The sequence below is a fragment of the Aptenodytes patagonicus genome, chromosome 11, assembly GCF_965638725.1.
Source record: "Aptenodytes patagonicus chromosome 11, bAptPat1.pri.cur, whole genome shotgun sequence".
Lineage (NCBI taxonomy): Eukaryota > Metazoa > Chordata > Aves > Sphenisciformes > Spheniscidae > Aptenodytes > Aptenodytes patagonicus.
In genome coordinates this window covers 7533704-7677882 of record NC_134959.1, presented here as the reverse complement: position 1 = coordinate 7677882, position 144179 = coordinate 7533704, and the positions used below count along the sequence as shown (strand labels likewise).

The 144179-nt window shown below is 38.8% G+C and overlaps 1 protein-coding gene across 3 annotated transcripts; it reads right to left on the bottom strand.

The window, feature by feature from the left end:
- Positions 1-25151: 25151 nt before the first annotated feature.
- ADAMTS18 (ADAM metallopeptidase with thrombospondin type 1 motif 18) lies at positions 25152-104400 on the bottom strand. Of its 3 annotated transcripts, XM_076349085.1 has the most exons (24): positions 104265-104400; positions 104036-104114; positions 101850-102166; positions 74709-74991; positions 71369-71515; positions 70804-71003; positions 69973-70056; positions 68945-69104; positions 68209-68314; positions 64719-64856; positions 63105-63258; positions 61969-62064; positions 60848-60996; positions 55236-55408; positions 53140-53270; positions 52881-53004; positions 51491-51735; positions 40722-40863; positions 39124-39250; positions 34388-34592; positions 31969-32160; positions 31378-31590; positions 29808-29955; positions 25152-26062 (listed from the first exon to the last, which is right to left on the bottom strand). In XM_076349085.1, exons 1-24 carry the CDS (start codon positions 104364-104366, stop codon positions 25947-25949), a joined length of 3831 nt encoding a protein of 1276 aa, XP_076205200.1. In that variant the 5' UTR covers positions 104367-104400; the 3' UTR covers positions 25152-25946. The 3 variants fall into 3 exon arrangements, with proteins under 3 accessions (XP_076205200.1, XP_076205201.1, XP_076205199.1); XM_076349086.1 differs by lacking the exon at positions 71369-71515; XM_076349084.1 differs by lacking the exon at positions 71369-71515 and having other exon boundaries at positions 104261-104292.
- Between the last annotated feature and the right edge of the window lie 39779 nt (positions 104401-144179).

Here is a 144179-nt window from a genome sequence, read left to right as displayed (position 1 = left end):
TAAAACCTTAGGAATCAAAATCTGTCTTTGACCTTACCCTTGCCTGGATTGGGCATATACATGTACGGAACTAGAGCCTTGTTAATCAGCAACTGAATGTGTTTACAAGTTTAATGATATGGTGTCCAACCTATTCAATTACAATACTAAAGCTTAATCACACTAGTAACAAGTTCTTAGAGATCTGGAAGTGGTATTCTGCTCATACTTACTACTTTTCTTTTTACCTGTTACAGTGCACTTGGGCATCTGCTAGTTTTGGCAAATTCAAGTTGACGTTGTCTTAGAGAGGCAAGAGAAGATCACAGCTGCATGCCCTAATTGTAATTCCCAGAGAACCTGAACTGGGCCAGCTCTGGAAAATTAAGTAATTCTCTTGGTCCAGTATAAAAAGGATCTGATAAGTGCTGTTCTGGTTGACTGTTTTTATGATAGAGGGGAGGTCCTTAGGGGAAACCCTTTAGGCAAAAACATTATTAGAAAAAGTTTTTCAGAGATTTTCAAGCTGTGTGTTGTGATTCTTTTTTACATTTCTTTAGTGGTCAGGCTGAAGAGAATTGTCCCTTTGTTCTTAAGCTCTGAGTTTAGAATATAGGAAATTACTTGTCTTTCTAACAGGCTTTGAAACTGTAGTTGACTTGATACGTTCTTGGCTTGCTGACTTTGCTTTATCCTCTTAACAGAATAAATGATCTCATGTAATAACAAACCTGACAGATCTTCATAATTGATCGCTATTCCTCACAGATGAAGGGCACAGGATGCAAATAGAATTAAGTATTGTGCAATGTAAGTATTGATTCTTTTAATAGCAGTACTGCTTTTCTCTGTAAGTGCTCACCTCAGCAATAAGAAATTATGGGGAAAAATAGAAGTGGGAAGTAAAATTAGACTTAAATGAAAAAAATATGTAACTGGTAACTCAGTGAAAGCCTGCCAAGTAGTCTCTCATTGCCTAAGAGTTCAGCTTTACATAAAGCCCTTAACTGTATCAATAGATTCCTTTTGGACTACTGAAGGCTAAAACAAGTATAAGTGGGGGAGAAGTAATAAATCAACCCTGCTTGTACTAGACACAAGTTAGTAGTATTCAAAAACCCTTTATACAATTAGAATGATTTACGGATGAGTGATTGGCATAGGCTAAGAGGTGCTGTGGGTAATGGGTAGAGTGGTGTGGAGAGCGTTGCTCACGCCTCTTACAGCAAAATTATAATCTAGAAAATTGTGCTTTCAAAGCCTGATGTCCTTGATAAACAAGGAATGGCAAGACTTATTAAAGTGCAGTCTAATCATTGTTATACCCTGGTACTGGAAGAGATAGATGTCAGGTTCTGTTACTGCGGAAGTTTTCACAGCATCTAAATGATCTCTTTTGAGGTGTGTGAGAAGGCACATTGGCACATAATATGTGCACACCTATTCCCAAACCTGCAAAACCACTGCAAGAACCCTTTAACCTGTTCTTTCATCTTTTCTTATACATCACCATTGTCTCACAATCTGCTCCCACTGAGCATGCTGCAGTTGTCTAACGAATTTCACATTCAGATGGTTGACTCACGTTACACTCCACAGGGTCATATAAATGTTCTGAAACTGACAGTTGTGATTACAAGTTAGTTGGGTAAGAAGAGGACCCCTGGGCACAAATCTCTGATGTACCTGAAAATTTTTTTGGCAGCAGTGACTAAATCTATCCCAAGCCTACAAGGTCAATTTGCAGCTCAGTTGCCATCCATATTTATCTGCCTCACACATTGAAATTTTACTATGACAGTGATTGGATCTCTAGGAAATACCTCAAGTAGGTTGTTTCCACGGATAGCCTGTAATCCTCATTCTCTTGAAATGATCTTCCAGGATATGTCATTCTCCTGATGATGCCATCTTATGTTAAGTTCAAAAAAGAAGAAAACCCAAACCAAAATATGTTCTTATAGTAATAGAATTCACCTTGATTTCAAATCTCAATGGCTTGTAACTTGGTAAACCTTGGTCACAGCACTGTCACCAAGTGTAGGCACTGTCCTGATAAACAATAAAGGGAAAGGGTTGACTGCTAGAAGGGACAAAGAATACAGTGTAAGATATTAAGTAACTTAAATTTCTTATGTTAGTTGTGACATCTCATATTATGGAGGCACTTAGGAATAGAAAAAATATGGAAGGAAAATCCTGTTTACCCATACAGCCTCTTTTCTCCTAAGCACTTTCAATTTCTGATGATTTGTCAGTAGGAGTTCCTGCTGAGAACTAGTATATTTAATCACAGTAATAGTATGACAAAACACCAGATAACTACAGTTACAAAAGGAATCATTCCTACATGTATTGTGCGGATTTTAGAAACAATAGCAATTTTAGAAGCAAGTGGGGGGGGAGGAAATCAGTCTGTTGAAACTGGTTTTAAAGTATTTAGCATTTAGCCAGTTTTAAAGTATTTAGCATGAGGTGATATTTGAGAAGTTTTCAGCTGAGTCTCTTGAGAGAACCGCTTCTCTTGGTCCATGATCAAGGCAGTGCATGGCCTTGTGTGATATAGGGATGTGCCTGAAAAGGAAGAAGGTTTTAACTCAGATTTTGCAATTCACTAAAAGAAATGGCTGATTCTTTTCAACTCTGAACACAATCCACTTCTGAACTGCTAAATATTGAAAAAAATAAGACAGTCATTGCTCTGAAGTAGCTGTTTGATATTGAGACAATGCAGCTGATATTTTTGTCTGATTTTTTTTTTCCAAGAACAAAAGCATGTAAAAGCAAGGGAGGTTGCTCAACGGCTTGGATAAACTGGTATTTTTTTGTGGTAGACTGTAAAATGAGCACTGAAAGAGAGGGAAAATAACTTTCTCTAACTCTGTCTTATATGTGTTCCTAAAGTTGTGAAATATCCATGTAGCATAAGGGTTCAAGAACTTCAGCATTCAAACACTGTCATTGCAACTAACTTTACCAAGGGCCTAATATAATGCATGCTGAAGTCAACAGCAGTCTTTCCATCAGCTGGAATGGATGTTGGATCAGGTTCAACACAACACAGAAATGCAAACTCTGCAGCTCTTGCTCTCAGAGGAGCTCTCCACTATGTCAGCTGAAGTAAACTCCATTAGCTGAGCTGGTATTGTCATCTGCGATACTGAACACATAAGCAATTCTGCAAAATAAGCCATGTGCTAGAAAGCAGTGATAGGCACTAGATGCAGGTAAGTACATATCTTCAAAAGCACCATCTCTGTGCTGTATATGTGCTATGATGTGCATTATGCAAAGTTTCTGCTCAGCAGAATTAGTCTTTTTATTCTGTACTTAATTTTGATATTTAATCAAAAGACTGTATTTTATAGTTACTCAACAAAGAGTGTTCTCTAAGATAGGGAACTAACATGCAGGGAGATGGACATGCAGAGGTTTTTTTGGAACCTATACACTGATCTCCCTTGTGACCCAAGGCAAAGTTGCTATAGCTTTCTCCATCATTATTCAATTGCTAAAATAGCAATTACACGTAACTAGGGGCCATAAATGCTGCCAGTGTTCTATTGTGAATGTGCCCTCTTGCCATTGACAACCTGGAATCTTAGTCCTGCAAAATTTTGCTTTTTATTTACAGCCCTCTAAGTACGTTTCTAGAGCTAGATAATAGAGTCTTTGTCAGAGGTACAAGCAATAAAATATTACTATATAGCTGGCATCTCTGAAGCTAGAATACAATCCAATCAAACTGACACAACTGATAAAATTCGGTGCTGCAACTTTTGCAAAGTGTTTACAGAACTCTGAAATGCTTGACTACAGAATGGTCCTGAAATCAGTGTGGTTTTGCCATAAAAACACGCTACATCAGTGCCAGGGAATAGCGTGCTTCGTTGCACCAATTTAGTGCTCCATGCCAACACCATTCTCATCAGGAATTGGTCACCAGGGACAACTCAAAGTGTTTTGCTACTTTTAAATAAGAAATCTAAATTAGTGGAAGCTTCAAGTGGAGGTGTATGTTTTCTTTTGCTACCAGATATCCCTCTGTCCTTTGCATCAATAAAACCGATTGATTCTAAATTTGCTAATCCTGTTGAAAATGCTTTTATTGTGCTCTGAATCTAGTAAATGGGGATGGAAAGTGATAGTTACAGTAGAAGCAGTATGATGTAGATGGTGAGTCAGAACTCCTAAAGTCCAGCATGTTGGGATTGTTTTGTCTTGTTTGAAGAAGTAATCTAGGGCTACGTTATAAATGTAACTTCAACCCTAAGTATGCTTTGTTTATCACTTATTTCTTGAAGAAGTAACTTTATATTAGGTAGCAAAGTATTTCCTCCTATGTAGAGGAAGAGAAAGTTTTGGTCTCATACTATCACTGCACATTTGATGACAGGAGAAAATATTAACCATATGTATCTTTGAGGTATTTGTGGTGATATGGTACATAGCATCACAGGCGTTGATCCTTCTGTATAAAACTTGTTAAAGAATTTCACTGACTCTTCACTGCTTGGAAACTTGTTCAGTAACTACCCAGCTTTTAACCACCTGGGGTTTTTGTCCTCCCTTCTGCCCCACAGGAGCAACGTAAATTTAAATGAAAGATGATTTACAATGTTTTGAAATAACATGGTATATGTTAACTTGTAATTGTCAAATATCATTAGACCTGATGGGAAGGATGAAAAAGACTGTATTCTGTGCCGTGCAAAAATGCACTGTTTGTAACACAAGCTTGCAGCAAAGCTCCCACCCCAGCACATTTGCTACTGCTTTTCCATATTGCTGCAGGTGATACTAGAGAGCTAGACAAAAAGAAACAGATTTTACTTTTTCAAAGCCGCATCTTTTCTTCTTTCATCTCTTCTCTGCTTATCTCTTGCTGTTGTTCAGACCCCCCTCTAGGAGGAAGATTAAAGAACAATATGGAAAAACAAGGGAAATAACAAGAATGTTTTATTTTAAAGAAACCTTTCTCAAGAGTCTCTGCTCTCAAATGCTTACCTTCAGATTTTGATTTTGTTGTTTGTTTTTTGTGTTTAAACACATTCCACTCTGTCATAAACACTCCCTGTGCCATTTCCAGTGTCAGGAAGGGAAATCTGGGGCTTGAATTGATTGTGTAAAGGTACAGTTACAAGGAGAAGCAGACAGAGGATAGAATGTTGGGTGAGATTTTCTGTCTGTCTAGCCACCTGTTCATTTATTGTTCATTTCCATCTGTCTTTGCCTGGCTTCCAAGTACGCATTGTGTATTTCTCTAAGTGCTGTTAAGTGCCAGAGATTTGACTGAGTGCCGCACTCGTGCTACATTAGCTTACTTCAAGAAGAAATAGTATTCAGTTATACTGAATTGGGTTTATGTTCAATGTATTTTGTAGGATTTTTTTTTTAAATATAGTTGTTCATGGGTCTGCAGAAGGCTTTTATGACAGGTTTATTGTGTAGCCCATCTTAACTGAAGATGTTACCTACGATGTAGGACACGTGCTTCAGGGTTTTTTTTTCTTTAGTGCTCATATCTTTATTTGTCTTGCAAGTTTTTAATCCTTATTCTCACTTTTCAGCTGGATTGCCTCTTGATACTTTTTTATTATTTTCTTTAATATTTATTCAGCAAAATACTTTAGGTTTTGTTAGCATGGGAAAGGAAAGGATTCAGTAAGGTAGGTGGGATTGTGTACAGGTTTTAAGGTGACTTTCCTGAATTCTAAGCAGGTCTGATCGTAATGGTAGGTGTTGCTTTAGAAGGGACATAAACTTCTTGCCTCTGTCTCCCCAGCTGGAGCACAGAGATGCTAACGCTACTCTCTCAACTGCAAATGGCTGGTTGAAAAGGCTAGTTAAACAGTATTAACTGTTGACTGTTTTATACGCCATGCTGATAGTTGTAAAGTGCTGCAACCTCAGAAAGACTCACAAAACCTGGCGTTTTTAAGCTCACTTGACATTTTGTTCAGATAAACACCAGTATTTTACACGTAACCTGAGAATCTGTGTATGTGTGTATATTGGAATGCAAAGTCTGTTGTTCGGATTACCAGCAGCTTTAGGTTAGAGGACTAAAATGACCCAAAACAAAACCACTAAAATGTCACAGAATCCTGCTTAGAATAATGATGGAAATGTCCAGTGAACTGAATGACGCGATGCTAACAATTCCTGGATATGGAAAACGAGATATGGCTACTGTAAAGTTAGACAGCCAGAGCTAATGGCCAGGTGCTGATGTCGGGAGCTTTTAAGGAGAGGCTATGTGAAATGACCCAGGTCAGATCTGCAGCTGAGAGGGGATGTATGTTTTAAAGAAAGACCAGGAGCTGGAGGTAAGGGTACTTATCTTCAGGTCATCAGAGCAAGGTGGTAATTTTAAAGACTTAAAAATACAAATTCTGACATCTTTCAACACCTAGATGTGGTTAGTGCTTTGTTCTCAGTGTGGTTCTTTTTTAACTGTTTGCTCATTCATTCATCCTTTCTCTGATTTCTTGTCCTTAAATAACAATTGTGTGAATTAGCTGAAAAACTCCACAAAGTTACATAAGGTTTTAACAGATTCTCAGCCATAAGGGGGGGGGGGGGGGGGGGGGGAATCCTTCTTCCTCTCTATTTCCAGGATCTTTGTCCTCTCTCCTCTTAAGGATAGGTGCACTGATTTCCTCTGTTAGCTCTATTTGTGAAATAGTTAAATGCTGCTAGGCATTGAAAGTCAATGCAGAATCAGCTCAGCTGTGATATGCCACACAACCCTATCAGCAATTGCTATGCTGTTGTGAAAAAAAAAAATCATATGCAAGTTATTTCTCAAGTTTGCCTCAAGACAAACATCTCATTTACTGTCTCAAGACAAACATCTATTTCTTTGTGAAGCTTAAATAAGTTACTAATTTTTTCATTATTATTATTATTTTTTACTCACTTGAGAGTACTTCTTTATGCAGTAGACTTCAGTGAAAGCCATTTGGGTAAGAATTATAGGATTAAGAAATGTAGGATTAGAAACTTTCTTCATAGAAAAAATTGTTGCTTTCTCTCTAAGCACTTATTTTATTGGAGTACAACTGGAAGTTCCCCAAAACTTCATGCCTGAATTTCTGAAAAGAGTAATTCCATCATGATCATTCCCATATGTTTTGTAAAAAGAAATAGCTGTCTGTACTCAATTTGCTTGAACAATATACATTAAAATATCTGTTATGTATTTATAGTGGACACAGATACAACATGTATCTTCATGTCTTGTAAATAAATGCTTTTTCTATTTGCTGGCCAATTTCATGCTATAAGCCTTTCTGAGATACCATCCTGTTGAAATCTTAGCTGACATATTTTGTTTCCTGCCTTTTTATAACATTCCAGTGGTTTGGGACCTGAATTATAATACATTCCTCAATCTGATTTATTTTTAAAGTTGCATGGTCACTGCAGTGCTGCTAAGATGTTCAGAGTGAAAAGGAAAAGAACCTAGAAGGTTTTTTCAACACATTTTGCAAACTTGGCAACACCATGTTGCAAATTGGTGTTGGCATGTGCTGTTCTCCACATATTCTCAAGGGAATTTCCTGGTATGAGGAGTCTCCAGTCTGTGTAAAAATACCACAACCAGCTCCTTTGCCATATTCCCTTAGAGAATCTGAGGACATAGGAAAATTGTGTCTAATGTCTGCTGAACTCTGACCGTCTAGATATGGGAGATGTCATGTTGGAAGCCACCCCTTATGGATTAGACTAGTTGCTCTGGCTTCCCTGACTGTTAAGACACTGTAATTGGGTTACTGATTTCCCCAACATAGTCAATCCCATCTGCAGAAAATGTTTTCATATAGTACTCCCATCAAGCTATGCAATAGCCAACTTCATCACCATTTTCCTTGGCATCTCTACATGCAGATGCAGAGATAACTGCACTATCTAGGATGTTCTTATGCGATCCCTTAGGGTAGGACTAATTCTTCAAGGACTATCACAAGTTATTCCAATAGCTCATTGCCACATAGTGAGACACTGCTCACATTTTCTGTTGCTTTTTTCAGAGAAGAGACTGTTTCTGTTCTGAGAAATGCACTAGATTTTCCTTAAAGTGTTTATGAAAGAGAAGATAGCCGTTACACTGTCATGTAGGCTGCTTTTCCAACCCCACAGTTATCTGGCAATAAATACTTGGATAGGAGTAAGATGAAGTTGTGAAATTGAATCATGATATCTCAACAGATGGTCATAAGCAGCCTAAATATGAGGTGAGTGCATCATATATTTCACTTGAGTCTGAGAAGAAGATTTATACAGTTATGTTCTACCTTAAAAGGAAATACCTAAATACCTTTGTTAATCTAGATCTGTACTACATTAACTTTCAAAGATATACAATACCTCCATTACATTCTAAGGTAGATTATTGGTTCTTCTGCGCCAGGAGGCATGTAAAAAATGACAAAAGGGAATAGGCTCCTATTGAATTTACCAGAACAAGTTGATGAATGGTATGTGAAAAGGGAAGTTGGAAGTATAAATATGTTCTACATCCTTTCCATGACAGGCTATGGAATATTTATTATAAATGGAGACATAAAGCAGGAATAATCTTCCCCATGACCTCACTGTGACAAACCGGCTTTCTAATTCTTGCTGAGTGCTGATTATTACTTGGCTAACACTCTGAGCTGAAGATGAAGCATGTGCTAAGTTGCAGGAATTCATACAAATAGGCTGAGCTGTTTTCAGAAGGGCAGTTTTAAGGACACATACATGTTTTTACTTGCAGGAGTATTTTTTCTTAAAGCATATGAGTAGATCCACATATGTGCAAAATCTTCAGGCAAACAATATGAATGCAATTGCTCATTTGTGCACTGTGTTTAGTGCCTGGTTCAGTGAAGTGGGCTTGTGAAGTGGGAGTTAGAGAGCTTGGTTACATGCTATGAAAGGCACTCTCATTAAACATCTTTTTGGAGGTGTATGTTAAAGGACAGGTGTAACATTAATAACCTTGCTTCAATTTTTATCAACTCAGAGAGGATGCTACTGGCAAAGGTAGCTCAGAAATAGATAGGTATAACATGAAAGAGTAGAGTTAAGAGGTTCCTTGTTGAGTTTTGTCACTTGCTGGAAACATTTGAACTATATTTATGTACAGATTTTCCTCATGGAAGGAAGCAAGGATCCTGCTTCTTGTAGCAGTGCAGCTGTTTTGCCATGTGCTTCTATACAGTGCTTTCAGAAGGCTAGAGAAAAGAGCTACGGTGAAATCACAGAAAGAAAGAAGGTCGTGACTAAATTAAGAATTGTGCCATTCTTCATGCAAGGTTTCCCCTATGTACCATTTTGATGATTTTACCATGGTCTGAATTAAGCCAAAGCTAATTCTGGTCTGTACTTTGAAGGTGGCAGTACCCTTAAGTGAAGACTCACCAGATCTGTCTGAGCATAAGTAGGCCATCTCCTCTCCAGACCTGTAACTGTAGCTGTAAGGAGCCAACCCTTCTAGTGTGCTCTGAGCAGCATAACATAGACTTTATACTGTTCAGGTTTAACCTGGACACATTTTAATCTAGCAAGCCCGTCAAGCCAGTCAGACCTGCCTGAACAGTTGTCTTGTTCCATACCTTTCCCATGTTGCATGATGTGCTCTTCCAAATCTTGCACCGACCTTTGATCAATTCCTTTTACACTTACACAGCAACAAGCCATAGTCGGGGGACCTCTGCAAGCTCTTTCTTCCCATGTTTCAGAGCCTGTTAGTGGTAGCCTCTTTGCAGTTTTGTTCCACAGCCCTCTTGATGTGTAGATATAGGAACAAGGGGAAAAAAGGTAAAAAGTTTTCAGGTCTTACTGATACTGAACAGCAAGAATAGCACACTTCTGGGGATGGTTGTTATACTATTTCTTCTAATAATGTCCAAAAAGTGTATAAAGGAAGCATTTATCATTCATTTTGTAATAATCTAAACACCTGTAACTTGCTTTCAAAGTTTTCCCATATGACATAAGAATTTCTCTACGACTTACTCTACCATCTCACCACGCAGTCTGCTTCTGTGATACAACACTTCTGTTCTGAAATTAAGACCACTAGGGGAGATCAGTGGAGGGAATTGTCTCACATGAAGAGTGTAAAACATCAAATAGAATGAGCAAACACCTCTTTTAAGTTCTAGATGAGCTGTGGGAAGTTTTTGCTTCTATGAAGTTTCACAGACTGCCTGAATTTAAATCTCCTAAATCTGTGAAAACAGAGAGGGTTTTTTTTTTTTATTTTCTTTCAGATCCAAAATATGAGACTTTCTCCAAAACTAGATAGGCTCAGCGTTGAGCAACACTGACAAGAGAGAAAAGCTATTTTCAAGCTCAGTAGCGTGTTTCTATTGGCTCTGTCATCTGAGCCCTGTGGTATTATCAACGCAAGCATACTGTTAATCTATGTAATGTTATTAAACCAGTAGGTATATCTTAGTTTCTCAGATGGGTCAACGTTTCTCCTGTTTTACAAAAAGTGTGGCAACTTTGTGTCTCTGAGGTTGTTTTCACTAAAATGGAACAAATCAGTTTTTGCAAGCAAGTCATCCAGCAAATGTAGGTTTTTTTCTCATATTCTTGATATGACTTTGAAACTTTGCTACCTGCAAAGAATCTCAGGCAAGTCATGTCTGCAGAGCATCTTTTGCAAGCACACACTGCATTAGTTTGGTTGATTGCAACTCAGTTGAATTTGTCAAAAAACTCAAGCAAATTTTAATAGTTAAATTTGTGTACTTTTGTATCTCATGTTCACAGCATAACACCTGTGAACATGAGATACAAAACCACAAACTTTTATATAAAATACACTGGAGATCTAAACATATGCTTTGCTAGTACTGTGGGTTACTCTGCCATATTCTGTGTCAGCATGTCAGATTTGAAAAAATAAAGGCATAGTAAAATAATTTCCAGTACACGTTTAATTTCATATGCTTGAGAGTGTTATGTTGAGAGTGTTATGTTGATGTACAATGTTACTCCTGTAAAATGGCTTTACTCTGACATCAGAGGTGAATTTTTAGTAGTTCCATACTTCAAGTTCTCACCAGCTTCAGCTGTAATTTCATGTTCTTGCCTGCCTTCAAAACTTAAAAAGAAAAACTCCAGTTAGTAAATCAGGGATAGAAACAATAAAATAATCCAAACTCTGTTTTATGAATGTTCTACAAAGTTTTAAATGGAATGTTTCTGTAGTTAAATATCTGGGAAGCAATAAAAATCCACCAGACAGGCCTCTGCAAGAGAATTCATGGTTCTAATTTTGCCAGTCTACTTAGAGTATTTTCCAGAGGCTTTGGGGGATACCAAATTTCTATTTACAGGGGTAGCTCACCAGAGAGAATGGTAGCATTTCTTTCTAAATTAGAAGACCCTGGAGAGATATTTTTGCCCTGAATCCTTAAAGGTTAAATCCATGATCACAAAAATATTCGGTCAAGTCCTGCCCTTATTTTCAAACCACAGAAAGATGGATGCTGCTTAACGGTCATTCATATGAGAAGTCAGATATTTTTCCAGGGGCCACAGAAAGTTGGTCTGCTTTCAATTCTTTGGATCCTTTCAGTTCCTGCCTAGACTTTTCACTTAATACGGCAGAGCAACGGTATTGAACAAATTGTCAAATGAATGAACAGAAGTCCTAGAACAAAATCGCAGGCTATGCCTGAACCTATCTGTAGGTTCAGAAATTGTTCATGTTACTGTTTCTACAAGCTTAAATTCTGCAATGTCTTACAGCTATTAATCAGTACGTCATGGGGTGATTCTGGTTACAAGGTTGTGTCAGAACAAAAGGTCATGGGGGAAAAAAAAAATCTGAATCAGGCTTCACAAGAGAGATGTTTCTCCATAGCAGATGTCTGTAAACATGCAATACTCATCCACTTGGCAGGAACAGAGGTCAAATACTCTCAGAAAGGAACCTCTAGACATATGATGGGAACACACAGTCAAACTACATCAGGGAACTCAGGTATTCTGAAGGACTGTTTTTAGGGATCGTCACTGAAAAGATTTTAACCACATAATGTAGAAATTAGTGCCATACAGGTATTACCTAAAAGAAAACCATATACTATAACTTTTACATGTCTAACATAAAGGAAATATGTTTTGTATATTCTCAAGTGTTAAGAAGCAATACCTGCTGCATAGTCTGATAGGGATTAATTTTATTCGCACTTCAGGTGAGCTGCATAAAAGCAAGAATGATACATGTAGGTAGGAAGTTCAATATAGGCATGGCTTCACAGCTAAAGAAACTGCTTCAGGTTAGAGTACTTTTGTAACTGTAATTGCTAGTATAATACTACCTTAATACAACAACACTAAGCAGCTTTCTCTCTTTGGCCAAATTAAATATGACTTTTAATCTAATTTTGTTGCTTCAACCTCTAATAATTAAAGAAAAAGGCTTCTAAATGTTGCTAATAAGATCTGTGCAGATATCTGTACTAAACTGGAGAAGCACACAAAGGAATCATGGAGACTGTGGAGACTGTCCCTTTAAAGAGGCTTGTGTGTGTAACTAAACGATAACTGGAAGCAGATTTCTTGATAAAATGCCTGCACAAGTTGCAGTACTAGAAGTAAGATTAAAAAAAAAAAAACAAACAAAAAAACCAGCATGGAGGAATAGAACTCCTAAGGGCAGAGCTGGAAACCTCAGCGGCTGCGGAAGTGGCTGGCAGAAGTTCAGACCAAAATGTCACGTGCAGCACCTGGGAGTGCTGAATTCCAGCAGCAGGGGAGTGCTGGGAATGAGTGGCCATTTGGGGAACACTTGTAGGTGACCCCAAGTGGAGGAGAAGTATGGCACTGCAGTGGAGATGTTTCAGAAGGTCTATGTTCTGTGTTGTAAGTATTTCCAACAGCTGGAATTTAATCTTGTAAGTTATACTTCACCAGACTCCCTGATTTGGCATTTAAAACCAACCAACCAACCAACCAAACATTCAAAAGTCATTGCAAGATCTAGAATGAACCCTTGAGATGACAGATAAAACATTGTAGTAAACAAAAGTCATTCAGGGCCAGGATGAGGCTTTTGACACTTAATATTGGATATGTTTGAACCCATAGTACACACAAAAAAATCAAACCGAAAGCCTATGCTTAAAAATACTCAGGACCAGGAAAGGAGAAATCACACGAGAACGAACTGCAGGACTTTGTTAGCTATGACAACCAGTTATACTGAAGTGGATCAAATAATTCTAGTATTTGTAAATCTACATAGAGCAAACTGGATATTCATATCATTCCAATTCTCATGGAGTATAAGTTTTAATACTTACTGTTAATAAGTATGGCTGGGAAAGGGGGAGGTGGAAGACTGTACTTTAGAGATGCCCCAATTCTTTAATGACAATGCCTTAAATATCTGAGTTGGAACTGGGACACTGAAAAGTGCTTATCTCACAAGTCTCGGCACGGTCACAGAACACCACAGCATCATGGCACACGTTCCTCCCTGGGTACAAAAGAGAGGAAAACTGAGGTTTGTGGAAGGACATGGCAGAAGTGTGAATTTGTCAGGATCTCTTCTGGTGGTGGTGGTACCCACACTGGTGAGCTGCCATCAGGATTTAAGCCCTCTTGCCCTGTAAGGAAGGCAGTGAGATCTGAGTTTGTATTCCAGTTGCTGGGCTGATAGCAGATCTGCTAGTGTCTGTGGGAGGATAAAGGGGCTGTAACTCTTATCTGGAATAAATAAATACTGTTTCTCCTGCTCCACAGATTTTGTGTGGAACCTGTGCGCATATGTTCAGCTTCTACACAGAAACATGCCATATGTGCAGGCTAGCTCTTCCTGAGGTATAAAAAAAATAAGAAATCAGCAAATGGCACCAGCCCCACATGTCTGCGGAGTTTCAGAACTGGGGCTCTGTGGGCTGGATGACAGTAAATTCTTAAGGAACAGGGAGAAATTGGGACAGAACAGCAGCAACCAGTGTGAAAGGGAAAGGAGAGGCCTGGAACACAGCGTGCAATCTCAGTGTGACTGAGTGTTTTGTAGTGAGCTGAGCCATGTGAGGCTAGGAAGATTTTGAGTGAGACCTAATTAAAATCATCTGGCCCTCATGAGGGAGATTTCTTTTTCCTTGCAATTATTTTTTGTGTGTCAAGGATATTTAATTAGGCATGTAGAGCTGATGTTTCTGAGAGAAATTCAAAGCACACTCATAGCTAGTTTTAGTATATTATTATATTGTTGGACTTGGGGATTACGAACACTGCAAGTCTATAAGAACAAAGAAATTATATGTCCAAGGCTGCAGCAATGGTTCAGGATTGACATGATCTGCAGCTACGGCAGTTCTCTGTATCTGATTTTTGGGAGGCAGTAAATGTCTAAGTAGAAATTCTACAGCATCTCAAACAGAGTATCATCAGTAGGGTTTAATTGTTTCTTCTTTGGCCTACTCCCCCCCCTCGCAGCTATTCTGTGGCATATTAATATTAGATGAACTTTGGAGAACCATGGTTTTGATAAGGTTTTCCACTAGTGTATTAAGTTTTTATTTCAGCTGATCTTTTTTTTTCATTTTCTTTTCAATGATCACAGTTATAAAAAGAGACCATCTGGGAGCTTTCTTCTCGCAAGTGGTCTTCATAGCAAAAGGTAATTTAGCAAGCAGTGGTTAATAGGTAACTGCTGGACTGATGAGGTGCAAACTCTGGCTGCTTCATTATAATTCCACACATTCTGCGTTTTTCTAACATGAGGATAAAATTTCATGTTGTGGCTCTGTGACCATCCAGAGTACTAGCACAGATATGAGACCATAAGTGTGTAACTTTGTTGGAGGTCTCCCTGGAATAACTGCAAAGGCAAACTCAGAAATCATACCTGAATGTTTTTCTGCGGACCCTTATGGTTGAGGGCTTTTTTTTTTTCTTTTCTTTCATAGAGCTAGAATTTAGCACACACAACTAGTAAATGCAAGTGATATTCCTGCTATGAACTGAGTTCATAGGTTCTCTTGTCTTACTCAAAAGACTTCAAATTATTTTCACAACCACATTCAAATTTAGGTTAGCAGAAATGGTAGAATACAGACACGCTGGTGAAGCGGGCTCTCTGTGTGAATTCCCAGGGGCAGTTCTAAGGATCTCTCCCTCTGGACTTTGCCCCTTTTTATATGTTGCATGGTATAAGGGTTTTCAGTGAACAGTAATGTTTTGATTGAGAAATGGGTAGGTAAGAAAAAGGTGAGGTGAATATATATATAAAAAACCATACACATATACTTGTTCCTAAACAAAGTTTTGAAATTCAGTTAACCCGCAGGCATTTTTTTTAATACTTGAACTCCCACCTGAAGATTCATTTCTAGAGTCATAAAGTGATGAGGAATCTTTTCTCACGGCTGTTAAGTAATTCAAGAGCCCTTCTGCTCTGCTACTGGATTTACTATGAAGCGAAAAACCTATGAAATGCATTGCTAATTTAAGCACTGTTTTAGCACTGTATTTGTAGTGTAACTCCAGTCTCTGTAAGAGTTCACTGAAATTTCTCCCAGCTCTTGATTCCTCACTAAACTCACTAGGTGGCTGTCTAAGAACACTCATATTCTCTTATTTGCTGAACCACAGCTCTGTCGCTGCTGTGCCATTCTCTGATCTCACGCTGGAGAGCACCCTCTCATCAGCCACAGCAGGTACCTGGTACCAGCTGCAAGGTCTGGGCTGAGGGAACCCAGCCTCACACGTACTGGACACCAGATCCCTTTGATTAAACCACTTCTATTCTCCAAGACAGAATTAAGTATTTTTATCATCTAAGTCCAAGCCTCTCTTGATTGACTTCCTCGCAACACCAGTTTTTCGAATTCTGTGCGGTATTCATAGGAGTTAGGTAAAAACGGAATAAAGTAGACTGTGCATAAGTAAGGCTAGTTTGTTCTTCCAGTAAGCTAGAGGAGTGAGGCAAAGCAGGTTCCAGAATCTGGAAATTGTGGTTTGTATGTGAGGGGACAGACTGAGAAAAAAATATGTGCTGTTCACTTAACATCCTTCTTGTTCTTAAAGTACTTATTACCAGATGTGGCTTGAGTTTGGCTTGTATGCACCGATTTTTTATGGTTATGAATCCTTTAACTTAAGGGAAATTATTTCTGATTGAGACGAAAATTGGACCCCAAGGCTCAGGCTGAGCTGAACTTTCGGCATGTATCTCAGTTTTCCAATGCTTTTCATTGGAAACCCTGACTTATGAAGGAAAGTATGCATGGATCTATCTCCAGTCCATGTGTCATCCTATTGTCTTCAGTACTGCAGAATATAAAGCAGGGAATAAGACCACACAGGGATGCATCTCTCTAGAGCACCTCTGAATCTTACTTACATGGTTTGTGTTACTCTCTACTACCCAGAAAGATGAGGTAGGGAATAGGCAGTATCTTGTCTCTTTGCCTTAATGTGATTGCAGCAAAGCTGAATCAGCACATGGCTGGGAATGATCTTAATTGTTTATGCATGGAGAAACAAGGGGGAGGATGGGAGACTAGTAGGGAATATAAATGTTATCTGTACTTAATCAGTTTTTTCCCATCGCTGTGTTTTCAACAGGATACTTACATTCCATAAAACAATAATTTTTCTTTTAGTTTAGCCTTGTTGAAATACCTAGATTTACCTGACACTTTTAACAATTTTCTGTTGGAAACACTGAAATGAGATACTTAGTCTGAGGGCTGGGTCAACTCCATATCTTCCAGAAAATCTCAGACTGTGAAATAGTTTGTTTCCTGTCATCAGGATACAAAATGCTGATGTACAACTCTCCAGCGCCTTCTGGGAGTTGTAATTTGCTTGTTCTCTGCCCAGCTCTGGTATTTTTTGGCACCTTGCAACTACATGATACCTTTTCCATGTGAAGATAAATGCGTAGTTTTAAGCCTTCATTTGCCATAAATCTTAATTTGCATATTGCAAGTTTAGCTGAAATAATAACAAATTGCCAAAATGTTTTTGCCTGGCCGTCAGGCGAGTATGAAAGCTAGCATTCTTGGCTCAGAATCTGCGGGATTAATATGAAACGCTAAAACATGATACTGGAGCTGATCAAACCGTGCAACCTACACCTGAGGGGAATTTTTCTCATGGAATTCATAAAAATGTCCTTATTTTCTCTTGATTAGATGTGACTGTTAAGGTTTAAATAGAAAGCAGCAACTTGTACGTGGACAGCAGTGGGAGCTTTACTGTTCCAAAGCCATAACTTTTAATCAGCATAGTTCCCTGTCAAAGTGGATTACCCCAAGACACTTCACAACCCACTCTGCTCCCCACCCCCCGACGGCTTCGGGGGGGAGCTTTGGAACAGGAGGAGAGAAGCAGTGAAAAAGGGGATGCAGTTGTCCGAGAGAGACAGAGCTATGTGCCAAAATGTCTGAAGGTTTCAGGACTGTATGATTCTCACATTATTGGTACTTTACTTTTTAATCGACCACTGTTTTCAAAAAGGCAAATCCACTGTTTGCCTTCCTCTTCTATATAGTTAATATGCCACAGTAACACAATTTGGAAAGTGAGGTGTAAACTCTCCTTTCAAAGAGTCCTTTGGTAGTTGAAGGATGCTGGCTGGGATCCATCCAGTAGGCATGAGGTTCAGAAGGTTAATGAGAAGTTCAGAGAAGAGCCTTTACAAAAGCCAGCACCAAGAATAACCCAGTTCTTGAAGTACTCTGTCCCTGGGCAAAGTGTGATTGTGTAATCTAGGAAGCTGGGGAACTACTTTATTCTGGCTGTTTCCTGAATAGAGAGACATAGCATATATAAAATAGTTTGGGTTTTTTTCCACCTTAATTAAGTTCTTTATATAAAAAAAGAGCTAGATTAACAGCCTGGAAGAACTATACAGTATATATTGTATATATGTGGATAAGAAGAATTTGGGTGGCAGATTCTAAAATTGGCCTTGTTAGAGAAACCTCTACTCTGACCTAAAAGAAGACGATGACCTTTAATCTCCCTTTAAGTCATGATCTCTCAGCAGATCGGTGCTGTTATCAGTACCAGTCAACTCGAGGGCCCCATTGCACTTGCCTTCATGCAGACATGAGGTGTGAGTTGTGCCTGCCCTAAATAGGATTAACCATTTAACCAAACTAATCAAAGAGGGGATAGTGGGTATAGTGAGCTAGAGAGGTGGTTAAAGGGCTGAAAATGATCACTTGTTTTACCAAATGCAGTCTCTGACCACAACAGACTGCTACGTCATAGGTGTGGAGTCCAGACTGAACCAAGAGTATCTGTTCTTCTGTTCCCCTTCTCCTTTTCCTTCCCCAGTGCAAGTACAAGAAGTTGCAAAAACACTATCTACCACCTTACAGCAGACTTGATACAAAAGGTCAAAGACTAAAAACCTGGTAATTCACAGGAAGATTGTAGGAGAGGTTAAAATATGTGCAATAATACTAGGAATGTATTTGAAAATGTCCAGATGATCTTAACTAGGTGAGAAAAAATCCTCCTTCTTGACCGTAGATTTAGCATTGGGTGTAAAAAAAGAGTGAGCAAATCATTCAACCAAGAACAAGAGAGTATCAGCAAATCCTGTACAGTATCTCGTCTTTGCTTTTTGTCAGTCACAAGAAAGATTCTCTTCTATTTGGTGTTTCCAAGTTACACTTCAAGATGAAAAACCCATTCTTGGTCCCTGTGAAGACCAGCTGAAACACTGAAGAGTGGGTCAGATTCAATGCAATGCAAATACTGTGCAGCAAACACAAGTCAGTCTGGCCTCCCTTCAGCCTCGCAGTTGTTGATCGCAACAGGTCAAAGCTCAGAAGCCCTGTAATCCCAAACTTTAATTTATAGCTCTGGCATCAACCCTCCCCTGTTCTATAAGCAGTTCTGTGAACTTCTGGCTTCTCAGCTTCTTAGCCCGGATGAAGTTTTTTCACCACTGCTCACAACCAACCTGCAACATTGCACTGCGGCAGGGAGGCATGGAGGCTTTAGCTCTACCTTACAAACAGCAATATGACTGGTGAAACTGAGCAGGATTCTCAAAAATGTGTAAGCTCTAGGGTAGAATCACTGTGCTAAGGAATAAATAAAATGGCTGATGAGTGTGCCAGATGTTAAATGTGTCTTAGTGAGTTAAGTGTTTTATATCAGCTACCTGAGAGTTGCACTGGTATGCTCTTGAATCAATGTGCCTAGTCTAGCTAGAGATTAGTAGACTGTTTCTGACACTTGAGCAAGCTGTGTGCTTATCTGAACAATAAGCTTATAACAAGTTCATGATTTTCATAACAAGTTCCACTGCAATTGAGAAACAAAAAAAAAGTCAGCATTAGATGTTAACTGGCCACAAGACGCAACGCCAATTCAAGTTCAGAACATGTAATATGGTAGATGTATATCACTGTAGCCTATATACCATCTGACAGTCTCACTCAGTAGCTGAATGCTTTTCAAATTATATGTTCCAGTTTGTTTATATACAATTTTGGTTTTGCAACTAGTATTTTGGAAGGGGACACCAAAACCCTCAAAATTAAATTGTGGTAAATGAAACAGTTTGAAGAAGTATATACTATATTTAATTGGAGAGCGCTGTGTTTACAGCCTGTTATTGTCTGTGCTGGTTGACTATTCCCCACACACCAGCAAAGACAAGAATGAGTAAGTCATGGTAGTTCTGGGCAACTTGGCATTTGCAGTGTATTTTTACAAAGACTGAGCTGATGAGCTTTCTGCTGACAGGCAGTATCTCTGGCTAGAAATGAAATGTTCTGATCCAGTTAAGATATTATCTATCAATGGAGGGTGCTGTACTGTTAAAGTAAATTCTTTGAAAGTTAAATTCCTTTAATGGACTTGGAAGTAGAGTATCTTTTTGTGGAGGGTGAAATAATGATCTGTATATTGAAACTTCTTATTCAGCTCCTGTGGATAAATAGTGACATATCATATACAATGAATAATCTATGAGCACTTTCTGCAGGGTTTATCTATTTATATAATTTGGGGAAAAAATCAGTGAGGTGTTCTGTTTAGATATTAAAAATATACATAGAAAGCTTATTGTGTCTTTTTCAATCAAGAGTTGTATTTCAGCTATCAAAAGCCCTCAAAAATGAAATCCACAAAACACTTTGTTTAGTAGCTTATAAAGATCATTTTTTGGTGTGCATTTTGAGGAAGTAGAGACCTCAATTACTTTTGACTTACTCAACAGTTACAGTGAGAATATATTGTGGAAACGAGTTCTAGTGCTCTGGGGAACACATTGCACCAGAATGGCTTTTCCTGTGAGACGAGTCATAACTGCATCCAGGGGAAACATTAATGGCGTTTTGTCTCATCTTTCCTTACGGAAGGAGAACGTAGCCACTTCTGTGTTCAGGTGCCCCCCTCTGCTTGAGCCCTGCAGGAATCCTGGGTATCATTGCAGTGTCCTGCAGCGCCTGAGGTGAGGAATCAGGATGGCTGCAATACATTACCGTGCTAAAAGCACTATGGCAGTTGGTCAGAAAGGGCATGATAGATAGAATTAAGTATTTTGTTCAAGAACAACTCTTGAATTCTCTTCAACTGTCATCTACGTAGAGCTAGTAGAGGGCCATTGTTTCCATGGAAACACAGGAGTGTTGGCAGGGGATTTCTGCTTTGTGGAGAATGCCTTCAGTTTCTCCTATTAGACAGACTTAATTCAGATATTATGGTGATACGAGAAGGTGAAGGTCCCAAAAAGGGAGTTCTTGCATGTGCTTTTCTCTGAAACCTGTTTGCTTCCCATAGGCAAGAACTTAATGAGTAAACATTTCCATTATAAACCCTTTCATATTCTTTTTGAATGAGCTTTTGTGTCAGCTCTCCTATGTTATTATGAAAGGATTAGTGAACATTATCACAACAGAACATAATAAATTAATGCTTGACAGCCCAAGTCACCTAAGGGATACTAAAGGTCTATCTTAAGTTGCAGTAGGTACACAATAGTGTTAAGGCTGAAATGTATGGTGACAATAGGTTGATTTAATGCTTAGAAAGTAAGCCTGGAAGTTAGGGCTTTGCTGAAGGTTCCTGCCTCCATTGGCAGAATCCAGAAATTAAAACTGATTCTGTTTGTGATTGAATACTTCTTATTATTGAACAGAAAGTACACAGAAAGTACATAAAATATTTAGTAGTTTGAAATATAGGTCCCATGATAGATGCTTTTCTTCAGGGAGCATGAGGAAAACTGGTTTTGACATTACTGCATTGCACTGTGAATTGAGAAATTCAGGTTTTGTCTCTAGTTCAGCCCAGCTGGGATATTCAGGCCATTTCTGCCCCGGTATCTCTCATGGAAAATGAGTATGCTACTTCCCTTAGCCCTACCTGGTGTGTGTTGGCTGTTAGAAGGCAAGATCTTCGGGGCAGAGAGTGCTTCTGATTACCTCTACCCAGGGCAGAGGCAATGACTTCCCATGGGCAATGCAATACAAATGCTGTAAATAGCAACCCGCATCTGTACCATTTGCAGTGCAAGTCTGAGAATCACTGCGGCCCCGCTACCGGTCTGTCACTGCCTGCTCCTGTGGGAAGCAAGTGTTATTTGTAAGCTGCAAGGTGAAGAACTTTGGAATGTGCTATACATCGAAGGACACGTTCCAGTCCATCCCGGACCCGGATTTGTTCTGAAGAGCAGGGGATGAAGAATATCTCTGATAGTGGTGCACAGCGTGTAGGAAGTAGACAGGAAGGTCAGCTTGATTTGGCTGATGTTCATACAATATTGGCTGGGGAGGAATTTAAGGTATATTCTAGCAGCTGCATCTCCTTATTTCAGAACCTTTTTTGATGGAAAGACGACTTACTGCCTTGCCAAAAACTCACATCTCTGTAGTCCGTCATAACTGCCAGGCTAACAGTTTGAATGATTCATACATATTGCTTTCCTCTCGTGATAGTCACTGTCTTGGTTATGACTCAGCGTTGAACACACCTCATTTTTGATTCATTCCACTGTATCCCAGCTTCCCTACTGCCTTTCCCTTCTACTATCCTCTCAGACCTCAGCAATGCTCAGCCGTTGCTTTTGAAACAGTTGAGATAAAGTTCCTCAATATTGCTCTTTCAGATCTTATCTGCATGGAGCTGCTTTGAAGTGTTCTGCAGTGTCCAGACAGACAGTGAGCCACGAGCAACACTTTTTCTCCTGATCACAATGAGCTCACTGTTAACATGTTCTTTTCCTATTGTTTGTTGCTGTACACTCGGGACTGTAAGCCTTTCATGACATGTGTATACAGTGTTGTACACAATGGGATCCCAGTGACTCAGTAGGGTTGGACTTCTATTACAATAGTAATAATAATGTTAATTTATTTTATTGATGCTTTTGAATAGGATTTGCTGAAAAATAAAGGAAGTATGGGATGTGGATCATGTTACCATAAAACCACATGCAGCGAAACGTTCATCTGTCTCCAACATTTCATGTCTTCTGGGCATCCGAGATAGCTGAGTTTGATTTACACAATCAAGTCATTCATTAAATATCTGTTTGAGTTTTAGGCAGATGCATCCTTTACCTGAGTGATGAAATCTGACTACAGGAAACGGAGCTATTCCTTTGTGAAAAGACCCCATTCTGCTCTATAAAGTGAGCCTTGCAGCAATATACATCTAGAAAACTGCCAAGCTTTGTATACCAAATATCGTTGCAAGGGCTCAGCAATAAAACAGTTGTGGACTTGGGGTTGATCCAACCACACAATAGCACATCTTTATGCAATATTTCCTCTTTCAACATCCGTCTCCAACACTGTAATTCACTGACAACCGTCGGTTCATTTTAATTCCAAAATTTTAGCCCAGAACACAAAGCAGTTTAGAGTCTGAATTCCTGTGTGGGCATATTAATTATTCGAATCACTAGTCCAAATCATGTTCAAAAGAGTGCTTGCTGGGAATCCTTCAGGAGCAGACTGATCCATTGCTTATTATCGCCTACTAGATTATACAGTAAGTCAGAAGCATGCTCAGTATTTCCTATCAACAATACTGTATATAGCTTGCTGTTGTCAGAGAACTGAATGATGGTGAATGAAGGGAAAAGCGGTGAATATATGTTAGAGAACATATATATAAAATGATCCAGTGAATTGATGTAGTCACTACTGGGGATTGGCTTGGAAACTTCTTAGCCGAGTCGTTTTTAGAAAAATAAAGTATCCCCAGGCAGATGGGAGAGGCTGTAAAACCTAATGCTATGTTGAATGAGGCTTCTTATCTTGCAAACCACCTTGCAGATAAATACATGCAGGGAAGAATCATGCCGGTTCTGTGATACAGAAGGTTCCACTGTCTTTGGTGAGAGAAGCGATAGATCAGTTTTATCTTGCACATGGGGGGGGGGCAACTGTACTTTTGTGTATTTTAGCCTTTGTGTTGTTACAAAAATAAAACCATGAAGTTTTGTCCATTTTGCCTTTTTGTGCCTGAAGTGGGCACAATCCAAGCCAGCTGCTTCAATGGTAGGGTAGTCATTCAAATGAGAAACATCTTCTGCTCTTAAAAGACAACTACAATATATTCACTCTGTTGAATAACCAGTCGTGCATTCCTCACTTGCCAGTATAATGGGACCTTCAAAAGTAGAGAAGTTTCACATGACCTTAGCACATATGCCTGACTTTCAGTGCCTGAAAGGAATGACCTCCATCCCATTCATCATAATGGCTTGTTAACACTCAAATCCACTGTTTTGAGGGTTCCCCGCCAATATTAACCCATACGAGACCTGAATGGAAAGGGGCACGCTTAGGCAGAGGTCACACTTAGCTGTGGTGGCTAAATTTCCACTGCCCCAAAGAACAGGCTTTTCTTGTGGGCAGCTTTTGTCGCTACCCCTCCACAGAACTGGCGCAGGCTCAGAGTCACAGGCATTAGCCAATTACGTAGCAGACGAAAACAGGATAATGTTTTACTTAAAGATACCATGGGGCAATCAACACAAATGCAAATGAATGCATACACCACTTATATTACTTGATATTTACTTATAACCTCCATATTTTATTCATGAATTTTACAATTCCAAATATAATGAAACAGTTAGAGTACTTTATTACAAAGCTTATAAAATAATTAAATATTACACTTATATTTTTTGCTTTTTTTACACCATAATTCATACTTTGTGACACTACCATTTTCTTTCCTCAGTTGTCACTTAGGGAAGTGAGCAAAGAAATATAAAGGAAAAGCTATGCATTAATAAATTAATTATTTTACATCAAATAATAAAAAGGACACAATTATAAAAACAAAACAAAAAAACCCTTGTAGTTTTCCTAGAAAAAAGGTTATAATTACACAATGTCCAATATCAAGACAGAGCGGTGTAGGTTGAGATATGTTTCCAATCATCATTTCTTAAAGTATCATAGAATACATGTTTTTAATTTAAATTGTTGCAAAAGGAACTGCTAATTTTAAGTGACCACTGTCTGGCATTAGTGCTGAGCTGGCTAATCTTGCACCGAAACGATACTTTACAAAAACAGTAAAACTGAACTACATTCATCAAACAAAGTTGTGGGATTGGGTGGAATTAGATAAATATGTCCCTCATAGGCACTCCCCAGAAAATTACAGTAGAACACAGCTCTGTCTCAGAATGGGTTTGGCAAATAGGTTGGGTATTTTTTCAATGCAGAAACTTTTTAAATTGTACCATTTGATATATAGTGTCACCGAACATCTTGATACTGAATGAGTACAAATATCATTACGTTTACATTTCTTTTGTTTGCTGGTGGATTCTGAACTAAATAAAAGTATTAGGAGAATGTATAAAAATAGAATTGACTTTTATTTGGTTAGAGTAAATCATCCACTTTTCTTTTTCATATTTTTTTCATATAACCTGTGTGAATAAATAACTATTTAGCGAAGTTTAGCATGAATTAATGGACTGTAATATTCTTGTTATTTCCTTTGGGTAATGGATGAATCAAAATTTGCAGAGAGATTTGAGATTAAAAGGAAGACATTCTTCAGTATCTTGGCATTCAAACAACCTAGCTTCTGAAAATAACTACTTTAAAATATCAAGTTTAAATTTTAAAATTACATATCTAATGAGCTTAGAAAGTTGAAAACATAACCGTTGAGCTCAATAAATCTGAGTTCCTTGAGTTAGTTGAAATATGAAATTCTATTTTACTTGTAACACAGCAATATTAAAAGTCCAAATATTCTAGCGCTGAATATTTCTAGGAATACATTTCAAGTTACTAGTTAACCACCTCTGAGTTTCTACACAAAGCAGAAAATTAATTCTTCAAAACAATAAAAACATTAGCATGATGCAAAACTTGCTTTTCCAGCAGCAAGTGTAATAGAGAAGCACCATATATCTTTGTAGTGCACTATTTACTTCTTGTGGTCACACGTGTGACACTGCGTTCTCCAAACAACAGCCATTTGAATGTCTCTCTGTGAAAGTGGCAGTAAACAGCTTCCTTACCCTGGGAAGATAGCATCATAAAAAAAAAAGAAAGGAAACGCTTTTGATAGTGGGATCTGTCATGCTGCCTGCCATGCTGTAACCTTCCTCCTTGAGCTCCCAATCTCTTTTGCTTTGCATTCTGGTAAATTAGCCAGAAAAGGCTTCCTTGCCTTAATTTCTTCCTCATAACATATGACAGTGCAAAATGACACGTTTAAAGAAAGAAGAACTGCCCCTCGAGTCTCAGTGTTCAAGTGATCCATAGTACCCTGTACTTTAGTGAGGTCAGCAAATAAAGAAAAAAAAAGAAACATTCCTTTTTCAACATATATCCAACAATTACTGTACCTCAGACATTCCCTTAGAAACAATGTCTCTTCCATCAGTGGTTTATGTGGCACCATGTCTTGCCTCAAAGCAAAGTTAATTCCAACATAAATTGAAGAGAATCCTGTCACTGAAGGGTTCAGATAACACGCTGCTATCAGTTCTTCTTCGTGCATGATTTACAACATTGCTTGCCATAAAATTTGTGGTTACAGACACCGTGCTGGGGTACCAGATGACACCAGGTGAAGAAATCCACACAAGAAGGATCATCTGAAGGAGACATATGCAAGCAATACGGTAAGACTGTGTTTTAGCAAGTCTACAAGTCAGGCAATAGTTCTGCACGCTTGTATGCATTTGGTAATACTAAAAACACGATGGGTGACTCAATTCAAAGAAGAGGAACCATGAACTAGCTTTCATCTCAAAAATACTAGTTTCTTTTTTAATTTGTTAAGAGATTTTTAATTTATTAAGAGATCAAATTTGTTAATTTGATAGAGAGCTAATGTAATAGGAGGGTCAGAGGCTAAAGGAATTTAAAAATTTAGAGCACACTTTGAAGTTCAGGAAAACAGGAGGAAGTTCTACTGTAGAGGATAAAAATAGTCATTTGTGTTTTCATCTCTGATTACACATATTGTTCTAAAGCCAGGTACTTGTACAAATGAGCCTGCTCCATGCTTGATGCTGATTGCTTGTTGCCATCAACATCACATGGAGTGTACCTGCACCTCAAAGTAGTGTCAGCTTTGAGTGTATGTGCATGTACACACAAAATGCATGGAAATCTGAATGCATGGACCCTACGTGGTGCACATGTGTGCCCAAAGTGCTCTGCTATGTGTTTGTGTTCCAAGACTTTCTAGAGGGACTTATTTCTCTCCGTTTGACTATGCAGGAAGCCTAAGAAATCTCTCTTCTTAGACACTTTAGTTAGGTGGCATGAATCAGGCTTTTAGGACTTTGACTCAGCCATGTTGGTGAAACCTTAATTAACTGCAATGGGAAAAGAGACAGGCTGACCATGTTTAGTTCTGAAAAGCCCAGCTTTTAATCACAAATACAAATAAACCATATTTTTCAATTAAGGTTTTATTTCACTTAAATTTATGTACAGATCATTTATACACACAGCCCAGTCGCTTTAAAAACATTTCATAGCTGCTCCTTTCTACAGTTTTGTAGTGGATGCTTTATGTTTCTTTAAAAAAGCAGAGTGATGATTCATATGGATGATTTATAAACAAATTCACCACGTCTGAGAGAGCAGTAAGACATTTAAATGAGGTTTAGCAAAATTTATAGCTAAACTGAAATCTCCTGTGAGCATGGGAACAGATTCCATTCGACTCTCGGAACTACTGTTTACATGGTCAATAAAAGGAATTTACAAGGAGACAGTGAAGAAAAATCTAGCCACCGTTGCCTGTGTTCTCAGATCAGCTAAGTTGAGTCACAGAAGATAAATGCTCCCTCACATAGCACAGACAACTTCTTCCTATTCTGTGGGCCAGGAGTCATCTCCGTCTCTCTATAGGAACTTCTTTTGATTAGTCACCGCTTTGCTTTTTTTGATTCCCTTTTATATCATGGCAAAGGTGATTTTGTATACCTTTATCGCCCTCAAATTTATTTGAATGAATAAGAAAAGAATTTAATGATAATAATTTTTTAAAAGATGCCATTTTATTCCTCAGTTTTTGAAAACGTAAGCCTGTCTGTAAATGCTAATGTTATGTAAAGAAAATACTGTCCTTGAACAAACAGTTGTCCAGGAACTAGGAAGCTCAGTACTGAACTGCAGCCTTTCCACTCACAGCGTTGCCTTTCTATTCTTAACTGAGTGTCAGCAGGGATGCAACTGGGAGTTCAGCACCAGCTTTGACATTACTTCACTTACTGTCCACCAGACAGAATTTGCCACTGGGAGGACCCAAAGCAGATAACAGATGAAAAACATGCACAGCAGAAAGTGAGGAAAGTTGTTCTGATTAAGTCAGGAAGAAGCTCTCCTGCCATGGAAGGGTAAACTTTCAAAAATTACGAATTACTGTTTAAAAAAAATGTATAAGCGCTGAGGAGGCAATGTTAATAAATCTTTATGCCCCTTTTGAAGATTGGAGTGCAATGCTAACATTACAAAGGTATGGCTGAAAACTTTACTCTTGGGACCTAATCCAAAGACCATTGGAATGAACACAAAGAGTCCCACAAACTTCAACAGATGTGGATCAGGCTGTCAGTTCCTTATTTCTATTTACTCAAGTATTTATATGTTGTTTAAATTTTCATTCATTTTAAGCGGTTGGATTTACTAGGAGTTACGGTGACCGTAACTGCATCTAACAGAGGGATGGAAATGACCCAGTTTGTCTGGGAAAGTGTGTAAACTCTCCCTGAAACATTAATTTCTTGACTGTGATCACTGAGCTGGAGCTGCACAGCTGATAATAGGGACTGATTTGCTTCAATGTGATTCCAGCACAGCTGGTTCCCTCTCTTTTTGCTGGTTTAGACAGAAAGTTAGAGAGCAGTGAAGAGATAATTGATCTCTAGAGCCTGACGACCCAGTTATAATAAAGGGGAAAGGGCTCCTGCAGATGTGAGGAGAGAGAAAAACAGGCCAAGGCCAAAATTAATAACAGACATTGCTCCAGACATGAAATATAGCAGAGGAAGGCAGGGGTGAAAGAAAAGTGCTTGCTATATCGTGACAGAAAAGGATGTAATACAGAAACTCCAAAGTACAGCAGAACTTTTTAGGAAGGTTAATTTGAAGTGTTAAGAACATTTATTTACAAAAACAGCAGAACTATGCATTTATCCCTTTTAGGACCATTTCATCTATATATCCTTGTTTGGATTCAGGTCCCCTGATATATCAGGTTGATACTCTGCATGTCTTGAGCTGATGCGGTAGAATGGTCTGTTAAGCTATCACTGGGTTTCACAGGGTTTCTGTGCACAGTGAATGCAGGAATTGGTACAGATGGGGGGTGGTTGGCTAATGTCAATTTACAAGCTGCAGGGCCAGAGCTTGACCTTTGCTCCCAACTCTATTACCACCTTGCTCTTGCGATCTGGCCTAGGTTTTATAGGGGTTACTTTCAGCTCCCAGTTTTAAAATAGTAACAAGACAGTTAATGTACAGTATTTTGAAAGTTAATGTTTAAAGTGCTTTAGCATACCTAGATCACTAGCATTATATGGGACAAACCTGGACCTCCATGAGCTTTTTTCCCGCAGTTAAGAAGGAGTCACAAACTGAGTTTACAGGAAGGAGTTACACAGATTGTAAGCAAATATATGGGATGGGGTTAATGCACCGCTCTCTTTCTGTGGTGGTTCTGAGAGAATTCCCCTTCCATCATTCAGAGTGACACAAAACCTCTTGCTCCTCTTGCTCCTCTAGAATTGCAAAACACACTGAAGAGGTGGAGAGGGATACAGTAGACATACAAGTGGGGACAGAGCTTAACTTCATGTTCCCTGACTGCATGTCATACACTGATCAGAAGCGGTGAGAAGTACATTCTAGACAAAGAATTTTTGGACTCCCAGGATATGCGTGCAATCTGAAGCTTGGGCAGACTTCAAAAGACTAAAAATAAATGGTAAATTCTTACTGCTTAGTTCAAAAGTTGCTATTTTTAATCATAAAACAGTACCAGCATAGGATGCCTCTACGTTATTCAACAAGATAGTCTAAAGATGCAGCTCAGAACCAAATGGCATAACTTTTTGACATACTTTTCTTTTTAACATACTCCTGTTTTTAAAATACCCTGTGCCAGTTGTACTCTCCAGTCTGCTTTAAGAGGGTTCACTTTGAGAAGAGACATGCTGTAGTATCAGAGAGTAACTGTAAAGCTGGAAAGTCTGGGAAAAAATCTTTTATGAAGGAACATGCCAAATACTAATCTTCAGTGGGTGTAACTGGAAAAGGTGATTTTTGCTGGATATAGAGTTCTAAGCAACCAACGCTGCTGCAGCATGTAGAGCTGAGTTTTACCTCTTTTCACAGGGACTGGGCAGAAGTTAGTATTGCAAGCTCTCAGGACTGCTGGTTTCTGATGGGGCAAGCACCCAGAAGCTGGTCTTCCTTGGCGCAGGCAGTGTACGCTCCGGGTTTGCACTCCCCCTCCACATGTTACTGTACACTGTAGAGAGGAAAAAAGTAAAAGCCGACTTCCATCATAGAGACTCTCTGGGAGCCCATGAAAGCCATGGGCTTTGGATGAGACTTTCAAAGAGAGAGAGGTCAGGATCGGATGTGTTGCTGTTCAGCAACCCCCATCAGGACCAACTTTTCAAAGATGTGTGCATCTGTTCTCCCTTCCGAAAGTTTGGTTATTTAAGGACTCAGCTGAAAATTTGGTTCCTTACTTAGGCATCGAGACAGAAACTGAACATTTCAGAAAACCTGTTCCTGATTGTCTGCACTGATTTCTTTTGAACTCTGAGCCTCTGGGCCCAATCCTGCTCTCTGAACAGAGATAAAACTCCCATTGGAACCATAATTATGGCAGTATCTGGGGAAAAACACTATGCGTTTGCAGGAAGATCTATGAAGTATTTTAAAATGAATAAGCCTTTTACTTGTATGTGTTTCATGAAAAGTTGTCTTTAAGATAAATGTGATCATTTTCATCTGATTACAATTGTCAGGCATACATTGTTTCATGTAAATGTTATTAAATGAGTGTGTGTCCCATTGATATGTGACTCATAAAGTAGATAAGTTCCAGAAATTCAGAAGCTTGTTTGCAAGAATGTAGAAACAAATACAGACTGATCCCATAATTAATCATAGTATTTAGGGAATTCCAGGCAATCTGTGCAGATGCTCAAATACATTGTGCATATAGATATGTAATAGTTCAACCACAGTGCAGTTCGAGGAAGACTGAGAAGAAAGCATTGGAAAATGAGCATGGAATGTAGTGCCTCTCGAGCATGAGTATCATTTTTAGGTGACATCCTTCAGTTTCAGGACAAAGAAATGAGCTGCACCAAAGTACATGATGGATGTGGACCAGCTGCATCATGTTTCAGTGGCTGTGTGGTGTGATCTTCTTTAGGGAATGGCTACGTGCAGGAGACACCTGTGGACTGTTAGTACTGGAGATATCTCCTCCATACAGTTGGACATTTGACTACAGCACAATGTAAGACTGGAGCTAGCTTTAATCTAGGTAGCTTGGACTCACATTGCCCTAACGTCACAGTGCTGTGGTCTTCAGTATTTTACGCCCACCAGGTGTTTGTGCCACTCCCGCTAGCGTCCATTCTGTGGCATATGATACCACAGCTTTTCTAGGTTTGGTGCCCTCTAAGCCCAGCACTGCAACCTCACCTTCTAATTATGGTGGATACACTGTCCAAGAGTCAGCAGTCACATTGCAGTTGTTTTGTTCTTTAATGCTGTGTAGTGAAAAGCACTAGGGGATGCTACTTGAGCTATTGTGTAGAGAAACTTACTCCTTTTGTAAACTCCGTAAAAGCCAAGACATGAAATAGTGCTGGAGGAAGAGTGCTAGCCAGGACAGGGAGAGAGAGGTGAGAAAGCTTCCCATTCCTACCTGCTGCCAGGGTGAGGAATACCAGCCAGACACCATGTTATACAACGTTTGTGATGGACAGGCTCCATTGTTACAAGCTTCTTCCAGGTCGGTGTTTGGTTTCTTGATGTTTCTACATCTTCTCTGAGGAAAGGTGATCAATTTCCCATGGATGCTTTTCTCACTGCATTTTAGTTCTCGCTTTTGTACACCTGGGCCACAGGAGGCTGAGCACTGCAAAGGCAAAGTACACCTTTTAAATCTACAGAAACACATTCAGATAAAGGAGAATGTACTCGTGCAACAGACCCCAAATTATGCAAAACTACAAAAGCATTATACAACTAAAACCACAAAGACCGTGTTCCGTAATGGGTAAACTGAAACATGAATCCAAGTCAGTGAAAGTCCTGAAAAACAAAGACATCAGGGTACATCTAACTACATCGGGGTGTAAAGAGCTGTGTCTTTTTATAATGGCTTGCCTACAACACCTGATTTTCAAATGACAGCTCAGCACTCTCTCCCCCACATGGTTTGTGTGTGTCCCTGAGTCATTGTTTCCAAGAGCAGCAAAGGAAGGCAGTGAGCCATGTAACCGCACCACTTTACCTCACTCCAGGAAGAAATCACCCACTGGAGTCGGTCATTTTTGGGGCAGCGTCCTAGCACACAGGTCTGCTGGGATTCAGGTTTATGGTCTCTGCTGCACATACTTTCAGGCAAGATTTTAACCTTGGGAGAACCAGTACTTTTGCAGTAGACATCCCGTTTCTTAACACCTCTCCCACAAGTCTTGGAGCACTGTGGTGGAAAGAAATACTCATTTGAACTAGAGGAAATGAAAATTGGCATTATTTGTATTTTACAGCAGAGCATAGAAACCATGGCTAATGTACTGTGTAGCTGCCATTATAATATAAGTAAACTTGAAATTCTATTGGTAAATAAGTAACAGTAACATCTGTATGTCACTTCTAAAACATTGTTCTCAGTGCTTTCTTAATGTAAACTATGAACTCTTACAGCCCCCACGTAGGACAGATAAGTAATATCTCACTTCCGTAGATGAGGAAAGTTGGACTTGTGAGCAAAATGCTTTTTTCCCTGGACAGCATAGTTGAAAGCTCGTCCTAACCTCCCATCTCAAAATCTCCCACGGCAAGATGTTCTCAGCTATTTGTTATTTTGTCCTCACCTTGGCCTAGAGGGATGAGAGAGAGGCAGAGAAAACTACCCAGGGAATCTATACATAACTCCTTCACCAAATGAATCTCACTACAAGACAGAATCTGATACAGACAATGGTTAAGAAGTTTGACCAAAGGTATTTTAATTGCCAAGATTACAACTGAAGCTTAGGACAAGTCACCAGTGAATGAACATGCATTGCTGAACTGTGGTTCAGTTGAAAAGACGTTCTATAGTTTTCATTGCCTTACCATACAACAAAATGCACGAATGAGCCAATTCTGATGAAATGAAGAAAGAAACAGCCCTGAAGTAATGCTGCCAGCTTTCTGCCTTGTTGCATCCTCTTCTAATTGTTCTTCTTTTTACTAGTAATTAAGGGGCACATTCCAAGGAAGAACCCTGCACTATCACTATCCGTATTAAATCACAAACGTTTTTAAAAGATTTCATGAAAACAGAGTTGTACTGAGGATGCAACAGAAATACCTGCATTTTGCATTTTTTTCCTTTTAACTCCTTTGACCCTGTGATATAACAGCTTTCAGCTGAATCTTAAAATCTTCACTGACTTGTTCCATAGGCCTGTGCACTACATTTCTGCAGGACTTGTGGACTTAATTTTCATAGGCTTATTTGAAAATCCCAACTGGAATTGAACACCTCCTAAAGAGGAGGAGAATGGATTTTTTTTTTTTTTTTAATTTTAGAGGAAGGCAAGTTTGAAAGTATGAACGTGTTTGTTCGTTCTTTTTAAGTATCTAATCATCATACCTGGTTTTTATAATATCTCCTGCCTTACTAAGGTTTCCTTCACATACAGTGGAAGAAAAAGTTTCTTTTTGAGTGTTAAAACTCTGTTATGTTGACTGTTGAGTAGTTACTTGTTTGTCATAGTACATTACAGGGCACTCCCCTGGAGAGGCAGTCTGTGCTTCTCAGCTGGGAATGCTTAGGTCAAGGTGTTCTTGAACACCTAAAGAGTAACAGTATCAAGAAGTGTACACAGAAGTAATAGATTTTTCAGTAAATTTAAATCCACCCTGAATCTCACTAAATGAAGATGGAAAAATAAAAATAATGTAGCTCCTTTTGATATGTGTACTGTCAGCTCTCTCTTAAATCCCAGATTTCCCAGTACTTCATTTATCCTTACATTAACAGTTCATACCAGCAGCAATAGTAGTGAAAGAAAGAGCAGAGATGAGTTTTGTGTAAGTGTGTGTGTGTGTTTTTTAACTCAGGCTGGTTTAATGTCAGGCAGTTCACACGTTTGTGAAGCAGGGTGTGTACGCACAGGAATCTGCCCAGGGGCCTTATGCCCCTCATGGCAATTAACTGCAGCAGTACTCTACTTGCAGTCGAAGAGTTACTCTAACAAAGACAAAAGTACAGAAGTGATTAGTGAATGTGTAAATCACAAATTTATCAACCCACAATTCACATATGTGTGTTCATTAATATGCAACTCTAACCCCAAATATTTCTTCATTCCTTGACTGCCTGTCATCTCTGAGAAAAGTTAATATTGTGGTGGGAAGTAATCTCAGAGGGGGGTTAATGGCTTTGAAGAATTCATAGAGCTTTAAGTTATGAAACCAGAAAAAATTACCCATCTGTTTGTATGTACCAAAAAGGACACCACGTGTCCACTTCTGGCAAGCCCTCCTGTCCGAGCACTTAGGAAGGCTAGTTAAAATATACACGTATTATCTTCATGAATAGAGCCACTTGCAAAATACTGACCTTCACAAAGTCTGCACTATTCTTTCTGAGCAGAGTTTTTGGCAATATTTTCATTATGCCAGCAGACAAAAATGTAAGTTTTTCCACAAATTACCTGAGACCATAGGCCAGGGCTCCATTCAGGTGGGCAGTCCTGGCTATTGCACATCTGCACCTGTGTAGGGGTGCTGACAGGACACAGGGAATGGGCCACTACCTCCTCTCTTTGGAAAGCCCTTTTCTGGACACACTGAATGAGACGACTTTGTTGCCCTCCTCCACAAGATTTGCTGCATGCGCTCCATTCGCCTGTTGACCAGCTTAAAGGAGAAAATGTATGTTAGAAACACAGGAGTCCAGTTAGCTTTGTAAAATCAATACATATGAGCCACCTATCAAATGTGAATTATTCAGGGATTCTGCTTAGCGTACTCTCCTGATGTATCTGTTCAAGCAATCAAAAAGCCTTAGTTACATAATCTATCTTCAAAGCATGGAACATTTTGCTAGGGATGAAATATAAGTCACACAACTAGAAAAACGAGTATTACTTATTTACAGTTCTCATCTACCAGAACCAACTTGCCTATGAATCCGATCTGGAATCTGGAATTCCATGGGGTCTGAGAGAGATGCTGCCATTGAGGCTGGTGGAATATCTAGAAGATCTAAGGATCTGGCTAACAAATCACCATTGCTTTTTAACCGCATCTATGCTTTCAATTGAAAAAAACCCTCTCTAAAACAGGGAAACAAAAATCTTTTCTAAAGAAATGGTACAATGATCACTTTTGTCACTTTAGCTGCTGAAGAGACCTCCAAATAAACTAACAGACCCGAGGCCAAAGGAAGAAGTCAGATAGATGGAGAGAGTTCTGTAAATCAATAAGATTCAATTATTGGAAAGTTCTGCCCTTTGTTGTTATGTTTTTTCCTTTTTACATCTCTCGGAAGACAGGGCGGAGGAGGAAGATTCACCTAAGGTGATATAAGGGAAAAGCTGGCATGGCAGGGAAAGAATGGGGCCAATTTAGCTGAGCATGTACCTCCCAATGCATTTGTGCGTAGATACACTCACACAGGGCGACAAATGTTGGCATGGTGCTGTCCAGTGGTATTTATGTCAAACCTTACTGGCCTCTATTCACAAAAAAGAACTTGCTTGCTAAAATCAGCAGTCCTGTCATTAGTGTCTGGAGGATTTAAATGTCCTCAGACTAATAAATTTGGCATACAGATGATGTAGAATCTAAATAAAACAGAGGAAATTTAACCAGCAAAAGCTGTTGGGCAAATCTGTACTCCAGTCACAGGCACACCTCAGTTATGCATCACGTCACTGAAGTTACACAAAGTCTGAAGAATTACTGCCAATTGCTTAGGATAAGTTCAGTTTTGAAATGTTAGTAGCAGCCCAGTATTTCTATTAATGAAGCACTAAGTGGGTCCCCAGCCTTTGTGGAGCACTTTGCAAACATACAACCAAGTGTCTTCGTCCTCGAAGGCTTACAATTTAAGACCATAAATAACAACTAGATAGGAAAACAGAAGTGAAGAAACAAAGGAAATTATGAATGACTAAATGATTACTCAAGTTGAGAACTCTTATTCAAAGACCCAGCACTGAAATTAAACTAAAGATACTAAAACAACAGTTTTACAGATTTTTAATAATTTATGCCACAGAAAAGGTTCTCGTCTCAAATCCGACTGCTTGGCCTATCCTACTTCCACAGTTTCTCAGCATCAGTCCTGTCACCACTGGAATAGCTGCTTACATACAGTTTTAATGACAAGAAAGCTTTTTCTTCTTTTTTCTTTTCTCACTGTGTGAAAGATGAACAGCATCCCATTTGCCTGTCTGTTCACATCTGCCTGAAAACAAAGCTAATTTTAATTTGTAAAAAATGTATAAAAAGCCTATTTTGGAAAAAACCCTTTGGGAATAGAAGAAATCCCGACTCTCAGTCTAGTAACTTCAGGAACTGCCAAAAGTAGTGGGAAAGATAAAAAGCACTAATTTAAGGACAAAGAAATTTTAATGTGAAAAGTCAGTAGTTATGTAATTCCAGAACATGTCAGAAGTTTCCTTTTTGTCTGATTTATAAATATTTGTACTATTGAAATACAAACTTCTGGAAAAAAGTTATAGTTTTAATCCATTTTACCACTTTTAATCAGTTTGCCTTGATGCTTCTGGCAACGGTGATTGGTAGAGCAACCAAAAGTGTTCATTTTAAGCGTTTATTCACCATAACTACCCAGAAAGTTCCCCTCTTCACAGAGGAGAGGGCAATAAACCTACTTTAATGTCTTCTAGTAAACTGCCACTTTCCAAGATTATCTGGGCTGTGATCCAAGAGTATCTTTCATTAGCTCAAATAATAACTAAATAATTATGACCAGATTTGGCAGCTGTGAAATCCAACAACAACAGTGTGCAGTACTGATGCCTTTCTGTGTTCTTACTGTTGGGACAGTAGTTTGTTCCTACGCAGACTACTAAGTCTCTGTTCTTATGCAGTAATTATTCCTCACTGATCTTTATGTCTGGAGCATCTTTTATGTCAGAAAACTGACATGCTTGTACCTCATCTATTATTCTCCTCCTTCCCTTGCCTATTATGCCTACCATATTTGGTTTTGCTTAATGTGCTGGGTATTAAGCATTCTTTGTGTCCTCTGTGGTATTTATTAATACTACATTTTTTGATGTTGGCAGTCTTGGGTTTATGGGAAATATTACATGCCGTGACTTTCTGGGCAGATTGCTCAGCAGAGATGTTCTGGCTCAGTTTCACTCAGCTGAATGGCAATCTGTTAATTTAAGACATGGTCCTACATGTAGATCCTCCATACATTAATATATCCTAAGGATTTTAAAAATAATTAATTAGTGAGTTGAATTGTTTTTCCCTAGAGGTGGCTTGGGGCTTTTACGGTTTTTCTTTTTGTACTCTTTTTAGGGTTCAAGTCATTAATTGTGTTTTAAAGTAGTAAATCTAAGAATATCAGAGCAGTTTCAGCATGAAAACATTGCACTGTGTGTCAAAATGGATATTCAGCATTTTCAGTGATAGGTAAATCAGTGGATTGTCAAAATACATCGGGTTCTCTGGTTAATAGAAATGGAAATTCTGTGTGTGGTCAGTAGAAATGAATATGATTTTGGTGAATCTTTATAGCATAACAATGCCACATCAAAACGAAGGTAAGCATAAACAGCTTAAAAAGACTCCTGGGAACATCATAGACAATACATTTCTGTGTACATGATACTGCGTTCATTGGATAAAAATAGCTCTGGCAGAAGATAAGTCACATATGAAAAGATTGTGTTTGGCTACAAAGATTACTTAAAATTGGTATTGAGAAAATCTAAACGCAATCTAAAGAAACTGCTGAAGCTGGAACATGGGGCTCTCATGTCACATGTTACCATTATTTCAACCTTATCATCTCTATCGTTTTGTGGTCATAGCATATAATTTGCCATTTGGAATTTGTGTACTCTGCTGTAATCTTTAAATTTTGCAGGAAATTCCATACTATTACTGGACTATTTTTTAGTATGTTCAACATATTGCAATGTGGATTTTTAAGCCGCTGCAGAACATATACATCTTTTTGCTTTGCCCCATCATCCTCTTCTGGATCAGGGGAGATGAGGAATGCTTCCTATTAAACTTCATTAAATGTGTTATTTTATGAAGAATGGGAGCAGGCTTAGCCAATTGCTTTTACCGCCCTTTGCTTTTATCACTGCAGAGTAAAACCAGCAGATGACACCAGGTCTAGAGCTTTCCTCCACTTCCTCTGCCTTCTGCTGCCTGTGTGCTTCAATGCATCTTCAACTGTCTTTATTTCACACTGACACTCTTAATTTTTTCAACATACTGCTTTAGAAAATCTCCTGTTCTGGAAGTCAAAATGTCTTGTCCAACATAGTACAGCTTTTCTAATCTTTAGTATAAAATTAAAATAATGGTAAGGTTGCAAAGTCAGGAATCCAAAAGTGAAAACAACAGCAGAAGAAAGATGGCCAATGTGTCCTTAAATCTACCCATTTATATTCTAAGCCACATAATACTGTGTTTAATTATATGAGCACACAACTTTTTTTTTTTCCAAAGGACCCCTACTACAGCTACTATAAATCAGTGTAACTCCCTTGTTTTTAAAGGAGCTCTATTGATTTAGACCAGCTGGATTCTAAATGCTTATCTGTATGTCAATGTCTTCTTTTGCATCTCACCTTTCTTAAGTCTTTTAGAAAATAAGATCGTTCACATAGGCAATGTCTTCATACTTATTTTTGTGGGCACCAGGAGCATTGCTGACGATTTATTTGGTTTAGATAGTCCTCTTCTTGGTATCATAATGCTCTGTGGGACATTTTGTCCAAAAGTCACTAATTGCACTTCACAAGACTCTTTTAACCTAATCTAATATGTGGAATCTGAGTCATGGGGCCAAGCTTCCACACGGGGAGTAGCACTTTACTCAGGAAATGGTCTTATTGATTCAAGGTGAGTAAAAGTGGCAGAAAGGGCCTTTAAGTAACTTAAATTTACTCAGTGTCACATAGCTAACCCCAGCATGGTGACAGAGCTGCAAGCAATCCTCAGGAGGTCTTGCATTAGCAACATTAGAAATACCACCTCTATTATTATCATTGGGCAGAAGCCTACACAACTAACATTTTTAAACAATTACTGTTTTATGTTACAGAATAAAAGCAGGTTCATCTAGCAGGCTATATAATTCTGTGTGCCTATCGGAGAGGACTTCTTTCGTGGCAAACTCAGTCATAAGGCACAGCGAAAAGGTACAAAAATAAAGAGAACTTACTATGCTGGGCAGGGATTAGTATTGCATAATTTTGTTTCAGTTAAAGGCTTCGTCCTTGGGCCACAAAAGGAGGAATTAACTCGTGTACGATGATCTTCTAAACAAATTGCTTTTGCTGTAATATGTCCTATGGAAGTATTAGAAAAAAATACAGTAAAATAAACGTTTACTCAAAATATAAGAGAAAAAGTAGTAGGGAAGAATTTTAACTAAACAAGTCCAAGCTCATCCTTGGTACAATTCCACTGACTTGAACTAAATAAAATACGATTTAATTTGGCAACATGTTTTTAACATTAATTTCCTTCTCTGTAACAGAGGTACTATTGAAGTCAGATGAAACATTTTAGTTCTAAACAGCATATTTGCAGAATCTTCCCCCAGCAAAAATCAGTAATTCTTCAAATCCTAATTCCCTGCAGAAACTAGCAGTGCTTGCTTAGTGCTCTCCTCATGTACTTGCAAACTGCTACAAAACATTTTGCAACTTTTTACAGTATATCTTTACAGACTTCAGAATTCTGCAGGTTCCTGTACCTAAACTCTATTTTATAGATTTAGCTTTTCATTGAGATGTATCATTCACCTCACACATGGTTCATTGGGCACAGCAAGTCAAATTTGGAAACACGGTTGTTTCCATCATCTTTATATCCATGCTGCAACCTTCATTTGTTTTAAAGGGAAGCAAGAAAAATACAGTTGTCATATTTTATGTCTGCAGTGCTCCTGGTGGGTCTTTCTTCCATAAACAGTCTACTGAGATGCTGTGAAGTCTGACAACTAGCAAGATATTCTTGAATTTCCCCTTGACTTTTTTGCCAATACAGGAGCATAACATGGCATTTCCTTGGTCACCCAATCCTATTCTTTGGTATTGAAGACAACTGCATCATATAGTCTTATTTATATGACCCAGTTCCAATTTAAAGGCCACTAAAATTTTAATTCTCAATTCTTTTTGCAGGACTTCCCACATGCAAGTTTTCTGCTGTCATTACATCCCAGAAGTACTTTCACTGACAGAACATCCAGGATTTAGGAAAACAAATAGACGGTTTGCACAAAGCAAATACCTAGAGGAATATGGTAATAAGAAATCCTTAGCTTATATAGAATTTCAGATTCTGACCTGGCAGAACTCAAATATTTGTAATTAAACAGTGAGAAGATCAGGGTGCAACTGTCAGTAAAGGTCTTGATAATATTTTAGTCTTCAATTACTCTCTACAGATAAGATAAATTTTACTGATTATTTGGTATCTTTCTATGTTCCCAAATTACAACAACATCAAAGCACATATTTAATTCCCACATTACTTCAACAGCAAGATATCATATGCCTATGGATTGACCTAAAGAAAAAATTCATGTAAGTGACATGAACTGAGACTGGCATGAATTTCTTTTTACTATAAAGGAAGTATGAAGGTACTTCATTTATGTTATAAGTTGTCAGATAAAAAAATAAGGACCAGGTGTTCAGTGTAACCCCCTGTATGTATTGATACACGTTTGCAAAATTAAAGGTAGCTGAAATGTTTGAGATGCTTAAAAAAATTAATAAGAAGAGGATTGGCAATTGGAAAGTTACCTACCACCACCACAAGTAGCTGAGCACTCTGACTGCACTGTCACCCAGGAGTAGCTATGTTTTTTGACAGACGTCTTGTTTTCATTGTTGGTTTTGGAAAATGTATATTCCCAAGCAATCCCAGGATTTTTGCCTTGTAACAGGATCTATAGAGGAGTATTTGGGGTTTGTTTAAAAAAAGGTAAGGGATTGAAGAAAAAGAAAAGGATTCTGTCATTCTGAAGGGAGATGAACTAAACATGATACACACATAATATATTTATAGACACCATATTTGTGAAAGAATTTTCAGGAGACCTAATTTTTCAATAAACTAAAAACCATCAAAGTAATTACTAAACAGCAAAGCGTTTGCTTGAACTAACACCTGCAGGGCATATACAGAGGAGTGCAGAAATACATGGTTCAGCATAACACTCCTTTAAATCAGAAGGCATTTGACTGGTTTGGTGAAGCAGAAATACCTTCAGTAGATGTGAAATATCATCCAAAGACTTTTGGCAATGCAGTATTAGTTGCTGCCCCTGCCCCAGCTCTCAGTGCTCTGCTCCTGCAACTGGCCCTTAACAAGTGGATCCCTGCATTCACTGGGGGCTCGCTGGCAGGTGCTGGAGTTTGCCTGTGGCAGTGCAGTGGATGGATTAAGGATTTGGGGGTGGGAGAAATTTCCTCTCTCTTAGTAAGCAAAGTCCAGGCTAGCTGATTCTTCCACAATGCCTTCTATGAATGAAGAAGCAGGAAGTAAGCAGGACTCAATTGCTTTACTGAAAGAAGCCTGAGCAAAGCAGTAGTATAGCAGTGTGGGGACTGGGAACAGAGGTGGCTAGAGATGGCTTCCTCAGTTCTTGAGGCTAAGGGTATAAAATAGTATTTTCTTCTTCTTGTAAAAAACGTTTTTCAATGCGGACTGGTGATACATTTTGTTTGGAAGACCCTCAGCTGATATTTTTCTCATGATGATTGAAGCTGATAAAGCTTCAGTCCAGGAGAGCACCCATCCCTGGGTGTCTACAAGGGAAAAGGGATTGGAAAAATCTTTTATTCATGATTTTAGCATAATGTGTTAGAAAATTTATAGAAAGTGTGATTACTGACTATAATAACAATCTTTGTCATTTAACTCAGGGAGCCTAGCTCTCGAGGGTGTACTATTTTAGTGGTGAATTATATTGTAGTTTTCAGGTAGGCAACTTTCTAAAATTCACTGCATTTGTTTCAAGTCTGAATTATAATCAGTGCAAGATGCATGAACATCTGACACATACCTAAATTTGGGGAGAAATTTCTGTTTAACAACATTTATTTTAGAAACAAACTTTTTGGCAGCAAAGTGCATTTATATTCATACTTAATAGAAAAAGTGCAAGAGTTTACAGTTACAGAGCTCTACTAAGTTTTAATTCTTCTCCAGTATGAATCTGGTCATAGTAATATAAAGAGCAGGTGCAGTTAACCTCAGTTCCTAAATATGCTTTTTGATAAGCACTAGCATTTCAAGTACAATTTCAGTCTATGTTAGTGATTACCATTCAAAATATTAATAAAATATCAGGTAAGTTCACATGATGTCTAACCTGAGTGCTTAAGCAATCCATGCAGGTGGAACTGATCTCTGTATAGACTGGTTTCATAAAATAGCAACAAACTTGCATTCATGTCATTTAAGACCAAGAAATATAATAACATTTTGAAATGTAGCCAAGGGTTTTAAAGTATTCTGAAAATGTACCTATTGGAAAACAGAAATTACCCATGACAGTGAAAATTCAGACCAAATTTACATGACCTCCAGCTCAACAATGTTGAACACATGAAGGATCTGGACTGCACACTGTTTACTTTTCTAGAAGAAAGAAAAACGGATGCTATATTTTCCATTCCTAGTAGCCAAAGATTTTATTTCAGTCAGGGAACCCTAATAATGGGCCAAACTGAGAATATAGCAATTAGGACTGTAAAAGGCAAAATACTTCCGAAAGAAGTACATGCCTTCCCATTGGAAGATTCAGGTTACGAGATCCTCCTAGCACAAGTAAATTAAAGTATTTCATGTGAAAGTTTTCATCTCACCCATCCAAGATTAATTCATGAGCACCTTAGAATACCTGTGAGATTACGGAAGAAATAGATCTGAGAATGATTACTGACCTCTCCATTTTTACTGAATATTCTTGATAGAAATAATCTTACTATATCTGCTTTAGGGGTGAGTCATGTATGAATGTATGTATCACAACTATTTTACAAGAACAGGATTAAAATCAAACACTCTGAAATTAGGAAACATTAGAATTGAGACTGCTGTGCAACTTCACGCTGCCCTACACAGATGCACTCTGAATCTCTGGATCTCATACTGTCTTTCCAGAAAGCCTCTACCGCGTTCAATGCTTACAGCACATGGTGCTCACTAACGAGCATATTACAAAGTTTCCATATTTTACTTTACGCTCATTCATCAATGTGTGGGTCTGTGCCCTATTTGTTATGCTCTATTCATATCGTTACCAGTGTAACTTTTTTCAGGACCTTTCTTTTTTCCTTGGCTATTCATCACTATCTGATATAAATTTTTTATAAGATTTAACAGCCCCTTCAGATGAAGGAAAGTATCTCTTCTATAGAAATTTTTATTTTTAGAAAGCTGTCCAACTGCTGATAGCAAAAAGTCCAACTCTGTTAAAACAGCTGTTCCACAGTCACTTTGAATCTTGAACCTCAAGTCCATGGGCATTAGAGTTTCTAGAAAAAACAGGTTGCAATAATATGTGTTCACTTTACTGTCCTTCTTTTAAGGACAAATTGAGACAAATATCTGATGTGTAAAGTTTCAGAACATGTGCTTCAGGTAAAATAGGGAAAACTATATTCAGGAAAACTATTCTTAAAACAATTCCTTTCCTGGTTCTTCTTACAGACCAGACCTCAAAATGCTTTAATTTGCTTTTACTCATTGGAAGGTCCTACAAGTCGAAGGTATTAGCACAGATCTCAGCATCTTAGGCAGCCAGAAACAATTTCAGAGAGTAGCTTTATTTTCTTCTTGTGTTAGAAAAGATCTGGCTAATGTATGAACAGTCAAAGTCAGATTTCCTCTTTCATGGTCCTATGAGGATGCACTTTCTCCCATTTCAGTAGGTGCTCTGTGTTCCTTCAAGTGCAGAGGCTGAAATTCTATCTGGCCTTTTAGTAAGTCGTGTCAAAAGAGGAGGAGGTTTTGTCCATACCTCAAGACCTTGTGCAAGGGTTAGCCCTCGTCTTATTTGATTCTGACAACTGTCATAAAACTGTGCTATGTCAGTGGCTAAAAAACAAGTAAAGCTTAAAACTTTTCTAATAAAAATATCTTGAAGTATTAGACTGAACACTTGTCTTCTGAAAGTGCTCTTTACTTTGTGATAGTAGAGGCAAGAAACAGAACGAATGCATCCTGAACCACAGAATTCAGAACACGAAAGAAAGAGGATGAGAAGATAAAAGTGGCAACCAGTTTTACTCTTGTTAGAGCAATATTCTCCTGGTGCTTCAACAGAGTGAAGGGAATGAAGAGGAAATGATCTCGGACGAGTTAGAACAAGACATGTTAGCATCTATCACTTCAGAGAACAACCACAAAACGATGTAAGAAACTCACAACCTCCAGCTAAGTGAGTGCCTGTGGGGTAAATCCTGCACACCAGGCAAGCTGGGCCATACACATTTTAAGACCTTGGGCTACACCCCCTTCTTGCACATTGGAAAGTAGTCACAATTATAACAGGCAGATGCAGTGAACTTCTCTCCGTTTCCTGGCCGGCAGCTAAAGCTAGAGCCCCTTCCCACCCAGCAGACTACAAGAGGGAATGTTTACAAAGCAAGAACTGCATCACAGTCAGGTCTCTTTCCTCCCGTATCGGCCCAGCTACGTGGAAAAAGGGCAAAATCAAACTCTGGAAAAGTATCGGAGACAAAATATTGCAGGGCACAAAACCATACACTTTAAAGTCCCTGGCACTCAGCTGAAAAATAGTATACAATGTATAATGTTCAACCAGGTTTTCATCAGGAATGCAATACTATCGCAAAGTTGCAATTTTGCCAAAGTAATGAGCATATAAAAAGTTTTCTATCGTATTTTCAAACATTCATTATAAAGCCCTTCCTTAACAACACAATAACTGAAGTCTGCATATACAGCCAAGTTATCAGACCTACAAATTTGGAAAGACCTCCAGTGCTAGTCTACTTAACTGGATGCATTCCAGCATCTTTTCAGCCAACTGGCATTTGCTCCCAAATTTACAGCTGGCAAACAACCTCCTTAAACATTTCCAGTTCCTCAATAGAACTGTTTAATGTCTACCTTTAACACACCAACCACCTGACTTCAGACACAACACTCAGCAGCTCTGACCGCAGGGCGCAGAGTTATAAAATTTACAGCTTCTTGAGTTTGAAAACCACAGACTCTACGGCTGGAATCTGCCAGATCTATTCTGAAGAAAAAGAACTGTGGCTTTCGCTTAGGGCACAGAATGTTAAAACAATGGATAAATTGAATTCTCCTGAGTAAGGAACCTTTTCCTTTTGCTGCTAATTTTGATTTCAAAGCTAAACCAATAAATTTTCTGAACTAGCTGTACATCTGCTCCTTTGTTTGAGATTATTTTTTTTTTCCCATGGCTATCCTAAGTTTCCAATACAATACTCCATTTTGCAGGTCAAATTTTTAACGAGCCTATCAACATTGCTCTGTTATGATTGACTCTGTGTTTTTCAGGTGTTTTTTATTGTAAGATGTGTATGTGAAGTTACTTGCAACACTGAATTAAAAGAGGTTAACTTACACAAGATAAACTCCTCTTTCTTCCACAATATTCTGGCATATTCAAAGCATTCTAATGCCTGGCATGTAACAAGCTGAAAAAAAGACTCATTATCTCTATGAAGGACTAATAGACATTTACAAATCACTTAAAGAGTGAAGCTGAGCATAGAGAAAAACCCAGGTAAAGGAATAGCTACTGTTTACTCATATGTGCTTCATGTATTTTGATCTTTACTCATTCTGCATGTGCATAATTTACACAGTGGGCATGAGCCCAAACTTTGAATCCCAGCATACATGGTAGCTTTGATCTGAGTCTTCAAATTACATCTACATTTGCTAGGTCACTCCCATGCTTTGTAAGTCTTTGATAATTTCCTTAGGTGGATGTAACAGAGTTAAGCTATCTGCAGTGAGCCATCAGTTACACCAATAAGGGCAGATGGAGAAGTTCGTCAGTGTGGAAGACTAGTGCCTGGCTGTGTTACGCTTGCGAGACCTGCAGTTTTCATCCACTGTGAATCTACATGCTGTTTAATAAATATTGTAACAGCCAACATCCTAAGCCAGATTCTGATTTCTCTGTTCAATCAAGATTAATTCCATTGACTTTTATGAATTTACTCTGTTTTCAGTAGGCTAAATCTAAGCATGCAGCATATGATGCTGGTGGAAAACTGTTTAAAACAAGTTTTAAAACAGGACTGTTGTCTTGAACGGGCAGTTATTGGATGGGATCCTTGACAGTGGCTAACACCAGGAGCTTCAAAGGGAAGTGAGGGAACACCTGTTGGGAAAGCGCCAGTAAAGGAAGAATTACCCATTGGTTACTTAAGCCAAACCTTAAAACAAAAGGGGTTTTATCTCTTCAATATTTCTAAAGTCACTTTAAACACTACCTTAACTAAAAGCTTATGACAAACTATTGTTTTTCAAGAAAGTCCACTAAGGTCATTAAAAGGAAAAAAAAAAAATAGTCTCCTTGAAAGGTCCTGTATGATCTCATTTCTACTTCAGCTGTTTCAAATTTATCTTCTGTTGTTATTGTGTCTCCATTTTTTTACTGTTCACATGCTAAATGTACAACCTGCAGGGATACTGTCCAGCTAATCTCTCCTCACTAAGGGAGAACCCTTTTATCCGTTGTATTGAATCAACATCTGTATCTTATAAGCACATCTTAGCTCTCTTTAGCTTACTTTCTCTTTAGGGGAAATCAGTACAAATTTATCATCTAGTAGCTAATAATAAATGTAATGCTTTATAACTGCAACTTGGCTTTCTCCCAGTGGCAGCTAGATCATCAGTAAAGTCATTCCACCTGGCCTCCTTTCTCTTTTTTCCCCCTATTGATAAAGAGGAAGTGATTTACTGGTTTTAATTAGACATATGCCTGCCTTGAAGCTCCATTCACCTTCTCTTCCCGTGAATGTCTGCCTCTTTGCAAAGCATCCTTTCCATCTGTTACTTATTGCTGTCAAAATAAACTATCTTTTTTCATAAAGATTTCACAATTTCTTCATTCAATATTTCACCAAGTTTGAGGTAAACTGCAGTGAGGATACTGATCCTATCTCATCCCGAAAAACTTTACAGTGCTTTCTCAAATCATATTTGACTTCTCAAATCAGTCAAGTCTTCATCCATTTATTGATAGAATGGAAAACCAAATTATTAAACTCTCGTGTTTTTAAGTTAGTTTATCAATCCCTGGTCATGCAATACTTTTCATGTCCACATAACAGTTCAGTTTCTTTTACCCTTTCAGAATCTTTCCCATAATTTGAGTCAGTCATGGAGGGTGACTGAATATTTCAACAAATGGATGTCACCAGTGAACCTCGTATGAGTTCTGTATTGATAGAGCCCTGTGATGGCAATGTCCCTTGTGCTCTGCTAGCCTCTTCTGGAAAGTATTTTCAGCAGTTAGTGGTGCCCACTGGCAGCCCTTATTTGCAAAGCTGGATAAATGAATGATGAATTTACTCTTTGTTTCTCCTCAAGTTAGATATTTGTCAGTTAACAGAAAAACACTGACCAGGTCTTTAAATTGAAAGTGCTGACCTTAGATTACCTGTGACCAAATGACAGATAAATGAGCTGAATATATTCAACTACATTAAAAAAAAAAATTCCAGCATGTTTCCATTTAAGATGAGACAATTATGCTGCAGAAACCATATTTTAAAAACCTGGTATTAATTTCTGATCCTAGATTATCATTTAACTATCATATTTCTACCCCTTTGACCGTTGTCTGTTATTTCATCTAACATGAATCTGACCATTTCGGGAACTGCCTTCTGAACCCATGAATAGTTTTCATTTCAGCTTTTATTGGTTTCTACAAACCCACAATGACTAAAGTATCAATAATACTAACTTCAGAAGGATACAGACACACAAATTCTGAAGGGCACTGGTTCACTGGTTTTTGCCTTCCCTCCATCTGTGAAAATAATTCTTGAACAATCCAGAATGGGTTCTGATGAATTCTAAAGTCTCGTCATGCATTTACACTTCCAGTAGTTGTGTTCAGGAAATACTAGTCCTACACATTTAATTCCACGTTCATCTCACAATGTTCTCCTCCTCCTCTGAAAATATTTGGCCACCATAGTTTGTATTTTTTCTCCCACAACCTAGTTAAATTACAGATTCACTGCCCTTTGTCTTCTTTGGTATGACTCGTTCCCATAATTACATACATATAATATATGTAAATCTATATATGTGGATTTATTTTTTGGTGAAATTCCAGGCTAAATAAGAAAAGCGCTTTATCAGCCTTTTTCTTGTCCCATATCCATTTTTGAATAGTGTTTAGGACTGCAAAGTCTGATTAAATGATACATGCCCAGCTGAACTATTGAAAAACCTGATAGAAAAATAGATGCATAGGAACATACTGTACAATAAGATATAAATACAAAACATTTCGTAGAACTGCAAGGCTGAACTTGTGATATGCAAGACAATAGGGAATTTTAAGATTTCTTTCTTATTTGGGTTTCCTCCTTCTCTCTTAATACATGCTTCAGATGTCTCTTTCAAGAAAATATTTTGGAGAATGACTGCATTTCAAAGGAAGTGATTGCCTTGAGCACCGACTTGCCAGACCTGTCTGGACCCATACCTGGAGAGCACTGGTCCCATCCTCTCCTGTGAATGTTGCTCCGAGGACGTGCGTAACCTGAACTTTCTGGATACATGCAGGCTGATTTGTATTCAGAAACACAGTCAAAAACCTGGCCCGTTTGAGTCACCACACAAATGTCTAGCAAAACTATGACTACAAAATTAAACAGGCACAAGCTGTGTTAATCTGTCTGTCAGCTCATACTGGAATGGCAATAAATGCACCTACAAAACCTTATAATTTCTGCCCACCTGAATAATAAAATTTCCTGTATTTATGCACGCAGTTTATTCAATTTCTCAATACCTGAAGTGTGCATTTTTACAAGGGCTTGCACTGAAGTCTTCTGGAAAAAAAAATCTAGAAAATAAGTATTAAATTTATTTTGAATACAACCTAATTAAAAAATGAAGAAAAAATATCTAAACATTACAGGGAGAAGTTGAGATCCAAATCCTGGAAAGCCTTATCTTACTGAAAATCAACTTAATTGGATAAAAAATTGCTGGCAGGACTTTTTTTGTATGCTTCTTTGAAAATTACAGATGAGATGAGATAAAAATAAGAACAAAGCTACAATGTAGTATGCTTAAACGTTCCTTTTTTCAGCCTTCTATCGGTTTCTGGTATTTATAGTTAAGTAGGATTTGTTTCATTATTACTGCTGCAAACAGATCTTCAGTGATATGTGTGTTTTCTCATAAAAGCATATTTGTTTAGTTTTCACTGGCATTTTTGCTGCTTAGAGTTATTGGTAAATCATAAATAATGCAGATCCCTGAACACACAGTTTTGCATTTTTTCAGAATTCAGCTTGTTGAATGTTGCTTAAATTATTGAAAGGAAAAAAATCTTAACTACAGCTCATAGATATATATAATTGGGGAATACGTAACTGTAACATTTTCAGTCGTTAGAATCCCCAGTTACTAATGCCAGTGGTGTAGGTATTTCAATAAAAATACAAGGGAAGTTTAAATAAGCTCTCATAGGAGCAATAGCCTCCAGTTAAATGTTAAATCTTAATAAAACTGTTTAGAATAATTTGATAGGATGAAAATAGAAGTGTTATTTGGCATTAAAATTTTTTCTTTAATCTTTATTCTGCAAAGTATGTGCACGATATGCAGCCAAGTAAGTCATCTTGCAGGCAATTTATTATTCATACTTTAGCTCTGTAATAATAGATTTCAATCTACTTTGTATTATAACAAATAAGATTCTTGAGAGTTCAGCTTAACATTTCATAGTATTTATAAGTGTGCTTGTTTCTTTGGTGTAAGGCTATTTGGGAGGTGATTTGCAGACAGGGAAGCATGTCTGTAACTTGCAGGCCAAACTCTTCCTTGGACTAAAGCATCCCTATTAACACACATACCCAAAATGAAAATTCTTCAACTGAGAAAAAATGTTTTAAAAAGGCATTGCAAATTGTGATAGTAATTTGTGAAAATACACACCCTTAGCCCATGTCAAACTGTCTGTTCTAAAACATGTGTTCATCCTAAAGTACTTTAACGTGTTCGTGATCCATGAACGTCAGTGGTTCTTAAAGATACATTTAAGAACATTGCTCAATCAGTATGAATAGCAGTACAGCTCTTCAGTATTCCAAATAAAAACTTTACTGAATAGTTGTGAAAGTTTAAATCATCCTTGAAGAATATATTTCATGTCACAGTCTATACTTACTGTGTTTCTTAGTTTAACGGAACAAAGCTGCATAAGGGAGACGGGATGCAGAGTTCTCAGCTCACCACTCCTGCTAAACTTCTGCAGAGAGCAGTTTTCAGTTACGGTGTTATATGATGGGGCGAAAAACCGCAGATTGCTGCTTCAGAGAATGGGTACAGCACTCGCTCTCAGGCTCCCCAAGTGCACGCCAGAGAAAGCTATGCATTTGATAGTGAGCAGACCAGAGTATTGCTGGAAGGTGTGGGAAGGAATTGAATCCCTTCTGGGGAGGGCTCCTTCCTTCTCACAGGGAAAGATTCATCAAAACAGACATAGGATTTGCTAGAGCTTTCTAACAAAGCAGGCAAACTAATGTAGCTAACAGGGAGTAAAGACTTTGGCGATTCAGCCAGAAATTGACCCTCAGATGTTCTGATGCATTTTAAAAGAAAATCTAGTAAAGTAACCTAGTGAAGAAAGAGATTTTTCTTAGAACAGAACTGTTAGTGGCCAATTTCAAAATTGTAACACTGGAACAAACCATATAAGTACCAAATTTACTTTCTACTAATAATTTCAACACAAGACACCTGGCAGACAGAATAGGTGATACAAATTTGACTGGGAGATAAACATGTATAAACTTCATTATTTTAGATTCTATCACCAATAAAACTGAATCAACAGAAATTACACAGGAGCCTGTGTGTGGTGCTTTGATCATCTGTGTCCCAAGGTAGGTGTAAAAATGGCTACATGCGCCTGCAGTTTCAGAAGCATTATTTGAAATTGTTACCATTAAGCCTTGCCATAATGTTAGATTTAATTTTTACATCACTGAATTTTATTGTGTACCGTTGATGGGATGCACTTATAATCTCTATTACCATTATGCAGCGACTGAGAAATAATGCTATATGGTGTGTTTTATGCACCTTCCTTTTCACTGAATTTGTGACAGTTTACTAAATTTCAGACCTTGATAAACTAGTGAAAGGCCTTTCAATCTAGCATGACTACACAATTAAATCTGAATACTATCGTGACTCAACGCTATTCTTTAATCTCACTGAGAGCTACAGTGCAGAGCTAAAGCTGTCGTTACTAATTCTGTAATAGACATCAAGGGAAGAATAAACTGAAGAAAGCTTACTTCAAAGACCAGCGTCTCATTAGTCGGTCCTGCTGCATACAGACTCTCTGGATGGTTAAAAGAGCGTTGATAATCAAAAACTGTTCCAGCAAAAGAGAACTTTCCTGGCCAGTCAATTGTCCAGTCTCCTGTTAGATAATACTTTTTATTGAGGTTGCGCACTGCAAGGTAGCTGGTGGAGATTTGCATTTCGTGGAGCTGTATACTGCGTGCTCCTGCTGGAATAGTGACCACAGCATAGTAGTCTGAAATGAAAGAAGTAAGCGACATTTTTGCAGTTGTCATACAGATAGAGATAGCTGAGAATTTTTGAGCCAATTTGAAATTTTTGCAGTTTAAAAGATATTGAAGACAGCTGTTCTGATCCACCAAAGTTACTCCATTTTCACAAGGAGAAACCAGTTCTGTTTTTAACCCCCCTATGCAGCCTGTAATCAGAGTAACTCAGCGGTATTTCAATTCCTGGAATTTTTCTTTGTGATTAAAGACAAGAAAAAGCAAGTTCACCTTACAAAAATGCAGAACAGACTAATGGTGGTTTCTCTGTAATTGTTTTACCATCTTTTCCCTGTAGTTCTCTACAGTTGTTGGAAGGTACTACTTCCATCATGGGCAAGGTTTTTGAGGTGAGATGAACTGGGATGCAGAGAGCTTTCACAAATCCCTGTATACCACTGGATCTCCCTGCTGTAACCAATTGCACTCTGAGCATGTAGAAATCTTACTCATTCTATAGTAATACTCTGTATTACTATATCCTAAACAATTTCATGGCCTATATTACTGTAGTATTGACATATCTTATGATCAACAGTAAACGGGTCCTCAAAATACCCTTGTGGGTAAAGGAATATTATCTGCATTTTATGCCTGAGAAACTGAGGCATAGTGAGATTATTTCACAAGAAGCCTGTGACAGTCCACTAAAGAAAAGTCCACCTCCCAGTGACTGGATCATCCAATGAATCAGCTGGACAGCTTCCAGTCAACTTAATTTGAAAATGGACATGGAAATACTGTCATGTTTGGCATTACACTGTGTATCGCTTTTTATATCTTCTACGGTCCCATTCCAGTCAGAGCTGTTGACAGCTATTTTTTCACTTGCCTGAATCCTAAAATCTCTTTTAGGAGGAAATTCACACGTAAAGGGAAAATGTGGCTTAAGAAACAAGAGGAATGCTTGCAAATTAACTAACCAAGACTTATGCTCATAGCTTTCTTGTTACCAAGAAACAGGAGAAATGTGAACTCTCCTCTCACTCTCCCTGTGATTTTCAGTTCACATCTGGACTCTTAGCCACTGCCCTAATGAGCAAGGAGTCATATATATTACATGGGGATACAGCAGAGCAATGAGTTGATGATCATGTGGAACAGCTTTCCTTACCATTAGCTTTGTGCTGGATCAAGTATTGGCCTTTAAAGAACTTGCACGTTGAATTATCTCCTTTACAAACTCCACAAGCATCCAATACGGCTTTGGAACCAAGTCCGCGATCACACCCTACTTGCTGCAACCAAAAGGCACAAGTGAAGGACTCAGACACAAGGGAATTTGAAGAAACAGCTGCATTTTCCATAAAGGAGTCAATTGCCCACTTAAAAAAATAGACATTAGGATTGTAAGAAACTTAATTTTATCTTACTTCACATATTCCATCAATGCAAACATCATATTTATTTGGAGAACACAGAGTTCCATCCTTCACTTTGCTGGACATTGCAAAGAAGAAGTCAAAGTCTTCAGCTGTGCAGTACAATTTACATCTATCTTCCTCTGGGGAAAAAAAAAACCAAAAAGCAAAAAACAAGACAAGAATGTATTAGCAGACCTGCAGCACAGTTTAAAAAAAAAAAAACAAAAGCACCCTGCTATTGTTTCTTCCTGCATCCTAGATGACAAGCTACAAGGATTAATTGTGTGTGGTGACATATTAGGACCCCAAGATGGGCAGAAATATAGCCAAATACAGTAGCTTATATTATGCTATTTTAAAAGAACATGTGGGTTTGTCCACACATAGAATTAGGAATTCAAAACCAGTGTGAAAACATGCACATTGCATTAGCTCTGCTGATGTGGCCCTGATTTCCGTTCCACTGGTTCACAGTTTCAAATTTCTTTTTTCATTAAGAGAAATGGGAGACTGTAATAATTTTATTTAGTTTTTAGTTAAAATTTAAAAAATATATAAGATGGCACAAATGATCAGTTCAGCTGAAAGCTAGGACTGGGGCCAGATTTTCCCCTAATAAAAGCGCTTTTCCTTTAAAAAATCCCAACCATTGTCAATCAAATTTCTTCTTCTACATGGATGGTATGTTATGCTTTAAAGGGCTGATTAATTCTACATAGACAAAACCAGTCTTGCAATTGTAAATACTGTCACAATAGCTGAAATACACAATTTTAATACAAATAGTAAGTGCAACAAATAAAACACCATAACAAAATTTTGAAGAACATGAAATTGGATTCACAATAGTATCCTTTTATTCTTAAATAAGCAGCTGGATTTTCAATAGTACTTTCTACAGAGGCAAGGCATCTGTAGCAATTTTGAAAACCAGACTGTGTTTTCAGGGCTATAAACGTAGATCTTGGGGGAGATTTTGAAAAGCAGCTAAGAGAGTAAGGACAAGCATTTTCAAGTTCAGAGTCACTTGGGGATGCCTTGCTTTTGAAAATTATGCCCTTTGTCCCTAATTTTAAGCTCCTATTTCTTTCACTAAATGCAGCTCCTACCTTTAAAACCAATGTAGGCTACCCTAATTTCTGCATTATTCTCCCTATCATACAATATCCATTGTTACATGCTGTGAAACCATATTTCATCTTTCCTCTGTTCACAATGGCTGTTAGGACATAGGTTTCTAAATACCCACGAAAATGTCTGCAAAGTCTTTTGAAGAAAATATAATCAGGCTATGCATGAAAGTTACATGTATGTGTATGTGTATATATATATAATTATACACTTCTTACCATCAAAAACAAATTTGTACAGGTGCTAAATGAAGCAGCTACAATGTGACATAATCCAGCCACTTTTATTCAAGTAGTAGCAATTGCAGCTACAAACTGTGCTTTCAAACTGCAGAAACTATTTGTTGTGTCTGATAAAAAAGAATACTGATTCAAAATATTTGCAAAATTAAGATGCATAAAGTAAAAATAAACTTTGCTTGTACAAAAGACAAGAAATAGTTATTGAGACCTGAACTTTATAAAGATCTCTTAGTAAAAGATGACTTTAAAAAATTTATGCCAGTACATTGTTTGTTTTTCCAATTCTCATGGGACTATACCAGCAGAAAAGTCAAAAGGTTGATTTACTGTTACGTTTCGAAATCTGAGAACATTCCAAAGGAAGGAAGATTCTGGTAGTGTTATTGTGGGAGCTCACATTTCCCATGCTGAAAAATCCATGGAAATTGTTTTGCTTTTACACTAACAGATATGTAATATAAAATGAAAGAGAGGGGTAGCAACAGCCAGGGAGTCATGCTAAAGACAAAGATTTAAGTTCACAACCAAAATCAATTCTGCATGTTCGTACAGGCAGTATCGCATAGAAGGCTGGATTCATCTATGCTAGAAAGCAAACACATCTCCAATAAGCCAACTGAATTTCTATTTGCCTACATCAGGGTGATATTTGCCCAAAGAATATGCATGAATTACAGCTTACAGCTGGCTTCCTGCAATTGCCTTTGTCCGTCAGAGCTGTGGCATAATTACCTTCCACTTTAGTATATGGCTTCCATTTGTAGTACCATCCCCGGAAAGGTTTGCTGTTGTATTCTGCACACTGCTGGGCACGGAAGTCCAAACTATTTGCTGGACATGGCTGATTATTACAAAGTTGATAAATACGACTGGAACCTTGGCAGAATTTGCCGCCATACTGTGGCCTAAAAAAAAGAAAAAAAAAATTCTTTTGCAAAACCTACTTGCTGTGTGATTGGCATGTTACATGTGTATTAACAGAGAAAATGAGAGGGTGTATTGTCTTAGAAGATGAGTATTTCTTATATGGGCCATTAATTTTCGAGGTTCCTAAAACCAAGCAAAGCAGTTGCCATGAATTATCTAACTGGATCACTGCAAACTCAGCAAAGATGCAACCATCTAGAGGTGAATCATGTTTTCACTAATTTAAATTTATAGGGCTATTTTGTATTGGCTGGTTTCAATCTTGGTATACAGCTATTTTTACTCTGCTGTAACCCAGGAATGAACATGTGCAAAGAATTACCTATCACAATAAGAGTTAATAAAGGATAACATAACACTGATCAAACATAAACAGAATGAATAATTACATTTGGTTGTTCATTTGTTTTGTAAATCATTTTGAAAAAAACGTGCTTTTAAACAGTCAAAGGAAACAAGGACTGTGCACAGTTGTCCTGCTTTAGGAAAATGTTGGAATTCATGGAGAACTTTAAACATGTCACATCCACTTCAGCAAACCTTACCTGGGCATTTCTCTTAATTTTGGCCAGAATGAAAAGAGCATATTGTATTACTTTGCTAGTATCTTATGTTATCAGAATAATAGTTTTTAACTATTTGATCTATGCACACAACTGTAAAACAATGTAAAATGTAAGACTTGCTCTTTCTAAAGTGACTGAGAGGTCTCACAAGCTGCTGAGAAATGTATTCACTCACTTTTGTATTCCTTATGGATCTACGTAGGAATTCACTGATGTTATTTTTGCAGTTTCACAATGCTCAGATATACATCTGCAAGTACTGCGCCAAATCTTCAAAACACCAAATTCTAAGAACTGTTTTTCTTATTATACAATTTCTTGCATCAAGTGAAAAGAAATGTTGCGCTTGCATACATTTATACAATGATTTTTAAAAATTAGGGAACATACATACTTGGAAGACAAGCTATGATCTTTCAGTAGACAGCTTGCCCATGTTACACACACATTAAGGAAAAAAATCAGAATAATATAAAAGACACAGAATAATAATAATATATTAACTAACAATAATAATAGTATAAAAGATACAGTTGCAACAAGTATAATTTGTTTGTTTAAATCCCTAAACACTATGTTATAACTATTCCCCATAAAAAGTATCCCATGCAACTTCTCTTGACATGCATCTGACTGCAGTAATATGGAGACAGCCTGGTGCAACATGGATGAGAAAAGCCAGGTGCTTTTTCTGTTTGCTTTATCATAAATTTTAACCCTCGTATGTCTAACCCTCTAACCAAGCTCGGGCTTGGTTTTTATATTTTGAATCAGCTTTGAATGTACATGATATCTGGCTTTTCCAGAATTCTGGGCTACAAAACAGTCTTTCAAAGGAAGAGGTGGAAACCCACCTGCTATTCTATTTAAAACTGGGACAAAGCACCAGCAAAATGTGTTGTGGAAAAAAAAAAACAACTTCCAGTGACTTTTCTTGAGGTCACCTACTAGCCACCCTGACACTGGGTATAATGGCGACGGTCTTAAAACGAAGTCAAATTTTCTATCCTAGTTGGTGGCAATTCAGTCTGTGAAGGGCAGGGAGGATATGTAACATCAGTGAAGTCAGGGAGTATTTATATTGACTTTGTGCAATTGGTGAGAGCTTTGAGTTAAGGCAGCCAAACCCTTGGGTCCTTACTCAATTCTCTACAGACTTTCTTTACAGCTTCAGTACATGTATGATTGTTGACTGCCTTCAGCCCTGGAGAACAAATCTGCTCTAGTGTAAGGGAAAGAAGCAACCTCCTTCCAAGTAAATGGCACCAAAACACGCAATAGAATAGAATTATTTATGGCTAGATTGTGATTTCTAGCCACAGTCTTGCATTTGATGATGGTCACTGAAAGAGGCATTCTGTTTCCCAGCTCTGTTACAGCATTTTAATATTACAGTACACTCCCATTACTGAAACTGTTGGCCAGAGAATTATGGAAACTTCCCCACCTTCGTTTTTTACCAACAAGATGTCAGTAAGAGTTAAGTAATTCACAGGCAACTAGATGTAGATGTACAAAACCAAATTTCTGAGAGAAGACTATCATCTACACTGACAAAATCACGCTTTTATTGGTGACGTTTATACCACCCGTAGATTTTGGTTTGCCTGCAGAAGCTCTGTTAGTAACTGTGCTTACAATGGAACACTTTGCACAGAAGGTATTCCAGTATTTCTATAGTGATACAGTGCTCCTAATACAGATGTAGCCTAAACTTTTCATCCGTGTACCTCCCCAGCGTTGGCATGTATAGGTAAAGATACCTGCATGAATAGGTGCTGTTAGGCTGAGGCCTTGCTGAGGATAATTGGAAAAGGGAGCAATTTGGTGAGAAAGGCCAGCAAAAAACCAGTCTCCAAAGAATGAACAATGAAAGTAAAATGGATATTCACTGCAATGCAACACAGAGAGTGAGAAATCCTGGAATTAACCTGATCAAGGGAAGTATTTTATGCATTACAAAGGGAACTAGACTCTGGAATTCTGGACTCCTATTTTTTCATGTTTTGCAATCATTTAAATTCAAGTGCAAACATTTTTGCTCATATTATGACCGATATATTATGTGATACTATCATGATATGATAGTATCACAAAGCTAGACTATTTTATTCTGCATGAATTTGAAAGGTCTACAAGGTCTTTCACGGTCTTCATTTTTAATTAGTATTTTAAATGGCATCATTACTTTGCATCAGTTTACATCTGCATTGTCTGTAATCACTGTTACAGATATTGTACACAAAAGAATAAAAGATGTGTTCAGGCAATTCTGATTTAGTCCTTTGATTGCATACATGCCTAAAACTCCATTCTACTCTTACTGAACAATGCACTGTTGTGGAGTGGGTAGGATGCAGTCCCACTGATATGATTTAGGTATTAATTTAAATCTCTCGAGCACTCTTCAGGTTCTTTCCCAGCTAAACTATTAAATTATATAATCTATTTCTATCTTGGAAAAGTACCTCAATTGTAAAATGCTGTGATGTATGAAAACCAGACCCATGAAATTACACTGTGACAATTTACAGAAACATAATGATTTTAGCAAATCTGCATAGTTCTGTGTTCTACAGATGACCTCCATAGGTGTTTGTTAGTATGAATTCATACATAACTCAGGTGGTAATTCAGAAGCCATACCCAGAGCTGTTTGGGTGTGGTCACAAGGTCTGCCTTAAAATTGTCAAGAGAAAGGGGATTGAACTGGTTGGATATTATTTGCAGGAGGACAGTTTCACATACAAACACATGTAATGAGATTTTCATAAGCAGCAGCCTGAATTTCTGTTCTTCACCTGTCTTTAAGCTCTTAATAAGATGTGTCACCTTTAAAATCACTGGAAACCTAGAAATCTCCCTTAGCGTTCATAAGAAGTCAGTTGCTTTGAAAAATTGACTACTTATTTAAAAACCTCATTTTAGAGTCCAGTCAGTTCTTCAGAGATCCACACCCCTTGTCGTAATATCTTACAGAAATAGATTTTATTCTTTGTCATTCTCAAAATTTTGCTACCCAAAATCTTCTATCAAGCTTTTGAACAAAATAAACATTAGCTCCTACACAAATCTGGATTAGGAAAAGTGAAATAAATATATTACATATGAAATAATATACATATATGTACTGAAATATATAAACACCTGAAATATATTTCAGAAGTTCAAAAAGAAAGGAATCATTATTCTTTGTTTATGTGTAGTTACAGAGGTGAACAATGAACAGTGACTAGGTTATAAATTGTTCCATGTGGTGTAACACTGAAAATGGATAGTATCATTTTCTAATGATTCCACATTTATACAAAAGCGCTGTGATGGGAAATACAGCTACCTGGATATTCGTACACTGCTGTGTGGATGGCTTATTTATAGTCCTGTCATTTCATCACTCTAACTCTGAGAGAGATTTATAGTATCTTCTCTTTGCTCTAACTGAATTATCACTAATATAATAAAATTAATTTTAGTATAAACATGATCCAGTTCTGGTATCAAGTCTTACCTGGTTACATCAAGTTTTACTTTAATTAGAACAGACAGATCACTCTGATTGCAAGTTTGAAAAACGTAATGCTACAGTAACAGACACCCTTCATGTTAAAGAGCTTCTGTCTGAAGACCATTTGAAATCATCATCAGTTACAATAGTGCACCAAGCTGAAACATCTCAACTACTGGACATTCTTCTGTCACCCAGGGAGAGCAAGGGAAGGCTTATGAACAGATGCAAAGAACAATGTCGTACATACAAATTTAGCAGGCAAAACAGGACCAAAGTAGGAAGACCAAAATATATGTATGACATGTAATTGAGACCCTGCATTCTCTTGCTAAATAGATTAATAAAGGAAACTATCGAAGTAATTTTATTTATCAGAATACACAGAGAAAAAACAGAAAAGGTTGAGAAAACGCTCTGCTACAGATCCGTAAAAATTGGCTTGACTGAGTGAAGGTAATAAAGACTACTTTAAGTAACTCACATTTTCCTGTAACATAGTATATGAAGCGTGGATATTATTACTGCAGCACTGTATAATAGGTGTGAGGCTTCTTTACAGCCTCATATAAACTGTGTCATATTTTCTCTGTTTTTTATTACTGCAGTTTAAATGCTGTTTTTATTGTGTGCAATGAAGAATACATGTGTCTATGCCTGTTGAAGTTGTGTATGAAATAAAACAGTGAAATCCTTTTTTATTTTAAGTTGAAGTGAATTCAGTACTTGGGAAAGATGCTGGTCAGACCTCTACTTTGAAATAGTATTGTAAGGAATAGTAGTATTTACAGTGATAAGACATTCACTAGAGGAAAATACTAGAAATGTTTCATGAGTTAGCATACAGTTCTAGGGTTCAGCAACTTTATTCTGACCTGTGAAACGTAAAAGAATGCAAAGAACATGACAGACATACAAAGACATCTGCCTACAACCATTTTGATATTGACTTTAAACATTTCTGGATTATTATCCTGGATAATATGATCTCATCAGAAGTCTTAATAGCTTTTAAGACCTTTTTCTCTTGCTCTTAAATTATTAGGTGTGTGTGGCGTTTCGTTACTCCTGCAGGTATTTGATAAACTATAGTGTCACAAAAGAAATTAAGAAAGTTGGGCTGTAGATGTTCTAGTACTCTAGCAGTCTTGACAGCCACTACTTTCTAGTATCACGACATATTTCTGTCTTTCAGCTACTGACTGGTCATATTGGACATGAAAGAGAGGTCTTAGAAACATTTTCACACGTACTATTTCCCTACAGAAATGGACTGTTATTTTTTTTTGTTCCAAAAACTTAAATAGTTAGTATGAAAATAATACCTTTTCATATCTATGTCTTACTTTGGATTATTGCAGTGTCTTTCTTGATATGTGACCCCACCTCCACAAGTGCGAGTACACTCTGACCACTCGGACCAGGCAGACCATTGGCCATTTACAGGCTTGGGTCCATGATCACCATATTTGACACACTGTCCTCTTCGACACCACTGCCAAAAGAATGCCAAAAAATATCCCATCAGAGTTAGCGGTACCTAGTAGATGCAAAAAAGAAAAAATCCACATTTAAAAGCTCCAGTGCTTAACCCTAATAAACATGAGGTCACCCACTGAATGGGTGGGTGAGATAGTTCACAGCAGGACAAGGACTCTGAAGTAGGACATTGATCCACACAATGGTATAGATAACTAATGTCCTAAAATTTGTCCAGGTTCTGAGTTGAAGATCTCTGAGGTACACATTTTCAAAACTGTTCTCTTGGAGAGTATCTTTTTGGCTTACTGTTCCCCCAAAATCCATGTTAATTTATGGTCCTGTGCTGTCAGAACCTCAAAACTTCCCATGTAATTTAAAACCAGCCTGCTAAAATTCTGCTAAAATTTCTCCCTTTTATCATTCAATTATAAAATACTGCACAAAGAGAAAAAAGCGAAATAGAACATTTGTCAGTAACTTGAAAATCAAACCAATATTCTACTGAAAGAAACATTATAGCAAAAGAAAATATTTTGTGTAACTGTAGAGGAGTGTAAATTAGAAGGTTCAACTAAAACAAATATCCATGCTCTTTCGGTAGTGATCACTGATGGTAATATGCATGATGACCTTAGTCTGTACAGCAAATATTATGGCTTAAGGAATGTTTATATCAGAGTGGAATTTGAAGCCTTGATCTAACTTCTGTTATAATTAATGGATTTTCTTACTGATTTAGATTTGCCTGATATATCTTATTCCATAGCTCGAAGGGAGAGGCATCATTCCCTACCATCAGATAGGTGCCACTGTGAGGACCAGTCCCGACTATGTATCACAATGCAGTCTTTTACAGAGCAATCCGGAAGTCCATGATAGCAAACCTGGATCTGGATAAAACTGTTTTTCACAGGAGCTGGTATTTGACCCAATACGGTCTAAAAACAAGTCAGAATGACACTGTCCTATTTATAAAACAACTTACCATACTTATACCACAAGCTGTTCCTTCCGCTGCTGGCATGAACTTTGTCTCGCACCTATGACCCACTTTGTGACACCAGAGAGATTTGCATATATCCTGAAAAGAAAAAGTACTCACTATAGTACTCATAATTCCCATTATTTCCTGGTGTTTAGAAAGAGTAACAAATGATACATGCCTTTGCTACCTTAAAAGCCATATAAATAAAACCTTTTCTGAACTTAGAAAATCCAGGGTTTAAGATTCATAGCACAGCCATATCCTGTATATTGCCTTCTTGTTTATGCACCATTTCACTATATATTTTTTAAAACTATTTTGAGAGTGAAACTATAATAGAACAAAAACTGTGTTAAAAAGTTCAAGGCTAAAATTTCATCAAGTCTACAGTGACTATAATACTGTGAAGAGACTAGATTTTCTAAAACACAGGAGATATCTGGAAACATAGTCTCTTCACAGTGCTGTTCACTCTCTCTTCTTTGTTTATTAGCTGTAGAAGAAACACAGCTGCCAGCACCTGATAAATGTGGTTAGTATAAAATAAATCAAAATAATTCAGAATATTAACAGGAATAAAAGAAATGACAATACTTCTTTTCAGAATGAGCACTCCAGATTATTTAATAAAATGTCTTCTCTGAAGAGATCAGCAAGGAGCGTAGCAGTCGCTAAAATAACAGGTTAATCTAAATTAATCCTTCATCACAAAGTCAAGAGTGTAAGTTACATTTTTATTGTTCTAAAATAACCCTATAGATCTTTTCCAGACTTTGCTGTCAATGCATAAGAGTAAAACAAAACATAAGTTAGTTAGTCCTTCTTACCCCACACCCCATGCAAGTTTGATCAAAACTCTACCGCCCGCTAATTTCCCTTAGTAGGCAAGGGCTCATGAGTCTTATGTATTCAGCTGTACTCCTTATGACTGCTGGAAAGAACACATTTCCTTCTGAAAGTCTCCTGGGACTGTGATATTCCTCAAAAGAGGCCAGTACCTTCAAAGCAAATTGCCAAGCAAGATAAGGTAGAGAAATAGCCCAGGCCTCTGAAGAACACTGTGTTACTTGTACTTATTTAGTGTACTGCAGTTCTCTAATGTAATTTTAACTTTTCAAAAGTATATCAATAGGTACCTTTACAAAGCTGAGGTTGCACAGTTTTGCTCTCATTCCAAATTGCCATTTGCACTGGGTATCAGCATCATAGATCTGCCCTGGCAGTTTGTCAGGGTATTTATAATGTCCTGTTTGCTTAGGTTCATCAATCAGGCAGGCAGCTTGAGCTGTACTATAATGAGAATGTATATTAGTCATGTCTATGATCTTTATATCAAAATATTTTAATTTGCTACAGACCAGCAAAAACACATAATATGGTATACAGTACCTCTAACTAGCTTTAGAGGTATGCACTGAAATGAGAATATCTGCTTGCAGGAGCCAAAAGATCTTCACATCTTGTTGGTAGCCTGACCTGCAAAGTTTTAAGAAAGCAGGAATTTCCAGGCTTTGGGACTGTTGTGACAACAAGAAAGAATGACGTCAAATTCTTTTCCTCCCTTTATTCCTGTGTAACCAAGAGCAAGGTGATCTAGTCTGCTTCTTTCCCTTAAATGGATTCCCCAAATCAGGAATCAACAGATTCAACAGGCTCACTGTCTCATTTCAGCATTTGCTTTGTGTGGATTGACAAACAGCAGGCTGCTGCAGCTTGTGTGCTTTGGGTTGGCTGTGTCTAGCTTAAGACCAAAGGTACCCTATGGTCTACTATTTTTCCGTTGTACATGCTTGGGAACCCATGTATACAGAAGGTCACTCTATGCTGGATTTATCTTCCAAGTGTAACTCTCTTGGAACATATTGCATGTTGGAGGGATTATGTGACTTTTTAGTTTGCAGTTTGCTTGTGTACTCAGAATATGTTGCATCATTGCAGCAGAAAAAAATCACCAGAACTCTGTCACCTTTCCTGGCCGCTACTCTAAGATACTAGCCTGGAATTCAAGGATCAGATCCACAGAACTATCTAGGTGGTCTAGAGAATTAATATCTAAAATGCCTGTATTGGATCTGGGTCTTAGTACTGCTTACACATTTTTTAGTAATCATGTATAGTCTACCTATGTCTGACAAACAAAATAAAAGGAAAGTTGTACAGGAAAGGACTGCAATTCTGATGACGTTAAACATAGACCGAAAAACAGTTCCTTTAAAAGCATCACTGAGTAATGCCAACATGCTGGAGAAATAATTGGCATCTTTCTCTTTTTCCTTTTTTTCCTCCCAGAAACAGTATATGAAAAATGTAAAAAGTCCTTACTCGTGACATGAGCTAGATCAAGAGAGAAACTCCAGTGAGAAAGGCCACTAATGTTAATTTCCATTTTGTAATGACTTTGGTCCTACTGAGTCTGCCCTCTTTTGTGTTCACTTCCTACTAATTCTCTAATAACCCTAGCTGCTGACAGGAATGCCTGGGAAAGAATGATATGCCAGTCATTACTGCAGGATATTCATGGAGGGTGAAATTCATTCTTTTGAAACGAGGCAGGACAAAAACACTTACATGCCATACCACCTATACGCTTCATAAGTCCAAGTGTGCGGGCTCAAATAGTACACAGGTTTGAGCACATTTTAAAAGAGGTGAATTTCACACTTAAGTAATTTTTATGTCTGTTCAAGAGTTCAAGCCCAGTTACTAAAGATACATTCCCTGGCACCGGCCCAGATTTACATCTGACCTACCTGAGAAATTTGTTGAGATACTGCCTGCTGCATACAGACCAAGAAAACACTCCATTGTTTCCTGTGAGTGTGGGAGACATAATATTACCCTCAGCTTTTCTACAAGGATTTCCTTCTCCATCATGAATCATACCAAAGCTGAAAAGAGAACCAGGCGTGAGAGTGAAAATCTAGATTAATCAGAAGCAAGACACAATTTGGGGCAGAAGAAACACTTTCTGGGTAACAGTTCTATGCTTGAACTCCACAGGGAACGTGGAATTCATCCCTTTCATTCCAAAGGGATGAAAACACATGCATCATACAAATGGCTATTATTATGAAACAAGCTCCAATTAATAGCATTCAGATTTTACTGTCATCATACACTTATCTGATGAGAAAAAGATAGTCAAGTTTTGAGGAAGACCCATACTGGTGATGCACAGGAGCTCTACAATGTGAGCTGATGACAAGACGCTGGCCCATAAGTACCAGAGCTGCAGACTGTGTCAGAAGTTTTACAGTTTAACCATTTCTCTTTCCTGAAGGAGAAACATTTTGTGGTGAGATGGATGGAAGTAGTGGATCTTTTGTTCAGTCACACTTGTACTTGCCTATAAATCTACCAGCTTAAAACATGCATTCAGTCTGAACCTTTCTTTGCCTAGTGATAATACCTGTTAACATGAATGGTGTGGGGATCGGAACCCAGGGAAATATCAGTGTTACACAGCTGTAAGAATATAACATAACTGTCCTCCTAATAGGAGGGAAGAACTACATAGCTGCATTCAATCTGTAGCAAAAGAAATGGGACTGAATGAATAGAATACAAAGTATGAATACAAAAATATGATTCTTTTTCTAACTTTGGCCACTAACTTGCTATATTATCTCAGGCAAATCACTTTCTTTTCCTTGCCTTTATTATACACTGTCACTTACTTTGTCTACACTGTAACCTCTTTAGTGGGAATACTGCCTTTTATTGGGTGCTTTGCTCAGTCTGCAGCATCATGAGGCCCTGCTTTCATTAGGAGAGGTGTTAGGACAATATAAAGAATAATAAGCAATAATAAAAACCATGTTAAAAATGATAAATTATGTGGAGCTTACGGTCGTAATAATAACCTGAATAATTTTCAGGTTTTTTCCTTTCACTGTTTTATATTTACTCACTGTACAGGACATCTGTGAATTTCAATGTGTTTTGAATAGAAATTTCATAATATGTTACTTCAACATCGTAGTACATTGGCGACTTTATGAATGTAATCTGTGTACGTGCAGGGAATATCTAATTTACTGGACTCGATCCTCTACTGTTATAAATCATTGCAGGCTCATCAGAATTACTGCATGTGTTGCCACCAGCTGAGGCTCCAAACTTGCTAAAATATATGGCTCCTTCTATAAATGGACAAAAAAGTCCCAACTGAGCTAGTATTTTAGAATCCTTTATAAAATACTAACTTTGTTCACATGCATTGCAGCCAAAGAATCCACAGTTTATATACCCACTGACACAATGGGCTCCGAACTCCCGAAGGAATTGTTAAGCTTTCAGGTAAAAACACGAACTACTTAAAGAAAACCATAAAAATGTATAACAACTGAAGCTACTCAGTGGATCACAGAGTGTGATCTATACAGTATACAATATTCTCCTACTATGAAATCCTTAGGTTAATATATTCACAGTGGACCTCAGCACCTCCATAGCTGTCACAGGTTTCTTTTCTTCCAGGAATCTCTGTATCAGAGAGACTGGATTCTGTTGTCTGACATTACATACTAGGTAGTCTTAGGAACATGAACACAAACAAATGATAATAAAGACATTTTGTATCTGGGGCAGATTTTTTCCAGGAGATAAGATGCATTTTATTAGACAGGAGTATGGAACTGTACCAAAGAAAGGCCGAATAATATGAGAATCAAAGGCAGTGGTGAAAAAGAAAAAAAACAACATTAAAAAATTTCTCTCAAAGCAAATAAGAAAATAAACAGGAAGGAAGGACTTTAAGAGACTAAAGGGGATAATTCCTGAAAAATAAGCTATAGGCCTGATTCTCTCCTAATACTGATTGAAGGACATTAAAAATGTACTGAAGTCAGTGAAATTGCATTAGTGTGACAGGAGGATCAAACAATATATATTTTACATATTTGGTCCCACTGAAAGCGTTGGCACAATTCCCACGGGCTTCACTGGTAGCTGGATTATTCTTTAATTCCTTGTTTCCCTTCAGATGTACAGAAACCTGTGAAAGGGTCACTCATGTAGACATTAGGTCATAGTATATACTGTAGAGCGTATTTGTACAATGAAAACTAAATAGTCCTGATTCAGTCATGCAGAATTGGAAGGATTCATGCCTTGACCAAAAAGCAGAATACAGTACCACTGCTTTTCAAAGATATTCTGTGCAGTAATGTTGCTGCACAAAGTAAAGATTCGATGCCCACATTTTATCTGACCCTTGATTTCAGGTTTGTACCACATAGAGAAACTATGCTTCTATACTGCCAGTGGTTAGACAGACTCCAGCTTGAGCTATGTTAAAACTGAATATCAAAACCATGCAAAAAGTTGTGAAAAAATAATTAAAAATGATTTGGGGAAAAAAACAGGAGAGCAAAACCTAATCATCTTCTTTAGATTTAATTCAACAATTCAGAGAATAGCTGAAGCTCCATGGAAGATTACTACTGATTTTGTTTGAGAGACAGCAGGTTCTTAGGAAAATTACAGTCTTATTACCATAGAAATCAAATGGAAATCCAATGGATATAGATACAGAAAGGCAGAAACCACCACAAAGGTTGTTTTTAGCCAAATCATGCATTAAATAGGTAGAGAGAACAAAGAAGGACAGGTTGAATGGCATGAATGGCTCCCAGATCCTATGAAACACTGGGTCTTTTGGGAAAGGGACCTCTAAGAGACTCAGAGAGATCACTTCTCCATACTGTAAGCTGCAGTGTCCTTTCTCTTTTTGGAGCAACCACACTGACACATGGGTTCGTCTACCCGAACATGGTAGCAGTGTGGGAAGCTTGTAGATTATTGTTGTCAGCTTTTACTGTTTGTTCTGGTTATCACCTGGAATATATAAAATGTCAAAAAATAAAAATAAAAGGAAAGCACCCCGGGCAGCTGATTCACCATTTCATGCTAAAGGAAGAGTCTTGACTCTGTTTAGCCTGAAATTGCCTATAGCTTCCCATCAAATTAGAAACAGTTGTGAGGTACCTGTGTCAGAATAAGGTCCCTCCGCCTATGGCAGCAAAATCGATCAAAATCCCACAGTAGTTATTTTTATGACTGTTGAAGAGATGATCTTTAATAAGGCCAATGCATTAACTGGATGCTCTATATATTCTAATCTTTATATAGCACTCTATAAATGATCCATATTTGACTGATTAACAGTAGCTAGTGCTATGTTTCCATTCACTTACATATTTATTTATAGAAGGAGCTTGTAAGACTCATGAAACTTACTTGTGTCCAGATTCATGAGCAATTGTAAAAGCCAGTCCAAGGCCTGTATCTTCATTAATGGTGCAACTACGATATTTGCTGCACATGCCACTGATAGGAGCAAATCCTGAAGGAATGAAGCAGTAGAATAGCTTATTCCTCTACAGAATTCCAAATACATGTATCATCTGCACTGGTCCTAATAAGCCAGTCTGTTGCGGTGCATGAAGATGGTTGTCTACTTCATCAGGTTTATCAGGAAAGAATTACAGCAGACTTTTATTTGACAATAAAGGGACTCTTGTATAAGAAGTATAATTAAAACCTAACCTCCCAAAATACACTTTGCTTGTAAAGATTATCCTTTCCCCCCCTCATGCCTTTACTGCTCCCAAATTAGGGAGGAATCCCATTCAAAAAGGGCAAGTAGCCACAAAAAAAAAAAAAAAATTATATCAGAGAGGCTCAGAAATATTCTCAAAATCAAAAATATTCCTTGAAGAGGTGACAGTCCAAAAGGATGTCTTCAGATAGCTTGTTTTGCCACTTTTTCTGGGGCAATGATACCAGTAATACTCTTTTTCTTCTAGGTTCCTCAAAGACAAATATATAAAAATAATACTGTTCTTTCCTCTTCAAGAAGGCTAACATTATGTGTAAAAATGGGCTTTTTTATTTTAAAACATTTCAGTCTCTATCAATCAAGATGCTGCTGTTGATACCCATGAGTTTCTCAGAATGTGTTTTCATATCATACCTAAAGTATCACAGGGCTCATTTTTCCAAGAGCAGATATCAAAACCTGTAAGCAAGATGGCATGGTCATGACGCTTTCCATTCTTCCCAACCAGAGCAGATTGCCATTGACAAAAGCTGTTCAGTGACTGGTCTGCATGGTGGTTAATCAGTAATCCACCCTGTAGATATTTCACAGACACAGAAATAAGGTGCTTCCATCAGTACTTGAGAAAGGTGATTGAAAGAATAAGAGTTGGTTAGGGAAAAGGGAATTACTTTTTCATATTTGTTCTACATAAACTTATGCATTCCCATGTTAACTGTCTGTGATGACCGATTCAACTGATGAGTGAATCTATTACAATTGTAAAATAAAACTGCATCTCTCCCCAGACACATAGATATTTTCAAAGTCAGTGGTTGGAATTACAGTGTACAAATACATTTGATTCTTGATAAAGCTGAACACTAAACCATTTTCAACCTTTTGATTAAAATGTTTGGAGATTTCTGTGGAGGAAAAGTATTATCCAAGTAGATCAATCCATCACAAATTTCTTTTCATCAAAAGAGATTTTGTCTTCTTTTGTCTCAGCATACTTAACAAAAGAATTGGCTCCACTCCCACCTTTTGTTACATGCTATCTTGAGTTTGGGACTTTTGACTCCTTCCCCCTTATGGTCATCACATCCTGGAAAGCCCAGTTCAAAATCTTTTTATTTATTTAAATGCTTCTTAAGTAGATTTCTCATTCCAGCCATTACTCTTCAAGAAAATGCTGGAAATCGTTAAGTTTTATCTTACTGGAAGCATTTCAATGTTTCTAAAGAACATTTATAAGAAATGAAGATTTTGGTATGAAAAACTGAGAAGCAGTGAAATGCAGAAAGTGTGATTTTGGAGGTTTTTGTGATTTTAATCTTCTCATGCTTTATGTCTTAAGAAACCTCTAATGAAAGTTCAAGTACATAATGTGGGAATGCCCAATGCTCCCTTTGAACAGTAGCAAATGAAGTGTGCCACACAAAAATTCTGACACAACTTACAGGATCTTGTTCCAAAAGAAGAAGGCTCACAACGATAATGTTTATATCACTTCCAATCGTTCCATCTTTAAACAGACTGGAGACCTGCAATGATTATTGAAGAGGAAATATCATCTACATGTATTTTTTTTTAATAGACTAAACATATGTATTGAGTTATTGCATTGGGCTTCAATTTTCAACACAAATTAATGGAGTATATACCTTGTAGGATTAATCCAAAAGAGCTTAACCCAGACGAATGATGCCCCAAACCACTACACTTATTCAAAAAACTTGAAAACCTTCTATTGATTTCAACGGGCTTTGTTCTGTCCTTGGTCTCCTGGATCAAGTGTAATCAAGTTCAAAGTTCAAGTTCAAGTTTTGTAGTAGAAAACTAAAGAGCAAAGCCACAAAGGAAAACATCTTTCTAGTTAAATTATATTTCTCAAAATAAATTTGTGCTTTCTCAAATAAATTTTTGTTTCAAGGAGAGACATCAGACAAAACAGACTAAGCTTCATGAAACTAAAAGAAATGAAAGTTTCAATTTCAGAGTACCTGCCTTTTTTGTACTACACAAGAAGTATTTTAAAATTTAACATTTTAAATATTTTCCAATTTTTCTTTTTTTTTTACCCTACAGTACTGTTGCCAGAGCTGTGATAATCTAGGGATGTGTTTTTCAAGAGCTTTTTGACATAAGTAATACATCAGATGAGGCTTGAAGAAAGGCTTGTGTAAGGTGCCCCTGCTCTTTTTGGTATCCCTATTTATGTAATGAAAGATCCTACTCTGACATAACAATATTCCCCAGGAAAAAAATACTTCAGTTACACCACATCTTACCATATTCATAACTGTTAAGATGTACGTTGTTACGTTTTCCTTGCCATGTTTCTCCAACATTTTTTTATCTGCCACAACAAGGGTTTCAACATTTAGACTTCCATTTTTCTGAATTTTAGCAGATGATCTTTTGAACCTTGCAGAAGTCCCATATTCATCCGAGAGAATGTATGTCTCTTCTGTGGGTGGCTTAGGTGCATCTAAAAGGAAATAAAACTCAGGTTTGGAAAGGGTTCAGATCACCCATGAACAGTTTCATCAGAAAATGAAGTATCACAGATTTAGAGCCTTAGATTATTTTTACAGCATGTGATTTAATACTTATGGCTAAGTTCTTGTGTATTTATCAAAAAAGACCTGATTCATTCCTGAGGGAAGGATGGCTACAGGGAGAAAATGAAATGGGAGAACCACATTCGTATGCAGTAAGCAGTTTAAAATAAGGAATTAATCTAATAAAATGGTAGCATCTGTAGCAAAAAAGACACACAGAATTTTTAACAGAATATCTACATTTTTCCTTCCTTTTGATAACTTCCTGAGGTGTTTGGCATGTGCTACTTACATAGCAGTTGGTAAAAAACTCCTTTCCACAACAGATGTCCACCATCAGTACAGAAAGCAGACACACACCACAAGTAAGATTCCTGCCAGCCTGCTATTGTGATTGACATTAGCCTTCTATGCGAATTTGCCACTGAGATTATTCCTGCTGGGAACATATTTATTTAGTGTAGGGAAATGTCAGGCAACAGCAAGAAGGGCTTGACAACAGGGTACATGCATCCAGCCCACACACCCCAATGCCAGGGTGCACTTTTTCCCTCTGTGCTTGTGTACCATGGTCAATGGCATGGTCAGAGAATGGTCTCTACTCCATTTCTTCAGAGAGCCAGAAAATGGAAAAAGAAATCTATATCCTACATCCTATAATGCTCCTGTTATTCATAGCTTCTTTTGCATAAACCTACACTGCCTTTGCATCAAGAATTAATTCAAAGGCCACTTCAACATACTATTTGGATAACAATAGGATTTTTTTTGACACAGAATGTAACATGACACAAGTGAGGGAACCTCAGGTAATTAAAAAAATCCTGCCTGTGCCTCATCAGAAAGTTATTCCAATGACACAGCTAGAACAGATGCTACTTCCTTCCATGCCAAACTGGGAAATCAAGAATACCATAGAATGCACAACAGTGGTCTGCTTTCAAGAGCTAAGTCACTCTGAACTATAACATTGCAAGTGACTGTGCTAGTAAGATCTTAAAATGTATCACTAATTATAAACAATTGTACTTTACAAGCTCAAAGAACTTTCCTCTTCTGGAAGCACGTCAAAACATGAAGACATGCCTCATCCAAGAGTGAAGCATTCAGTTCAAGGCACATCAGTTTGCATGAACTATTTTGAAGGCAATACAACTTCACGGCATTTACCTCATAAATCCATGAGCAGTGGAGTTTTGCTCTTGAATTTACTTCACTGCTACTAATAAAAGATAAGCAGCAGCAATGTTTCAAGCATGATTTGCTAACTACAGTCCAGTCAATTCTCATGATCTAAAAACATTTAGATTGTGAAGAAGAGTTTGAAAGATGATTAACTGGCTTCTCTAGTGCTTACAAATTGCCAGCATATGAAATTTTAAAAGATGGTGAGTGGGACAAACTACTTCTATGACACTAAAAGTGGCAGTGTGCTCTTCCCTCTTACTGTTCAGCAAGCTTGGATTCATTCTTAGATTAGGATAAATTAACCTTGACTAGGCAGTATTAATAGCAAAGGCCTGCCTTCCGTAAGACTGCATTCTCAATGCCTTTGCTCATTCAAGCTGAAATTTTCTATTCCAGGTGACCAGACTGGATTTTGCTGAAAATTTCAAACTGATAGGACTCCAGGTCTTAGAACAAGACCAGGAAAACAATGTAAAAAAAAGAAAGGAAGAAGAAGAAAAAAGCCCCAAGTACTTATAGAAGGGGTGTTGCCTTTACTGGAGTGATAAGTTTTTCTTCTACATTCTATATTTGCCCCTACTCAATTAAACGATCACACATGATTTTATCTGTAGGACTGCATTCATTCAGTGAACATGAGATCGACTTGTTCTATGGATTAACCAAGGCTGCGTATGGAAATAGGTTGTTATTTTTTAGAACTCCTTCCTTTCTCTCAGAAGGTTACAGGTATGTATTGCATGAAGTGAAAGACTGCAGAATGTGAAAAGAAAGAGTTTCATGGTTAAGGTAATTAAATGCAATCTTGCTTAATCGGATTCTAACAATGCATCTGATGCTGAGTTCCTAAGCAATGATGGGTAAATCACTTCTACTAAACTCATCATGGTTGGATGCTAATTGCATGTTCTTCGTGTAACATAAACCCAGCTTGAATATGCAGCTAAGAACTTATAGTTGTAACTGAAATGATTGAATATATAGATACACATATATTTTTTTACAGGAGCACATATTTTAATAAGTATTTCAAAGAAAAACTCAGTTTATTGATTTGGTACCCAGAATCAATCGTTATTTTTGACCTCTCCTGTGTCTGTGAGTCCCATTTGTAAGACAGGAATAATGAAAATATCTTCTTACATCCCAGGAGGTTATGAAAATACACTGTTCAAAATGCACTCATTTATTATAGGATAAGCATCATGTAAAAGCTCAGGAGGACATGAATAATTCTGAATTTGGACAAGCAGTCACACGGGGTACAGTAAATAAGGTGCAAGACCACAGTGGACAATGCAAATAAAATAAAACACTGTAGACCAGTGTAGAGCACCATTACCCTCTGCTCTGAAGCAGGCAGCAGGAGAACCAGACAGGAGGGAAAGGGAGTATGTAACGAAGTAGTTTTGAACAGCATCAGAATGCAAATGTTTACAGGTTGAATCATAGGCTTGTGCATCTGGCATTTGAGGTCTAGCTTTCAAATCTAGGGAGAAGGATTTTTGAAGAAGCAGTCAATTTTTAATAAGCAGTTTTCAGTCCTCAAATAGGCCTCAGTCTCAGACAGTCACCTTTTCCACTACCTCCTTTCTCATTCCTTTCCTTCTATTTGTTTTTCTCTTTCTTCCTTACATGCCTTTTGGAAAAGGAACCTGCTTATTTTCTCAGAACCCTAGTAGGAAGTTGGAAGAATATAACTGGACTGAGACAATGTTTTCAAAACTGTGTGCAGTCCTGGAGACCCTCATTAAGAAACTCAGCTCAGAAGCAGCTCAGCTTTCAAAAAGAATCAACTGAATGCTGTAAGTACAGATACAGGGTCCAAGGCGGCTCTAAAATGTTCTGCAATTTGAGGGCCTAATGAAGGACTCAGAATAGACCTTGGCAGGATAATATATTCCAATGTGTTTTTTAAGAGGTGGCTCCAAAATCTTATTTAAACAATTTACATGGGAGGTTCTTTCTGAAGATCTCCGTTGCTGAAAATTTCATTATCAAATGGTGAGTTCTGAAAGACTTCCTCTCAGAAATTAATGACTTGGAAGACTTTTTCTCCATCTTCAAGCCTAATTAGTTATATATCCCCAAACTAACAGACAGCAGTTCAGTGACTTGGCATCCATCACTGTGCAAAAGCAGCAATCTAAAACAGAATTGCTTACTGAAAACTATGTCAATGTAAAAAAAAATCAGGCAAGGGATCTTTTAATCTAGGTAGAGAATAAGAAAACTAAACAGTGATTCTGATGGCTTAATAAAACAGATGATGACATCAATTTAAAGGAATAATCAAGTTTGTCATATCTATTTCACTTTATAAATGTATAATTTAAAAATATTATGTCTCCATCACAAAGGTGACTATGAACCACACCTCAGAATCACGATACAGTCTCTAAGAGCCACTATCTCAAACAAGGAGAGAAAGTTTCCTTACATACATTTCTTGCGACGTCCACAAAAATGTTGCTTTTGAAACCTTCCATGGTGGTAACCATTCGCTTGAGCATGATACTTGTGGGAAGTGTGAATTCTGTGATGACCAAAAGAAAAGTATTTGGGATTGGACTCTACTGTGTACCGGTGCACCTTCTCTTCTGCAGTTCGTTTATATAATACATGAGGATGGTGTCCAGCAGGTGATGTGTAGTTGTGCTCCTGTGCTAGCTGCTGAGGTAATGGAGATATAAGGAACTCGATCTTCCGTGTCCTTATCAAACCTGACTAAAAAAAAGAAACACCACCACAAATTAGAGAAAAGACTGTCAAGGTTCACAGCTGGAACATGCTAGCTCTTAAAGTGACCTCCCTTCAAAGCCCAGACAGATTGAAATGTGCTCCTCTAAATTAGATTTACTCAAGATATAATCTAGATAGTCTTCCCAATTCAAGTATGCATTGTTTCACTTTGGAGATGACCAGGTTTCACATTTGGTAACACACAAACCAAGAATGTTGTGGGACTGGCAGCATAGCACCTTCACACAGTACCATGAATAATTTCATATGCAATATTAATCCATTCTTCACAGTATAGATATGTTCGTGTGTGTTTGTGTACAGGGTATACAGTCTCACATAAAAAGAAAATGCTTTTGGAAAATGCAACTTCTAATAAATGCATACATTAGTAAAACAAAATATTTGAATTAAGGTTCAGGTTTTTTTCAGAACAAGGTATTACCAGACAGGAATCCCAGACTTAAAGTTACTCTAAGTAGAAACATAAGCACATTATGGTACAGCAGCACAAAGTTGAAGCATCTGAACATTTTAGTGCTATCATTCAGTAATCAACTCCCCACAATTTAATCATCATAAAGGCAGTTTAAAATTTGTGCCCTCCTACAAGAGAAACCTGATCCGTGGAAGCAAGTATCTGATTGTTTTCCTTCTTGGATCCCTGAAAGACAGGAGTAAGTATGGGAAAAGTACATTGTATTTTTCACATAGTATCTGTGCATAAAACTGCACATGGGATGAAGTGTTTCCAGGATCAGGGCCAGGGAAATGTGGGTGGCACTGAGGAAGTATTTCCATGCAGCTCATTAATCAGCTATAATTTTATTTCATTCTTGGTTTTGTAAAACATGTTGTAATAAACACTCCTTTTTACCAAGTCAAAAACCAAGAAGTTGTTTCATCAGGTAATTCTATTACATTATATACGTAATACTAGATACAGATTTTTGTTTTGGATCAGTGAGGTTCTACCATGTGCCAACACCCTCCTGCCAAAATTGACATCCCACGAGGACTACATATCTCTTATGCTTCAGAAAAATATGTGCAGACAAACAAATGTCAATTGCAAACCATCTTCCCCGACATCTTAAGTCCTCCCAGATCATGATTCCACCTCCTTCCTCAAACAGTATTCTTTGAAAATGCACATATTGGACATGTATCACCTATTCCCTACTGAAATGGATGCTTTTCTTTAGCCTAACCTCCTAGGACCAGAATGCCAAGGGTATCAGAAGGAGAGCAGTTTGAATGCCTAATGTAAGCATTGTATTTCTTAAGGATTTGTGGAATTTTCTGCACTTTCAGACCTGTTTCCCATGAGGAAAACTCAACAGAAAATGAAAAGCAAGTGAAAATAGAAAGTTACATATGAAATCTTCACAGCTTTAACTATTTACTAAGCTAAAGCTAAAACTGACTTCAAGTCTATTCCAGCTGAAAAGATTTATCAGACATATACAGGTCCTCAACAGGCTATAGTCATACATTATGCCTTTTTCATGGAAATTCACTTCTGTCTTCCCAAATCAAAGGTATCTTTGCAGTACTCCCCAATATAAGCATCTTTCACAGGGGCCTAATAATAGCGCTCATAAAATCATAGTGTGATCTTAATTTTGACAATAGAGGAGATTCCATATTATGAACTGGGAAAGTCTAATTGCCTCCTGAAAACTAATATGAAAACAAACATAGATGATATTCGGATTAACAATTTGCCCCCTCTCCTTTCTTCAACATGAATTCATAACTATGTATCTCAGCCTATATCTACTTAACATTCTCAATGAAGGTTAAAAGTGCCTCTGTCAATAAGAGGCAGGCTTTAAATAATTGACAAGAATTCAACTTGCCTGCTCACTGCAATAAGCTGGCATATTTCAAATGTCAGATCACATTTGATCATGACAAAGTACTTTCCTGTAGGGAAGAAGACTAATATTTTAATCCTTATGATGTGTGTCATCACACAATTTAAAAGTGGTTTTGAGAGGCAATCTTTATCTACTAGAGTGCACTGATAACTGGGCACTGCTAAATGATTTTTTTTTTCAGCTGGAAAACAGAAATGTAGTGAATCTGTTTTTTATTTCCTCATTTTAAAGGTTTCCACATCTGAAATTATTCCTGTAGGATTCATTTTGTAAATGATTCAAACCATATGGAACAAAGGGGTTTCTACATTTTCCTGTAAGAAACTGTCCCTGATGTACGCCAAGTTTCAGCCCCAAATGTAATTTCTATATTTAACATTAGAATGGTGGATTGAGAATTCGGGGGGGGGCGGGGGGGCAGAAAGCGACCTGAATTCTGGGCCCTTTACTGCATGTATATTGCTGCACCTTTACATAGGTTGTAGCTGACTGAGTGCCTTACAAATGTATTCACTTTTTTTTCGGCAGAAATGACCCTAAATCTCCAATAAGATTTCTTTCCTTTGGGTTTTACATCAGACACAACCTCCAAATTGAAAAATGTTGTGTGAATGAAAGATACCTTCTTTTTTGATAACATCTAGTTTTATGAAGTTGTCAAGAAGAAAGGGGAAGTGCCACAGAGCAGTCTGGACACATTCAATCACAGACCATTTTCCATTTCTTCCAGGTATGGGATGGTTTCAAGGATTCATATTAAAATAATCTCTTTAGTAAGAGATTATTACATAATCTCAAAGTAATGCTGAGAACGCTGAGCTGACTTCTGACAGAGATGCAGTCCTCTGGATCGCTGAAAAGGGCGCAGTTGGGCAATAACTGCCAGATAGTTTTCTGGCAGGTTCTTGAATTTTAGCCTTAGGTAAAGCAAAGTGGCCTATGGCTATGGTCATGTTGGCTGGAAAATACGCCAGCTGAGAAATGCTAGAGCACAGAGGAAGGATACTAGCACAGAATCATCTTTTCTAACTTGACACTGTCAAAGAATTCCAGTTTCTTGAAGGCCAGATTTTGGATAGTCTGTACTCCTGGGCAGTGTAAGTGTTAAAAAAAAAGTGTTTCTGGGAATTTTTTCTACACATACATGAAACACCTCTATAATTGTGAGTTAGATGCAATATGTTTATCCAGCTCAAATACTTCAGTAGGTGAACAAATGCTGTCAAAACTGTCATGGAATTTATGCATTAGGTTTCCTATTGCCAGCCTAACTTTAAGTATACATGTGATTTTCCTTGAATCAGACCTCAATGATATCTTTCCATTAACTTTGATGGGTTTGGGACCAACAAGGAGAGGGTCAGATAGGTCAAAACTCCATTTTTATTTCAGATTCTCTGCAATTATAACACCATGAGAGGAAGCAGGATGACAAAATCTAACATTCTTACTAAGTCTAGACAACACAGCATGAAAAAGACCAGGGACTCCTGTCTACTCCCTCTCTCTCCCACTGTGACTATCACTAATAATAGCAGTAATTGTGAGAATATGGTGGGAAGGAAAACCCAAGAGATTGCTCAGTTGGAATTTGCTGTTCTCTGGTTCTTCCCTCACAACACATATTTGCTATCCTTCTGTAAGGGATATTCCATGCCATTGGAAAGTAAACAGAAAGACATACGTTGATCTGTGTGGTCAGAAAATAATTCTGAATCAATAAATTAGAGGAACTTGCACTTTGTTTGCAGAGAAGTTGAGAAGAGATGAGAAGGCAACATTCCTCCTACTTGTTATTTGTTATGAAATGTTTGCTTAGCTCTGGACTAAAGGAATTGTCAGATCCAATACGTCTTTGTGAAATTCCTCAGTATCAGGGTGTTATCACCAAGGTAAGGCACTTGTTCCATTTTCTTGGTGTGTTTCAAAAGGAGGAAGAATCTCAAAAAGAAATTTAGACAAGGGAAATGATAATAAACTGCCTGCTTCAAGATTTTTTTTAATTGAAGTTAGATTATAAACTGAAAAATAAGGAGAATTTTTTAAACCACTGAAAGTTCATCTTAGCTATACAAAACCAGCTAAATCTTCCACTGGTTTAGACCCACATGGAACGGTTTTGAGAGTCACACACTAACATATCTGTTTCTAACAGGTCTCATTGGCCTCTTACTGGAACAGCACAAAGGCTGCTCCCATTTGTTGCCCCCTGTGTTCTTAGACTCTGAGTGAAGCCTTTGGCAGCTTACCAGCCTGTAAACCTAATTAATTTTGAGGTTTCAGCATCTCCAAAAAACAGACACTCCATAAAAAACACAGCAGTGACAGTGAGTGAAGGATTTTCAGAACTTATATTTCTTGCCTATAATTTAACAAAGCTAAGTCCTGAGATAGTAGACAAACCCTTGCTCTAAACTAGAAGACCCTCATGGCTGTGGGTTCTCTGTTTGCATACAAGGCATTTTCATTACATGCTAATTAAATTAAAGGCAACAGCTTGGCCATATGCATATTAAAGTTACAGGAGTTTCATAAACCAGATGCAAATAATGAGGTAAGAAACATAATGAAGTGAAACTGAGAATTAAAACATATGAATAAATGAACCGCAATATCTCTGCTAAACATAACTACTTAATACTGACTGACGCAAAGTTAAAGTATAGTTTGTACGAAGACAGGAGTATCTCAACTAAATAAAGTGCTAAGAAGTTTGCATGTATTGTCTAAGGAATACTACTTGTATCCAGAATGCTTTATTCAGTGTTATGAGCATATATATAAAATTAGGTGTTAAAAAACCACTGTGTCTAAACTGAGAGCAGATAAAACAATGGCCAATCAATGAAGTCTATACCATTAGATGGGTGTGCATGTACTCAAGATGAAAAATCTCTCAAAAGGAAGAGTTAAATGTAGTCTCACACCCATTAAAATAGTTCCAAATAGTCATGCAAAGTTTTAAAAGACTTGACAAAAGGCCAGCTGAAATTGGCATAAAGCTTTCCACAGACTTCAGTGGACATTGATCCAAGACTTCTGTTGTGTTATTTCCCAACTGTCCAGCTCCTACAAAACACAAATCATTGATTCAAACACATCTTAACCAGAGTTACAGCACGTAAAGTACAGAGACATAAAGTACAGTTTTTAGTTCTACTTAAAACAAACAAAAATGTAAATTAAGAACTTCCTTGAAATATAAAGAAAAAGAAGAACAGATGACCTAAGAACTATGGTTGCTGGTTGTTTAAAGTTATCTGCAGTCAAAGATGCCTTTATATCTAGTATCCACATCACAATATTGTTGGGACCATCTCATGACACAGCATATTGGAGTCTTTTCTCATTCACATTGCAGTGAAAACTCATGAAATGATCTTAGCTACAGTTCATTTTAATCAAAGTCAAACTCTTATTTTCTGCCCTGATGCTCTGCTAAGTCTCTGGCACTTTGGCACCACAAAGGAAACACAAAAGACATATCTCTGCCACCAAAGAATTCCCTTGCTGTCGGAGAGACTCCCCTAGCTCAGATGTCCCACCTGTGGGTTTTGTCTGCCAGACCGTTTCCCATGCTGGAATAATGAGCATCGTAGAAGCAGAAAGAGGGTACGATGGAGATCCAGAGAACATGAAGCTATTCACACAACGTAGAGCTACCTGACAACAGCCAGAGGTTGTCTTTGGGCCCAGACAGGCCTCTAGAATTGGGCAGATGTCAATTTTCAAATAGCAACATACTGCACCGTGTGCTAGAAGAAGGGAGAAGTCTCCCCATAACTCCTGTGCCTCTGCTCAGATTCCACCACAGTCTGATGGGGAGATGAGGCCCTTCCCTCAGGTTTTATAAGTGGATAATGGTAGTCCCTTCACGAAGTATAGAAATGATCTTCACGTTTGCTGTCAGCCCTCCATTCATTCTGCACATGCTCCAAGGCAGCTGGTGGCAAGCCAGCTTAAACTAGAAGCAATGTAGCTGCTAAGAGACTGGGTTATTAGCTCAAGCACAGCATAATATTTATGTGTCTACATGATATTTTGTGACATCTAGTTCATGGCCAGCAGCTTGGAGAACAGTGAGTGATTTCAGATCCATTTCAAATGCATACTCAGAGAAACCCATGTGGAGATGGCAGTCCCCTGTGCATATACCGTCAGCCTGATACAAAATCCTGTCAAAACAGCAGGAAAAGTGCCAGCTGTTTAGAATGGGTTTTGGGTCAAGCCTTGAAAACGGGGGAAAGATACAATTTTCTCACACATGCCAAGGAATCCCAGGAAGAACAAAGGTCTGTCAAGTTTGCCAACATTCATCTCATGGATTTCTCGTTCCTCCAAAGCAAGGATATTCAACCAATAGTAGTACAAGGCTGTTCAAAGCAATCCTGCATCATGTAAGCAGTCTAAATAAATTATTATTTCTTTAGAGAATGTGTAATGAAGTAGACTCACCTCTTGGGATGGGTTAAGTTGGTAGTCTGAAAAATATGCAAGACTATAACCTTACTACAGTCATAAGCAAAACAACTTCCAAGAATTATAGCCAGCAGTATAGTACAGCCTGACCTGGAATTGTAGATACTCGATATCACTAACTGACTTTTTGAGAGATGGGTTATTGAGCACCTCTCAGGTTAGGGTCAAAATGTCAATGCTCTGGAAAATATAATCAAAATGAGCAAATTAAGATGTGAAATTAGGTAGAAAAAATGACAAGCAACATATCTGGCAAAGCAGAAAGAAGGAGCCGAATTGCAGAAAGTGTTGCTGAGGTGAAAGATATCTTTACCCTCGGGAAGCATCATGAGCAAACAGCCAAACCAATGGCAGTAAATCATGGTAATTAAAGAAGTTCATTCCCCCTCTGCTATGAACTACAGCCCCTTTTCTGGGTGGTAACTGCAAAGGGGACAGCAGCAGCTAACAGAGCTGAGGCGTATTTTGCCTTCATATGCTCTTTCTGCCCCCCTCAGCAGGGCACTTCACACAGATGTGCCCATGTTACTGAAGCACTGGGTAAATTAAACAAACTTCTGAGAGACAGTGACAGGGACACGATCCATGATTCTCCAACAAAAAGTGAAAGTTCTGGACCCTAAATCCATACACAGGTTGTTAAATAAATGACTGACTTTTAAAGAGTGTTAAGTACCCAGGATCTCCCATTGAGCTGAATATTGTCTCTGCAAGCATTTCCAGAGCGCATTTATACCAATTTGGGAAAGAAAATGTTCTGGGAAACTAGTGAGAATGGACTCTCATGAGGTTTCCAATAATACACATGTATTATTGAAGTCAGAAATCCCACGAGTAAAACTCAGAGCATGTTCATTTTTGATCCTATCCCAAACCAGGCAGCACAAAGGCATGCAAACACACTAAATGAAAGAGAGAATTTAAGTTTAAACTTTTCCCTAGCTTTTATGTTTGCCAAACAAATTCACCCATCCTTCAGAAAAGTATCAAGTCTGTACATGGGTGTTTTGACGACTACCCCGGAGTCAGGGAAGTACAAATGTAATGTTTTATTGGACTGGGTCCTTGGCTGATGAGAATAACCTCAGCAGACCTTTACTGATTTTCACCAGATTGGAATATCTGGCTCTGTACCACAGCAAATGTTTAGGTTAAGTTAATGGCCTTTATACACACTAAAATATTTTTATCGTGCAAGAAGCATTAGAATCACTGGTTGCCTATTCTGACTTGAGAATTGTACAGCAGATCACATTTTTCTTTAGATTCTAAGTGACTCACAAAAATAACTCAATTTATTCTGTTTTCTAACATAATAAAGATTTCTTGCAAATGTAAAATGTTGAGTTCTTAACAATATAGCACTTTATTATCTGAGGATCTGACAGAAGGAGAGTACTACGTTTAAATTGCCAGTCTGAGTTAGTCATGAAAGACTACTCTGTTTGGTTGCTCAAAAGAAATGCTATGCAGAACATTCAGCAATTATTAAAACAAGGTAACAAAATTGCATGTCTTTAATTATTCCTATATGAACAAAGACAGCGTTATCTCTGAATAGTGCCTTTGTATTTCTGCAGTTGACTGAACTTGTTTAAAACATCTTTATGCAATCCTCTGTCAACATATGGCAAATAAGGAAATATTCTTATTTGTTCTTCCACTTAAGGTAATTGAACCAGTCACATTGGTATGTAAATGTATTAAATTGGTATTTATTGCAGGGTAATGAGATATTCTAGAACTAACACAAATTTGATTGCTTTGCCACAGACTAAATACTTGCTTGTCAGTACGTGAGCTCCCTCATTTCTCAAGTTTGTTTTTTTTTTTAAAAACAGAAGTAGGCATGATAAATGAACAGAATAAAAATACTAATGTAAACTACAGCATTATGACACTGACTATACACTAACAACATTTAAGTGCCAAAGGTTTACCAAGTTGCTCTCAAGATCACTTCATTAATGATTCTATTAGTATGGCTCTTTGGCTTGCTATAATGGCTCTGGAAAGCAATTAGCTAAAACCAACAGCTTGAATTTAGGCTTGGTAGCTGTACAAGCACTTGGGTATGGCCTGTTTAAGCAAATCCCTGCAACTGTAAGATAAAATCTAGATATTTTATTAGTTATGACAGTTCTGAAATCCATCACAAAGCAAACAGGAAACAGCAGGATTGTTTTATGAATGCATTTATGCTTCGCTTTTCCTAAAAAGAGCCCACTATTTGTCATGTGCTGTCTTACAGTTGATTAGTTACTTACGGTACATCAAGAATAACAGAACAACTGACTGCAGAAGGTAGCTTAGTCAGTCCCCTAATCTAGCATCCCATGTAACTGAGTGCACAGTTTAAGAAAATCCTTAAAGTGTGAAAGGAGGTCTACCTTTTGGAAATTTTGAAGCATAGAAAATGCAGCCCTCCCTGTTCTCTCATTCTGTGTAACAGCACAAAATAAAAGCACCATTTATGTGCCTTTTAAATCTCTGAAATGTGACTTCAAGATGCCTAGACCTTTAATAGGCCTTTGGACAGGGCAGAATTTCACCCTAAGAATGGTTTGCTATGAATTATTCACGCTGCTCGAAGGATTAGGTGCAATGAAAATGTTCTGGCAAGATTCTCCTCCTCCTTTGTGTACAGCTAATTGATTTTAGGTGGATGGAATTCAGATGTACTAATATTCTAGGGAAACTGCATGCCTTCTTAATTAATCTTCTGCTTCTATAGTTGTGATAAAGGCAAAAACAGTAAGATTAGGGCACAGTGACACAGAAAATGAACAGCTTAAAAAAAAGAACTGGTGACAGATGATAAAATCAGTACTTGGAAATTCTTTTCCATAGGTTAGCATTAACATTTCCATCTGTTAGCATTAACAGATCCTTGCTTGAGTGTTTCCGATCAGGAACGTTCCTCCCTATCAGACATGCAACTCCAAACATTAGAAGTCATGAATCAGGCCTTACAGGAAAAAACACTATAAATAATGAGATTTTTTTTAAATAATGCTGAAGGGCTTTGGTGTTTTATTTTCTTTCTGATTTCTTGAACCATTTTCAACTGAGTTTTTAAGAAGTTTTTTTACACTTTATGATCATGTGTACTAGAATCAAACTTGTTTTTTTTTTTTTTTAGTGAAAATGCAGCTTTTCCCATGATGATGGGACTGTGGCAGCTGGACCTTTCAGAAGAACATTTCATATCATGAGCGAGAGCGGCAGACAAGCCTGAAAGACTCCCTCTCCCTTACAAGATACCCTGTTGAAGTTGCAGCCAATAGAGAAAGACACTTACCCAATGCACTTGGACACCACACAGGGCTAGCTCATGGTAGACCCTTCACTCTGTTCAGAGGTCTTGGCTTCAGAGTGACTTACACTGACTGCATCAAAGCCCCGCAGCAAATGCTCTAGACACTGGAGGTTCACTACCCATACCCACTTTTCCCCAGTGAAGATCCTCCAGATAAAATCTTCAGCCTGGCAGAGCTGATGCAAATGAATTTGAGGGGACAGACGATCTGAGCCTGTCTGACCTGGGATAATTTGCATTCAAACAAAATAAATCCAGCTCAATTCCCATAGCAATTTTACTTTGCTATGAATAGCTTAGGCAGCTCCAATAACAAGGAGCTCTGGTTACATCTGATTGCCAGCTGTATTGCTTACTAAGAAGTTAGGTCAGTGGTTCCCAATCTTTTAATTTTCCTTGTTGGAGTATACATTGCTATGGATTTGTTACATGAGAGAGTGGTCGCAAGGAACTCTGTAGGGAGCAGGGTATCAGCTTTGCTGATATTCCACATACACAGACATATACATATGTTGAAATATCTATGTGGGAAGGAGAAAGGGAGGGAAACAAAGGAGCTTAGGCCATTAAGGGAATGGAAAACAAGAAGCAAAGATGGCCCAATAGTGAGAATGTCAGGCTGGCGCCTGGGTTATCTGGATTAAACTCCCAGTTCTTCAGCAATTCAGCTTCTCTGTTCCTTATTTCTCAGTTTTATAGGCAGGGGTTTGTAATCAACCCAGTAAATGCTCAAGAGAGACTTGTGAAGGCTCACATTTGACCCCAGTTGGGTTGTTCTATTAAAATGCCTTCATCTTCTTCACTATAAACTGCAGCCCCAGCCTTCAGGATGTCACTCAGTAGCTTGAGCTGTGACCCAGTGACCAGCTGCACTAAGCACAGAAGGTCACAGCATAGCTAGGTATGTGCCACCTAGCAGGGCTCCATGTTGGCAAGTCCCCTGTTCAAAACCACATTCCTCAAACATGGCTCTGCCCATGATCTGTCCCCCGTCACATCACTGGATGGGCTTCTGCCATGTGACCCTGCTCACAGGAACAACAATGCTACATGGTAAGTGACCCAGAAATATGCAGTCACATTCACTGGAGTCTGAGAAAGTTGATGGGTTTGCTCATAACTAGGAGTTCCCTTGCTATAATGCTTTCTACTTTACACATGCCTATAGAGAAAGTATGATTACTTAGCATCACTGTGAAAGGAGGAGCAGGAAAGAATAAATTTCATCTGCTCTTCTTTTGCTGTAATCACCTCTTTGAAACAGGACAGCAGCCTAGGTGTGTCTGAATAACATTTTTTTCCAAGAAATGGCAAATCGGTAAAACCTTGAGTGCAATTCATACTATTAAACCTGAAATACAGGGCAGCATCATCCCAAAGATCCACTTATTTAAAATAAGACCTCACCATTTTCTTAGTTTTTCACAACATTAAGAAACCTGTACAATGGCAACTCCATGTAACATTTAGATAACCGTACAAACCATACATCCTTAGCATCCAGATCTTACTTTACAATGGACATTTGAATAAGAAGTGGGTTATTTGCTAAGATAAATGTAGTAACTTACATCTATATTCCATGTCATGAAAAAGCCTCATATTTGTAGGCATGATTTACAGCCATAAAACCTGCCTTCACAATATTATATTTCCAAGTATTCCATGGGTCCAAAGTTTCTTTGTTTTCCTACTTGTGGCCAAATGCTACCAATCAGCAGTGCTCAGACATACTGCACTAACCCCTCTCCTGCTTCAAAACTGTGCACACTCATTCACACTCCCCTCTCCCACAAATTAGCCTACGTTTCTATTTTAAGAGAATGATGCACAAAGGTGAGCATCCTATAACTGGTCTGCTGGTGTAACTGTACTGAAATTAAAAGCAGGAAACCTGGGTGGATTTGCCCCAGACTAGAAAAAAATTTAATAGTATTATAAATGAAAGTTTGATGAGAAATAATTTTCAGTACAATTTTCTAACTACAGAAATCTCTGTAGTAGAAATAACTGTGATCACATGCAAAAACTGCCACAAAGAGGTCCTGGTTTGGTATGAAAGAAAACATCATGCCATAACTGTCTTAAAATGGAAACAGTAATACTACCTTAATATTTGTCCAGATTTTCAGCATAAAGTGAGGTAAATCCATTCTTCAACCCAATCCATCAATTTACATCTCCTGACATCCTGTCTGCTGACAGGGTCAGAGTACAACATACAAGTCTAAACCAGTATTTGGAGTGTTAACGCAACAGTTCCCAGGTATTCAGATCCATGTTTGACTTGTACTTACTGAATAGGCCTGCAGAACTAAACTGGTCGTGAAAGGTTACATTGCTTTTACCATAAGCAGACTTCAGTATAAGCCTGTGAATCATGTGACTGTTTAGCAGGGATGAGTCTTAAGAAAAGTATGAAAGATGGTGTAGGAGCATTTACTTACGTCTTTTCATTGAGAAATCAATTCTATTATACACCTCTGAGAATCAGAAGCAAGAACAGGGGACACAGAAGAAGCTGAGGAGAGGACATAAAGGTTTCCATTTCTACAGAGTCTCACAGAAACTGATCCAAGAAGGGAGGCCTTTGATTCCTGTGTCAGCAAGCACCATTTGCTACGATTTTCAAGCAAGTGAATAGCATTTCTTCATGAAAGCATTTGTAGAGTGTTTTCAGTGCACTACCTTACATATTAGGCTCTCAAAATATAGTCTGTGGAGAACCAAATATCTAAGTAAGCCTGTGATGATCTCTGAGATCTCAGGAAATAGGAGAGATAAAGTGACAAAGGGAAGGTTGTGCCTGAAAGCAACTTTTTCTTCTATGAGATATTATATTACGTTGGTCCAAGAAATCTAGAAATCTATTGCCACAGATGTTGCCACTATGTTAAACACTATAGGCCTTCTTATTGAAATAAAAATGCACTAAAGTCAAGGGAGATACAATTATACGGAACTTGTTGACAGCTCAGCATGCTGCAAAGTTATAAAAGGACGATAAAAAAAAAATCAGCAGAAGATTTAGGAGGCAAAATTTCCTAAGCAGCCTGACCTTCTTTCTGCAATGAATCTACTGAACAGTAGGTTAAGCAAAGGTCAGGTTAAGCATAGGTTAAGAAAAAAGCTCCACGAAGAGGAATGTGCTGTCAGGGTCACAGGCTCTGGGACATCAGGGAAGTGTGTGAGAGTTACAGACACTTCAATCTCATATGTAGTTCCTAGTCCCAGGGCCTGAGCCTGCTCTCTGTTCTGTCCTGACACCACGGAACACAACCTGAGTTCGCACCATGCCACACCGCAGCCAGCGGCTGCTCTCTGTGGACTTCAGGCATAACTCGAGAGAAGTGCTGCACAGCTTAGTTGCTGTTTTATCTTGAGCCCTTACTTAGAAATCAGGATACACTTCGTGTGCTGAGAAGTGCTGCATAAGTCAAATAAGTAGTGCATCAAAGCACACCAACTCCCATAAACAAGAGATAATTTGTCTACTTTCATAGGCAAGAATTAGAAAAGTGAATATGAAAAGCGAAAAATGTGGTCCTCCCATTCTGAGTCTCCCTGAAGCTCCGTGTCACTTGCACAGCCACTGCTTTATCATTCTCAGATTCTAACTTCTCTGCTAGAGCCTGTCCTCAAGCCCCTGTCCCTCATGTTAGCGTATCCCTGACTTTTCTCCAAAATAATCTGGCTGCTCCGTGGCCACTAAAGGGGCACTGCCTGCCAAAAGACTACTGGCATGAAGGTGGTCAAGCCCTATTTGTGCCTACACATTTTCCTACCTAAGATTATATGTGCTTCCAGGAGTTAAAGTGCAATCCTGCTACTTCTCAGTGTGAATTTGCCCAGCTTAATGTGTCATGAAAAAAGATGTGACTGTTCCTGCAATCCATCTGGATCATCAGTCATTTACTCCACCTTTTCTTCTTTCCAGGTGGTAACATAAACAGAGGAAAAGCCAGAAGGACCTCTTGTTGTGAAACATTTCCTCTTTTCACAGCATGTTACACTACACACTCCTCCCACAGCATAAAACCAGCAGTGTTAATGTGCTATGGAAGTAAATTAGTCACAAATAGCACCATAGGGAACTTAAATATTTTTAATGTATACCATATAATCAGGAAATGCCCACCCTCTTTATCTGTCAGGAACAAGGAAATGGAAAGCTTTGTAATTTTAAACTGCCCATCAGTTGCTATGAATCAATCAAACATCTTGCTGTGGAGAGCTAGCACGCACAAGAACGCTGGTAAGATAACAGAGGGCTTAAACTACACTCCCCATCCTGTTGGAATAGTGTCAGCCCAAGATTCCACATTTGATCGCCCCTGTCCAGGGCTTTTCTTTATAAACCTCCACTGCACTCCTCGAAAGGACTAGAATAGGACACTGAATTTTCATATTTTTTCAAATTATTTATACTATTACCAATTCTCACAAATTTCACCAATCTGAAATAAATTTGATTTTTCTTCAAGAGTAAATAAATTTTATAAGATAATTTACAGACTTATAGTGACTTATTCCTTTAACATATATTAACATATAATGATAGAAGTCATGCAAGACTGATACACACCCTCTACATTATAATTTTTTGCAATAACCCTACATCCATCCACTTACTACAAAAATCAGAGACAAATCTGTCCTGGTTTCAGCAGGGATAGAGTTAATTTCCTTCCTAGTAGCTGGTACAGTTGATAACACACCAATGTTTTAGTTGTTGCTAAGCAGTGCTTACACTAGCCAAGGACTTTTTAGTTTTCCATGCTCTACTGACTGAGAAGGCTGGGGGTGCACAAGAAGCTGGGAGGGGGCACAGCCGGGACAGCTGACCCCAACTGGCCAAAGGGACATTCCATACCATGGGACGTCATGCTCAGTACATAAACTGGGGAAAGCTGGCCGGGGGGGGCTGCTGCTCGGGGACTGGCTGGGCATCGGCCGGCGGGTGGTGAGCAATTGTACTGTGCATCACTTGCTTTGTGTATTATTATTATCATTATTACATTATTATTATTATGGTTATCATTATTTTATTTCAATTATTAAACTGTTTCTATCTCAACCCACGAGTTTTTCTCACTTGTGCTCTTCCAATTCTCTCCCCCATCCCACTGGGTGCGGGGGGAGGAGTGAGCAAGCGGCTGTGTGGTACTCAGTTGCCGACTGAGGTTAAACCACGACAAAATCACATCAACCTCCCTTTAAAATGTAAGTCCCTTCCTGGAAGAAACACGAAGGTGTTGATTTAAATTATAATTACTATTTTGCTAGAACATGATATAGTTATTGAATGGCAGAAGAGACAACAGCTGTAAAGAGCATTGCCTTGTGCAACTTTATGGAAATACAAATGTATTAATATTTCACAGACAATGGACACTGAGTTTCACTGTCGTTTGTAAAATCAAGATTAAAGGATTGGGACCAATTCAGTGCATTGGTATAGATATGTATGTATATATAAATTTCTCTTCCTTTTTATTGTCAAGTAAAATGCAAAAGTCAGGTCCAGAGGCTAAGCTGTCATTAAGGTCATGTGGCCTATCCATGGAGGTATTTTGCAGCACATGGGCACCATTCAGAGCAGGCTGATGGTGAGCAGGAAACACAGTCCCATGGGGAAATGCTCCACATCATCCTCTGTTAAACCTAACACAGAAGTAGGGCTGTGGAGGTAGAGTGACCTTTGCTATGCACAAATGCTAGTTTGTAGAAGACAGACCTTCATTCTGGGTGAGTAACATTTCCTTCTGTTTTGTTTCTCACATTAGAGCGTGTTCCTGACTTTCCCAAACTGTAATCTATAAAATGATTAAATAAATCATGTAAACAGCCACAATAAAAAAACCCAAACCTATTCTCTCAGCCCTCAAGCTATTTCCAACTAATTTAGTGTTGTGGTGCTATTCTGCACACCAGAAAGCTAGTTTTCAAGAAATGCTTTAAAAATTACAACAAAAATAGACTTCTCATGGCACTATAATCCAAAAGCTGAGAACCTGTAAATAGAACCAGTGCAAGATTCATAGCCCAAGACCAAAGTCTGGCACATATTTTATCTCAGCTTCAACTGTCTATGGTAATCTATCAGCCTCTCTTTCTGGTCCAAATTGTCCTTTCATTGGTATTTCATCCGTCACACAGGCTGATGAAGAAAGCAAGCCTTTGTCACCATACCATTAGTCTGATGTTCAATGACACATGGCACCAACTGTATGTTGTTCTGTCGTGGCTCCCGCCCTGTATTTGGGTTCATGCATGATCTTCATTAAGTGAGACCCGCAGGACTCTCTGTGCCTCAGGCAGTTAAAATGACCACCCAGGACTCTCTGGTAGCAGAGGAATCACATGAATCAGCGGAATCAATTAACTATTTCTGTAACATGTTCTCCTCTCTACAATTATTCGGCTCTCCTATCAATAGCAGAAGATGAATGAGGTCTTGCCTCCTACAGGTGTTCCCAGGATGACAAGTGATAATATCCTTGCACATTTTTGTAGATCAAAAACTGTGAAGTCCATCTCCTGTCTAACAAGAGAAACAAGCCTTAAAAGCTACTTTCCTCTTTTACTCCCAATGCCAGACTTGACTTTATCAAGACTTGACTGGGATTAGGCCAAGTAACCTCTTTACATTTACTCCTGACTTCGTATTTTTTGGCGGCCATTGTGCTTCCTTTACTCCTTCATTGTCATAATACTCTGGCAGCATAGCAGAATGAAAACAGTTGGCACTAGTACACTGAGACGTATCTGGCAGCTGCAGGCACCAGATGCCAAGTGCTTCAGTGCATTTTCTAGCAGCAGTAGCAGCAGCCAGTTCTCTGGGAAACTGCCTGAACTCCTGCCTCATTTCACTCCTGGCTGTTTTTAGTCTGAGTGGTCCATGAGAAGAGCACAGGGTCAGTCTGCAGCCTACTTGCCTTTCAAGTAGGCTGTTTTCCTCCAGCTCACTTCTGATTCAGTGAAATCTGATTATACAGCACCACCTTAGATTATTTAGAAGATGTGTTTTGGGGTCTGCCAGTTGAAATGGACATGCTTCACTTTCTTGATGAGCCAGTGGTACTTCCCATTTGCAAAATGTCTTTCTAAACCAATTAGTAATTGTAGTAATGTTTCTCAAAGATATGGTGTGCCTCTTGACTCAAGGGTCAAGATGATGTAGGGAGGAAGAGAACTCTCCTGAGGCCAGGTTCTGATCCAAAGCAGTCAGCATAAAACTTTTTACTCACTACAAGCTTTAGATGAGGCCCATAAACCAGCAAATACCTGTCAATGAGTGGAAGATATTGTGCTGCAGGAATCAGTAGACATCAGCTGCTCACTTGTGTCTCAGCCTGGAAATTGTCCTTTTTCCACTCCTTTGCTCAAGCTTTTGCTGCTAGAGGCAGGATAAAAATCTGGTGATCAGTATGTGATGTTGGGGGTGCAAAAAATATCCACGCGGCCTTCAGCACGGCTTCTAGCATGCAGAGAAGCCAGCAAACAGAGAAAAAACTGGAGGCTGGAGATACTGTTGTGGTAGGCTGGTCTCTACAGTGACCAGACATCTATTGCAAACAATGTAACGTAGAGCGGACTATAAAGAATGATCCTTTGTTAGAAAATGTAGCAAAAAGGTGCAAAAGTGACAGAAGCATTTTTTCTTGTCCATACTGTAATCATCCACAGTGAGCTGCAAAAAATTCATCTCGACCCTAGCCCAAGATTGGTATTTTAATCTTTAATTTATACTTGCATCTACCAAAACAAATAGCATAACTTTTTGTCAAGTGTTAACAAGAAATGAAACTGGGTAGCCACATTTTTAGAAAAGTTTAAACTTTCTTCAGTGACACTGTGTTACAGCATTTATTCCTACCCCTTACCATGACCAGCTTATAATTTAATTACAATATTAACTTGAAATATTTCTTGAGGTTTAGTCTAGCTTAATTAAGACTTACTGTTTTGATGACTTCTTCTTAAAACAAGAATGAGTGTGTGGCATAAGACAAGCCTGCTCAAGATAGAATTATTTTTAAAAGCTCACTCTTTTCAGTGATGTACAATAATTTGCATGAAGAAAAAGCAAATCTGTTTTTAATTTCATGATTAAAAAAAAATTACATTCTGGTGTTATATAAATTTTATATCTCATGGCAAAGAAACTGCAGATCTGAAGAGTAATCCATGTTTCATTAGTTTGTGTATTCTGCCACAGAATATAATACTACGTTCTTAAATTAGTTGGAAGCCACACTGTGCTGCAGAGTATAAAAACAAAAGTAAGGGCTCAAGCTAGGTCAAGCATATTTTGTATAGGTCCATTAAAAATCTCATTCCATTAATATTAATAAAGATGTTGAGACACAAAAGTCCTTCAATTAACATATATTAGGCAGGCAGGCACAAGCATTCAAGTGATCCCACTGTGAACAGCAAGAATCCAGCCCTCAAAGAATAAAGCCATGTGTGTGCTGTGTACATAGTGGGGCAGCTAGAAATGCTAATGCCACAGGAGAGTGAAAAGGCAACGCCCTATTGTCTATGCAAGTAAATATCACTTTATTGCCTCAGCTTCCTTTTCTATTAAGCAGGTTTGAGTGGGGCCTTGTTATTCCAGTAAGAATAACTTCAAGACCTATTATCTTTGTCATCAGACTTTTTTCTTTTACGATTTTTTGGCAGGAACTAGCTGGGCAGCCGCATATGAAATTCAGGAAAAGGATTTTCATCTGACTGTACAACTTGTTTGTAGATTTCCCTAGCTTATGGACTAACATTGTAAAAAGAAATTAACTTGCATGTTCCAGAAATTACTCTGGACAATAATGGTTCCCACGGTACTGAGCTTCAACCATCAAGACTCATTCACTTGCATATGACCTGATTATTTGACATTTCTTCACCCTCATTCTTAGTGACTTCCGAGCATGACAAACAATAAAAGGTTACCGATGTCAACCTATTATGAGCCAGGATGCTGTTCCCATCTAACACACAGTAAAGCCAGTACTGAAGCTTAATTAATACATGTTTGTAAACTGTGCTGAGCTGCAAGGCATTATGATTTCAGGTTTCTTCTGTAAATGTTTACCTCGAAGCTTTAGTCAATGGTCCACTGTCTGAACCAAAGATAAGTTCTGCTTCCATCAGCTATTCACATAGCTGGTCAAATCGCTGTCAGAGCAAATCAATAGGAAATTCCTTTAGCATACTGTAATTTATGGTAGACCTGCAGCAACAGAATTGGGATTAAAAAGGGATAAGAAAAGGCAAGAAAGAACCAACATTACTGCTCCCAGTGACATGATCAAAAAGACAGAGGAAAACCTTGTTTGTAATGTAATTATCCATTAAAGTTCAATTCAGATACCATTTAAGGGCTAGGCAGAGCCTTCCTAACACAAAATGAGTGGGTTTTAGAAAAAAAGATACTGAAGTCTGAGCTTCAGCTGATATAACTCACTGTAGGTCCACTGCTAGCTCTCACTGCAGAGATAACTAAGTTTAACCCCTCTCCTGCCAGCTCACTGAGACAAGACCATTACAAAATGAGGCACACAGAGCTAACGGCTTCTGTATGTGGTCAGGAGTCAAGTCAGAGGGATCACTTCTGATGACTAGAAAGGCTGCTGACTTTAATGGGGCTGCTGTCAGGTTATCACTGGACACTGCAACTTCCAAAAAGAGAAAGCAGGTATTTTCTAGAAAATCTCTACAGAGCTATAAATCTGTAAGTCAGCAACATTACTCATGCTCAGGAGAGAATGAAATCAGATGCAAATAGCTCTGAAATTGTTTTAAAGAATTGACCAATATATTATTGGCATCACAGCTCTGGATGCCTTTGTCTAGCACAGCCCCAGCTTTTATCTTGCCCCCATCCATGGACTGCAAATTTCAAAACCATAGACATTGAGAACAGTCTTCAGACCTCTGTCCTTCTCTCACTGCAGTACTGGACAGCAATCCCAGTGATCAAACTACCATCTGTTTCGAAGAGTATGGGACATGCCGTGCATCAGAAACACAAACCCTTCCCTAAAAAGTTGCAAATTAGAAAACATTATCTTAAATACCTTGTAGACTTAAACATAACTGTGACAAACAAAAACTGTAGGTGCCAAAACAACTGAGGGACTTACGGAGCTGGTAACAAACTCCCAGCAACCATCCAGACCAGTTATGACCAGGCAGCCTACGCTGAATCAATGTCAAGTTCCCAACTGAGTACAAGTGTGCAAATCACAAAGCTGTCATCATAATCAGGGCACAGGTTTTGCAGAGAGGCTAAGGAGGGAGTAAGCTTGGGAAAAAAAATGTTTTAAGAACAGTATTGATACCACTGTTTGTTCAAATTAAGTGGACTCTGTGGCAGGGCCAGGGCACAACCAAAATACTCCTTTGCTTTCCACTCTACCGCTATGTGTCAGGTACAGAGCTCTAGGAGTGGGCTGCTTGAGCTGGACTTGAACTACAGTTTCACAGACTGTCATTGTGTTTTGGGTAAACAAAAGCCTTTACACTCCAGGTCTGCAAACCCAGTATCTTCCTCAAACACTTCTGAAGTGGAGGAAGAAGGGGAAAAGACAGAAATAAAACCTTGTTTAGGTTAATTATTAGTGACTGAAAGCTGCTATTAATTATTAGAATCTGCCTCTAAAAAGAGAAATATTTTAGATGTTCAGCAGTTCACAGCTGTGAGAATGTGTTGCATCTCGGCAGCAGAGATGGTATGGTCCAAATGAAAATAGTGGCGCTTAAAATAAAAATCCTCATTTACATCAAAGACATCCTGTTATGAAAAGGTCAAGTCTGTGCAGACAGGTCATCCTCCCCTGACCCTTATGAGGGCATTTGACTATAAGCTTCTCTCTAATGGACTAGGGAAAGTGTGGGAACTAAGCTTTGTGGAAAGACTTTGCTACAGCAAGAAAAATGCTGATGTTTCAAGTATAGATAGAGTCTACTAATTCCTTTAGAAGTTATGATAAGACTGTTGCTTAACAAGAAAGGCCAGGATGAACTACCTGTCTATGTACAAATGGACGGCTCCCTGTTTCTGGAACTGCTTTAAGGGTGCAAGCAGCTGTGCTTGTAACAGCTTGAAGTTTGGTCTGAAATATAGCGATGAACAATTTCCATGCTCTTACTGCCAGCTGAGCAATAATGGAGCAGGCAAAAATGACTGAGAGGACCAACTCCTGTGGGCGCTCTTGCGAGCTGTTCTACGTCCACAGCCCACTGTGTTCAGGCTGATGGAGCAAAAGTGCTCTCAGTGACACAGTATTTCCCCTATGTATGTTGAAGGGTTCCAGGTTTTTTAATATAAAACCTGGAAGAAATGCAACCTCTATTACTTTTCCTGTCCAGCGGAAGCAGATTATTTCTCCGTCATTAATCCTCTTTAATTCCATTTCTTACCCATCAGGAATCAGTAGGGTCAAAATGCCTGGGATAACACTGTCTTTGTCTTGCAGAGCTAAAGCCAGAGTTAAACAGAAAGCTTATCAGACAGATATGGAGAAGGGCAATCAATAATCTAATCACACAATTCATTCCCCATCAGCAGTCAATTCAAGGCTGAGACCAGAAACAGTGTCTTGCATTTGTCTAGTATAATTTAAAATATCTTCAAGAATATGGCTTTTTCCCATTGTCACCTCATTTTCCTGTAAAAGTTTTTATCTTCATCTTTACCTTATTATGGAGTGAATAATGGCAAAATATCCATCAAAATAATAGACAAAACAATGATCTGGTAAAACATAGTTTGTGTTTTATAAAGGATGGAGATGTAATGGTGTGTGAATATAAAGAAAGTCAAAGAACTCATATGCCAGATGCTGTTCATGTTGTGCTGGTGTAATGGCAGAAAATGTAGGATTTGTATATTGACTTGTGGATGGACTAAAAATAGTTTTAAGAATGAGTTAAATCACCAGTTCTGTACTCAGTTTCTCTTCAAGGTCCCACTGGGCCAAATTTTGTCCTATTTTTACAGCTGTAGGTTTCTAAAGGAACCTCATAGCGAACAGCAGTTATTTTGTACTTTTACCAGCAGGCTGGCTCACTGATTTTGATGGGAGTTTGACTGCATAAGAACCTTGGGATTTGTCTCAACATATTTAATTGGACTTAAAGTGTGAGCTCTAGGAATAAGAGGCTGTTGTTAGCGTGAACTTAAATAATGCTAATACAGGGTGCAATTAAACGACTACAAAGAATGGGTACATGAGTCGCCTTGCCTGTCTACCTCTTAGGTGGCCAGACTGCGTTAAGAAGCTTTAATTTTGTGGCTTCTTTGATACTTTGAGCAAAGTCCTGCCCTCAGACATGCACACACAACTTCCATTGAATTAATACATCTCCTGTTTATCTCTCAGTGCTGCATCTAACCCTTTCTGCAGTCGTAGACTCCTCTGACAGCTCAGTGAGTGTAACATGATTCATCCTCCCCTCCTCTTTCTCTTCCCTTGACTAGACACTAACAAACATAACAGAACTTGAGACAAGAGAAAGAGGCCCCTTATAATGAAAGATTCAATCACATCTTACCAAAAACAAAGGAGGGCACTAGCTAGTGCATGAAGCTGACTCCACTCTTCTAATTGAGGTACATAAATAAAAGGGAGAGAATGGCCTGCATTCACCTCTAGTTTAAGCAGGTGCAACCTCTCAGGCCTCCATGCTAGTGCGTTTGCTTAGGGCTGAATTTGGCCTGAACAATAAAACTGCGTATCATATAGTTTTAAAGGACCTGATCTATTCCACTGAACTCTACTGATTTTCTCTCTGACACAAAATACACATGCATGTCTCCTCTACGATGTAATGGTAGGAGAGTTCCTTTATGTTGTACATACGTTTCTTCCCTCAGGGCACACGTTTCGTACTTGCTATATACCCTGACCTGTCTCCTCCACCAAATAGCAGCAACATCCCCACAAATGCTATATAATAAACTACTCATTCATTATGTTCACTATTTTCTATATGTTGTGTATTGGACTATAATGTAAACTTGTTTGACTTTGTAAGAGAGAGTTCTTGTTCGCAAGGTAAATGTGACTTCTGCTCCTAAATGCACAGTTATAAACTACTTTTAAGAACGTCTCTAGAACACAGCTAGACTACTGACAACTCTGGGGTTCTCTTGTATTCTGCCCTGATTTCCTGTGTGACTGCAGACAATTCACTTTATACACAAGATTATGTATACATAGACCTAACATAAGCAGCACATAAGGAGGCAGAAAGGAGACAAAAACTAGCATATAAAGAGACAAACAACATACAGTTTATCCACAGACTAGGAAGACAGTAGTAAGGCTTTTAGAGACAATGTCATAATGAAAGTGGGGTTAAAGATGGTGAACCTACAGCAGACATCTGTTTTTAATGCAGATGAGATAGCACAACATGTGGATGAGGCAAGAGGAATGAGGTAGGAATACAGATACAGCCACACTGAGTAAGTCCTAAAATCAATTTCTTATTCTAACAGTGGCCAGCACCATCTCCTTCAGAAAAACTGAAAAACCCCTGCATTCTATGGATTTGGCATAGTCTGCCTCCCAATTAGATAGCTAAAGGCGATTATAATTAATAATATATTACTAAATAATAATAGTAATAAAAACATGTAATTAGAATAAGTAAGAATTAGCTCAAGTCAGGAGTTTGGAAAAAAAATTGAATTTGGGAAGAATGAACAGCTTGAATTGGAGAACATAAACAGAGGATGAAGCAGCAAGACAAACCAGTGGCCTGTATATATCAACTGGGAGAGCACAAGGGATTGAAGGAAACTCCAAGAAGTCATGCTGGAGTAACAGAAGAGTTTTATTAAAAGTAATAATGAATATCAGTGGAGAAAGGAATTGAAAATTTTGCATTAATTTCTATTTGGGCCACATTAAGATGATGCCAAAGAGAGAAATGAGTTTTGTATTTACTAACATAAATGAACTCATTGACCCGAAGTTGTAAGAGTTAAAAAAAACCACTCCTGAGAATGAGAATGTATTAACAAAATATATGAAAATGAAAAAAATTATCACAGCTTCTTTGGAGGGAATGTATCGTATTCTCCACAGATAGTCTAGAACATATTTTTCAGAAGGTGTACAAAGTACATCTGTCTTTTGAGCATTTGTGATAAAATGACTGAGCAAATCTGTGTGATATACAACATAAGCCTGAATTTTAATAAATCTCTCATACTCTTTTATTGCTAAGTAAGTATGATGCTGCTACTCAACGCCTGATGGTGAAACAGACACTTAGGAAGATCTAAACACGATTTCTTGCATACAAGATAATTTCATTTAAAAAAAAAAAAAAAATCACAGTTTTCTTGCTGCATAACAGATGCTCCAGCAAGTAAAGGATGCTGACTGAAGCAGGAAAGGGCAGAAGACAGAAGAAAACAAGTTTCCTGTTGAAAATCAAAGCACCTAAACACTTTGATGATGAAAAGGCAAGAGACAGTACTCACAGTAAACTTGTGCACATTCTCCTAAAATGCTAACTTAATGTATTAGAGTACTTATTCAGATAAAGAGCATAGATCCAGTTTTGCCTTCTGACACATCAAGAAAATAGTGTTGACTGATGGAAACATTTGGTCTCAAATCAACAAATCAGCATAAAAATGTGGGGCCATTCTGTCAACTAAGCTATTAAAATGTGAGTAAGATACACACATCTCTTAATAGATCTATACCAAAGCAACAAATTCTTGCTCCTTTCCAGTGTTAAGTTAAGGTCATCCTGCCTAACAAACCATTTCATATAGACTCTCTCAAAAGTCTGCTCTGCAGGCAATGGCAGATAACAGACAGCTGAATGACTGAATACTCTAGGTCATCCAAAAAATTAGATCAAAGAGTCCCTGTAGTCTATTGAAATGCAATTGCTTCCAAATCACATTGTGGTGTTCCAGGCTTGAAAGAATGGGTCACTGCAGTTTTATTGTAGAGAAGCTATTGCTAATGAAAGGAACAATGGAAAGATTAGTGCTACCAACCATATAGAAGAAATACCACTTTCGGTTTAATTGCAGTGAACAAAGCAAATAGGAAAGAAGGGCAACCAAGTGACAAAAGTAGTTGGTGCAAAGAGGATATAGAAGCTATTCACAAGGCTCTCTTGATCAGAGCACAGCGTCCAGACTTAACATATGATTACTGAATTTGGATCACAGTAAAAAATGACGTGGTTGTCATTACAGACAGCTGACGACACATTTTTTAGAAGGCAGTCTTACAAACTGAAAGACTAATAATCCTGTTGATAATTTGCCTGGGATTCATTAGTTGCACAGAAATTAATAAATGGATAGGGAGAAAGGAACAATTATGCTTTATTTGTAATACCTACTCCGCAGGAGATTATTATAAGTAAAGGTTTACTTCATTTACCAGTTAAAAATAACAATTTAAGGTGAAATCTTAAATCCAAGGTGAACCTTGGAACTGATTAAAGAAAGAGAGAGATTCTAATTGGTGATAATCTAGGTACTGAAAAAGGTTCTGCCATAATAAATTTGTTCATGCCACAATGTTTATTGTCTTTTGATCAGTTTCTGGATCTTTTCTAAGTGAAGCTTACCAGTCATAACAATCTCTATGTCGAGACAGTGGTAAAAGATCCATTTCAGTCTCAGTTAAGATCACTACATTCTGTTTCTCTGTGACCTGAGGCAGACTTGAACCTTCCTTCTCCAGGCAAGACTTGACAAGCCCAGCTTCACTCAGCTCATAAAGCATGTTAAAAAACAAAGCGTGACCAAACAGGGGAGATCACCCAAACTGTAACTGTTGTGTGCAGGTAGAGCACTTCTCTTAGAGGAAAAGGCAAACACTGCAATAAGTTAAAACTCTTTTTTTCTGAGTAAATATGGTAAAAGCTAGCGGTTGTGAAAATGAAGCTTCCACAGAAACAACTAAGCACATCCGATAGTAACAGTTCAGCACTACAAACACAACTTAAAAAACAAAAGAAAGCTTCATTCCAGTTCCTGGCACCTGCTCCAAAGTCACATTTGCAACTGTTCAAATGAACTACAAGATACTGATTCCTCTAACTTGCTCAGAAAAAAAGCAGAGCATTCAAAATATAGTCCAGACTACTTCAACCAGTTATCAGTATTCAAGAGCTCTTCCTAACGAACCACCCTCTTCTCAAGTCACGGATTACTATTTCAAAGGAAACACTGGGTGCCTCAAGTGCTCCTTTTTTGGTCCCGTCACACAGTTTAATAGTCCTTATGAACAAGCACCTTTGCAAAACAGATTTCTAGAGGGTGACCCAACATACCCTCTGGACCTTAGTCAGCCACAAAGCATATAGATATCTTCATATACCTAACACTATTAAATGTCACTGCTTTCATCTGCATCCCTAGGAGATTGCTTTGCAAGTGCAAGGGCTTAAGCCTAAAAAACATCAATAACTATTAATTCTGTAGATGATTCTTCTGAATTACATCAGTAAAGACTTCTCTGCAGGCAATGAGCACTGTCAAATGTATTTTGAAAAAATAATTTGAGTAACAATTTTTCATTAACTTGGATGACAGCCATAAATGGAAAATATGCAATGATAATATTTAACACATTCATAAGAGATCAAATAATCAAGACTTATAAACCCAAATAAGGCTGGAATTGTCAAAGGAAACAAAGGGAAATTGGTTCATAACTCTTGCTGAGCTAGGAAATTCACCCTTCCTTAAAGCAGTTGACAAACCTAGGTACAATATTTTTTTCTCACAAGCTTATGGATTGATTTTTTTTTTTCTTTATTCATAGTAGTTCACAAAGGCAGGAAGAGCATTTAGTTAAGAGCAAGCAAAAATGTATAAACTATCACAAACTATAACAAATGAAAATTGCTATGGGATAATTACTAGGACTACCAGCCAGTCGTCTGTTTTTTTCCTGAAAGACTGTGATCAAAAAATACAAAGGGTGTGTTGCAGTTCATTGGCTATAACTAAACCTCTTCTGTTAAATGCAATAGCAGCTAGTCGTATTAGGAAAATCACCAAATGGTGTATGGTATCCTGAATATTATATGAATTACATACCTTCAGCTACTATTCCATGTATGAAAATACTTTTAATGCTGATTTGTTTTAAATAAATACTTACCAAGCCTACACATGTAGATATTGCTACCGAAGAGGTGCTATCATTCCTTATAAATCCCTGGTAGAAACACTGCTCAATTTCATGTTCCTGAGAATTTGAGACTCCATCTTTCCCGAGTACCTGGACAATAAAACTGTTGCTTAAAATGGTCGAAGGTTTAAGTTCTAAGTGAAGTTCCTGTCCAAATGCTGAAAATTTGTAGTGCAAGGAACTCTTTGAACTCTGAGTTGATCTCTTTCTCCTAGTACTGTGCAAAACATCATGTGAAATGTACGATCCACTGGAATCCACTTTGACAGGTGTCACAAACACATAATCTGTAACGACAAAAAGTTAGCCATCAGCTTTTGTATCCAACAAATAAGGTAAGTGTCATTCTAACACAGTAGCATCAGGCTTTCACTATGGCATGAAGCATTCCCTCTTTTAGGGAATGGCCTGAAAACTCTGCAGGCTATGTGTGTATAGGCTTGACTGCGTAAATTCACCCCTGTAAGTCACAGAGGCTCTCAGTGTTTGTTTCCTTTCTGCCCCACTGAGAGGTACAGACTAACTAGCATAGCTGTGAACATTCCCACAATCGCTCTTCTGAAGACATTTGTCATCACCAGCAGATCTGTAGATTTTCCCCTCCCCCTGTATTAATTGCTGTCAAATGTGAAGGCTGCTCTGGTTTGAGGGGTTTTTTCTTTCCCTAAGAATGCAGCAAATATTATATCACTGTAGGGGTAGCCATGACTGAGACTTTGTAGAACTGTACCACTTGTTCAAATGGATTAAAGGATTAATTTATTAATGCCTTAACTGAGTGAGACCTCATCTCTTTGTAGTGACTCGATTAGACTGGGTTTCAAATTGTAACTGACCTTCAGCAGAAAGAGATTACATCCTACCTAATAACCTTTAGTCAGCCATTGCTAATTGCACGTCAAAGAAGTTTATTGTTTTGGATAAAATATGTGAAAAATTACAAAACTATTTGTGAGGAGAAGACTAAGATCTACTCACAACCACCTAAGAAAGGAAAAAATAGAGGCCATGATTCAGATAGCTGCATACGCAGGTGCCTAGCTTGAAGTACATCACCATTGCTGTTGATCAAGCCATACAGGGACTACTTATATCCTGGAAGCTGGGTGTGAATTTTAGCCATTTCCTGAACTAGGACCTTTGCACCTATTCCTGGTTATATGAGTAGTTACGCTGAATAAACTGCTTCACAACCCCATTTCATTTTTGAGCTGTATTTCTCTGTGAATACTTAAAGATGTCCATGCATTTGACAGTAAAACAATCCATTTCTCTTCCTAAATTGAAATAACACCTTTAAAAAAGAAGAAAACTCTCTCCTTCTTGTGTTGTAACAGATGTTGCAAAAACTATCAATCTCTTTGCCTGAATAGACTTTATTGGACACACATTAAGCTGAAAACATAACCAGTGATAGGTTGTTTTTCCTTAGACAGTGGAAACAATACATCAAGAACTTTCACTTTCCTCGAGTGGTGTTAATCAATGGCAGAAGTTGAGGATGCTACGCAGGCTGGTGGCCAAAAAACGCAAGCAGCTGCTGGAGAGAGGGAATCCCCCGGTGAGCAGACGATAGGGTGCAAGAGGGTTTTCCTTTCTGCACGCTGGTGTGGTTTTCTATTGTACTTTGTTTCCACTCGCACCCAATAAAAAGCATATACTGCACTTCAAACTTCCCAAAGCCATCAGCATCTAAGTGTTAGTCTCTGCAACCTGGGAACAAACAGCTCCTGTGCTCTCGCTCACACAAGTCCTTTCTCTCCAGGTTTGTTTTCCCTTAGCCTGCATTGCACAGCTTCTTCCGCTCTCCCACCCAAATCTTTTCATTACTTTTGTCTCATTGCTTCCATAACAGACACATGAGGTTTTGTTGTTGTGGCTACATACACATTCATCTTTCTAATCGCACATGTAAACGTGGATGTATTTACCATCTCATTCATTTGCTTTGCTGTTACATATCGTTCCTTTTAGCTTTTGCACACAGGGCTTAACAAGTTAATCTCTGCCCATAGTTAGCTATTTTACAGCAGCCAACTTGCTTTCACTTTATGTTCCCCGAACACTGTGGCTTCTTCCCTTTAAATGCTTAGTCCACCAAAAAAAGCATCCATGCAAATGTTCATATACACATACACAGAAAGAGCTATACAAACCATGATTCCATTCACTGATGCTGTCACTGGTTAAAGTTGCTGCATGAGACATGCAACAGAGGCAGCACAGCTGAAGGCTCTGCAAGAGAAAAAAAAAAGAGAGAGAAAAGGAGCATTGGGCGAGATTTACTTGACAAGGGAAGGCAGAAAGACAAGGCACCAGAAACTGTGCAGTAACCTGGTATGAAAGTACACTAGGCGACTGCGAAAGAAAGTGCTCTCGACCTGCCTTTACAGTGCTTCCAAGCCACGGGAGAGTCGGGAATTGCATGGAGCTGCCGCTGAGAATCGCAACAGGTAAAGTCCAGACGACAAGCAGGAGACAGTCCATGTTCCGCCGTGCACCTGGTGTGCTACCTGCTCCCCGAAGCGTGCGGCGGGCGAGCCCGGATCCCCCGCATGGTCACCTGGGCTCTGCCCCGCAGCAGCTCCGGCGGCCGGCTCGCAGCGCCGCGCCCCCGCCGTGCGCGGCGGCAGAGCCCATGGAGCGGCGCCCAGGTGAGCGCGCCCTCGCCGCCGGCGCGCACGCTTTAAGCCGCCGCCGCCGCCGCCGCCGCCGCCGCGGGGCAGCGCTGCCTCCGGCGCCGCGTCTCGGCGCGGCCGCCGCCCGGGGGGCGACGCGGAGCGGAGCGGGCGGGCGGGCGGGACCAATGGGGAGGCGGCGGGGCCGGGCCGGGGCCGGGGCCGGGACTCGCGGGCGCAGGCGGGGAGGCACCTGGGAAAGGGGGTGGCTTGCGGCCCCCCCAGACCTCGGGGGAAGCGAGGAAGCGGCTGGGCTGAGCGAGGGCAGCGCCAGTGCTGGCACACCTGTGGCGATCTGCAAAGAGATCGGGGGGACCTTCACCGGGGTAGGAGGGGTGCAAAAATGGGGGGCCGACCCACAGGGCTTAATCAAAAGGACCAGAGTTTTCGTGATGATGCTGGGAGAAGGAGTAGAGTCCAGCATCAGCCATCCAGCTTCCAAAGCACCATTCACTGGGAGACAATATGCTGTTACTGTCTATTATTTTTAAAGGTAGCTCACGGGAAAACAAACAAACAAGCAAACAAATCAAACAAAGAGTAGGTTGTCTGGCAAAAAAATACAGCTGTGATAGCCAAGACCAGTTACTGAATATTGAACACCGACGTCCATAAAGGAGCTGACTTTCACACAGTGGCTTACATGTATTGAGCCAAATGCAGCTCCAGGTTCTGGTCTCGACTAATCTAGTCTACGCTATTAGGTTACACTTTCCCTTCTACAGAAAAATTCAGTAAAGGATCAAAGATCTAAATAATCTGAAAGGAAACTGAAGTATTGAAGTGAATGGGACTGGTCCAGGCTGGAAATCAATACAGAACTTGTTTCTCATGTTTTTGGCTGCACTTGTAGAAGTGTCCCTCACCTCATGATCTCCCTTTTGTGCTAGAGAGTTTTCCAGTATGTGTCTCAGACCAATCTCACTCAAAGTCTCCCTTGTCCCTGGGTCACACCATGAAAATAAACCTGTAGCTGTGTCAATTTAAGGTGCCTCGCTGCTCCAGTTGGCACACAAGCTGGAGGAGAGCACAATGGAAGCCGAGGTGAGCTGGAGGTCATCTCTTCTATCTACCTCCTTCACCGGGGGTTTCGTGGAAACTAGTTCGGGGCAGTGGATTAGACAGATCAGAGATATTTTCCCTTCTAAAGCATTTCCTGTCTTTAAACATTAAGTTCCCAGGTGTGGAATTTCTCCTTCACCTCTCTCTATTTCCCAGTGGGTTTTACATTATCACCTTGCTAAATATATTATGATAAAGTTTCAAGATCTTTTTGTAATACTGCACCCGTCACCTCCCACTGAGTATATTCAAATGAAATAGCTGGCTACAGGTTTACGATGGTCCCAGTGGAGCAGAACACATAAAACATGCTGTGCAGTGCAGATAATAGGAGAAAAATATAAAATTATTGGGCTGTAATTTTATTATCAGCCCTCAACACCCTGAACAGACAGACTTGACTGTTTTCAGTAGATGACCTGACTGTGAAGACTGACATGTTATTTGCTGTGAGGGGAGGGAAATAAACACAGTTCTCTAGCAATTACAAGAACTGTTTAAGAAAGAAAAAGACAACTTTCACCATAAACCTAGCACCACTGAAGGACATTTTGCTCTTGATTTCTGTGGAGTTAAGATTTCACCCCGGGGATTTATAGTTTCTGAGTATGATCAAAGAAGAAGAAAAAAATGTGACACTGCTTTGCATGACTATAAATGACATGCGTCCAAATTTGAGTTGGCATTAGGCAGGGGACCCCAACCTTTCTTGGCCTGTAGGCAGCAACATTGATCAGTTAACATGCTCAGACAACATCATACTTTGCTCCCCGAGTCAATCAAGATCCCAGCAGTGATGGTCATAAACATCAGAGAATCCTGCAGGCAGCTCGTTACCATGTGCAAACATAGTTACCATGCAAAACATTAGAGAAATAAAGCTCCACAGTCAGCAGTGTAGTAAACAATGCAGTTGGAGGGTTTTTTTCCTCCCACCACTCCCTAGCAATTCCCACCTCAGATGACCAACAAGCATATATTCCTTCAGAGATAATCATTACCATACTACAGTCTGTTATTGGACTATTCTCTGTTCTCCTTAAGCTGTCAGGTTGGATGCTGTTATCACTTTTTTATGCTGATCAATTTTGTCATGTTTTCAGTATGTCTTTTCCTTCCCCTACTTGTTTGTATCCACCTGTTGTAATTGTGTTCCACCTACACGAGAAACTCCTCCATTATTGGTGAATACAAGAAAGTGTGGGGACCCAGTAGAAGCTTGTCACCCTTAAGCAGCATTCCACCACAGATAATAATACCCTTCTTGGGGAGGGATCTCCAGCGTAAAGAGATCATTTATGTACCATGACTCAAGAAGTCAGGATTTCTCTTGTATCTGGAAGGGAAAGTAAGGGGTTTGCTACTCTACACCAGCAGTGAGTTACCGCTTCACTTTCATCACCACACTGAGGCTCACAAGAGCATAGCCCGAGTTTCACCAGGGCTTCTCATCCGCCTGCTCTAGACAGATCACACCTGCATGCAAAGTGTCCATTCTCCTGATGTCTAGATGCAAAGATGTTGGATGTTCTTGTTTCCACTTGCTACCTTATCAGAGCAAATGGATTATTATTTTTAATAACTCTATTCTTTCTAATTCTGAATCCCTCTTTTCTCGTGAATTTCTACAGACTTTTTCCCCCAAGAACTATGCTGTCATGGCCATCATGACAGAGACTAGCCCCACACAGAACTCACGTTATCGGTAACATGACTGACAGGCATGCAGAAGAAATATGCCCTGAATTAAAATGCCATCGTGTTTGTTTTGCCATCTTTGTTAGAGTGAATTCTTTATCATGTGAGACATCCATGACCACTGAGATGAGTGAATGATTCACAGAAGTCTGTTGTCTGATAGCTGTCACCTCTTCCTCTGTCAACCTAGATTATTTTTCCAGTTTAGAATTTAATTAGAAATTAATTTGAATCATTTATACTGTATTTAAATCATATATGATTGGATGACTGGAAGCAGAGTACTTCCAATGGGAAAATGGTGCAGTGAGGGCTTGTTTTAATCAGGTAGTCACATCGTATTGAGTGAATACGCGCAGTAGAATCGGAGTAGACACTTTTTTTGCTAACTCAGCATTCAGTTTCTGCAACTGTCCGTTCCTACTTGACCATTTCTGTGACAATTTCTTACTGAACAACATACTTGTTGGGTTATTCAGGATACATGTAAGCACTCCATAGGATTCTTCCAGCTCAATCTTTACGCTCTCTTTGTGTTCATCCTCATGAAGATGTTTCACTCTTGTGATGCACAGAAGCCCTTTGCCTTCATTTATAGTGAGTGGTGATTAACCACATGCTGGGTGAAACTCCTTGCGGAGAAGTCTTCATGGAAACCCCTTTACAAATGAAAACGACCCTCTTTAGAATGACCTGGTAGTGTTCAAAACCCATCAAGTTCATCTTTGTCCCAAGTTGAAGAGGCTCCAAAGTGAAGTTATGCTCCAAAGTTGGTTATGCTCCATACATACCACAACTGCTAAGGAGGCTTTTCTTTCCCATTGTATTATTCATTCAATAATCTCAAGGCATTTCGTGAATTTATATAATTTGTCTAAAGAGTTCAGCAACTGTTACTCAGTTGTAGCAGGACAAAACCTCTAGTTGAACAAAATACGAGCAATTCAAAAAAGAACTTGTGGAAGGGTTCATATAGATTAAGCGTAGTTGCAGGGATGTAGTCATCTGGTGTCAAATTACTTTTGCATGGATATTCGTACGTTATCTAAACCCACTCAATACCATACAGTTTAGAAAGTGGCCAAATCCTTTCAGCTGGCATAGATGATCATAGCTCCTCTATCTGGCTGAGTTACAGAACCTGAGAAGATAGTCTACCGTATCCTTCCTGCCGGAAAGATCCCTTGTGCAGAAAGGAGGTTATAAATGAAGAGAGTTCGTGGCCTACCTCCCTGCCATAGGGAGCACCTCACGTATGGTACGGGGCACAGCTGGAACATGACACATCCTAACGGACTGATGGTCTGAGGACATTGGTCAGCTTCCCCTCCAGATAGAACGGCATTAGCACTTGCTCTTACTTCCACAGAGTAGGTTTATAAAGTACTACAGTACTGTAATGCCTCCTAACAGCAGATCCACTCCTACACCGTATCCTTTCCCCCGCTCCCCAAATTTTAAAAGGCTACTCTCATAAAAAGAAATGATGAGGACTTCTTTGTTTACTTCTGTGAAATCTGAAGCCGACTACAGTATTCTCAGGAACGGAAAATGCTAGTCTAGCATGTTCCCAAAAGCGTATTTCTGCATTTCTAACCAGTGTTCAGTTTATAATATAAGCTACTGTAATAAAGTTGCTTTTGCATGATGGCTAATTGCATTCTTCAGTGACACATGGCATGGGCTATACCATGTCACTGGTTATTCTGTTTATGGATAACTATATTTCAGCTGACATGGAAACTGTATAAGTGACAAAAACATCTACTGGTTGACTTAGTGTGGTTCCTCCATTAATTCCTGTTCCTTAAGGGCCTGAAAGTTCACAGAATAAAATTCCACAGTCTCACCAGTTTGTGTGTTAAATTCTGCTTTCTGCAGAAGCCTCAAAACATGGTGTTAGGACTGAAGTTATTTCCTCAAATGGTCTCTAAACCCACAGTGTTCAGTTTGCATTCTATAAATTCTGGCAAACTCCATGCAATAAAGAATAATATCTGTGGAATAGGTTTTCACCACCATTTACAGTAATATTTTCTGTCAATAAGCTCCTAAATTCATTTCACATAGCTTTTTAATCACAGCCACTGGAAAAGGAGCTTGATCCAGCATTCTTGCTGTACCCTAACTCCCAACAAAATCAAAGAAACAATGTTTACGTTTTTTTCTCACCCAATTTGCACGTAGCACTGGGCTGTTACAGTCCCAAATAAATGCTTTTGATTACAAATATTAAACACAATTTTCTGCTTACATGCATTTCTCTGTATTGCACAGCATGTCCATCCTAATTTGATTAGTTCTACACATTTATTTGTGCTAGCTGGACATCCTACTTTCTGGCACAGAGTATGAAGTTCCAGCTATCCTGCTGACTTGTTACCATTGTACTTGCTCTATCCTGCTACACAAGAGATTTGGTCTCAGGAGCGGAACTAAAACCACCTCCATGCTGGGTGCTTATGGTTGACATATAGAAACTTCACAGAGCGATGTTCTGCATTTCTCTTGCAGTTGGTGCTGTAGGCTAATGCTTAGATTTTAGAAGAGATTAACCGACTTGCATTTCTAGTGTCACCAGCAATTTTTAAAAGGGGGAGGGGAGACCAAGGAAGTAAGAAAGACAACCTAAAAACTCCGCAAATAGTATTCATTTGGCTTGGATCCAAATGTCACAAGTTGCTGCCACAGTGTCCCGACACACTCTGTGGCTGAAAAGTGAACAGGGGGAAGCTGCATCTCAGTACATGGGGGCTCTGCCACATACCCAGACCAAAATTAAATGAAAATGTCCATCACTAATAGAAGAAAAATAAAAGCTGTCATTGTGGGTGGCCCGACTAAGGCTTTGCAAGCACTACATTTTAGAAGAGTTTTCCTGGAAACTTGCCAAGTGTAATTAAAGCACAGGTACCTCCAAACTCACAGAACTCTAATAAAAATAATTACGCATTTTATACTGTTGTGCACGTGCCAAAATTTGTATTTACACAATGGATCAAAAATGGCACGGGAGAAACCATGCAGGCCAGCAGGTTCAAAGATCCACTTTGAAAATGCGTTTTATAAATACTGATTTGCACTACCCGGAAGGCTGTGCAGCCTATGGAGTCACAAAGACATATTTAAAACCCCTGCAAATTACTTCTAAGACACTAGTATTGGTTTCAGACATACTTTGGCATCACAGGAAGGAAAGCCCAGTCTCTCTTACAGTCAGCCAGCATCTGCACCCCAGAAACGGATAAACCAGGCCAAGAAAGAAAATCCATATGGAAGTTTCAGCCTCTGTCTTCCTTGACAGGAATGTATGAGGTTACTCCACCCCCAAAACAAATGGCATTGGGATGAAATGGTACCTCATTCATTTCTTCTTGGTTCTTCTTTTCACCTCTGTAAACAAAACATACTTGTTTCATCCGATAGAGGCTAAAAGCTGTTTTTTTCTCCCCTGCTCCTAGTAGTGCTGTTTCATCTCACCCAAGCCTGACATATTATCTTGCTTTTTCATTTTATTTCTGGACTGGAAAGGTAACTTCTGCTGATGTGACTTGTTCCCACAAGTGCTAGCATCAGTTTGCATTGCTTTGTAAGGCAAGATCTCTGATGACAATTTTTCTGCTTGTATCCAGTTAGTTTCAGTGTGGGAGTCTGAGTTCTGAGATGAAAATTTCAAGTGCACTCTGGGGACTTAATTTTCCAAAGTACCAAGAATTCACAGCTCCAGTGGAGATCAAGAGGAACTGAACCTGCTCAGCATTTCTGAACATGAACCCCTGTACTCTTTTGAACAATATACCCTGAGAAGACTGTTGCTGGGAAGATTTAGTCTCCAGTCCTTTTTACACGTGTTTCTTCTTTTATTTGCTACTAATTTCATGGGCCAAGCAAAGAAGAAAATTGGCTTCTCTCTCCTCTGAATTTCATTATTTGCAGATTTTTTAAATACAAGATAATGCTTCTTTGGCTGGCTCCTGGGATTCCTCTATTAAAAACTTCCCCCCCTTTTCACATCAATGAGCCTTTGTTACTTCAGCCTTCTTGCTGGGAACATAGATTGCAAAGAAGTTCAGGAGCCTTTTCAGCCCCTTCTCTGTAAAAGTTGCAGTGTACCCACAAATACTTTGTTTTACCATTTTCAATTAAGTATCAGCCCGTTTCCTATGAAAATTAGGTGCTTTTACTTCTGATTCAGTGTGTGTTCATCTTCCCTTTGTAGTTGTCTGCCCAGACCCACCACCTTCATCTCTTTCTTACTCAAAATTGACCTCTCAGTGGGAAATTTAACTACAGCTTGGCAATCAAACAGGAAAACGTCTCCCACAGAATTATGGAGCTGTTCCATATTTGCTTCTATAAGAAAGGGCTTACAGCACCATGCAATACTGTACAAAGAAGGTGTTGTCTAATAAATCTGCATAGATATTCTATTTGCTGTGTACTGAAAGACTTCAAACTCTTGTACCATAACAAGAGTAGGGTTTGTGTTAGACATTGGAAAGCTGTATTTTTTGAGGACCAGATACTCATTTCTCGTAGGCTATTTTGCACCACAATGGCAGTGAGCAATCACTTTACAGCTTTGTATAGGGGTATTAACTCTAAATATTTAACTTGCTTTATACTCTTTCACCAGGAAAACAAGGCCTTCATGTCTTACCTTTTATTTTCTGCAAAGAAGGATATTTTTACCACTATTTTTCTTGCCAAAAGATGACGATAACAGATGAAGAATATGGTAGCAGTAGTTGTACAGGACCCCTTGAGCTCGGTGCTGAACATACGCAGAACAGAAAATTGGTCCCTATCCCAAGAGCTCAGCTTACAGTTTTTAATTTACCACAGCCTTCTTTGCATTCCTAATTTGCAAACAAAACTATTCCCTGACTGTGGTGTTGATTTCTAAAGTGATTTCAGCATGTTGAGGAGTCAAACAGTTGTTTTACAAACTCAGTGTTGCACCGGTTGCTGTGACAACATTTAATAATATCTTACTGTGTGTGTACTGAGTGGAAAGTGTTTGATTTTTGTCTATTTTCAATAGAGCTGGATGTTGGGAAGAAAAAGGAATGAAATCATTTTAGGCTGTACGCCTGTAACATTGAAATTAACAGCCCCTCTTCAGCTGAATTCAGTAAGGGTAGAGTTGGACCTTTATGGTGGCAATTCTGAACTTGCATATTATGACAAGCGCTCTAGTGGAGCAAGAATGAAAACGTAGCTGGGAGAGGTAAAGAAGTGATTTTTTAGGTGCATTACAATAAGAGAAATGTAGAATAGAATATTCTTGCAAATCAGAGTCATGCAGGTTGAAGCTTTACTCAGCAAACCCTTATGCATGAGTCCAGTGCTAGGTATGTTCATGTTTGCTGGGAGGTGCCTTATAATCAAAATCCTTCCCTTCCTCTCCTTTAAGAAATACCAAATACCGTGAAAGTGCTGTTGTTTTGCTCCGTGGATGAACTCTTTAACAGTGTAACATTAATAAAACTGATTTCATGGCCTTTTCAATCATTTTATTTTTAATGAGAGCAGGGGTTTTTTTAGCTTGAATTTAAACGAGATTTAAACCTTCTTGGCAATGCAGACACTGCAACATTGTGCTAGAGCTTCATAACCAGTAACTGAAACTGATTAGCCTATTTGAGAGTAACCTGATTATTTTTTACCCCTGCTTGCAGGATAATTTTACTGAGTTGCATCTAGCAGGAAGAAATGCACTGACTCCAGCTCTGCCAGGCCAGCTAGCACTGCCTGCTACCCTCACGGTATGAAACTGGAGTTGCACACTGCATGATGTGTACTGGGATATGCACAGGATCTTTCAGAGGACTATGGAAGGCATCTCATATCTAGGACTTAGCCATGGTCAAGCAAGAATTATTTGCAGTCAGAAGTCTATACACTAAAGTCTACAACTTGAGTTACCTTGGCCTATTTTCATGATCCAGAATAAAATGAAATTAAAAGTAAACAAAAAAATGTGACAGGTAAAATATGAATTAGATTGACAAAGTGCTTTTTTTTTATGACCTATAATAGTCTAAGCTGCAAGATTTTTTTTTTCAGGATCTACTTTTTGTGTCCCTTTGATTATATATATACACTTGTGTCTTGCAATCACACACTAAGGGTATCAAGAGCAGCAAGACATAAATGCTGTTCTCATGAGTAAAACTTTCTCATTGCAAACTGAGGAAAACGGGCAGTTTAAGTCTCTGTTTTCCAGATACATTTTTTCTGAAACCTGCCTCATCACAGTATAGAGACAATGCGATCTGAAAGCATATTGTTTTGGATGAGGGCCAGCCATCTGGGAATCCTGAAATAGAAGTAAGGTAGGGCATATTGAGGTGAGCGGCTTCCAGATTTTACCTGAAAGCTCTGTAGGTGGCCTCAGGCCACTTGAATCTAATCCAAAACAGGCACCTGGCTCTGGCCTGGATGCCTGCCAGTTTCATAGCATATTCTATCCCTGAATTATGGTGTCTGGACTTATTTCACGGCTTATTGTTGTACGTCTTTTAAAACTAATTCCTCACTGAAAGATGTTTGAAATTCAAAGCTTTCTTCAGTTTCCCACTTTATTCTGGAGCTGCAGACACTTGCCTTATTAGGTCCAGGAAAAACCTGCTCTAACAATGCACTAAATAGAGCTTAATGCTTTGGTAGCATGCAGGTTGTTGTTCTTGGGAGCAGGAAGAAAAGGGAGAACGGAGACTTGTGTTATGGCTTTACCTTGTTGATAAACATGACGAGGTATAAATTTTGTAATGTCAGAGTTCTCACTAAATGCCTGTGCTGCTTAACTTTGAAAGCACTTTTTTATAGGTGTAAAGGGAGCAATCTACTTGCAGTGATTAAAGCTTGGTTGTTTATTAACTACAAATGTGGCTTGTATATGCTAGCCCCTGAATTATCCCAGTGTTTTTATTATAGCTCAGTCTTTCACATTTCAGAGATTATTCTAACTTCTTCCTTATGAGTTGCCCAGAAGCAACTCTACTATGGAGCTTCATGACTATTGGACCTTTTTGGAATACCAAGTCAGACTTATTCGTATTCCAAAACTCTGAATGGAGAAAAGAAATCTCCTAAAATCCAAATCTGAGCAGTAATAGTCAGTATTTCCTCCACAGAGGAATAAAATACTTAAAATACTTAAGGGAGAATTTAGCAATGGGTGATACATGTATATATGAGAACTTTTCCCTTAGAGCCAAATGTTTAGCTTTTGATGTTGAAATATTTTAAGTGGAAAACACTACAGGATTTCTCAGTGCTACAAGGGCAGCTTAAATGGTAATGTATTCATCTTTCTTCTCCCTATCAGATCTGTCAAAATGGTTTGTATCTTCATGATTTTGTATAACCAGCAAATCTAATCCTTACCAGATGCCTGGACTTTATACTGCGGTGTTGCATATTCTTAATTATGCTCCTATCTGCCCATCTTAATAACTGGTTATCATTATCACACTAAGCAGTCTACTTAGCTAAACTTTTAAAGAAACAGAAAGGTAGACTTCTGCAAACTCCCTTCCTAAGTCGGGTAGCCTCACTGTTACAGAAAACACGTTGCTGTTTAAACAGCCCAGAAAGGAATTACCTGACCAGAATAAATAACAACTGCCTTAGGGCATGTTCCCTCTCAAATGTTGATTTGAAATTGCTGATCAAGTGTTAGATTAACTGAATTACTTACAACTCTCAATTAATAAATACCAAAGCAACTTGCCTAAGAAAACATCAGAGAACTTTAAACAAAGAGAACAATGCCTGCGTCTGCAAAAATCTCTTGGAGTGGTTTGTCAGTTACCAGGGCATTACACAGAGAAAAGATTTCTACTGAATCATCCTCAGAGCTAAATCAAGGGGCATCTGTTATTTCCCACCTAAAAGTCTAATAAGAGACTCAGAAGGATTTAAAGACTGTTGGGCCTATAGGAAAATTGCAAATAACTGCAAAGTCAGGCAAACACTTAACCTGAGATTTATGTGTTGTATCAACAATAACGGAAAGCCCAAGAGAGACTAAGGGTTCAAGACATGAACCTATTATGTGTGTGTGTGTGGAGTGTGGAATGTGAGAAGCTTAGGGCTACCATATTTCTGTCCAGGTTTTCCCAGACGAAATGAAATGCAGTGAGACTAACATGTCTGGGATGCATCCTTGATTTATACACATACAGTAAGTTCAGAGTGAATTTGATTTACTGTGCTCACACAGATCACCTATTCAGTGCACACACATTAGATCCTATGCATCCCAAATGCAGGGGATCCAGTGTTCATATACTGTAGAGCAGATCTGACCATATACAATAAATATGTCTGCAAATGGCCTTGATCAGCTCATCAGAGTCCTAAACAAAAATCTTTATTGTAACCATAGATTTAAGGATTTTGAGCACTTTTGGAAATGCACTTCAATGTGTTTGTAGTTTGAACAGGCTCTGCAGTCCTCAGATGGGGAAAGACAGTCCTTCATATTCAGACTGACTGAAATGTTTGGAACTCCAGAATGTACACTTGCTGTACATCCACGCATTCCCTGCCTTGGACTATAAAACTGGAAAGTCGAATGATGAACTAATTCTACCCTCAGCAATGTACCATTAATATTTTAGTATACTAGAGGAAATAACTGGATTTGGAATGGTTAGTGCAACATGCTACTCTAGTGTGGCTGAACGACTGCATGTCAAAAAGCTACGCTGTCTGTATGCCTGCTTCTCTGAACCCTGTCTAATGTCATTGTACCATGACCCAAGTTCTGCACATACTTATTGACTGGCAGTTACAGAAACACTTTAAGACAAAATCTGATTTTATTTGGCAACGTACACTGATGGCTATCACTATGATATCTTATCTGACTCCTATTTCTTTGGATAAAAAAAAAAAATAGGGCTACTTTTTCCTAAAATCTGTCTCATTACAGCATACAATGCCAGAGGGACACTCCATGTTCAACTCCAAGCCTATTCTTCTAAGTAACCTAACTCAAAGCATACCCACAAATATTTTTTAAAACAGTATGAAAATAATGCTAAGCAATTTTTCTAAATTCAAAGGGTAAGATTCAGGCAATCACAAACCCAGAAGCGCTTAACTGGTGACTTTTGCATCCAGTCCCTCTGCATGCTCTAGCCTGAAAAGCAGTCAGTGTGGAAATAGTGGAACTTGCTACGCACATCCGAAGGATATGCTAGACCTAGTATGTGCATAAAGGAATTCTTCTCTTCTACACCACCATAACATTTTATATCCTGGCTCCACTGCAGCCAAGAAGCAAGTCAAGACAAATTCCCTTTGCCAGTAAACCTGAAATTCCATCCAGCAGATGTCAGCAGCGAGCCTTGCACATTCGTCTTCAGGTTACACACTCTCCTGTAGCTCCAGGGCATTTACTGAACTCGATTTATACAAAAAGTAGGAGACAAAGTCATCGACATATAAATCAAGAAGGAAACAGCTGTATTAAAAAAATCAATTAATATTTCCATTGCAAGGGTGATTATGTGGGGGGCCTTTTGTCTTTTTAAGAATCTCTGGCTTCCACCTTTTGACTCTCAAGCTGAAAGATGCTATTTAAAACTACTGTTTCAGCATATAACTTCTATTTCTTTATGCCTTGTTTCCTTAGATCTGCTGCTATCTTTTATAGCTAAGCTTTTTAGATTTTTCATGCTGCCATATAACTCTGAAATGTGGAAATTCTGTAATACCAAGCATTATATCACTGAACTGAAGTGTGACATTATAGTCCCATCATTACCAAGTCATGATGGGCTCAGTTTTGTACACGCTCCAGATCCTTCACTCTACTGAAACTGAAGTGAAAGTCTATAAAAGACAAAAAAATTCCTATACTACATCTCTCATTCAGAAGAGAATCTTCCTGACTCATGTTCTGTTAATCCACATAATTGACAACTCTTACACAGTGCTCTGAATTTCACACCACTTCACAGCAAACGTATTTGTAGTAAAAATGGGTATCAGTTTACTAAAAAGCATCAGTGAGACTTCACAGGCTCCTTGCTGTGAACAGGGGGTCAGATTCTCCCAAAAGTCTCTGCTGGTGTGAACCCGTATAGCTCGAGTGAAGTCATGTTTTGCTGAAACCTATTGCTAGACAGAATTACAGGCCAGATCAGAGTGTAACAAATCAACAGAGCTGGAGCAATGTGCATCAATAGCAAATTTTGTCTAGGGAATATAAAGCAATCCAAGAGGCTTTTTAATCCAATCTGGATGTCTCATATTATCTATATCCATAAACAAACTGCAATACCCAGTAAATCCTATGGCCAGAATTTCTTGAGTGAAAGAGCTTGCTCCCTTTCTGTTGAAGGAGAGAGGAGAGTGTTCTCACAGAAAGCTTTGTACAGCCTACGTACACAGAATTATTCCAATGGTTCTTGGGGAGTCACTGTGTAGGCACATCGACACTTTTGGGGACAGCTTCTAGAAAGGCTCATAAGTAGAAATGAAGGCAATTACTCTTAGGAAGTAAGATTTACTATTCAAGTAGCTAACACTTTTGCTATGGCAGCCTAAACACACTTTTCTGTCTTCACGGTAAGAATTTACTGAAAAAATATGTTACTGAGGATTTTGTTGTGGAAGACAGTGCAAGACTGAAGACTACTCTAGAATGCCCCCTAAGGTTGAAGGCTACTCTAGAATGCCACCTATCACAGCCTAAAGAGCTCATACCAGTAGCGTATCTATAGTTTCTGGAGAGGAAGATGGTCCTCCAGAGGATGGTTCAGAGGAGGTCTAACTTGGACAGCGTTCCAGAAGAGCCTCCAGCAATGGTAAAGTGTTTTTCTACCCCAGTAAATATACACACAGAGGTCTAGGTCTAGCAGTGGCCTCAAAATCAGCTACACAAGGTCTGTTGAAACCTTTAAATAACATCAAGTCCGCATGCTCAATCCTCTGAGAGCCCTGCTTGAATACATGGGTTGGTGACATTCATTATTCAAAAGGGGTAGAAATTTTTCAGTGCCCTTAACTTCAAAGAATTCTGGTAGTTCATTTTGTTTAAAAAATTCTCATTCCAAATTTTAATCTGCAATTAGCTGTTGTAACTCTTCAGGTTAAACTTATAATATAAATTCAAGAGACTTTAAAACTGTCTGGACAAATTAGATACGTACTTAGAATACTGGCACTTCTCCAAGACAAACAGTGTCTGTTATTATCAACAGTGCTAATGTTACCAGAATAACTAGGAAGCTTTACAAATCAGCATGACAAATTAAAAAGAGGAAAAACAAAAAACTCCGAAGGCAAGGAGTTTTTAGCACTCATTTAAATTTAATCTTCATGGCTAGATTTGTTTCCATAAACATACGTTTGTTGTAATTAGCTACTGAGACTGGAGCTTAATGAGTTTAATAAATATTTCAGGCTGTTAAGAGATGGGAGTGGCACTGTGATGACTGGAGATTTTCTGCAGTTCAATGAAATATAAAGGAAGAATAGAAATTAATAATTAAAAGAGAATTGGAATGACTGAATCACACATTTCCTAAGGGCACCATCCAACTCTCTGTGGAGTGGAAAAAGTTATTAGGAACTGGGCATGGACCATAAGCTTCTAAACACTTGTCCAGCACAAGAACAGAAGATCAGTCCGCTGGAGGTATCCGTTACAGAAACCTGAACAATTATGCACAATGCAGACAGAATATTTTCCCCGAACAGGATATTGAAGAGTGCAGTGGAGGTATTGCTATTTGCTTCAAAACTATTTTCACTGCAACCCCTGTGAATATCACAGAGTTTGATGATGCCCTATAAGGAAACAAGTAACAGGAGCCACACGCAGAATTACAGGGTTCATAAATCTTCAGACAACACCCCTCTTCATTTAGACTTCTGGCTGATAAAATACATTCCCTTTTTTTTGAAATGTTATAGAAAACATTAATTTTCACACTGTTTGGATTTTGTAGTCTTGAGTATAGATGCAAGCATGTTTCACCTGCATGTAATCCTGGGGCTACTTATTAACAGATTTAGATCACCTCTCACAATCCAGATATCCATGTTACCAGAACGCAGAGAAGGCCGAGGCACCATTCCAGTCCTAACTCTAGCATTTCACATCACATCAGATGTGTGAGAGCCATCTTGAAAACCATAAGAGAAATGTACAAGTCATTAAATCATTATGTACTCATGTTTGCATGAGGGTTTATGCAGCAGAAGTCAGTTGTGCACAGGTTATTTGCTTTACTTTTTCGGTGACTTCAGCCTTTCTTTTACAACTACAAGATGGAAACATCTTTTTTTAGATGAAAGGTAATATCCTTAAGTGACCACATGATTTCAGGAACTTGGGACATTACCTCCTCCTTACTACGATCACTAAAGTTGATAATAAGCATCAAATCTTGGGCCTAAAAAGCAAAATTTTGGAATTTGGAACTTCCTTTTAGTACTGACTGACTACTCCTAGAGCAGGGACAATTTTTGCTTTTAGATGATGAAACCACTCTTCAGAAAAAACAAAATAAATGCTGCTCATTGTGAAGATTCTAGCTCATATGCTGCCTTCAGGCGCCTGTGGCTAGAGATACTTCTTAAAACCAGCCAAGGAAAATTCACTTCCATAATCTTGGAGCAAGTACTAAACCAGACCTTGCAGCTTGATGTAGAGTGTGTGCCCAGGCTCTTGAGAATCTCATGATTTGTGTTGCATGGAAGATAATCTATGGATAATCTAGTGCATACTGTATAATAATTCACTACTTCAAAGGAAACAGAGAACTGTGCATTTATCAGATAACTGTAATGTCATGAAAGGCTGAAGGATATAAGAATAAGATTGAACTACAGAGATAGAAAGTTAAGTATTTAAATGTTAATGTGGAAACACTTGCTACATACCATAAAATACATAAAAAATCTTAAAATAGAAGAACACGCTAACAACGGAGAACTGACTTCAGGCCCATTCTCAGCTGCTATTTCAGTATTTGATCATAGGCTATCATTCAATAAAAAGGTGCAATCTAGCAAGCAGATAGTATTTTGAAATGAGGCTTTGGAGGACTACCCCTTACTTTGATTACGAACAAATACTAAAGTTGTTACTTTAATGTGGAGTGCAAATGTCATGTCAAAGGACACTGGTGAGGCTTTTCCTTTTCTTCCTCTCTGGCTCTTTAAATTACAGTGTTAAATTAGCCTGACTCACAGACCAGACAAAACAGGTAAACAATCTAAACTTTTGTTTGTAGCTGGGTTTTTCCCTTATTTCACTCTATCTTTCTCCATTTTATTCAGTGGGCCTGCAAATGGAGCATCGTCAAACGTGTTTTCCTGGTTTAACTCATGGCTCATTCCTTATGCAGATGCAGAAGAGAGAGAAGGGGGATTTCTACATGGGTTCAGCATGTCCTAAATTATCCTTATTTTATTTAGTTCAGACAGGCGCTTCCACTGGTTAAAATATTTTGCAGAGTACATATGTCTCAAGAAATACAGCAACATGTTAACTATGAATATACCAACCACAAAAATCAGCTTATCTCAAGCTGTTCATAAAGACGAGAAATATAATGAATGATGAAATTAGGAATCAGCTGTCATCACTTTGTAATACTCTCACCCCGTATATTTTCATAATTTCACGTGGTTATGTCACAGAACTCTTCAATGATTGTACAAGTTGTGTGTCATGAGATGGAAAGATTTAAAATTGCTGGAAAAGAATTGGTATGTTTTTTCTTTCTTTTTTCCTCATGAATTTGACAAGTTTCTCATCGTCCTATTAACAGAGGGCTCAGTAGTTGAAAGTTGCTAAACAGCATACTCCAAAGAATATGAACATGGTTCAAACAATACAGATTAATAAAAAAGAAATCATAACTGCAAATAAAGCAAGCTAAACAGAAACATGTTTGACATTTCGCGAATAAATCTTCAAAAATCAAGCCCCATGAAAGTATATTCTCATGCACTCAAGTGGAAAAATGTGATCTCAGAGCAAATGTTTATTTCTCAAACAAAGGAAGAAGTAACCAGTCCATTTTATTCCAATGTCTTCATTGTGGTCTAATTAATCAAATCAAAATGAAAAAAAAATGGTAACAATTTGCCAAACACATAAAAGAGATGTCTGATGCTGATGATTAAACAAACAACTCCCCCAAACAGTCTGAATTGTTTCTAGAGGAAAGAATTTTAGGTGCTTTTGAGCTTTCTGAACTTTTTCTCATAAGTTGTTTTCAAAAGATCAAATACAAATTTACCATTTATCAATCATTTTACATACAAGAATTGGGGGCGTCTTTGAAATTCTCTTCACTTGAATTACTGCATCTACTTTAAAAGAAAAAGCCTCTGTGGAATTTTTTTCTTCTAGAAAAGGCCCCATTTATGAATAGCTCCACTAAAATATATATGACTACAAAAATGAGCACAGATGCAGGTGTTTGGTACATCATTTATAACATGCATTCCTGATGAACTCAAGCAAGTAATGTCTATTCATCTCTCAAGTAAAAAGCAAAACCCAATACCTTTATGAAGTGCCTTAATTATATGAATTCAGAGTTTGATAGATGCTTGTTTCTTGCCATATTTCCAGCAGCTTGCCAGGGGCAGCCTTAGTGCCTGATGACAACTTACTTACATCATTTTACACCTATGACAGCAGTTGTTTCCAGTGAAATCCTCTATTTTGATATTCATGCCATGTTTATGCTCCTACATCACAGACGTGTGGCTCAGAGACAACACTGAACAGGTTTCCTAGAGCTGAAAACTAAATCTATCAGTTACCAAATATAAAATATCCCTGAGGCAGAAATGAATGTCAATAAATAAATTGCTGTTATTTTGCTAAATGGCAAAGGGTTTTAGCTTATTCACTCCAACTAGAGACATAGAGGGAAATCATATCAAGCATAAGCAAACTGGAGGTTGTACATTGGAATAATAAAAAGAACATGCAAGCAAAACTTCTTTAACACTACAGCCACATGTTCCCACTCAGAGACATTATGTGAACCAACACACTGGGAATTTTAACCACAGCCTCTTTGTGCCCCATACACAATATTTTAAGGCCAGTTAATCTGTGTGTTCACACACCCTATGTGTGGTCTCCTCTCCGGTCCAATCACATTGCTGATTGCTGGTGCCATGAATACCTTTTCTCTGCCAGGCCAAAATAATGCACTGACCCTCTTGTAAGGCTGTTACACTGGTGCTTTCTACACAGAACCAGTTCATGCAGAGAAACAGGATTTTGATCGCCTTCTGCACCAGAGTGGACTTCACCTGTTTCAAAAACTGGTAATACCAAATGTCAAGGAAAATAATTTCAACATGCTGTGGCTGCTGCTCTGTAACTGTAGCTACTGTGTTTCAATCAGAGAAGGATGTAAAATGTTTTTCTATTGCTTTACTTGATTTCAGCCTCTATACAAAATAGGTTAGAGCTCTAAGCCATCTTTATGCTTTTTTAATAACCAAAATCAAATGGAAATTTGCACACTCACAGACAAAAACCAGTCCCAATGTCAAAAGAAATTTTCAGCAAGAACTGACAGTCAACTTAAAGGACTAATACATGAAGAGGATATAGAGTTATATCTGGGGGCATGTGCAGATAGCTATTGCAAACAGTAGCATATACTGAAAAATGAGATATGTAGTCCTGTATGTTTGAAGTACTAATTAAGTTACTGTTATTGTAAAGGGAAAATACATTTAGAATCATAGAATCATTAAGGTTGGAAAAGACCTCTAAGATCATCGAGTCCAACCATCAACCCAACACCACCATGCCCACTAAACCATGTCCCTAAGCGCCACATCTACACGTCTTTTAAATACTTCCAGGGATGGGGACTCAACCACTTCCCTGGGCAGCCTGGTCCAATGTTTCACCACTCTTTCAGTAAAGAAATTTTTCCTCACATCCAATCTAAACCTCCCCTGGCACAACTTGAGGCCATTTCCTCTTGTCCTGTCGCTAGTAACTTGGGAGAAGAGACCGACCCCCACCTCGCTACAACCTCCTTTCAGGTAGTTGTAGAGAGCGATGAGGTCTCCCCTCAGCCTCCTTCTCTCCAGGCTAAACAACCCCAGTTCCCTCAGCCGCTCCTCATAAGACTTGTTCTCCAGACCCTTCACCAGCTTCGTTGCCCTGATTTCTGATAACATAGCTCTTATCTGTCACTTTCTTATACACATCAACACAATGAGTTTTCTTAATGATTAATATCACCTCTGCTTTACAGAGAAATTGACACCGAATTATTCATATTTATGGTCTGCTTAATAATAATTGTGAATGTCATCTTTTGATGAGTAAATTGAGTATTCCCTGTATTTCCAGCCTAGCAGAGGATCTTTTACTAATATGGATTAATATTACCATCTATTTCACTGTATGATCACAATACTGCCATGTGCTTATACCCAGAAGACAGTCCATTCCCAAAGGACATGTCACAGAAGAGTCTTTCTCAAAACAGTTGAACATTAGGGTAGCAAACAAATCAGTTGAGAGACATCCAATTGCTTAAATAATTAGTTGTTCATCCCCGTACGCTACAATCTTTAAGGATCTGAAAAGCTGATCAATTTCTTAAATCAAAATCCCCATTAAACTCCAAGAACTTTGCCCAGACTACTTTGCAGCTTTAGGTTTTGCATACAAGGTTTTGAAAATTTCACTTTTTGAGTAAAAAAAGAAAAAAGGCTTTTGAAAATTGACTTCCTACCCAGCTGGCTGACACAGCCTGAAATCCACCTGCCTAAAAAGGATTTTCAAAAAACACTGGAGGCAAGGAATGGTGTTGAATGGATCTATTGTTGCAATCTACAAGCATATAAAATATTTTAACAATCTATTCCTGAAGTTCTTAGTGTAAAATAGAGTTGTCCTAAACCGGCATGGAAAGAAAAGCTCCCTGACTAAGGGAACTGTTGTCAATATTACATCATTCCGTTCACCCAGGCTACAGTCTTCTGTTGCCTTTACTCAGTTTTAAAGGTCATTGATCCTTTAGTAAATTACCAGGGGCCACTGAAATCAGTAGGGGTCTTTTCCGTTCACTCACACATTTGTTAGCTTAGGCTCATACATATTCCCTTGCTGTAACATGGTACCCTGATAATATCCAGAGAATCAAGTCTCCCTCTTTCCATCTGTGGTACCAAGACAAGCCTATTGAACTACCTATCAGAGAACCCACTCCGTGTTAGCAACGGGACAAACACTCAGAACACGCACTCTAGTGTTTCTCTGACTCACCTTGCAGCTGGGTGTCACGGCATGCTGACTGTGGTTTGGGATCAGTGCATCGCATCGCCCTGAAGAAAGAACAAACAGTTTACTGTTCTTGGAGTTACAGCTATGGAGCTTTACCAGGGAATAAATTTTCATCTCACAAAGGTCTTCAGATATATTATTATTATCGCTTCTGAACTAAAAATGTCTGCTTTAATCAATATGGTTATAGTTTTCTTTCTGCCCTCCACTGAAGTCAGTAAAGTATCTCCATTACAGCCCAACCAAAAGGACATTTCCTCTCAAAAGAAAAGAGCAGCATGTTTCATGAAACAATTTATTTAAAGAACATCTGCTTGAGTTTTCAGAATGTTGCTGTAGGATATGGTTACACTGAACTGCAAGACAAAAATGTCTGGTTTTACTGTGTTCCATATCTCAGTTATTAAGTCAATTTTATAGGACCACTTATGTAGGCTGAAAGTTTTCCTAATAAATCGTTAGAGGATATTTAGGACTCTCTCTCAGTTTGTGGTCTTTGTTTGTTTTCCAGTAACCACAAAACATCTGAATGAAATTATCTAGCAAATTTGATTACTTGTATTCTAGAAGTTATACATCTTCAAGATATATGAATGTCATTGCTACATCAGCAACCTCATGTTCTGACTGAATTTAAGTCACTTGGTTCCTCTTTCATTGCATTGCTATCACATAGGTGTTAAATCATATACAAGCAATATTATACAGCTTCAACTTTTTCTAAAGTTGAATATATAAATTTTTTAAAATATTTATGCTTGGATCACATCACATGCCCTGTTTGACCTTTTTTAGCCATGACCCGCTGCCCCTGCAGCTGATGAAGAAAAAATAAGCTGGCATCTTGCATAATGGTATAGGCTATATGGTTTTAGGACAAAGGGTTCTGAAAGAGAGTTTGTGACGATACCTAGGTGACTATTTTGTCCATTCCAACAAATTCTTTAATGAAATAGGAACAATTGAGTTTAAAAGTGTCTGAATGTTCCATTTGGATATGCCCCACCTTAGAAAGATTTGATTTTATTTAAAATTTTGAAACAAATTTTGGAGAAAACTCAATGTATTTTTCAGAATTTAGTTTCTTCAAAATATTAACAGCCTATGTTTCCTACTTGATCCAAAGTGTTTCTTTTCTACACAATCTCAATATTTTTTACAACATAAGGCATTTATGTTCCAATCAGCTGTTTGTTTGTTTGTTTGTTTGTTTTGTTGCAGTCATACTGTAAATGAACTTAGCACAGAAGAGGTGATAGATGCCTCAGTATGTGATTGCAGACAGCAAGAACTAGTCCCCCTTTATTTACTAGAATTACGATGTCTTCATTTAGACAATACACTCTTTTTTGACAAATGAAAGCAAAAGTAAAAAATAAATAAATCCCAAAGATGATACAGGAACTCTTAATTTTCTTTAACAATATGAGAAATGACTATTTTTTTTTAATTGGCTTTTGCTGCTTAAAAGCGAGCTCTAATTCTATGTAAAAACTCTTAAATCCAAACCCAAAATAATAATTTAAAAACAGCTTAAGCCACTGGAGAGCAAGTGTAACCCATGAAATGCATTGGCTATAACCTGGAAGCTGTCTTTCCACGTTAGCATTCTTCAGCACAGGGAATACAAAAGTTAATTAAATTAGATATTAAATTAAGCATAGTTTTGACACAATACAGTTCATTGGAATTTTATACAATAAGCTCCCAGAATTACTCAGGGTCAATAAAGAATTACCTCAGCAATCCCCCATGGCACAGACATTGTCCCATCAGGCAAGACAAGAATGTCACCACACATTCCACTATTCAAACTGGGCTTTTAAATGTTTAGATTTTTTGGGTGGGCAATGGAGAAAAAGAAAAGGAAAATGAACAGTCTTTCAGAAAACAGTTTGATATAATACAATAGGAGCAAAGAATCTTTCTACTCTGCATTGCTCCCCTGGCCTGCATGAGCAGACAAGGACGCTTTCAGGCACTCCATTTGTGTCTCACTCCAAGCTACATTCCACATTTCCTTGTTTTGGGCACCATCTGTAGTTTGCATATTCCTTTAGGACGCCAAACATCCCTGGGAAAACAACAGAAAAAAAACAAACATACACAATACACAGCCTATTCTCACACAGCAGAAGCCTCAGTTGGAAAATTTAGACAATAAAAGCTTTAAATAAAAAATATTATCTCTAGGCAGAACTGTATTTTCCTGGTCCCCTAGAGAATTTTTCTCTTGTTTCTGGCTTTGTTTTTTGCCAGTGGGTGCCCTGCTTCCCTGTTGTTTGAGGTAAAGAAATCTATAATGATGTCTCTTCCTCCATTAAAAAGTCCCTGCAAATGACTAGAGATAAATTTACAGGATTTTTAAAAGTCTCAGTGGATGCGAAGTTGGAAAACTGAAGTGTTTTACTGCCACACTAAGAATATTATACAATGTCAGTAACCGTAATGAATCTCAGTACAAAGCGTACAGGTTGGTTCATTGCAACGCAGCTTGCCTGCAAGCAATAACTTTGTCTTTACTGATCTCCTGCCTACGCCAGACAGAGGTGCAGCGGGAGGCTTACTTCCCACATCTCCAGTGTTTGCAGAAGCTTCAGTAGCAGTGTGTTACTTTTCCACACATATTTGCCAGCTGTTTTATCTTACAGATCGCTCAGGGCTTTCAGGATAAGGGAATGTTCCTACAGAGGAAGATGGCGAAAGAAAGTAGTGTAACACCCTTCCTTAACGTACCTCCATTTTCAAACTGTTCCAGAGGTGAACTGCTGAGCAGTAAATACATTAGTCAACACGTTCACATCCAGGGGGTTGGTACTACCAAGCCTCAAGCAATGCTCCATTCTGTGAGAAGTGAAATTCCTACATTTTACAAGCATTCAGTTTTGTTATTATTTAATGTTCACAGTGTACAAATTATCTAACCTGTGCCTTGTGGCAAGTCTGCTGCAGGCCTGAGCTTTCATGGGTCACCATGAGATGCTGTTATGGCCTAATAGGACTTTTCTTCAGAATGGCACCAGACTGTGGGACTGCTTAAAAGTGGAGTTTCGGGAGTAGCAGGAGAATATTGCATGAGGCCTCAGTTATTCTGTGCTATCAGGGAAGCAGCGGCAGCAAAGCATGTGGATTTACTCTAGCAGATTCATGAGAATCTGGAGATATTCAACCTGCCCCCTCCCGATACATACTCTTTAAGTATGGCTCTCTTTTTAAGGATCTTCATTAAGGCTCCATCTCATTAGTTGTCTTGTAGAAGAACATGATCAGGATCTTAGTTCCTTCATTTGTTCCTCTGAGGTATCACTTATATCAGCTCTTTCCATGCAAAGATATCTCACAAAACAGTACAAGATAACCAGACCTCAGCAAGGGAGTATGTATTTGACACAAGAGGAATGCACAATTTACAGATGAGTATATTTTTAACATCCAGGATCTGTGTGGTTTTGTTCTTCTCTTTTTATGGGTGCACATTTTAAATCATGCTTTAAAAGATGGACCTTTTGCTGAAGACATAAAGCTGGGGTAAGAAGGATTAGGGGAAAAGGAGTAATAAAATCTTTATTAATTTTTACTTCTTCTGTTGCTAACAAAGGTGAGTATGCATGAGAAAGCAGCCTGCACGTAGTTCTGTCCATCATCTCCCCAAAGCTGAGCTTCACGTTGCACTTAATTCTGAAAGAAGTAAGGCTGAGGAAAGACAAAGATATGTTTTACTTTGTCATGCATGTGGTCTGGCTAAACCAATAACAGCCCCACAGAAGAAACCCAGTCCAATTGCTGCAGACATGGCTCCTGTTTACATGTCCTATATGAACGTTAGGGGGTTGCTTTGTTCAATTTTCACAGAGTTCACAATAGTCCAGCTCTGAAGCCCACCAACATTGGGATTTTTGTTTTTCAATTTGCACCAGGCTTTCCTGCAGCTCTTTGACTTGTATGGACTTGTACTTTGTTGTTTTGGTTGGTCGGGAAAAGCATGACAGGATTTCATAGGGAAACTTAAGAAGGTCTCAAGAATCTTTGGTTTCAAAGCTATTAGTAGGACAGTTCTATTGAATTTTTGGGTGGCTCCAGGCTCAGAGCCCTCCTGTAGTAGGCACCCTAGTGTACATTAATGCCTGCTTCCAGTGAACTAGTAGGAGGTGATTTGTTTTTTTTTATATGATACAAACAGTTTTTATTAAAGAAAATATGACTGTAGGAAGGGATGCTATCTTGTGATGATTAAAGGATCTTTAACTTGTTCAGTGTCAGTACAAAACTGGGGCTGAACAATGTATGAACATCTTCTACTACTATTAATTAATTGCAGCATTTTAGGTTTGATATGGGACAGGAGAGATCACTATAATATATCTCAGAGACACATTTTTCTTTCAGCACCTCTCACATGCTTTTTATATCCACTCATCCTGTACTTTGTTATATTTAAATTATAAACTCTCTGGTCTGGGACCATCCCTTTTTATAGGTTTGCACAGTGCCTAATGTAACAAGCTCCTACCTTCGGGGAATTCTGCAGTGCAAATTAATGAAGTCAAGTCTCCCAAAACCTATATACAAAAGAACATTAAGTTTGTGAAGTAAGGATTCAACAAGCAGGATGTACCAGAATTAAGGTTTCCTCTGCAATTGCCTATGCAGTCTTAATTTGGCATGCATGCATATATGTATTATGGTACAGACTCCCATTTTACAGCCATATGCCTTGTACAGGAACAGGCAATGCTCACTACTGCTATTGAGTACTTTATTTTGTTCCCCTCCTTCACTGCATAACCTCCTGCATTCCCTGCTGCACCTCATCAGACTCATTAGTCTTCCATAACTGCCAAATGTGCTATCTTGTTTTGGTTGCCTGGTTTGAGAAGCATAGGGCTTGACTTTTTAAAGCAATTACAATGTATAGCACATTTCCACTCAGAACAGATGTCAATGCAATAGAGATCTTGCCACATCTGCAAACCAGAAACATTAGCTTATATGTCTCAAGCTGGATCCCCAGAAAATGAGGAACACAGCATTACCACCTCCAAAACCTTGGTTTAAATCACTTACTTTTACTAACTACATAACTGCCAAACATATAGTTCACCAGACACATATTTCACTACACAAGCACTGATTTGTCTTAATACTTGAATCCTCTGTCCCTTTTACTGTAGCCATGACATGTCTCCTCAGACACCTCTTTGAGCTGTCAGTTATTTAGCAACTTCCCAGGGCTAAAAGCTTATTTTAGTCTGTGTAAACTAAGCACCTGAAGATAGGTACAGTTCTCATAGATTTCTATCTGGGAGGAGAATTTGGCACACATTTACTGCCTTGCCAAGGTCTTCAAAGGGAGTCCCTGTGTGATCCTGCCAGGTTCCTAATCCGAATAGTCTGGAGAAACACAGCCTTAGAGCATGCTATGTCACACACCTATGGCAGGTCCAGCTATAGCCTCAGTAATAAAATTCACTGCAGCACCCAAAGAGATTAATTTCTCATAAATGTCTACCATGCAAAATGCACAGGAGTTCCCTTTAGGTCACCAGAAAATGGTCTTTTATAAGTCTCCATTGATCTAGAACTTTGCTCGTATCATTGACTTCTTTGACCTGAATTTGCCTACTTGCCATACCCCTCCTTGCTGTTTTAGGCTGTGAAGGGTGCCTGATGATCATGTTGTTATCTTACAGCAAGATCCACAGAGCAGTGATCTCCTCCTATTCTTTTCTAATCAGCCTCAAGTCATAATTAACAGTTCCCTTCCCCACAGTGAGTGTACCATGTAAAAGCAGCATGACACCTAGCTGGTCCACTATAAAGTCTCACCCTCACAAACCTTATTCTTTGCTCAGACACTTTTTTTGCCCTTGAACTCTATTTTATCCAAACCTTTGAAGCTCACTGCCACCTTTCAGGACAAGGAGCAAAGAATCCCAGTAACAAACTACCTGGACTACCTACACTTGCAAAAGTAATACATACAGACAAAACAGTGGTTATGTTTTAAAGTTTACTGATGTTGGGATGAAGATTCACTCTCTCCTTAAGGAGACAGAGATAAGAGTGTCTTCCCCTGAAATTCCTGTATTAATTAAAGAGAAAACAGTGTTTCACTGGAACAAATCCCTTGTGTTACTTCCTAATAATCAATTTACAAGTACAGATTCTAAAGCAAACAACCCGTGGGTGGTTCTGAGATCATTAACAAGATATAAATCTTTTAATAAATAATGTCATGGGTATGGCATCTTAGGAAGACTGGTACCAATTTCTACACTATTTTAAAGCCTGCTGTGCAGTTAGGATGGATGCCAGTGCTGAAAAAGAACAGCCTGAAGCTTGGCATGGCAAACCTCCAGTGGGCAGCTTTAGTCTGTGAGTGGTCATATTGTGCTTTTCCAGGGTACTGTTCTGCAGAAGCTGTCAGAGAAAAAGGCCCATATACTGTAGTGGAGCATTAGTGATGTGTAAATCCAAGTGTTTTCATGCTGTCAGCTGAAGCCTACTTAACACAGACTGTGTGCGCAGCATGTAAAATAACTGGGTGAGCACTTCCCTTCCCAGTGTACTAAGGCCACCCTTACAGCAAGGACTGGGAAAGAAAAATAGCTGCGCTGTCAATTTTCATTTAACTCTTTCAATAAAAATGAAAAGTACATACAGTCTCTGAAGGTGTATATGTCTGTGGTGACAGCAACAGGAGGAAGAACTTGCAGGGGGACCATAATTGTGGATGTGCTTTCCCTGCTAACGTGGCTGTAAGTGATGGGTGATCTCAGAGGTGGCTGAATTCAGTGCCTTTCTGACTGGAATGATAATGCCATCAGGAAGATAACAAACGAGATGAAGCATCCAAAATGCCTTATTAGCCTTTGATGGGATGTGAGGAGCTGCCAGCAGAAGCAAAATATATACGATCTGCATTTCAGCTGCTTTGTGTATGGAAGTGCAGTGCTGGAGCAACGTGGAGGGTGTGCATACATTAATTCTCCTTCCATGTGGCAGAGTAGGTGGAAAAAAAGCCAGGGGGAAGAATTATAGTAGTCTCCCTTTTATTGTTGTGATTTTATTTGTAGTCAGCTTTGTCCTTTCAGTCAGTTATTTACAATTCTGTTGTTTGTTCTATTTATTGTTACAGGATTTTACACTTGGACCACAAATTCAGCGTATTTTGCTAGAGGACTGTATCATTTTGATGTTTCTTTTAGCAGCCTTTTTTCTATTCTAAACTGCTTGCTCTGGCTGTCTGGTTTGAATAGCTAATATAGAGTTAGTCTATTCTGTTGGACAGTAGCACAAGGTCTAGGACAGCTTACAGGGGTGTATTACAATGAAAAAGACCTCAAACAACTTAAGAAAGAGGCTTTGTGTATTCCCTGCCCCAGCTGACTTGACTGTTGGTTAGGACAGCAGCACAGCATGTGGTCAGACTCCTTCTCTGCCTCTCATTGTCTTCTCTGAGACTACGCTAACTCTATATTGCTGAGCACAAGTGTTCATTTGTTTATGCTCTCCTCCTTGCCTCCACCCTGGGAATATACACAATGGAAGAGAAGTACTTTGACCCATTTTTACACTTCACAGTATTCTGGCATCAGCCAAACTTCCATGTGTAGCTGCTATGGTTAAAATAATACTGTTATACTAGCACCTCCCCAGTGAAAAGATGTAACAAAGTGCTGGTACTGTAAGGTATGCAGTCCCCATGCTCACACCTCTGCCAACCCCAGCTGTTAAAGCCACCATGAGCCAAACACAAGATAATCAGATTCTTTTTTTAAAGATGATACGTGGAGCTCTCTCTGTCCTCTGACTTTTGAACTTCACAATTTTGCCTGCTATGGAAGGTAGAAATACAATCTGTTACACTTTCTGTTACTCTTTTAACACTGATTGAAGCCTCTTCATTCACACCATTACAAAAGCTTTTTTCAAGGCAAACACTAAATCAGTGGTTTAGTTCAAATACTGTAAGACTCAGAAATAGATGTGAGGCTTTAAAACTGAAGGAACTTGAGTTTCAAGGGACACATGACACAGGAATCATGAGACTTGCAGCAGTGGTATGTAGAAAGAGAGAGCGAGCTCATTTTATCAATGGGAATGTAAGGCTGGGATGCGAAAAGGCCTGTATGTAGTAGCAGCAAAAAATACTTCTTAAACTATTAGTGTACCCCCTTATTTTCTCAGCAGCTAGCAAGAATCTTCATAATATTATTTTTTATTCTTTTGTGTTATTTGGGGCTATTTACATTCTTATATCTATTATGTTTAATGGATTAAAAAAGGGTGGACCTGAACGCATTCTTATTGATGAATGAGTTGATGAAACTGCCCAGAAATAAATGGGCTGCTCCACTGTCTTGGCTCCTTAAACTTTGTGCTAAAAGTGTATTTCCTCACATAATCTCATCAGCCATATGTCTCCTGTCCTACGACACTATGTAACTGTTCAGTCCTTGGAAAATCAGTAATTTCTTACACTGAATAATTTAACCATTTTAGCTACATGCCCTCAAGATAATCTCTTGAACAGGATCTGCAACTGATTTAGTTTAACAGTAAAGTATTCATAAGGAAGTATTCAATAGTAAGGCATTACAGGAATTGTCAGAGCAGAATAGAAGAAAGGAAAAAATGCAACTTTGCTTATAAATACGTAGCTGAGTGATGTAATTAGCATATTCTATATCTATAGAGAATGTCTCAAATAATTAGACTCTTTTCACAGACCACGCTCATGGTTCTGCTGTGCCCACTTTTCATCACTTGGCAGGATGGCACCTGGCAGGACTTTGTCTTAAAACTGGTGTTTATCTCAGGTAATTTACATCTCTCCTTTGCAAATACCCTGCTGGTTTGAGAGAGGACAGAAATAAAAATCATCTTGCATTTTGGACAATTTTTTTTTTCTTTTTCTTTGCAGGAAGCCTTAAAAGAAGAGTTTGTGGAGAGCATGACTGAAACCCACTTGAAAACATTTTCTACTGCAGATGTTGCCATCCCATGGGAAGGAAAGTATGCCAGGAATTCTTTTACCATCCCATATGATTATGTGACAAGCTTCTAAATGCATCTCTCACAGTCAACCCACAACTGCTGAAGCATGAGATAAGGAAGATTAGTTTAGCTGGGAGCAGACCTAACTCGAGGGTCTGCCTGTATACTACAGTCGTTAGTTCTGCCAAACATATAGCACCAAAAAAGTCCTGCTACATTGCCCAACATTTACTACATTCACTGCATCTGTACATGCCAACATACTGCTTTCCATTGTAGGATTTCAGCAAAACAAACCCTTCAATAGGAATAACTCTGTAAGCCATGTGGCAATAAGGATTTATAGGGAAGTAAACTTGAAGATCTAATGCAAGTGAGCACACCTGCTTACTCTGTCTTACACAGCTTTCTAACTGGCACCCAGGTTGGGTCTACACAGTATCTTCCTTGCTGAGAACAGAAGCAAAATATTAGGCCAACTCCCTTATAGCATGGTAAGATGCACCAGGTAAAGATTCAAGAGAATGAGAAGATTCCAACATTTACTGTAAACTGAACTTGACAAAAATACAAATTATATGGTCGTTTAAGTTCAAGGGATTCAGACTGTGGTCTATCTAATGAAAGCCCATGTAAAAAGAGATCTGTCAATGGCACGTGGGTAATATGGGTGGATATGCACATTGGGGTTTTTGGTCAAGCAGCCATAAGTTAATCAGCAAACCTGAATATGATTACTCCAGTCTAAAAGCTAGTGTAACCATTTTCAATGAGCTGTCATCAGCATTTTCTTCTTTGCATTCATATCTGATATTCCCAAGTCTTAACCTGGCAATACAGTCAAGACCCATCGGCCTTCTGCTTGGAAGGTGCCTGAATCTAACCCTGCAGTTTCCTAGCTCCCTCCCTTCTCCATCAGTCAGGCTTCCTGTCTCATTTACCCTTTTCATGACGAAAGCAGGATTGCTTTTCTAACATCCCATGGCCATCAGACAGAGCAATCATGAATCTTGATGACTGCCAGAACAGAGAAAGACTTGTTTCTGCCCACAGCTGCAGGAGATGAACAGTGCTTGTAGACAAATCATGGCACTTGGTGACAAACGCTTCAATACCCAGCAGGAGGTTTTCCCACTGGCCATCCCAGTCCACAGTGCTACCAGAGGAGCATATCTTCCTTACCATTAGATCAGTCTTCAATTTTGCATTAATTATAAATGATAAGGTCCTTATAATTGAATTTAGGATTATTTTATAGGCTTAGAAACTGAGATGATCTGTGAAATATATATGTATTATAATGCCAAATGCTTTAATACCTATGAGAATGCCTTCTTTGATGAAAGATTTTAGCTATATGATTTCTGCTGAAACATTTGAAGCAGCAGCTCCTGGCAACAGTAATTGACAGGGCTTGTCATAAGGAATTTTAACTAAGTAGAATAAGAGATAATGATATGTGGTTAAGTAATTTAGGCAGGATATCAGAAGAAAATTCAGAGTGAGATCTATTAGACAATGAAAATATTGTCCAAAGGAAGTGATAAAAGCCACATCACTTAAAATATTTAAAGCCGGTTTGTTTCAAGCTCTAGAGAGGATAATTATGTAGAATCAATCTCCATTCACAGAGAATGAAATCAGCTTCTATTCAGGAGCATGAAATAAATTACTTAACTGGCCATTGTAGTTTCTAACTGAGGTGACTCCATGGTTTTTCTTCTCTTCAGGGGATGCTGCTTCACTCTATATGTTTGTTTTCAGAGAGGAAAAACACTTCTAAAAAGGAATTAATCTGGAAGCCTAGTTTAGATAGCCTCCCAAAACCACTGCTCTACTCCAGTGTATATAGTACCTGCAACAGTGTAGTAAGGCTGTAAAATAAGTGAAATAAACTATCCCAGAGTATCACGGTTCTGCTAGATCCTGTACTCCTTACCAAAATGACCACGATAAACCCAAAACTATTAATAATTTGTAACTGAATTTTTACCTCATCTTCAGTTTTTACTGGAACACAAACAGTTCTTCCACATGTTGGCTTGTAAAACCCTGTCCTGGTTTCGGCAGAGATAGTTAATTTTCTTCCTAGTAGCTGGTACAGTGCTGTATTTTGAATTTAGGATGAGAACAATGTTGATAACACACCGATGTTTTAGTTGTTGCTAGATAGTGCTTACACTAGTCAAGGACTTTTCAGCTTCCCATGCTCTACCAACTGAGAAGGCTGGGGGTGCACAAGAAGCTGGGAGGGGGCACAGCCAGGACAGCTGACCCAAACTGGCCAAAGGGACATTCCATACCATGTGATGTCATGCTCAGTACATAAACTGGGGAAAGCTGGCCGGGGGGGCCGCTGCTCGGGAACTGGCTGGGCATCGGTCGGCGGGTGGTGAGTAATTGCATTGTGCATCATTTGCTTTGTATATTATTATTATTATCATTATTACATTATTATTATTATGGTTATCATTATTTTATTTCAATTATTAAACTGTTTCTATCTCAACCCACGAGTTTTTCTCACTTGTGCTCTTCCAGTTCTCTCCCCCATCCCACCGCGGGGTGGGGGGAGGAGTGAGCAAGTGGCTGTGTGGTGCTCAGTTGCCGACTGAGGTTAAACCACGAGAAACCCCATTCTGCAATATTTGAGGGATTGCCTATGGTATACTCTCCTCCAGCACATTTAATAACTCATCTGAAAGTGCTTTTTTGCTTTTCCATAATGTTGAGTCTCAGTTCTACTGTACAGATGATTACAAATTAGGATCCCTGTGTCATTGTAGCACTAGGTTATATCATAAATCAACAACTGATGGAAAATGTTAACAAGAGTGATTTATAAGTTTTTAACTCTGAGCCCCATCTAGATGCGCTCTGATTGTTTTGCAATTATTCCTGGGAGGAAATATGTACGAACATTCATAAGTAGGGCACTGGTGGGTTCCTGTCTGAGAACAATGAAAATCATTATTGCAGTACAGAAGCTGTTCTTATTCTGTAATAACACTTTGTATTGAGGGCTGGTATCCAAATGGAAGTTTTTGATCCAGACATCTGTTAAGAAAATATTTACTACTTAACTTTGATATGGAAATAAACCAGCAAGTCTGATTAAGTCCTAGACAATCCTTAGGGCAACAAGAAAAACAAAACAACCCTCCCAACCCTCATCAGTTTTAACAAAAATGAACAATTATACAATAGAATCATAGAATCATAGAATCATAGAATCATTGAGGTTGGAAAAGACCTCTAAGATCATCGAGTCCAACCGTCAACCCAACACCACCATGCCCACTAAACCATGTCCCTAAGCGCCTCATCTACACGTCTTTTAAATACCTCCAGGGATGGGGACTCCACCACTTCCCTGGGCAGCCTGGTCCAATGTTTCACCACTCTTTCAGTAAAGAAATTTTTCCTTACATCCAATCTAAACCTCCCCTGGTGCAACTTGAGGCCATTTCCTCTCGTCCTATCGCTTGTTACTTCGGAGAAAAGACCAACACCCACCTCACTACAACCTCCTTTCAGGTAGTTGTAGAGAGCGATGAGGTCTCCCCTCAGCCTCCTTTTCTCCAGGCTAAACAGCCCCAGTTCCCTCAGCCGCTCCTCATAAGACTTGTTCTCCAGACCCCTCACCAGCCTCGTTGCCCTTCTCTGGACACGCTCCAGCACCTCGACGTCCTTCTTGTAGTGAGGGGCCCAAAACTGAACACAGTATTCGAGGTGTGGCCTCACCAGTGCCGAGTACAGGGGCACGATCACTTCCCTACTCCTGCTGGCCACACTATTTCTGATACAGGCCAGGATGCCCTTGGCCTTCTTGGCCGCCTGGGCACACTGCCGGCTCATGTTCAGCCGGCTGTCGACCAACACCCCCAGGTCCTTCTCTGCTGAGCAGCTTTCCAGCCACTCTTCCCCAAGCCTGTAGCACTGCATGGGGTTGTTGTGGCCAAAGTGCAGGACCCGGCACTTGTCCTCGTTGAACCTCATACAGTTGGCCTGGGCCCATCGATCCAGCCTGTCCAGGTCCCTCTGCAGAGCCTTCCTACCCTCGAGCAGATCAACACTCCCGCCCAACTTGGTGTCGTCTGCAAACTTACTGAGGGTGCACTCAATCCCCTCATCCAGATCATCGATAAAGATATTGAACAAGACCGGCCCCAGTACTGAGCCCTGGGGAACACCGCTCGTGACCGGCCGCCAACTGGATGTAACTCCATTCACCACAACTCTCTGGGCCCGGCCGTCCAGCCAGTTTTTGACCCAGCGCAGAGTCCACCTGTCTAAGCCGTGAGCCGCCAGCTTCTCTAGGAGAATGCTGTGGGAGACAGTGTCAAAGGCCTTGCTGAAGTCCAGGTAGACCACATCCACAGCCTTTCCCTCATCCACTAGGCGGGTCACCTGGTCATAGAAGGAGATCAGGTTGGTCAAGCAGGACCTGCCTCTCATGAACCCGTGCTGGCTGGGCCGGATCCCCTGGTTGTCCCGCTCATGCCTTGTGAGCGCCCTCAAGATGAACCGCTCCATACTCTTCCACGGCACCGAGGTCAGGCTGACAGGCCTGTAGTTCCCCAGATCCTCCTTCCGGCCCTTCTTGTGGATGGGCGTCACATTGGCAAGCCTCCAGTCATCCGGGACCTCCCCGGTTAGCCAGGACTGCTGATAAATGATGGAGAGCGGCTTGGCGAGCACCTCCGCCAGCTCCCTCAGCACTCTCGGGTGGATCCCATCCGGCCCCATAGACTTGTGAGTGTCCAGGTGGCATAGCAGGTCATTGACTGCTTCCTCTTGGATTATGGGGGGTTCATCCTGCTCGCCGTCCCTGTCTTCCAGCTCAGGGGGCTGTAGTACCCTGAGGATAACTGCTCTGCCTGTTAAAGACTGAGGCAAAGAAGGCATTGAGTACCTCAGCCTTTTCCTCATCCTCGGTGACAATGTTCCCCCCCGCATCCAATAAAGGATGGAGATTCTCCTTGGCTCTCTTCTTGTCATTAATATATTTGTAAAAACTTTTTTTGTTGTCTTTAACAACAGCGGCCAGATTGCGTTCTAGCTGGGCTTTTGCCTTTCTCATTTCCTGTCTGCACGACCTAACGAGATCCCTGTACTCTTCTTGAGTTGCCTGCCCCTTCTTCCACAAGCGGTAAACTCTCCTTTTTTTCCTGAGTCCCAGCAAGAGCTCCCTGTTCAGCCAGGCCGGTCGTCTTCCCCACCCATTCTTCTTACGGCGTACAGGGACAGCCTGCTCCTGCACCTTTAAGACTTCCTTCTTGAAGATCGTCCAGCCTTCCTGGACCCCTTTGCCCTTCAGGACTGTCTCCCACGGGACTCTCTCAACCAACGTCCTGAACAGGCCAAAGTCCGCCCTCCGGAAGTCCATGGTTGTGGTTTTGCTGCCCCCCCTCCTTACTTCACCAAGAAGCGAGAATTCTATCATTTCATGGTCGCTAAGCCCAAGACGGCCTCCGACCACCACATCTCCCACCAGTCCTTCTCTGTTTGTAAGCAGCAGGTCAAGCGAGGCACCTCCCCTGGTAGGCTCACTCACCAGCTGTGTCAGGAAGTTGTCTTCCACACACTCCAAGAACCTCCAAGACTGCTTCCTCTCTGCCGTGTTGTATTTCCAGCAGATGTCCGGGAAGTTGAAGTCCCCCACGAGAACAAGGGCTAGCGATTGAGAGACTTCTGCCAGCCGCTTATAGAACGCTTCATCTGCCTCTTCATCCTGGTTGGGTGGTCTATAACAGACTCCCAGCAGGATATCTGCCTCGTTGGCCTTCCCCCTCATCCTTACCCATAGATACTCAACCGTACCATCATCACAATCATTGAGCTCTATACAATCAAAACACTCCCTAACATACAGGGCCACCCCACCGCCTCTCCTTCCTCGCCTGTCCCTTCTGAAGAGTCTATAGCCATCCATTGCAGCACTCCAGTCATGAGAGTCACCCCACCACGTTTCTGTGATGGCGACTAAGTCATATCTCTCCCGCTGCACAATGGCTTCCAGCTCCTCCTGTTTGCCGCCCATGCTGCGTGCATTGGTGTATATGCACTTGAGCTGGGCTATCGATTTCACCCCCGGCATCGGCACGCCACCCCTCGGCTCATCTCTAGCGAGCCTGGTTTTATCCCCTTCCCCCTTCGAACCTAGTTTAAAGCCCTCTCAATGAGCCCTGCCAATTCATGAGCCATGATCCTTTTTCCCTTGTGAAACAGCTGGACTCCGTCTGTCACCAGCAGGCCCGGTGCCATGTAAACCTCCCCATGATCAAAAAACCCAAAATTCCTCCGATGGCACACATTAAAATGATGCTACCTCATTTTGCACAATTCCTAGTGTTTGTGCATACACAAACATATGTCTCCATATATTCCCTTTTTAAGGAAAGATATGTGCACAAAAGGCAAAAATTATATAGGTATGTATCCAGGTACTTTTGACTTAACGACACAGCAATTAAATGCATACAGACATACTTACACATATATATACACAGACTTACATGTATGTATATATACACACTTTATGTATTCATAAATATTTATATGTATGTCTGTATGTATATATATGTATACAGACACATGAGTAAAAATAAATACAATAAGAAGCAGAGTAAGTGGAGAGCCAGAGCTACATAACACCTTAAAATCCATGTTTCAAATACATAAATACATGGTATTAATATAGATTAATATTAAAAAGGATTAGGAAGAAAAAGGAACAGTGGATTATCATGAAAGAGTTGAGACTAATAAGGAAGAATAAACAGCTGCAAATTGGAACACTTCCCCAGCAATTATGGGATCTTACTTATCCCCACTATCTTCTCCATGTCAATGACTGTGTAAGTTAAGAAATTAATGTACAAACATTGCCGTCGGTCACTATCAGTCAGTATTTAATTTTTGCAGAATAATCTAATTCTCTTATGCACAGATTTGTACTTCATGCTTTACTACTTCTTCATGTCTTTGTAGTATCACAAGTACAGTCTACTTCCTGACAAAATGCGATAGTTAATATATGGTATGTCAGTAAAAAGAAAATAGTGTAGCAATTCCAGCTGTTTCACAAGCCAGTCATAGAGAAGTGTATCCTTCCACCTGGCCCATAACATTTTGTTCAGAAAAGATTGGGATTAGCCATTCAGACAATATGCACTGCCCCAGCAGCCAGCTGGCTTCTCCTGTGTCCACAGATGAGCAGGCAGTTAGTCTGCAATAGGAGCAAGGGGCTGTGCAGAGTAACACATCACCTAACTCTATGCCAGAGACAGAACACGCAAAGAGCAATCCTACCACCAGTGCTGAAGAACTGGCCCCAAACCTTGGATTATTGTTCTCTGCAGCATCAAAATAAACTCTCTCCAACACTCTTCTGCAATGTCAGTGTGGTTGTGACACACCTAAACATGGACATAACCAAACGATACACCTGGTATCAGCTATCTACATGATCTTTCAGACATCAATTTGTTCTGAAAACTACATATTACCTATCTGCCTGGAATGCAGCCTGTGCAACTCCATTAACTCCAGAAAAACTCCTAATATACATTTCTTTCACAGCTAATACATTTCTTCCGTAGTTAATAATGCCCCAAATTAGCTTACCTAATCTAAACTAGTAATGGTAGTGAAATAATCTACACTAGGTCTCTATGTGATGCCTACTGCTAATAGAATTATACTCCTATATCTCATTTGAAATACAAAAATGCCATGTACTTTAATGCTATACAGTTTGTCTGTACTGACACAGGAGGTTTTACCAGAAATCTAACTCAAACCCTTTCAATGGGCACTAGGTCTTAAACCATCATAGATATTTTTTCTTGTAATATCTTCTGGAACAGTAATTATCTGACCTGTTTAGAGGATTTTTAAAAATATTATTTTGAGGGCAATCACAAGAAATTATATGTAGTTCATAAAGAATTATATAGGTTCAATTTTCTTCTCATATATGCCATTAGAATCTGCAGTAAAAACACTTAAGTTTGGGCATTACCCCTGTATACAACATTACTATTACAGTATTCTATTTAGCAGTGTTGATTCCAGAAGATTACCTAGTAAATTAGACAGCAGTATTGGCACAGCTGTAGCGTCATGAGTTAGGTCCCCAAAATGAAGGAGTTAACTTTAACCATCAGAGTTTTAAAATAGTACTATGAAATTTGCTTTCAACTTTTTTAGCCTTAAGTGTTCTCATTTACGTTTTTCTTTCCACAGTTAGAAGGACAAGGAAGCTATCTTTAAAAACTAAAATAAGAACTAGGGATCTATTGTAATTCATGCCCTAGGAGCTGGAATTATTTTTAAAAATCCCAATATCGTGAGAACTGGCAGCTCTGAGACTGGATGAAAATTGTCCAGCATTTCCTCCAATAATTGTCTGATTTTTTTTTTTAAACTAATTTATTTCCACAGATTTTGGGGAAGTATGAAAATGCCTAACATTTCTGGCCTAAGAACTTGAGCGTGCTGTTTGAAGTATGATTATTTAAGAAGCTGTCTTAAACCATTTTTAGATTTTGGCATACAGTATTGGGCTGAACTATAAATTTTCCTTTCCCTTACTTTTCTTTTGAGCTGCAATTTGTGTCAGTATAAAGCCACATGGGTCTGTAAAAGCCATAACTTCAAGCATGACCATGTGTATTAATTGGAGAAGTCAAGGAAGATAAACAAAATAATATGCAATAGGGACAGGATACTCGCTCTTGAATTCTAGAAATGACTAGAAATGCATTAAAATATATATGACTCCCATTGGTCTCTGCACATCAGTGTGGCAAATCCAGAATTCCAACACTCTCTGTGTTAACGGGCACTTGCTGGTTTTTATTTGTATAAATCTTACCTTTGATTTACACTTTCAAAACACAGAGAAAGGGAACTACTGCATGAATTATAGTTCAGTTTTTCCACTCCATACTTAAAGAAGTTAGATATAAAATCTTATATGAAACAGCTTTAAAAACAAGACTTCCTATAGAACTGATTTTCACCGCTCCTTAAAAGTCACAGCTGAGTTAGCTGTATTCACTAAGGAGTGTGGTGTTACTTAATATGAGAAAGTGGGTTGAAGGGGGGGGCAGAATCTAAACTAGAGTAAATATCTGCCATTCAGAAAAAGCTGTGGTAGGCATATAATATGGCAGTTAGGTTGTATACAATAAAGTGCAGTCTTTGAAAGACATACACAGCTTATCCATAGGATTCTCTCCTGGCATCCTTTCAAGAAAGTTGTTAACTAGCCTCAGTGTTCCTATCATATTCAATCAGGTGGACCCTCTCACCCTGTGAGAAACGTGATGGATGCCTACAACAGTTCCCTTTGCAGGGTGAGGAGTATTGCCTGGCTGATATACAGACCTCTGCTGTGGTTACCAACACTTCATTTTTCTGTGAAATTGTAATTGCTGTTTCCTGTGGCACTTTGAATCAAATACCTATCACCAGCTAGGTAATTGTATTTGTTTCCGAAGATTGCTAGGCTTTTCATTGGCCAAGATTTACTGTGTCACTCACTCTAACTGCCAGCCCCTGTGGAAGATCAGGGTCATGAGAAATCTAAGCAGGGAGGAATAGCTGAATTCACTCTTTACAATGGTTTTTAACAGTTGGCTTTGGCTGTGGCCTGAAACAGGCAGCCAAGTGCAGCTCCAGGAAAACCCTTTATAAAGCTTCCCCCATTGCAGACAGGTGGCAGCTGTGATGCAAAGGCCCCTTTTTGGGCTGAGCAATAGACCACATGGGAGCATATATTTAAAAATTTTAAATGTCCTTTTTTCTGCTTTTGCTGTTTCTGAAGCAACAGCTGCTTCAGTTGAGCTGCTGTGTTCAAAACTCTCAACATCCTTCTCATAATAACAGATGCATTATTGAGCATTATGAAAGAGTCTCTCCAGGGGAACAGGGCCTGCTCTTGGGGTGCCAAAAACCACAGATATTAGTAAAAAGACAGATGATTTGTGAATTTGAAACTGCCTGCTTCTCTCTCTCACTGTGTTAATAATGAATTCATTACAGCAGAGCTGTAGTTCTCCCCACCATCCAAGTGAATCACCTTTTTTTGTCTGGCAACCCAGCACTTACTAATAAAAGCAGTTCTGATCTGAAATTATACAGATCTTGGAGACACTCTCTGTTTCGGTAAGCAGCCATTAGACTCCTGTGCAACCCAAAAGTTTGCACTATGGCTTCTGTGCTACCGACTTCAGGTGGTTTCAGACTGTTCCACCTGAGCTGAGGAAAGAAAATATGCCTGTATGGTTTGAACAGTTTGCCAGTGCTTGAACCAGTGCTTCTAGCCTGAATTATGAACAAGGATGGTCAGGTAGAAGAGAGAAAGTTCAAGAATTGCATTTCTTTTTGATCAAGTGTACTGACATACCTGCCGGCTTAAATCACAGGGTTTACTGGGAGGTTGCAAGGCATAACCATGGCAGGCCTTAACATCCTGCTAGCCTCTGACCCCCATGGAGCGACAACATAGGAACAAGACAGTAGTTCAGCATGGGAGGTACA

What these genes read in the sequence shown, in the direction of transcription:
- ADAMTS18 (XM_076349085.1), bottom strand. Translation starts at nt 104,366, where the DNA reads ATGGACTGTCTCCTGCTTGTCGTCTGGACTTTACCTGTTGCGATTCTC. An exon ending in TATCTACATGTGTAGGCTTG is followed by an intron (nt 74,992 to 101,849) that starts GTAAGTATTTAT and finishes TCTTTTTTTTAG; the next exon opens with TCAGGTTTGATAAGGACACG. An exon ending in GCCCTGGCCTATGGTCTCAG is followed by an intron (nt 32,161 to 34,387) that starts GTAATTTGTGGA and finishes TTTCCACCACAG; the next exon opens with TGCTCCAAGACTTGTGGGAG.